This window comes from Pseudoliparis swirei, chromosome 2, assembly GCF_029220125.1.
Source record: "Pseudoliparis swirei isolate HS2019 ecotype Mariana Trench chromosome 2, NWPU_hadal_v1, whole genome shotgun sequence".
Taxonomy (NCBI): domain Eukaryota; kingdom Metazoa; phylum Chordata; class Actinopteri; order Perciformes; family Liparidae; genus Pseudoliparis; species Pseudoliparis swirei.
This window is the reverse complement of record NC_079389.1, coordinates 5,413,676-5,543,137: the sequence shown is the minus strand read 5'-3', so window position 1 is coordinate 5,543,137 and position 129,462 is coordinate 5,413,676. Positions and strand designations below refer to the sequence as shown.

General features: G+C 41.2%; 5 protein-coding genes across 13 annotated transcripts; 4 read left to right on the top strand and 1 right to left on the bottom strand.

The window, feature by feature from the left end:
- Window positions 1-31,736: 31,736 nt before the first annotated feature.
- col8a1a (collagen, type VIII, alpha 1a) lies at window positions 31,737-34,407 on the top strand. The gene is made up of 2 exons (XM_056435472.1): window positions 31,737-32,034; window positions 32,480-34,407. The coding sequence occupies exons 1-2, from the start codon at window positions 31,746-31,748 to the stop codon at window positions 34,405-34,407; spliced, it is 2,217 nt and encodes a 738-aa protein (XP_056291447.1). The 5' UTR covers window positions 31,737-31,745.
- Window positions 34,408-39,593: 5,186 nt separating this feature from the next.
- Window positions 39,594-79,303, top strand: LOC130201793 (polycystic kidney disease protein 1-like 2). The gene is made up of 36 exons (XM_056426913.1): window positions 39,594-39,912; window positions 43,303-43,407; window positions 43,964-44,111; window positions 44,474-44,709; window positions 45,487-45,677; window positions 46,605-46,821; window positions 46,917-46,999; window positions 50,161-50,346; window positions 52,133-52,270; window positions 52,465-52,605; window positions 52,845-52,969; window positions 54,315-54,435; window positions 54,677-54,808; window positions 57,498-57,611; window positions 57,835-57,949; window positions 59,080-59,270; window positions 59,358-59,588; window positions 60,264-60,365; window positions 60,974-61,152; window positions 61,752-61,898; window positions 62,869-63,068; window positions 63,323-63,531; window positions 63,876-64,020; window positions 64,265-64,499; window positions 66,134-66,374; window positions 66,515-66,602; window positions 66,671-66,829; window positions 67,594-67,779; window positions 69,019-69,349; window positions 69,901-70,034; window positions 71,173-71,300; window positions 72,212-72,372; window positions 72,493-72,703; window positions 73,418-73,519; window positions 73,627-73,758; window positions 78,460-79,303. Exons 1-36 carry the CDS (start codon window positions 39,594-39,596, stop codon window positions 78,616-78,618), a joined length of 6,042 nt encoding a protein of 2,013 aa, XP_056282888.1. The 3' UTR covers window positions 78,619-79,303.
- Window positions 79,304-80,344: 1,041 nt separating this feature from the next.
- jagn1a (jagunal homolog 1a) lies at window positions 80,345-82,173 on the top strand. The gene is made up of 3 exons (XM_056422862.1): window positions 80,345-80,459; window positions 81,070-81,174; window positions 81,280-82,173. The coding sequence occupies exons 2-3, from the start codon at window positions 81,083-81,085 to the stop codon at window positions 81,740-81,742; spliced, it is 555 nt and encodes a 184-aa protein (XP_056278837.1). The 5' UTR covers window positions 80,345-80,459; window positions 81,070-81,082; the 3' UTR covers window positions 81,743-82,173.
- Window positions 82,174-82,360: 187 nt separating this feature from the next.
- On the top strand, window positions 82,361-92,465 carry tfg (trafficking from ER to golgi regulator). Of its 3 annotated transcripts, none has more exons than XM_056422844.1 (8): window positions 82,361-82,492; window positions 85,736-85,949; window positions 86,126-86,209; window positions 87,385-87,531; window positions 87,982-88,149; window positions 88,253-88,399; window positions 91,016-91,108; window positions 91,235-92,465. In XM_056422844.1, the coding sequence occupies exons 2-8, from the start codon at window positions 85,766-85,768 to the stop codon at window positions 91,669-91,671; spliced, it is 1,260 nt and encodes a 419-aa protein (XP_056278819.1). In that variant the 5' UTR covers window positions 82,361-82,492; window positions 85,736-85,765; the 3' UTR covers window positions 91,672-92,465. The 3 variants fall into 3 exon arrangements, with proteins under 3 accessions (XP_056278819.1, XP_056278826.1, XP_056278811.1); XM_056422851.1 differs by having other exon boundaries at window positions 82,363-82,492; window positions 88,322-88,399; window positions 91,232-92,465; XM_056422836.1 differs by having other exon boundaries at window positions 82,363-82,492; window positions 91,232-92,465.
- A 291-nt stretch (window positions 92,466-92,756) lies between these two features.
- Window positions 92,757-126,913, bottom strand: LOC130199349 (target of Nesh-SH3). Of its 7 annotated transcripts, none has more exons than XM_056422769.1 (23): window positions 126,449-126,913; window positions 118,709-118,888; window positions 118,538-118,606; window positions 118,287-118,419; window positions 113,650-113,840; window positions 112,931-112,974; window positions 111,846-111,894; window positions 111,224-111,289; window positions 110,949-111,026; window positions 107,302-109,137; window positions 106,755-106,844; window positions 106,171-106,359; window positions 105,410-105,475; window positions 102,109-102,180; window positions 100,814-100,939; window positions 100,541-100,630; window positions 100,226-100,435; window positions 99,352-99,457; window positions 97,675-97,754; window positions 97,540-97,569; window positions 97,302-97,460; window positions 94,311-94,433; window positions 92,757-93,799 (listed from the first exon to the last, which is right to left on the bottom strand). In XM_056422769.1, exons 1-23 carry the CDS (start codon window positions 126,552-126,554, stop codon window positions 93,684-93,686), a joined length of 4,209 nt encoding a protein of 1,402 aa, XP_056278744.1. In that variant the 5' UTR covers window positions 126,555-126,913; the 3' UTR covers window positions 92,757-93,683. The 7 variants fall into 7 exon arrangements, with proteins under 7 accessions (XP_056278744.1, XP_056278753.1, XP_056278771.1 ...); XM_056422778.1 differs by having other exon boundaries at window positions 106,767-106,844; window positions 126,449-126,912; XM_056422796.1 differs by lacking the exon at window positions 126,449-126,913 and adding an exon at window positions 125,619-125,695.
- Window positions 126,914-129,462: the final 2,549 nt, after the last annotated feature.

The following is a 129,462-nucleotide window of genomic DNA, read 5'->3' as shown; positions in this document are numbered from 1 at the left end:
TTTGTATGTGTGTGTGTGTGTATATATATACAGGACTGTCTCAGAAAATTAGAATATTGTGATGAAGTTCTTTATTTTCTGTAATGCAATTAAAAAAACAAAAATGTCATGCATTCTGGATTCATTACAAATCAACTGAAATATTGCAAGCCTTTTATTCTTTTAATATTGCTGATTATGGCTTACAGCTTAAGAAAACTCAAATATCCTATCTCTAAATATTAGAATATCATGAAAAGTAAAAAAGTAGGGTATTAAACAAATCACTTGAATTGTCTAATTAACTCAAACACCTGCAGGTGTTTCCTGAGCCTTGACAAACACTCAGTGATTTGTTATAAATCTTTTAGTATACTTGGTCTGAGGATATTCTAAAATTTAGAGATAGGATATTTGAGTTTTCTTAAGCTGTAAGCCATAATCAGCAATATTAAAAGAATAAAAGGCTTGCAATATTTCAGTTGATTTGTAATGAATCCAGAATGCATGACATTTTTGTGTTTTTAATTGCATTACAGAAAATAAAGAACTTCATCACAATATTCTAATTTTCTGAGACAGTCCTGTATATTTATGTATATATATGTGTTTATATATGTATGTATATATGTGTGTTTATATATGTTTGTATATATATGTGTATATATATACATACATATATAAACACATATATATACATATATAAACACATATATATGCATATATATATATATGTGTTTATATATATATATGTGTGTGTATATATAAATATATACATGTTTATATATGTATTTATATATATGTGTTTATATATGTATGTATATATATATGTGTGTTTATATATGTTTGTATATATATATATATGTGTGTATATATACACATACATATATAAACACATATATTTATTGTTTATTTATTGGATCCCCATTAGCTGACGCCTTAGCGACCGCTAGTCTTCCTGGGGTCCACAGAAAGGACAAAATTCAAGACATACAAAAACATACAAAACATATCGTGAAACCAACAGTTAAAAATAGTACAACAAAGTATATATATATATGTGTTTATATATGTATGTATATATATAGGGATGAATTTTCATCTCTCAATCACACATTACTAACTCTGCTTTCTCCCCGGAGTCCTTTTGACTTCACGTCTCATGGGGTCATCGGACTCTATGAGACGGCATAGATCCTATCTGCTGATGGATCGTCGAGGTCTGGGTCGTGGAATTCCTGCTACCGACTACGCCACTGTCCTGTTGAGACTCCGCCCACTGTTGAGACTCCGCCCACTCCTCCTTTACCTCCATCTGCCTGATGGATCGTGGAGGTCTCCATCGTGGAATATGCCTACTACGAACTATTCATCCACTCTGTCATATTTATTGAATGTATTTTAACTCTAATCTGTCCTTCTGGTCACATGACATCGATTGCACCTGTCCATCCTGGAGAGGGATCCTCCTATGTTGTTCTCCTGAAGGTTTCTTCCCTTTTTTTTCCCCCTGAAGGGTTATTTGGGAGTTTTTCCTGATCCGATGCGAGGTTTTGGGACAGTGATGTCTATGTGTACAGATTGTAAAGCACTCCGAGACAAATTTGTAATTTGTGAAATTGGGCTATACAAATAAACTGAATTGAATTGAATATATATGTGTGTTTATATATGTATGTAAACATATATATGTGTATATATATATACATATATAAACACACATATATATATGTGTGTTTATATATGTATGTATATAATGGGCCTATATTGTAAAGATACATAGTATATTTCATTGTATATTTCATTGTCTTCAGGTCTCATCTTAAGAACAAACGTTCCTTCAAGATTGATTCAATCCCATTTTATCAAGTGTACAATTTAAAATATGAAGTCTTATAAAACAGTACTTTCGTAAATGTGATTGTTGGTTGAATAGCAGTAAAACCAACGTAACCATCGTGTTGTTGCTCTTTTACTGAGACTCATCCAAGGATCCAGTGTGTTCCTGGAACACTGCTGTTTCTGAAAGGTCTGTATGACCTAATACATTTATTATCCCATCCGCCCTTTTATTATTCCATTAATGTGTTGTCCCTCCGCCTCTACCCCCAAATCTACGAATACCAGGATGTTAAAAGTCGACCTGTAGTTGACATAAGTGAGACGTGACAGAAATCCGTCGATTCTGGAGAGCCGAGCAGTCCGTTTATGTGAAGACACTTATTATTGTTCTTCAATAGCCCTTCGCTTGGCAAAGGGCTTGAATGTGATGCAATCAGGCAAGAGTAACCAATAGTAACACGTAGCAACAAACACAGTTTTTAGCCTGTAGCCTGTGACTAATATGTTGGATGATCCAGTGTGTGTGTGTGTGTGTGTGTGTTTCTACATCTCTGTGTGCAGACTGTAGGCAGATGTCCTACGAGGGTGTGAGAAAGTGTTCAGAGAAGCAGCCAAATAGTCCCTCATGCTGAAATCGTCCACTTCTACATTCTCTCCAATACACACCCTGTGCTTGTTTTTTTCGCATTTCTAAAATTTTTATATGACACGTTTGCTCAAGGGCTCAAGGGGAACTCCAATATATTCACAGCGACGGGGGTTTAGCAAACCAGAAGCATTCTTCCAAATTCTCATAAACATCCAATATATATATATATATATATACATACAACATACCATTATTCAATTTTCAATTCAGTTTATTTTGTATAGCCCATTATCACAAATTACAAATTTGCCTCAGAGGGCTTTACAATCTGTACACATATGACATCCCTGACCTTTGACCTTACATCGGATCTGATAAAAACTCCCAAGAAAAAAACCTTTTGAATAAAAGTGAAGAACCCTTCAGGAGAGCAACAGAGGAGGATCCCTCTCCAGGATGGACAGATGAAGAGATGTCATGTGACCAGAAGGAATCATTAGAGTTACAACACATTCAATGAGTATGACAGAGTGTATGAATAGTTGGTAGTCGGCATGGACCACGATCCAGACCTCCGTGATCCATCAGGCAGATGGAGGTAGAGAGGAGGAGTGGGCGGGGCATCAGCAGGGCCATGGCATCAGACCCAGCCAGGTCCAATGGACCCTATGAGATGTGAAGTCACAAAGACTCTGGAGAGGAATCAAAGTTAATAATGTGTGATGGAGAGATGAAAATTCATCCATAAGGAGTGTTTTCAACATCACACTTATTTTCTGTCTAAAGCTTCATTTCCATCCCAATTGGCAGGAATGTGTGAATCAATTTTACATGCAGGCAGAATATTAGACACCCCTCTCCACCACGTACAGGACCTCCATGTTAAAGCATATCATCTGTGTCACTGTCAGGAAACTGAACCTCAAAGACATTATAAAAGAAGACTTAGTGGCACAACAGTTGTATTCAATTGCGCCGAACAAAGAGGCCTGTAGGGTGAGTGAAAACCCCCTTTGTATTTAACTATGATGTCATCGGTTAAAACGGTTTATAAGAAATTCACTGAGGCATATAAGTGCATAAATCATTAAGTGTGTATAGTATTAGTACTATCTGTAATTTAAAATTGTTTCCAAAACTGTACATACGAGCACCTTTCTTGTTCTTGTTCATATTACCACCTTCTGTAAAGTGCATTCTCTTATATTTAGTATTTTTTTCTTTCTTATTATTGTGTTATTTCTAAACTGTTGACTCAGAGAGCCCTGCGCTAGATGTCCATGGGGTCTGGACTGTTGGTCTAGGCACGAATAGCAAATCAAAATTTGAATCTAGATTCTAGATTCTAGAATCTAGATGTAGAATAATCGGGATAGGTGTTGGTCCAAACTGTCGATCGCATTATGGTTATGTTTTCTTAGTTAAGATTGTGTTTAATAACACAGAACTCTTTAAAAAAAAAATCCAACACTTAGATGTTTATAAAAAGTAGTAGCTGTAAGGGTTATTACTCTAATACATTGCAGTAAATAACTGTCATTGCACGCCGTCTATTCAGTACCAGTTATATCCTTTAGCGTCTCTTCATATTGTTCATTTATTCTATTTTAGTTTAGGCCTTTTATGCATCTTCCTTTTGTGTGTGATTTATGGGAAGTAGCTGCTCGAACACTTTCCCTTGTTGTGTGATCTACAGTGGGTACTTCACATACAGTGGGTACGGAAAGTATTCAGACCCCTTTCAAATATGCACTTTGTTTCTTTGCAGCCATTTGCTAAAATCAAAAAAGTTCATTTTATTTCTTGACAGAAACACACATTTTATTTCTTGACAGAAACACACAGAAATGTAGAAATGTTTGCAAATGTATTAAAAAAGAAAAACTGAAATATCACATGGTCATACTGTAAGTATTCAGTTTTTCTTTGTTAATAATGAGAAATAAAATGAACTTTTTTGATTTTATCAAATAGCTGCAGTGAAACAAAGAGTGAATATTTTAAAGGGGTCTGAATACTTTCCGTACCCACTGTATGTGAAGTCGCTCGAACACTTCCCCTTTTTTTTGCTATAATAAAAGTACTCACGTCCTTGTGACGCCCTACCTGGACAGTGCAGGTACTTTTGGTTGTGCCTATTAAATTAAATTAAATTAAATTGTGGATTAACAGATAACTAGATCTGAGGGGTCAAGAGTCTCCCAATACTTCAGTGGTGCTACCTCTTCATCACATTTAACATTGTGGTACAATTTGACAGCACTAAGACATTTCTTTGCTGTGGCGCTTCTCTGAACTGGTTGATTTCATGATAGCATCTACAGAATAATAATAACCGGTTTTCATGATGAAGACAGCTGCTACCGGAAAGCTCTGCACCCTGTGAGCACTAGATTGAGCCCCTCGGTGGTCACACAGTATAATAGCAATGCATCCCTCCCACGTCCAACACACTGCTATGTGGTATTAATAGGAACCAGGTGGTTGAGTTTGAACACGTATTTTCTGTCATTTCCCATGTCGGATGGTTTGATAAAGGCTCGGCGTGACAGTTAGCGAGAGCTTAGTCTTCACACGCCACGGTCGTGTCCGTACCTGCCGATCCAGAAACGGGAAACAATATATGCACAACCAAACGTACCTGCACTGTCAAGGTGGGGCGTCACAAAGCCGGGAGTACTTTAATTATAGCAGATAAAAGGGTAAGTGTTCGAGCAGCGACTTCACATAAATCACACACAAAAGGAAGATGCATAAAAGGCCTAAACTAAAATAGAATAAATGAAAAATATGAAGAGACGATCAAGGCTATAACTGGTACTGAATAGACGGCGTGCAATGACAGTTATTTACTGCAGTACAACAAACACTAGTGCAGTCCAATTGTTCATTTAACATCCTTTAACAACTTCTTGGTGTTAAATTGCACAACTGCAGAGGAGCAAATGATGCACTGAGAGGACTTTGCAAGACGATTGAGGGAATGAACATCACACAGAGCTCTCAAGTGTCACGCATTGAGCGTGAGACTCACGCAAGTCGGTCTTAAGTCACGCACTCCCGCCACACATCGAATTTCTCACGCTGAAAAAAACTCTCGGCTATTTAACGTTTTAATGTGCCGCAGCGCGCAAACATGAGCTGGCCGCGCTGCCCTCACCGTGAAGGAATCAAGCGCTCCCCTGGAGTTCTGCTGTGAGGAGCCACTTATCAGCCAATCCAAAAAAAGAAATGGGCTACACCATAGCCAATCACAAAAAAACCTGTATCTGTTGTATCTGGGTGAGATTTAATCCAGCAACCAATGAAAATAAAGCATCCTGGAATTGCGCGCGACTGACTGATGTTAAAATAAATAGCTCCAACACTGTTCTTGATAAAAACAAATGAAGAAGAGAGGATAGTTTGGGTTCGAAGCAGGAAGTGAGAAAAAAATTATAATTATGTGTTTATGACTGCAGAACTAGTCATTTTTGACAGGATATTTGTTTGTATTAAAATATTTTGGCAGATGTTTTGTTGTTGTTGTTGTCAGGGTATTCTTTCTGAACACACCCACACTTAGCACACGCATATACTAGTTTAATTGTAATCCTTCAAAATGGCAATTTGGCGTGACGGAATTTGCCCATTTGGACTTTTGTGAAATGATCATCGAGTGAAACGAGTACGAGTTGTATTGATACTTTAGGTATTGATCATCTCACCCTCTACTACAATGCCTGTACCTTAAAATATAAGAATGCTCACACTTTTCATTATTTTCCTCCTCTAATGTTTAAACTTCTTTAACCCTTTTGAGGACCGCTCTGTTGCCCTAGATATCTGTTTGTCTTTGATTGTCTCCATGACATTTAATCACAACAGCATTGCTCACTGAGGGGATTAGATAACACTTGAAAACAGGCATTGTATACGATTAGTAGTTGTTGTTGTGTAATTTATTCAGTCAATCATTGCAATACAATACAATATTATTCTGTATAATATACAAAACAGAAAGACTGAAAAGGTATAGGAAGAATAAAAAAATGCTTATATATTCCTATCCTAAATTATTATATTCAAATAAATCAGAAAATTAAAATTAAAAAAATAAAGAAAATTAAAAATGATATATATATATATATATGTTTCAATCACACTTATAACCTTTAAAAAATTGTTTTATAAATAATTATTTTGAAAACCATAAATGAGTTAACCATTCTTATATCCATTTTAACATTGTTTCATAATTGGACTCCTACAATAGAAATACATCTTCTTTTAATCCCTTTTTTAGCCTTTTGTACAGTAAACTTACAAACATCTCTCATTTACACTAACGCATTGAAAACAACCTTTGTCCACAGTCTGCAGTGACTTTGCTTTAGCTCTGTACATCGTCTGCATTATTTTATAATAAACCAAATCATAAAATTTCATAACATGTGAGTCAAATGATGAGATGTGAGAATCAATCACACCTCTATATATATAACTTCCCTCTTTTCTATAGAAATGGACACAAACCAAAGACTCTATGGCACAAGGTTATATAAGATTGAGATAAATGAATGTGATTCCCAGCACATGTTTTAAAGTCTCAGCGTGTAGCTGTTCTTGACCGGTCGGCTCGAGAAGGTCAACAGATGCAGGAGAAACCTGATTGGTATTCCAACACACTCGCTTGTAAAGAGAGGATCGGACTTTAAAGAATTCAGCCGAGGTTGTGACGGTGACCGACAGGGTCAAGAGTTCCCATGGTGACTCTGAGCACCTGACTCTCGCTGGTTTATTCCCAATAATCTCAAGAACAGATAATCTCAACACAGCATTGACAACATCAGGAACTGTGAATACATTGTTTTGAATGTGTTTGCTATGGCAGTTAGTCTAAGTCTTTTTTAAAGATAATGTTTTCTGTTTCTGGGAGTAAAATGTGTGCACTACCTACCATCTCCACCGGGGGTCAGTATAGGGCACATAAGTGCAAATCACACCTCTATAAATCACTGTTTCCTTCTTCCTGTCTTTTGGGGGATTGTAGCTGTTGAAGGTTTATCAGAGAGAATGGATTTTACATGGATGTGCATGTTGTTTATGATTGTGGGGGCAAACAACTAATCACAGTCCCATGTGGGGACTCACCTTCTTTCTGGGGACAAAGTGCATTTTAGGGTGAAGACTTGGTTTAGGGTTATTCTAGGGTTACTATTTATCTTTTTTTTAGATGTACTAAATACATAGGAGCTGAACATGTTACATATAAAACATATGCTACTATATGACATGTACTCATATCAAATGTGGCATTTTGACAGATTTTACGAACAATTTATAAAGTAATTAAAATGTGTTCCAGTGATATGAAAGATGAAACATGTTCAATGCAATCAATCAATCAATCAGTGTGTGTGTGTGTGTGTGTGTGTGTGTGTGACCCCACAAGTTGTGAAGGCTAGAAACGGAGCCCCACAAAGTGACAAAAAAACTAAAACAAGATATTTTGAGGGGGGGGGGGATTTTTATTAATTGAAGTGATATTTATGATATTGATCTTTTTAATATGTTGCCTGATTTTTGTACTTTTTTTTACAGAGGTGTAGAACCACTGGAAAGGGTGGTCCCCACAATTGGGTAGAATAAGTTTGGGCCCCTCAAAGGAGGAAGACGTGTGTGTGGGTGTTTATCTGCAGAACTAAGTTAAAATGTAACGTGTGTGTGTGTGTGTGTGTGTGTGTGTGTGTGTGTGTGTGTGTGTGTGTGTGTGTGTGTGTGTGTGTGTGTGTGTGTGTGTGTCTCAGTCAGTCAGTCATTGACTGAATCAGCAAGTGTTTTCCACCCATGTAACTGTGTTTGTGTGTGTGTGTCTGGGCATATACACAGCAGCCTGTGAGTTATGTGTCATCCTCCATCCGTCATGACAGAAGTCAGGCAGAGCGACAGCCCAGTTTAAGTCTTTAAGGCTCTGTGGTTTAAGGAAACGTTTGTCGAGCTCCCGGTTTGTTCCCTTACACCAGGCCTATTCAACTAGCGGCCCGCGGGCCGGATGCGGCCCGTTTGAGTTTAACTACGGCCCGCAAGACTGCCTGCAAATCAGTATAGCTTGGTAAGAAAAAATAAAACTGACGGACACGCCTCTTTTATACATTGAGACATCTAACCCAGAGCCATTGAGTTTCACTGTTGCCTCAACCAAACCTGTATGGTTACATCTTTATGTTACGCACCCGTGTTGGTTGCCGGTGTTACACCCCTACTGGTTTTCAAACCTACTGGTTTCCCTACGCGTGCGTTGTGTTCTCTTCACATCTGCAGCGGGGCTCTATCTCGCGCACCAGATTCGTCACACATTCACAAACATATTGCTGGAGATCTTCAAGCCTCCGTTCATATCCATGTCGGCGGTTACGATTGTATAAGTGAGCAGCGCATCACAGCCACGGAGGAAGAAATACATTTTCGAAAAAATAAAAATAAAAAGATCGCCCGACCTGGTTTCGATCCCATTCACGCAAAAGGAGTCCGCACTCACAGACATGCAGTCTGTGTGCTGCACCACCAGATATTAATGTCATTCCAAGTAATTTATATATTGATCCATTAAGTCACATTTCTTATGTTTTCATGGGAACAGTTTGGTTTGGGATCTGAAACAACTGGTTGCCTTGAGCGGATATTTACACTTTGAAACATGTTTATAGTGATGCTTGTTCGCAACACTTTTGCCACACAATACCGACGCATTTTCGTGTGTGACTGTTTACCTGTGGAAATATACATTTCTGTTTTTAATTTTGAGCCATTATTTGATCAATATTCTGTGCGGCCCTCACACCCCCCGTGATTTTCTTATTCGGCCCACTTGCTACTGAAGTTGAATAGCCCTGCCATAGAATATGTAATTTAACCAACAGGAGTTTTCTGAGATGGAGTTTTAATGATACTATGTGAACAATATCATTCTGAGCTGCTGTAGTTTGGTGGATGACATCACAAAGGGCACATGTTTCTGTTTCTCTGGCCACTCAGTTTTCAAATTGAGGTTTAGGATTCACAACTCGTGGTTTTCTGGTTTTGAACGTGAGTTTAAAGTTTAAAGCTTTCTGCCATGGTTTCTCATTCTGGTTGGAGGCCCAGAGATGTTCCGGTGGCCGAGGTACTTGAACCTGAGCCCGCCTGACGTCGTTGGCTTTCCGGACACATTCCTCGTCCATGTGTTGTGTATTTTTCTTTTTCATTCTGCACGAACGCCCCATGTAAACCTTTCCGGGCCAAATTCACTCATATTTCAAATGCAATAAATAAAAGAGAAGGGTTTTCATCCCCCTGGCGAGCAGCGCAAAGACATCTTCATTCTTCTTCCTCCCCTTTAAAAAAAAATATACTCTGGTTTTACCTTTTAACCTTCAACCCAGGGAGCTAACGTTAGAAGAAGTTTTGAATATATTTTAATTTCTTAACTCAAATATTACATTAGGGAATCCATATGTTTTTTTTTGTTCTAGTAGCATTTTTTTTTATGGGTGTTTCATCTTCCAAGACAGAGCAAATATACAACGATATCCATAGGTTCAAAGGTCAACTTGTAGGAGGTCCGTCTGTTCACACACACTTGTACTGTATATGGACCATGTTTGCATGTGTGTGTGTGTGGTCTGATGTTTTCATATGCGTTTTACTGAACCTCTGCTACACACCGTTTCCAAAAGCAGAGTTTATTGTAAAGTCGGCCACATAGCAGCACCGAGAATACACAAGTGATTAATAGGGAACGACAAAACATCTGTCAGACTGTTGCTGCTGCTGTCGTACAATCGATCGCATATTTGCAGTATTTATTTTTTTATAACTTACTGTATCTTTTTTTTTTTCCGATGGAAAACGTTGAAATACAAATATTTAAAACCAATTGTTCTTATTTTGGCATTGACGAGAGTTTTCCTGCTTAAAAAACAAAAAAGGGCCTCCCTACACATCCGCAAAACAACAACAACAACATACAGTAAATGCACACATACATGAGAAATGCTTTCTGTTTTGTATTCCGCTTCATTTGTGGACAGATTTTTATTTTATATTTATTTGATCAATTCAGAACAAACTTTCTGTATGAGATTTTAGAGGAGGCAGATCTCGCTCCTTTTCAAGCACATATTCGTATTTGGAGATTCCACTCGAACATATTTAAAGACAATAACAAAAAAGTGAATCGGTCTGGCTAATATCCAGATTTGATCATCCCATTCCATCTTTATTTATTTATTTAACCTTTATTTAACCAGGTGAATCCGATTGAGATTAAAAAAATCTTTTTCGAGGGAGACCTGGACAAGACAGGCAGCAACATAAGAAACACAAAGTTACAACAGACGAGTTGAAAGAAACTAAAAGTTAAGAGACGGTGACATAACCGACTTATATTAAGAAACATTGAAGTTTTTAGGGAACCTGCCTCCATTTCTTTCATTTTATATTTAAAAGCAGTCCAAGGTATCAGTTATTTGAGTTTTACATTATTCTGCAACATATTCCAGGACAAATGCCCCTTTCCCCCCATTTCCTATTTCTTGGTTTCTGGAAATAAATTGTGCCTCTGTGATCCTCTTCTGTGGTGGAGACCCTGACATCATGTGTCAGTAACCTGAGGGAGGAGGGGGGGGATGCAGTGGTTCATCTGTTAGTACTTTCACACGAGGAGTCGGATGGTTTGGTTTCGGTGGGGAGACTTCACTCCAACTGGAGAGAGGAGGCTTACAGTACCCGAGACCCGGAGAGGGCATTGGCATTGGCACGGTTGGGCTTGGTTTGGTTTGATTTGGTTTGGTTTGGCTTGGTTTGATTTGGTTTGTCCAACCCAACCAAGCCAAACCAAACCAAGCCAAACCCAACCAAACCAAACCCAACCAAGCCAAACCAAACTCAAACAAGCCAAACCCAACCAAACCAAGCCAAGCCAAACCCAACCAAAGCAAGCCAAACCCAACCAAACCAAACCCAACCAAGCCTAACCCAACCAAGCCAAACCCAACCAAACCCAACCAAGCCAAACCCAACCAAGCCAAACCCAACCAAAGCAAGCCAAACCCAACCAAAGCAAGCCAAACCAAACCCAACCAAGCCAAACCGTGCCGATGCCAAACGCGCCAAACGCCCTCTCCGGTTCTCGGAGGACATAACAATACTGTTTTACTGTTGTGACATAACCAAATATAGTTTTAAGGTGGAAAATCAACATCAACAAAGTGACCATATATGGTTCCTCGCCTGACAAAGGGTTACAAATAAAATGCAAAACACAACAAATTGGAACAAACAAAAGTCCCCAAAAACGTTTTGGGCAAATACATTACAACGCTGCATTTCTTCCACACTTATTATACACGGCGAGTGATGGATGGAGCAGTGTGCGCAGGGTGGAATAAAGAGGGCGGTGCCCTGCGTGTGCGATGTGTACATCAACTGTTCTCCCCAGGCACACCGGTGCCAACATGTACGCTCATTATACCGATCATTCAAGTGGGCGTCCGGTCACACGGCAGACGTTAAATAGTGCTTTTTGTGTTGCTGTAAAACCATAATTGGGCGGGTGGCGTTTCAAAGCCTGAAATCAAGTTTGTCGGAGTGTAAATTCACTTCTCTGTAGTCAAAAGTAAAAGTATTTTAGTTTTTGAGGACACAAAGTGCTGTGAATTAGACCTTTCATCTCGATTCCACTCATTTGTCATCTTGTTTTCATTTTAAAAAATAGATGTTACGCAGACACACTTAAGTTCTTTGATACATTTATTTATTTTTAAACATAGTATAGTATAGTTCCCTCACAGAGACGATTGTCTTTCCGTTGGCCGGTGAGCTGCTGAAGCCAGACCCATGAACTGCATCCCAGCATGCTCTCTGTTTATCCCGGGTCAACACCGAGTCCTATGAACATTCCACACATACTAACACCTCACTGCAGAATACCCTACCCACAATGCCTTTCACCAAGCACCTGTATTTATGACTCAATACCGTACCCTTTCACCCAGTGGGGAATATGGCTTTCATTATTGGTTAAAGGCCTTTGTTAAAGGGAACGAGGGAGATAATGAGATGATGAGGAGCTGGTATTAAGAACATGTTGCAGACACAGAACCCGGTCGTTATGCTCCGTGCTATGAAGCTTCTTATGCAGCAGACGTCTCGATTGGTGGATTTAAATCTGAAATGAGAAAAAATAGCGATAAATAAAACTGAAAAGCCATATTTCAATTGTGTTGTGCACGTCACAACCTCTCAGAACCTTTTATTGACATTAATGTTTTCACATATAAGGAATGTGTCATGGCGGGCGGTGCAACAATATACAATAACAAAAACAACAATCAACACAGTGAGAGTATAAAAGAATATAAATATAAGATAAAGTGCAAAGACGGACGGGTTTCAGAACTTTAACCAGTTTAAAGTGACACGTGTATTTAAAGTGAAGAGTTATGTGTATTTAAGTGTATTTAAGTGAAGATTTTCCTGTATTTAAGTGTATTTAAGTGAAGAGTTATGTGCATTTAAGTGTATTTAAGTGAAGAATTACCTGTATTTAAGTGAAGAGTTGCGTGTATTTAAGTGTATTTAAGTGAAGAGTTGCATGTATTTAAGTGAAGAGTTGCGTGTATTTAAGTGTATTTAAGTGAAGATGTACCTGTATTTAAGTGTATTTAAGTGAAGAGTTACCTGTATTTAAGTGTATTTAAGTTTTCTGTTATGGCGTAAAGACCACCATCTGTTATATATAATAATATATCGCGTAACAGTTATTAATGGAAATGTACATTTTATCGCATTATTATTGCACTTTTTTCTTCCGTATGTCAAAGGTCAGGCGAAACAGAAAGAAAAGTGTTATTACAAGCAAAACACCAGCAGAGAGACGATAAACCTCAGAGGACGGGAACATCCACACGCTGCAGACGGTCTGTCTGCCTCGGACATGTCTCACACTATATATATATATATAAGTGTTTTCCTTCTTTTTAAAGACAAAACTTCACACAGAGCTGTGTTTCCAAAGAGGCTCCTACATATACAGTGCCAGCGAGGTATTTAATATCATGGATGATAAATTGTTTCTTCAGTGAAACATCAGAGTAAAAAAAAATTATATTGAGACCCCATTGGTCATTGAACAACAGAACGACTGACATTCACATATGTCACTACCCTCTGCATTTACAAAATAATTAAATTCGTTTAAAGTCTTCTGACACACCCACGTGTTATACATCAAACATTCCAGAACAATCTCAGCTCTGTAATAAGGCTCAGTTGTCCTCACGCTCTCTGGTTCTCTGACTGACAGGCTGCTAAATGAGCCTTACCTGTGAGGTGGGAGGTCCTTTGATTTACTGAGTGTTCATTGGTTGTTTTTACGAAACGGATTGACCAATCACGTTGAAGGTTTCGTGTGCTTTCCGCTCCCCGACACGTCGCCCCTCCGTTCCTCTGTATCAGAGGGGGAGACGGGAGGAAGGAGGAGCAGGAGGAAACCCGACTGATTCATCCACGAGTTAAACTGATTTCTACTCCTTATTTTCGCGGAGAAATAATTGTTTTAAAAACGGAAACAGTGTCAAACCGTACTGCCGCGGCCAAATTAATCGCATAGATTAACGCGTTAACGCTGACAGCCCTAATATATATATATATATATATATATATATATATATATATAAATACCCAAATGTCTTGCCGAGGTGTGATGATGGAGTCTGGGAGCTTCTGTACATATGTGTGATTGTCTGGTGTTTTTGGGAGGTGTGACTTTACATTCCCACAAATATTCCCTCCAACAATAAAACCGGTGCACAGGGGTCGACGGCAGCAGAAACTATGCGTCAACATTTTGAGAAATAATTTCTTTTTTTCCCCCTCATAAATATCAATAGAGATGAGAAAGTATCGCATGTTTACGACACAATGGGTCTGACTATGAGATATGTCGAAAACAAATTGTGCCGTGTCATAATTTGTATAGGAACACTTCAGCACTTCAAATAGAGAGATTTGAGGATATATTTAGATTTGATATGCAGATATAATATTAGAAAATCTGGCAACGTCACTGTGCCGTGGGTAGAAGAGAGAGAGAAGAGTCATCTCTCCTCTGGAGCTCCTCCACGCCTCCAGTTCTGTTCTTCACACGGACGTCACATTGGTATCAATCGTTCCATCTCAAATCTTAAGGAGCAAACAGATCCATGTGTTTTCCTCAAATTCGGGACATTTCTATAAAACAGTCCCAACACCTCACAGCCACATTCCTGACGGAGAAACCTGACGTTAGACTCTGGTTGTTTTTGATGTCCTGTTGCATTTTTTTTTTGTATGAGAGAAAAAAACGTTTTGAATTGGGCTCGAACCACCGAGCGACCTCCTCGTACCTTTTGTAAATGGTGTGCCCGTCTCTCTCTCTCTCTTTCTCTCTCTCTCTCGGTGGAGTGATGTCATCGTCGGACAGCCCCGGGTGAGAGACAGGAATGTTACAGCCTGTTGACTGAGGCAAAGGACTGGAGGCCGGGGCACTTTGTGTGTTTTGTTTGTTTTTTTAAACATGTGGAATAAAGAGACTGTGCAAGAGAGACCGTGCACACGTTTGTGTATGCGTACGCCTATGTGCACGTGGGGGGGGGGGGGGGGGTGCGCTCTCTCCTGCAACACTGCTGTGTGAAGACTTGTCTCGGAACGGGGCCAGCTGTGAGCGGGAGGGTGTGCGTGTGTGTGTGTGTGTGTGTGTGTGTGTGTGTGTGTGTCTACCGCCTGTACGTTCACAGCAAACTCCCAGAGAGACATGTACAGTAGGATGAATACGGGACTGTAGCCAAGAGGCTCTGGACAGATCGTCACTAGACTGAGTGGAGATGGTGGTGTTTGGGGGGGTCACGGGGGGTCATGGGGGGGTTGAGGCCTGAACCACGGGAGCCTCCAGTGAGGGATACACGAAAACATCTTATATGTATATGTGTTTTCTGTTGTATTTAATCTAAATGACGGGCGGATGATTATTCTGAGATTAAGTAGATGTGGGATTTTGACCTCATCGGGACCAAAGTGTGCATTTGTTTCAGGGGGTGGAGGTCCGTGAAGGAGGTGTAGGTGCAAGTCTCGGAGACGCTTGTTTTCTTAAAAAACTGAATAACAAACCTTTGGCCTTGTTGGTGGTGAGAGGGACATTTTTGTTGTTGTTGAAGTGACGCAGGGGGAACTCTTAAAAGCCCGTGATTTATTACTAGAGCCGTGGTCGGGGGCAGCGAGAAGCACCCACCCCGAGGGCAGCAGGTGTGGGCTGAAGGCCGCGACAGGACGGTCGTCGTAACCGGCGAGGAAGAGGGCGTAGCTGGCAAAGGATGGAGAATACACGTCAGACTTTTTGTAATGCATATTGTAGATACTTTTCAAGAAATATCCAATTGTAGGAATAAAACGGACATCATTTTGTTCTTAATTGGAGCCTCTAAGTCATCTTGAAAGGTAAAATATGTCCCTACACACTCTGATTATGTCCGGTCACTGTTACGAGAAATGTAGAAAGATTTGTCAAAATATTGAAACCGGTCTTAGGCGTGGTGGACCCCTCCGGGTGGGCTTTGCTGTGCCAGATTAAAAACACTGGTGCTGACTTGATTTGATGATGTAACCTTAAATATGTACTTATGTTAGACTGGTGACTGGTTTTTCTAATTATTTTGAATCTATTTTTTGGTCTGTTTTTTGTTGTTCTTTACCCTTTTATTTCTCCTTTCTTTTGTTTTTTTATCCATAAATTCCTGTCTTGTTAATTTGTAAAATCTAAATAAATATATATATATATATTTTTAAAGAAATGTAGAACATGCAATCTTTGAAATAAAGCAGAATTAAGGCAAATCGTGGCCTTTAATTCGTTTTTATTTGTGGATATTAGGCATATTGATTTCATCATTTTGAGATAATTGAATCGAATAATATTTAATAAATGCAGATATCCGCTCCAGCTCCGCCTCGCGCGTGCAAACCGCCATTAAAGAGTTTATTGAGGCGTCAAAACTCATTTTTGACTCTTTTCTTCTAAACATGAGGTTGACGCCCAATTAAAAAAAGTCACAGAATAACAGTGTCTGTGTTCGGCTTAGCGTGTTAACGCGCCAATGTCATCTGGAGTAAGCAAGAGGAGGAATTTTAAATTAATTCAACAAAAAAAATTCAAAAAGTCGAGCTACTGGTGGCGAAAGCGTGATTTGTGTCACAGATATTTTCTCTCGAAGATGTTGGGAGTTTTTTGGTTTACTGCCCTCCATTGTTCACGTGTGGGGTCAGTGTGACCTTTTTAAGGGTCAGCGGAGGAAGGTCAAGATTCACCGGGGGGCAAAAGTTCAGAATAGTAAAAGTCTTAAAAGAAAGAAGCTGACTGCACACTTGTTGAAAAGCATTGTGGGTACAACCCTGATTTACTTGCTGTCTCCCGGCAGCTGGACGGCCGTGGGTGACATCATGCACGGGTCAATATTTACCAAGTGTGAGATCAGAATCTGGCAAGAGGGACTCAAATAAGTTCTATCATGTTGAGGTAATTATGCCGTTTTTTAAGAAAAGAAAGCGCGTGTTTCATCGCCCAGAAAGGGTCCGGAGTATAAACCGCCTCTCGTGTTGCTGAGAGGTGGTTCAATGGATCGCCACCATTTTTCCGGCATGTCTAAATTCCACGGACGAGGTGACACGGACACTTTTCGGCGGCCGACGTTTGCGCCCCGCAAATTCCAAGATTGCCTCACGGCGAAAGAGAGGGGCCGAGGAATGTCCCCCTAAAAAAAAAAACTCATCTGAATACCTCGTGTGACCAACGTCATAAACCCTCTCAGAGTCCAGAGGAGAAGGTCGAGGACACGGTGTTTGGAGATGGACTCCGGGTTCCTCATGCTCAGAGATGTTATTTTCATGTATGCAGTGAAGAGCGTGCCGTGAATGTCTGCCTGCTTCTCATTTACAATGTTTACATCTTTATACTTCATTTATTCCATCACAAGTAAAGATATGTAGGTCAGTTTACGTTTAACGCTCCCTGTAATACACAAAACATACCGTATGTACAACATCTGTATGTCTTTATACTTGCTGTGTAATCTCAAGCAGTTCATTTATTCCGTTACACGTAAAGATACAGTATGTGTTATGAATGGTAATATAAGGTAAGCAGATACTGGTCTTTTAAAAAATGTTTTTATATTTAATAGTTTATTGACTTTGCTTCAATTTAATTTAATTTAATAATTATATTAATAATAATGCATTTCATTTATACATGGCGGTTTTCAAGGTACTCAAAGACACTTTATATAACTCTTTCTTAGATGGTAAACTTGTTCCGTTTCACCTTGGGTTAAAAAATAAATATAAATGGGTGCAAATACATTTTTAAAAAGCACGCTGGAGTGCATGTAAATAAATAAAAACTTGGTCTTAGTGATACGCTGCCTGTAATATACAAAAAATACAGTATAATGTAAAACATCTGTATACGTAGACATAATAATTAGAGTTGTGCACAATAAATTATGTCACGTAACAGTATGACCTACACGGTCGACAATTTGGTGTTTTCCATGAAAACTCACTTTTATTTATCAAATGAATATAAAATCCTCCTTTCAGAGTCCGAGCGGAGCGATTCACGGCACAGCGGGGGTCTACTTTCTCACGCGGCGGCATACAGCGCAGCAGGTGCAGAGCGGGGGGCCGTGGCGAGGCTTCATTAACGGAACAGGGCAGAGGATTGAAGCACAAGGGCAAACACACACACACACACACACACACACAACTCATTAACCCCCTGGGTATCGTGTACCTTTCACACCACGACTCTAAGTGTGTGTGTGTGCGCCTGTGTGTGTGTGTGTGTGTGTGGTGCATTAATTGCATTTATATGAGTTGTGTGTTTGAGTGGGCGGGATGAGGGGAACAATTTACAAGCTATCAAGAGATGGAAACTTCATTACAGTGTGTGACCTCTGGGCCTCTTACATTAGACACACACACATTATAGCAATAAAGCAGAATATATAGAAGGTTTATTCGCCTTTTTTGTCCCTTTTTGATCTTTTTCCACCCAGGAAATTGCAACTATGAGGAATAATGTTTTAATGCCACATAGAAACAAATTTTTTTCAAAGAGAGCATCATCACATCGTCACAGAAGACCGACCTTCCTCCGGGAGCGGCGAGCTGACTAAGCTGACACTTGGCAGTCGGAGGTGCAACAGGACATCCACCCTTTTACACCCCCGTGCCACTTTGGAACCGCACGCACCCACTATCCCTCTCACACACACACACACACACACACACATAGAGCCACCCTTAACCAGGACACACTGCCGGCCTCTGTTCTGCATCTAAAGCCACGTGAGCAAAGGACCCGGAGTGATTGACGTAGAGGAAATAAAAGAGAAAACACCGAGTCGCGGCCGAGCCGCGGCACACAGGGCCTCGCTGTGCGTGTGCACGTCGGTTAATAGTTGGTGGCCCGACACGTCAGAGTTACTCAGCTGTTGCAGACAGGTGTCGAACCTGCCTTGGAAAGTGTTTGTCGTCACCGACTAACAAAGACCCTCTGAGGAGGAAAAGAAAACCAGAGTATTTTTAGTGCACGCGGCTCAGACTGAGTCCTCATTGGACGGATTTTCACCACGTTTCATGTCTCACTGATGCTGAATCGGCTTTTCCCAGGCGGAGGATGGTCCTCCGAGGACTTCCTCATGAAACAATGCTTTTTCTAGTCACAGCCCAAAGTAACATCACAGGAGTAAATATGCTCAAAAGTAACAGTCTTGAGGCGTCAACGCACTCGAAGGTTTAATGACAGCATTCGGTTTCATGTGTTTATTTAATCTTGAGACGAAGGGATTTATGTCATATAGTGAAGTTGAGTGTTAGAAACTAAAATGTTGAAATATGAACTCAAAGATAACTTTCTGTCATTGCCCCGAAGATAAATACATTTGGTCACGTCTCACCTCTGAATATATATACCTGTGTGTGTGTGTGTGTGTGTGCATATAGTTGTTCCCCAGGTGTGTGATCTTTACCAACCAGCTCCAGCGTCTCTCTCTCTCTCTCTCTCTCTCTCTCTCTCTCTCGCTCTCTCTCCCGCTCTCTCTCCCGCTCCCACCCGAGTGGCTCCACCCTCCAGCAGATATAAGTTGTGTCCTCAAGGTGTGCGTCCCTCTGTGTGGTTGTCTGTCTGCCTGCTGTTCTGCCCATTGGCCTGACTGCATTGATTATTACCCCATAAACGGCCACGCACAAAGGTAAGCACTGTCCTCTATATATATATACATATATATATGATTTATTCATTTGTATGATTATTGGTCTGTTTTTGTGCGTATGTATGATGTTGCTTTATTGCTTTTATTATTCACCGTGTGCTTGTTCCGCTACATTATATGGATCCATTACATCTTCTGATTAGTTCACTTTAAACTTTTCATACAAATTTAAATGCCTGGTGAAACTATTTTATTGGGCGAGTAGTCTCCTCTTTTTCACTCTTAAAATGAGATGATTTCCAACTTATAAGCTTTAAAACAGAAGCTTGAATTGAGAGATAACATGATACATACAATTGATACATTTTCATGTATTTTGTGAATTGAAAGGCCTTTCGCCATGGAGTTATCATCATCATCATCATCATCATTATCATCATCCTCCTCCTCCTCCTCCTCTCCTGAGCTAGAGGGCTGCTTCCCTCACTTTGTTACTTACTTGAAGGCAAACTGTCGCTGTGTTTGCCGGGCGAGCAGCAGCAGTTTGGTGAGAAGAGGCTGCAGAGCAAACACATGGTGGGCTCTGAGCGCCTCCGGCTCTCTGGCCTCTGGTGTTACTCATCGGTTCTATGACTTCAGAAAGTTTATGTTTTCACCTCAGGTCGATATTAGTGTGAGGCTACAGCCCAAGTGTGTTTTTTGTTGTTTTATTGGTATAAAAACATAAATCTTTACTTGTGTTTTCAGGGCCGACTCCGGCCTGTCTCACAAACCAAAGCCTTTTACTGAGACCACAGTTATTTCGCAGCATGACGTTGAATGAAAAGTTGAATATATATATTTATATTTATATATATTTATATATATATATTTGTACTTATATATATATGCTTATGTATATATATTTATATATTAAGATATTTATTTATATACAGTATATATATATATATTTATATACAGTGTATATATATATATATTTATTTACATACATTATATATATATATATATTTATATATATATATATATATATATATATATACAGGACTGTCTCAGAAAATTAGAATATTGTGATGTGATTCTTTTTTTTCTGTAATGCAATCAAAAAAAAAAATGTCATGCATTCTGGATTCATTACAATCAACTGAAATATTGCAAGCCTTTTATTCTTTTAATATTGCTTATGATTTTAACTTAAGAAAACTCAAATATCCTATCTCTAAATATTAGAATATCATGAAAAAGTATACTAGTAGGGTATTAAACAAATCACTTGAATTGTCTAATTAACTCGAAACACCTGCAAGGGTTTCCTGAGCCTTGACAAACACTCAGCTGTTATAAATCTTTTTTTTATTCTGAAATTTTAAAATTTTAATTTTTAGGGATTTTAGTTTTTAAGTAGTATTTTTATAATTGCAATATTAAAAGAATAAAAGGCTTGCAAATAATCATTAATGTTGATTTGTAAGAATGCATGACATTTTTGTTTTTTTAATTGCATTACAGAAAATAAAGAACTTTATCACAATATTCTAATTTTCTGAGACAGTCCTGTATATATATATATATATTGGATCCATTCGGCATTGACTTGTGGAATCAACACAGATCTGCCCTCGGAAAACTACCATCAATTATTTCTTCTCTTCTTTGCTTGCATGACGATTAGATTCGACTCTCTTGTTTAATTGACACTCTGTAGTTTAGTCTTTTACAGTCGTTCAGAAGCCTAAAATAAAGCACACATTATATTGTGGGAAAAGAAAGCTATCGCCCGAGGGTTCACCGTCCCTCGCCTAATGACGGTTATACCTTCACGTGAAGCTTCTCCTTTGTTCTCCCTCCTTTCTCTGCTTGCTGATCTTTGCATTGCGTCATAGTATAAAATCATGTGTGTGTGTGTGTGTGTGTGTGGCTCCTGCGGTGACCTCGGCGTGTGAAAAATGTCCCGTGCACAATAATTAACCTTTTCCAAAAACGCCGTGCGTGCCTCCCGTACACATTGTCCAGCCGACGTCAGGAATGCGCTGGACAAAAGGACCCAATGAAAAGCCAGAATAATGGTTTGGTGAAGGAGAGAGAGGGGGGGGGGGGGGCGAGGTAAACACTTTGCTCATTTAGCTGCACAGCTGTGGCGGCCTGTGTGTGTGGAGTGGCTCGACTCCTCCAGGTTTGTGGACGAGGTTTTGTTTGAACGAGGACGTTTGCAGCGTGACTTGAAGAGGTGTTTGTTTTTACGAGGGCTGCTTCGTGGTGAAAAAAAAAGAAGAAACTGCGTTTAGGTGAGCCCACGTTTCACTGAGAAACTGCATCGTCAGCGCAATCACCAAGATCGAGTGCGAAGGGGTCACCGCCGGCTCGTGTATGAATGTGAAACTGGCAATCGGTGCAGGGAGGGAACGTAGGCGTGGCTTGACTGAGATTTAAGCGCTGGCTTCTGGTCAGAAGGAGGAACTCAAAAAGGCCGACATTAGCTGATTTAATACATTTAGTTTAGGTGCGTCCGTAATTTTTCCTTTCAAATTCCACGAGCGTTCACAAGTTTGGGGTCACCCAGACAGTTTGGTGTTTTCCATGAAAACTTTTATTTAACAAATGAATTGCAAAATGAATATAAAATATAGTCAAGACATCGACAAGGTTAGAAATAATGATTTTTAATTGAAATATTAACTTCAAACTTGTGGCTCAAAGGAAGGCCAGTTTTATAGCTTCTCTCACCAGCAAAACTGTTTTCAGCTGCGCTCACATAAAAAGAGTTTCAAGGGTTTTCTACCCCTCCGTTAGACTTCTAAGGCGATAACACAATGTACCACTAGAACACTGGAGATGGGCCTCTACACACCTCTGTAGAGACTTCATTAACAACCAGAGAATAGTCATTTACCACAGTAACTATGGAGAGAGGGTATTTATGATTAATTTAATGTTAACAGTGCTTTATTTTGAAAACGAAGGACGCAAACTTTTGAACGTAGTGTATAGAAAATATAATAAAGCACAAGCGGAGCAAACACATGTGTGCTCATGTAAACAGTTGAACACCAGATTGTTAAATGATGTCTTCATCACATCTCATCGCCATTAGATCTTTTTTCTGTGGCGTTCTTCTTTCTTTTGGTTTCAAGAGACACTCCTTTGGTTTTGCGGGTCACCGAGTGGCTTCAGGTCACTTGAACCAAAGAAATGGGAGGAAAAAGATAGAAATGAGGCAGAGAGAGAGGTGAAGACGGTGGCGAACAGGCTTCGCTCTGTTCTGCACACAGAGGAAGGAAGGGAGGCGGCGAGGAGAGAGGCGTCAAGGAGGAGAGAGACAAATGCGCCTGGAGACACGAGCAGACGCACAGCGGATATTCACATCGCGGTCTAATGCACGAGAGGAGACATTTTTGAGGAAGAATGTTGCCCCCCCACACACACACACACACACAAACACAACCACCATCACCACCACCACCACCACCGTCCCCCCAGCTGATCTGTCACTGAATGTATGTGTGAGCAAGATAAATCCATCTATTTTCTTGCTCCTGTGTGTGTGTTTTTGGCGGGCTTTAATTGACACACATGGCAATATGGTCGCAGGCTGTTTCCCTATAATATTTAATATTAAATAAAAAAACATCTCCGTCTCCATCATTCCTTAAGTGTAGCTCGGAAATCAGAAGTCGGAGCTGGGAACGTCGTCATGCCCGAGTTGACGCCGTTTCAGTGCGACATGTCGGAAAAACCTCGTGTTTTTTTGGTCGCGCCAGGTTAGCTGTTAGCTTTAGTCTTCGTTAGCATTGCGTTTATTTAAAAGTCTCCACGGTTAGAAGTTGCGAAGTACTGTGTTCACGATTAAACGACACACAAATGAGACAGAAGTGCTGACAACACGATGTCACCGCTGCGTTTTTTCTAAAATACTTTTGAGCTGCATCTCTGGATTTTTAAATCGTGGGTTGGTGGGATTCGTCCAACTTCGGGCTCCTGACCTCTGGTGGCCAGTTCCAGTTGTTACACTTCGGTGATCGGTATCACACGAGGAAGCACAGTGCGTTTGAACTTGTGCTGCTCTTTGGTTTAACTTCGAAAAGTCGGAGGAGCCCCCCCCCCCAGAACCAGTTTGGTATGAATCGGACCCAGCGTGTCGGAGAACTCGCCAAATTATGTGTTTTTCACAAAATAGAAAATGGCCAGAAATCTAAGTAGGCGGAGCTTAAGGGGTCTGAGAGGCTTTTTTGTAGAACAGGTCCAAGTGGGCATGTGTGAAAAATCTCTGGGAGAGAGGCGTCGCCGGTCAAACTTTGAGGGGTGCTAGAGAGCTAATATTTAAAGCCGAATTTCAAAGTGTACGTCATCCTTCAATTTTCACCAAGCCTGACAAGCTTGTCAAATTTGGTGACTTTTCGTCTCAAGGAAGTACCCCCAATATACGGCTAATGTTAAAAACAAATTGGGGGGGGGGGGGGGGGGGGGTTGCACAGCTGCTGCTGTTTTAATGAGATTCTGGAAGTCACAGCTTGTTTAAACTACAGCGGCCGACACCTCCACCGGGGCGAAGGGCCGAGCTCAGTGGTGGGTGACCAGCTACACGCATCGTCGTTGGCAGCAGATGTTGAGCAATCAAGATTTCTGTATATTTGTATTTATTTGTACCCCCCCCCCCCCTCCCTTCCTCGCGACGAAATGTCATCAAGCCTCTCAAACCCCTTAAGCTCCGCCTACTTAGATTCTCGGCCATTTTGAATTTTTGTGAAAAACACATACAGGACTGTCTCAGAAAATTAGAATATTGTGATAAAGTTCTTTATTTTCTGTAATGCAATTTAAAAAACAAAAATGTCATGCATTCTGGATTCATTACAAATCAACTGAAATATTGCAAGCCTTTTATTCTTTTAATATTGCTGATTATGGCTTACAGCTTAAGAAAACTCTAAAATCCTATCTCATAAAATTTTAATAGTTCCTCAGACCAAGTAAAAAAAAAGATTTATAACAGCTGAGTGTTTGTCAAGGCTCAGGAAACCCTTGCAGGTGTTTCGAGTTAATTAGACAATTCAAGTGATTTGTTTAATACCCTACTAGTATACTTTTTCATGATATTCTAATATTTAGAGATAGGATATTTGAGTTTTCTTAAGCTGTAAGCCATAATCAGCAATAAATCAGAATAAAAGGCTTGCAATATTTCAGTTGATTTGTAATGAAACAAGATGCATATTTTTGTTTTTTTAATTGCATTACAGAAAATAAAGAACTTCATCACAATATTCTAATTTTCTGAGACAGTCCTGTAATTGACAAGTTCTCCTGCACGCTGGGTCCGATTCACACCAAACTGGTTCCGTCGATCATGATTGAAGCTATATTTTGCTTTGCTATTTGTTTACATTAGAGACATGAGAATATATACTGTGAAATGGAAATTCTATATCATAGCGTTCATAGACGGAGCCAATGTGCAATATTAGATGGCATTTTTAGTAAATGACTCCCACAGGATAGATAGATAGATACTTTATTAATCCCCAAGGGGAAATTTGTCGTAACAGTAGCAGCACCAATAAACTAAACACAAGAGAATAAAAAATAAATAAAATATAAAATATAAAAAACAGGGATGAAAGATAGAGATGTATACGAGTGAAAGATATAGATGTATACAAGAAGTATACAAAGTAAAATATAAAATAAAATATATATGTATATATACAACATATATGCATACGCAATACAATACTAATGAATGCAGTGTATAATTAAATTAGATATAAAAATATTAAATATAGACAGTGTGCAAAATGCAAAGTGTGTGTATGTGTGTAGTGGGGGGCGGCTTTAGCTCAGTGGGGTAAGAGGGCCGTCCTTCAACCGCAAGGTCGTGGGTTCGATCCCCGCTCTCCCCATTAGCTGCAAGTCGAAGTGTCCTTGAGCAAGGCACTGAACCTCCGGGTGTATCACTGCAGCCCACTGCTCCTTAATAACTAAGGATGGGTTAAATGCAGAGAACTAATTTCCCCTTGGGGATTAATAAAAGTGTATATATATTTATTTTTTTAGTGTAAATGAAAATGAAATGTATGTGTGTATGTGTGAAGTGTAAATAAATGAAATGTGTGAAGTGCAGATCAACATAGTGTAAATATGAAGTTATTATTACAGTTATTGCACTATGATCTGGCAAGAGGTGATCTGTTATAGAGCCTCATAGCCGTCGGCAGGAATGTTCTCCTGTATCTGTCCTCGGAGCGTGAAGAAACGTTTGGAGAAAGTCCTCCTCTGTCCCTGTAGGAGGTGGTGGAGAGGGTGGTCCGGGTTGTCCAATATGGACACAAGTTTGTCACAAGGATGACTCCTGATGACGTAGGGGACTACCCCCACCAGGAAATATCTCAATATTCTCCGGTCGGATTGAGACAAACATACAGACTCCATTTATATGTTGACATCAGGTCACTCGTTTTTTTGGGTCCAAAACTTAGTTTTATGACTAAATATCCATAAAACTACAGACAATCCCATCCGCCTCAGCTGCTCCTTTGTGTTCACTACTAATTGGCTGACACAATTCACAAATATGGTGAACATGGGTATAATGATAACCTGCTGAGCAGCATCTCACGGTGACATTGTCATCGTGCCGAGGGAGGCAGATTGTTTTTTTTACGTTCACAAGTGACTTCATGTCTGCCGTCGGTACGGAGGTCACGAGTGTTTTCTTAAAGTGAACTTGGCACAATGGACTTCTTTACGGTCACTTTGTTCAGACGTGGAAATGTTGCCGCTCAATGTTTCTGCCCCGAGTCTGAAAGCGGCCCGACTGCACGAACACGTCTCTCCACAGGCGACACTCGTGGAGATCAAATGTGTTAAAAAAACGCGCACAAGGTGAAGAAAAGAGGGTGTTTCCATTACACTGTTGTGACAACGTCGTGGTGTTGCTACGCGACACTGAACAGACCCTCGTTGTGCGGTGGTCGCAGGTTTTGTCAGAATATTTCCAACCCTTTAAAACCACCCATGCACGCACACATTCACACATTCACACACACTCACACATTCACACACACTCACACACACTCAGGCGCATACTGACACTGTGCTGAGATGTTCCTAAAAGGCAGTAAAACGGTCCTATTTGTTTTCTTAAACCGTTTTATGTATGTACACTACCGTTCAAAAGTTTGGGGTCATCCAGACAATTTCGTGTCTTCCATGAAAACTCACTTTTATTTATCAAATGAATTGAAAATTGAATAGAAAATATAGTCAAGACATTGACAAGGTTAGAAATAATGATTAATATTTGAAGTATTAATTTTGTTCTTCAAACTTCAAGCTCAAAGGAAGGCCAGTTGTATAGCTTATATCACCAGCATAACTGTTTTCAGCTGTGCTAACATAATTGCACAAGGGTTTTCTAATCAGATATTAGTCTTCTAAGGCGATTAGCAAACACAATGTACCATTAGAACACTGGAGTGATCGTTGATGGAAATGGGCCTCTATACACCTATGGAGATATTTAATTAGAAACCAGACGTTTCCACCTAGAATAGTCATTTACCACATTAACAATGTATAGTGTGGATTTTTGATTAATGTTATCTTTATTGAAAAAACAGTGCTTTTCTTTGAAAAATAAAGACATTTCTAAGTGACCCCAAACTTTTGAACGGTAGTGTATATATATATATATATAAATGGGCATATCATAATATACATGATATATTGCGCTGCTATCCTTGAGACTGTCTTCTCTCAACTTTAAAACAAACAAAAAAAGCATATTTATTTTAACTGTTTGACATTTTCTATAAAGTTTACAATCTCTGTAAATGAGAGAAATCACGATCAACACTCATTTGGTCGTTATATTGAAATGTGTCAAAAGTGCACTTCCTGCTCTCCGTCCTTTTCTGTGCCATCATAATTAGATTAGATTATATATTCCTTTATTAGTCCCGCAGTGGGTAAATGCAGGATCACAGCATTAGAGCATTAATAAAAGATAACAATAAAACACAATAAGAATAATAAATACTAATTATTAATACTAAATATACAGAGGAAACAAGACACATATAATATAATATATTTATGTACAAAGCTTTTTATTTTATTTAGAAAAATGCCACAATGTGTCCGGAATAGCGATAATTTCATATATCCCAAAAATGAACATTTATTTAAAAAAGAGCCACTGTATACATTTTGGTGTCATTAAAATAATATAAATATACATGATATATTGCGCTGCTAGTCCTTACTTTGTCTTCTCTCAACTTATTTTAACTGTTTGACATTTTGTATAAAGTTTACAATCTCTGTAAATGAGAGAAAACATCCCAAAAATGAACATTTATTTAAAAAAGTGACACTGTATACATTTTGGTGTCATTAAAAATCATTCTGCTTTATGTTTGGACACTTTTGCGCCATAAAAACTTCCTTTTTGTGTTAAAGTATAGAATAGCGACTGTTGCCTGGCATACCAATCAATACATGGTGGAAAAGATTATTTGTTAGTGAAAGTGCATCTGAATATTTCTTTGAAGTTATCAGTTTTAAGACCCAGAATCATCCTCAACTACATATGCTTTAAAGGTGCTGCCAAGGTTTTGGATCTCTTAACCCTCCTGTTATGTTGCGGGTCAAATTGACCCGTTTCAAAGTTTGAAAATCTAGGAAAAATATTTGTCAGTATTTTTTCTGTATAAAACTTCTTCTGCTTACCTTATTTAGTGGAATCAACATTTTAAAACGTAAAAAATAAATAAATGTATTTGCAATGAAAAAAAAAAACGTACAAAATGCAAATAAAATTTAGGAGAAAATACATGTTATGGTCGACTAATGCAATTTATATCTAGATATAAAGAACTCTGATCTATGAAGGGGTGAATAACTCAATTCCACCAAAAACTGATTGAATTGTTAGTAATGAAATTGGTGATGAGGTACAAACTATAGTTTGTAGGATTTTTTTGTTTCTGATCGCTTTTGGGTGATTCAACATCAACCGGGTGAAATTGACCCGGGAACACCACGGCTGTAAGAAACGAACATAACAGCAGGGTTAAGGATTCAGGAGACATTCTTACATTTCTCTCTGTTCAGACTTCATAATATATGAATAGTTTCATTATTAGTAGCAACTTGGAAACCTTAAGTTAACAAAAAAAGGTTTATTCTCAAATTGTCATATTTTAGAGATTCATTATTTTCTTATCCATTTTCTTTACTTCCGTGTATTTTATTTAGAGCTCTCTTTTTTCTTTTTTCTTTATTACGATACTGGGAACAGACCGCCGCTTCCAATAAAGCAGGTAAAAATAAACCGGCGGCATTCCTCCGAGCTCTTTGGCATGTTTGGCTTCTTCCGGCCGGGGGAAACTCGGTGGGCTTCTTTCAAAGAACGGCTCTCATGGGGAGAGACGGTGGCATCGCCGTGTCAGAATTAACATTCGACTGGGAAAAGGTCAAAGGGCAGAGAAGATCCAACGAGCCGGCGATGGACTGGACACTAAGGACGGGCTTTAGGATGTGAATTAGAAATAATAATAATTTAGGAGATAAGTGAACCGACACTGGGATGGAAACTGGAAACTGAGACACCTAGAGGAGCTGTGCATGGTGACCTATAGTTCTGCTTCGTTATCGGCCGTTTAAAGCAAAGATCTTTAGGGTTCGATAATGTCTCGTGAAACATAGAAACATAAATATACGTTTTGACCTCCCCCGTATTTTGTTTATATACTTTTTTAATTTTTCGTTTTAGGTCTTGTGCCACCATGGAGGCACCGATTCATGTAACTTAGTTGTGTGTCTGTCTCTTGTTGGACCAGACGTCTGACGGGCACCTGCAGGCGGCTTTAGATATTTCTCATGAATCATCTTGTGTTAGATTTTGATCGTCTCGAGATTTTTGTGTTAAATACCCGACTGAAAGTGTTTGCACTAATGCAGCGACAGATGCTCTGACTCTAAGACCATTTCACGGTTGTAAAAAGTAGAAAATGGGTTCCAATCCTCTTGGTGTGTGTGTGTGTGTGTCGGTGTGTGGCATCAGCATACAGGAAGTGAACATGGACCCAGAGCTGTTGTCCCGACTATGCGATTACTAGCCGACACATCAAATATCTTCTGTTTGATGAGTGCCGCTATGAGTCTGATACCAACACCAACACACTGCGACTCCATTGTAAAGCCGATGGTCATCAGGCGGTCAGAGTATAAAGAGCAATATAAGACACATGGGCCGGGTGGACGGCTCAAACAAATATAGGACTGTCACCTAGGAGACCGCCGTTTGTGTCCATGCAAAACTAAAAAAGTAAACGTTGACGTTTTGTCACAATGGTCTCTTGAGCTGTTAGTCGGTCAGTGACGTGAGTCATTAGTTAGTCAGCCAAGCCCTCTAATCTAAAGCCTGACTCGGTGATTGTATAAATCTAACTTCCTGTGAAGACGGACGTTGACGTTTACTAAAAAAAACGGATGTTTACATTAAAAAAAGTATTAAAAAGGTTAAAAATAAAAAATAAAAACTCTAAAATCCAAACACTGTGACGTAAGTCATTGGTTAGTCAACCAAGCTCTCTAATCCTAAACCTGACTCAGCGATTGTATAAAACTAACTTCCTGTGTTGACGGACGTTGATGTTAACAAAAAAATGGACATTAACTTTTAAAAAAAGATTTAAAAATTTAAAAAAACCACTCATGACTTAAGTCACAGTGTTTGGTTTCTAGTTAGTCAAGTCAACCAAACTCTCTAATCCTAAACCTGACTCAGCGATTGTATAAATGTAACTTCCTGTCAAGACAGACAAAAACAGACTCCCCAACAAAAAAACTCTAAAAAAAGGTGCATGTAACGCGTGGGACCGCAGCCATGTCCCAAACTGCTGCCGGCATGGCGCGTATACTTCCGGAGCGTCTCAGTTTGAGGCGAGGGGCCTGCGATGGAGCGTCGGTATTTGACATGTCGGGAAATGAGAATGTGTCGGTGGAATCTGCCGTTACCAGCAGGAGCGGCGAGGACACCAGAGAGGGAACTAGGAGGTCGCAGAAATACTTCACACACTTGTAAAAAGGAGAACAAAGAAAAGAAGAAGAAAAAACGTTCGTGTCAGGCAACGAATGAATGTTTGAAACTAGTGTTAGATAGATAGATAGATAGATATATACTTTATTAATCCCCAAGGGGAAATTTGTCATTATTATGTCCCCACACATCTTAGACAGTGGTTCATTATGGGACTGATGGGCATCATGTTTTCACATCACGTTTGCAGACATGGAAAGTTCAGGAAAAATGTAATAACAGATTCAATGCGACATTAAATATGGTTCCCTCTAGTGGACAACTATAGTAAATGCAGTGTATCCCCACCTCCTGTATTCTATTGGATTTAAGTAGATGGGGTATTATTTGTTGATTAAAAGCCTAAAATATCTTTAATCTTAAAGGCTTTAGATTTAAACTGTTCAAGACATAGTTATATGAGAATCGTATTCTGAAAGTAGGACTTTGTAGGACTTGGAAATATACAGATAATTCTGCATAGTTCAGTCCAAATATATTAGATTGAAATGGTCATGGCAGACTAATAAATGTTGTTTAGGCATTTAAGACATTGACATTTTTGTTTCACGGAAAATAGTTCAGTAATACTTTCCATTGGGTGATAATATTTATGATGTTATTATAAAATAATAACATACATATCCCTATTGGTAGAGATGGCAACTTTGGCTAAGTGCAAATGGCCCACATTTAACCAGCTTATTTATTCAAAAAATCAAATATTACATAGAGACACCTTCACATGTGCAATTGACTGAAAACAATAACAAGAGCATTGTGTAGTACACATGTATATCCAGCAGAGGGAGACAGAGCGTCACCTGCAGCTGCATTGTGCAAATGAGGTTGTTGATGATGTTGTTATGACCTATATCATGAAATACTAAAGTGCTACCATACCAATGTGTGATCTACTCACTACTGTACAGGATTTTAAAACAGATCCCTCATATCTGGTCCTCTCTACCTTCCATTACAGGCCTTGGCCATGCGTCCCCTTCCTATCCCACTGCTCCTGACACTTTTACAGATTGCAGTACTCACGTATGTGAGTGCTGGGGCGTACTATGGACACAAGCAACACCCTCAGCCATACCAGCCGATGCAGCACCACCAACATATGGGCAAAGAGAACTTTCCCCAACAACAGTACCTTGGCAAGGAGGTTCCCTACATGCAGTACCCCCACTACAGGAAGGAGCTACCCCAGATGCCGATGCACAAGGGCAAAGAAAACCCTCGTAAAGGGGGCGGATATAATGGTGGCCAATACAAAGGTGAGTCATCAACAATCTTCCGTGAACATATACTACCGTTCAAAAGTTTGGGGGCACTGTGTTTGCTCATCGCCTTAGAAGACTAACAGAGGGTTAAAAAACCTTGCAAACCGTCTTTATGTTAGCGCAGCTGAAAACAGTTATAACGCTATAAAACTGGCCTTCCTTTGAGCTTGAAGTTTGAAGAACAACAATTATATTTCTAATGAAAGACATTATTTCCAACCTTGTCAATGTGTTGACTATATTTTCTATTCATTTTGCAATTAATTTGATAAATAAAGTGTGAGTTTTCATGGAAAACACCAAATTGTCTGGGTGACTCCAAACTTTTGACCGGTAGTGTACGATCACATCTTGAACACGTGTCCTCAGACCCAACAAGGACTCAATCATTATTTTCAATGTATTCATATAATCAAAATGCTGTCTGTGTATCTCACAGGTCAGACAATCCCTAGAGGGGCTGAAGGAATGCCCCAAGGAGAGCAAGGCCCAGTTGGACCACCAGGACCAAAGGGACCTGCGGGTCCTCCAGGGAATGGACTGCCTGGACCTGCGGGACAACCTGGATCTCCTGGTCCACCAGGAGTGCCTGGAATGGGAAAACCAGGTTTGCCAGGACTGTCCGGCAAGCCAGGAGGAAATGGTGACGCTGGACCACAAGGAGAAATGGGTCCTAGAGGTGAAGAAGGGCCAGCTGGGCAGCCAGGGCCTCAGGGTCCCCCAGGACCACCTGGGCTGCCAGGAATAGGTAAACCAGGGGTACAGGGATTACCGGGCCAACCAGGTTCCAAAGGAGAGCCAGGTCACAAAGGTCTGCCGGGACTACCGGGATTACCTGGACCCAAAGGTGATAAAGGAATGGGGCTGCCCGGACAACCTGGTCACAAAGGGCTTCCAGGGACCCCAGGACCTGCTGGCCCACGAGGGCTGCCTGGTTTTGGAAAACCTGGCTTGAATGGGGCACCAGGGCCACTAGGACCACCAGGAGGGAAAGGAAATCCTGGAGAGCTAGGACCAGCTGGGCCCCCTGGTGAAGGAGGACAGCCTGGCCCACCAGGCCAACCTGGTCATGGAAAGCCAGGTCAGAATGGCCTGCCAGGCCAGGCAGGCATGCCAGGTGGGAAAGGCCATCCAGGACCACCAGGTTTACCAGGAAAGCCAGGGCTTCCTGGATTTGGTAAACCAGGACTCCCAGGACCAAAGGGTGATAAAGGTATGGGTGGGTCCCCTGGACTTCCTGGGCCAAAAGGAGATAAGGGCCACGGAGGACTGCCTGGCCTGCTTGGACCCCTTGGACCAAATGGCCCACCAGGTCTTCCAGGCCCTACGGGAACCCCAGGAGGTTTAGGTGCACCTGGTCTGAAAGGTGACTGTGGAGAAGGAGGACATAAAGGGCTTAATGGATCTCAGGGTGACCCTGGTACCCCTGGGATACCCGGTAATGATGGTCTGCCTGGAGAGAATGGAGAGCCAGGACAAAGAGGTCCACCAGGACCGAGTGGCGCAAAGGGAGACGGAGGACATAAAGGTCTACCTGGTACCCATGGTACTCCAGGACTTCCCGGGCCAAAAGGACAAGGTGGACTTACTGGTGAGGTTGGTCCTCAAGGTCCCAAAGGAATCCCTGGAATGGATGGCAAAGCTGGATCAAACGGGCCTCCCGGTGTTCATGGGCCTAAAGGAGATAGTGGTCTACTAGGTCAACCAGGCATTCCAGGTGTGGGGAATCCGGGGCTTTCTGGACCCATAGGACCCCAAGGGAAAGAGGGCTCACCAGGAACCCCTGGACAACCAGGTACACCTGGCCTTCCCGGACCTCCTGGCCCACCCGGAGCATCTGGGCTGTATCCCGACATGGCAGGAGTGCTCTCCGAGATGGGCCCAGAACTGGATGGTGTAAAGGCCGGCGGCTACGGTAAGAAGGGCAAGTATGGAGGCAATGAAGCTGAAGTCATGGGTGCCAGTGGATTGGAAATGCCAGCGTTCACAGCGATAGTAACGACTCCCTTCCCACCTGTGGGCACTCCGGTCATCTTTGACAAGCTCTTGTACAATGGTCGCCAGAACTACAACCCCGAGACCGGAGTTTTCACCTGTGACATGCCCGGCATTTATTATTTTGCCTACCACGTTCATTGCAAAGGAGCTAACGTGTGGGTGGCTTTGATGAGGAACAATGAGCCGGTGATGTATACGTACGACGAATACAAAAAGGGATTCCTGGATCAAGCATCAGGGAGTGCAGTACTACCTCTACAAGCTGGGGACACTGTGTATATCCAGCTGCCCTCAGATCAGGCCTCAGGACTTTATGCTGGGCAGTACGTGCACTCCTCCTTCTCTGGGTATTTGTTATATCCGATGTAAAAGCACAAAAGCATATTTTTGTAGAATATAAAAACGCGATCAAGTCAACAAAATATTGATCTCGTGAGAGGTGAGGGGAAAACCAGGAGGTATGCCGGTGTGTATGTACAGCAGCTTTGATACTGTATCGCCTTATCGACGCATGATCGGAGGAGCAAAGTTGTTTTCTAACAGCTTTGCGTATATATATATATATATATATATATATAAAAAGGCATTGAAAGAACACCTCAAAGGTGACGGTTCCTCTGATGTGTTTGCATGCCAGAAAAGCCATAAGAATTACAATTTATACAAACATATAAAGAGAACATGTTCAGTTTACGCCAAAGAGGAAGACACACACTACAATTCTGGTGACACAAAGGCACATTTTGTTCCTGCACTGGCAGCTACCCCATGCAGCAAAGAATGTGAAATACAGTAGATACTCATAAAGGCATATTAATTCTTTTTTACTGTATGTTTTTGCATGCATGCATTTGTATTAATACAGTTTCTGTTCCTTGTTTTGTCGTGGAAAACATGTAAAATGACCTTAAGAATGGCAACGCATTGGAAGCTTTGCATTACAACAATTTGTATACGTAAAGTTATTTTAAAAAATAGCAAAATACAGTGTGAGAGCAACCTAAAGGACCTTTACAAGGCTTTATGTATACACGGGTAACTGTTATTGGTGGTGAACTATTAGTGATGTAAGAGCACTACAAATTTGAGGGTCAGAATTAAATAATAACATGCAAGATATTTTGTTGCTCCCTGACTATTGCTCCCACGGGTGAGATTCAAAGAGTATGAATGTAATATATGAATAATATGCTTTAAAGTTTCCTTGTAGGTCAAACAAACACACCATATTTCCCTGAACTATAACAACTACTTCACACACTACACAAAACAGTCACCAACTAAAGCCTTTAGTATAAGTTAAATACTAAATATCATAAAGCAAAGCCCCTGCCTCTAAACATATGCAGTTATACAGTTTTAACTCCAATATAATACTCAAATTAAACATTGTTTCAGTCAAATAATCTATGAAATGATCCAATGACTCAGCATTTAGCTTCATTCCAAAGCAAAACATTATTGAGGAACAAATTTAAATGAAATGTATTCTTACTTACTCTATTAATCTAAAGTTCAACCGACTATATCCTGTAACTGTCTTGCAGGCTTAATACATGTTTTAGTTGTAATAGCAGTATAATTATTCATTAGAGGGTGTTCTTTGGAAAATAAATTGCTAATTATTCTTTAGTAATTGAAACACCTTTGTGAAGTATTAAATGTTGCTGCAATTATGTAAATAATTAATTATTTCATGTGCTAGTGGCTGATTACCGACATGCAATGACAAGGTCATAAAGCATGACAACCTCTCAAGAAAAATACATTCATATTTTTTCCTTTTTAACTATGGTGCTAATATTGTTGATGTTTCACGTTTATTTTTTATTTTTAATGTTGTTTTTTCTAAATAAAAATTGTTTTAATTCAAAAACATATACTTATATTGTTTACATCTCTATTTCTAAGCTAGTAGAAAGCAAACCAATTTGACTAAAGCTGATATATAGATAAACAGTATATGTATATAAACAGTGTGGTTGAAACCACATTGGGGCTTTAATCATGAATAGAAAACAAATGCTGAAACATATCACAACAGTCCGAGTTGATGGTTTAAGTCGGATTTCTTCCTGTTATTGTGACCTGGTTGGTTGAGGTAGTATTGGTCTGCAGATGAATACCAGGACATTACGGTGCATTCAGGTACAAGATAATGTGACATGTATGACACTAGATGCCAACTTTAAAGCGTAGATTGATTAGTTAGGCCATAGTAAGGACAACATATATACAGATACACCCGTTCTTTTATCGTTGATTCATGAATGTTATAGAAGTCATCCTGATAACCATGTTATCATTCATAAGGTAATAGCTCAGTCTAAATGCATTAAAAGAGGCCATCGTTTTTGCAAATCAAGTTTCAGGACGAGCACTGTAGAGATGCCCTTACTCGAGTCTTCTTTCCAGCTCTCATTTCTCTCTCTCCGCTGCAAAGGTGGATACTATGGAAGCCCATTTCAGTAAGTAAAATAAAAAAATGAGGTGAAAATGTAGCTGTGATAATAAAAATGTTCCTATGTGAAGTCAAAATTAGGAGATAGAAAGAAGAAATTATGAGAGAACCACAACAATTAGACGCAGCTCTTTACTCTGAGTCTATGTGACAGATACATTATATTGTGTGTACATTAAACATGACTATACATCATGTTAGGGGACGCATTCGGGAAACCTGATTATTTGGGGTTCAACCACTGTCCTGTGTTCCCTGTGAAATATGGAAACCTTCAGCTCTATGATGTCGACAGGTAAGCAAAACATACAGGAACCAAGTGGGAGAAGCAAATAACACGCCGAAGATGTACCTTCATTTGTGTACAATTAACCCTTTACAGGGCACTTATATTCCCTTATATATACACATGGCACACAAATATATATATATATATATATACACACATACTTATATACAGGACTGTCTCAGAAAATTAGAATATTGTGATGAAGTTCTTTATTTTCTGTAATGCAATTAAATAAACAAAAATGTCATGCATTCTGGATTCATTACAAATCAACTGAAATATTGCAAGCCTTTTATTCTTTTAATATTGCTGATTATGGCTTACAGCTTAAGAAAACTCAAATATCCTATCTCTAAATATTAGAATATCATGAAAAAGTATACTAGTAGGGTATTAAACAAATCACTTGAATTGTCTAATTAACTCGAAACACCTGCAAGGGTTTCCTGAGCCTTGACAAACACTCAGCTGTTATAAATCTTTTTTTTTACTTGGTCTGAGGAAATATTAAAATTTTATGAGATAGGATTTTAGAGTTTTCTTAAGCTGTAAGCCATAATCAGCAATATTAAAAGAATAAAAGGCTTGCAATATTTCAGTTGATTTGTAATGAATCCAGAATGCATGACATTTTTGTTTTTTTAATTGCATTACAGAAAATAAAGAACTTTATCACAATATTCTAATTTTCTGAGACAGTCCTGTACATACATGCATATATGTAGATATATAAATATATATATATACATATATATACTTATATATATTTATATATACAGACACATACATATACATACATGCATATGTGTATATATATATAAATATATATACATATATATATATACATGTATGTACAGTATATATGTATGTATACAGTATATCCATATACAGGACTGTCTCAGAAAATTAGAATATTGTGATGAAGTTCTTTATTTTCTGTAATGCAATTCAAAAAACAAAAATGTCATGCATTCTGGATTCATTACAAATCAACTGAAATATTGCAAGCCTTTTATTCTGATTTATTGCTGATTATGGTTTACAGCTTAAGAAAACTCAAATATCCTATCTCTAAATATTAGAATATCATGAAAAAGTATACTAGTAGGGTATTAAACAAATCACTTGAATTGTCTAATTAACTCGAAACACCTGCAAGGGTTTCTGAGCCTTGACAAACACTCAGCTGTTATAAATCTTTTTTACTTGGTCTGAGGAAATATTAAAATTTTATGAGATAGGATTTTAGAGTTTTCTTAAGCTGTAAGCCATAATCAGCAATATTAAAAGAATAAAAGGCTTGCAATATTTCAGTTGATTTGTAATGAATCCAGAATGCATGACATTTTTGTTTTTTTAATTGCATTACAGAAAATAAAGAACTTTATCACAATATTCTAATTTTCTGAGACAGTCCTGTATATATATATATATTCACTTATAACTACACACAGCAAATATATATACGTCCATATCTTTATATATATATATATATATATATATACATATAAATATATATATACATGTATGTACAGTATATATATATATATATATTTACATACATACATATCTTAAGGGATCTTACTACTCTTAAAGAAATAGAGAGGTGTCGTGTTAGTGGCTCTTTTGTTAACACATAAATAAAAGTAAACAAACAATATTTTACAGTTAGCTCTGAACTTAACAAGATGAAACATTTAGTTCATTAATAAAGAGAAATTATGCAGTATATCACAATATACTCACTACGTTTTCGCTCAAATGCACATGTGGTGGCTACAGACACCCCCATACAGCACGACATCAGGAAAATAGACATTATTTTACAGGCTATATCTTCTGAACGCAATGGGATATCAACAACATTTTGAAGAATGTTGATGATATTGATTCAATGATCGTCTACAAAAAAGCTGGTAGCAATCAGACCCAGTGTTCAGGAGTTCAAAGATCTAAATAGGTGCATTTTAACCATTCAATTGGCTTCTCATGTGGAGCTCCTTCAGCTGTAGAGGTGTAGAACAAGTCCATCTGACGTAAGAACGGAGGAGCCTGTCTAACATCTGTGGGGCGAAAATAGTTCACCAGTACAGTTCAGTAAGCCTGCCGAATTTGCTGAGCTTTCGAGTATGAGAGAGACTTAAAAAATGCAGCTTGAAGGTGTTGGTGCTCAGGCCCCGAGTAGCCATTCTATTACTGTATATACAGAGGGTACGGAAAGTATTCAGACCCCTTGACAATGTTCACTCTTTGTCGCCTTTGCAGCCATTTGCTAAAATCAAAAAAGTTAATTTTATTTCTCATTAATGTCACTCAGCACCCCATCTTGACATAAAAAATGAAATGCAGAAATTTCAGCAAATTTATTATAAAAGAAAAAATGAAATATCACATGGTCATAAATATTCAGATCCTTTGCTGTGACGCTCATATTTAACTCCCATGCGGTCGATTTCTTCTGATCCTCCTTGAGATACTTTCCGTACCCACTGTATATATAGATATATGTTATTTTGTATTAGTGGTGTGAATTATTGGCTAACCCGATATAACCTCAAGCTCTCGCCATCTGGTCGAAGCTGCCTTCTCGTGTTTCAGCTCTGTGTCATGCATTCATTGTTCTTTGAGAGACGATAGCTGTTCTAGTAAAACAATGGCCCACTGAATTGAGAGAGGCTCATGTTGGACCCATTTAAAAGCATGACGTGACCAGGTGTGTGTGTGTGTGTGTGAGAGCATTAGATGGAAGGGTGAAACTGCAAGAGCACTAAGAAGTTGAAAAAGAGAGAAGTAAAAACCGAGACGATGCGCTGGACGTTTGTCCACCTGCTGATGCTGCCGACACTCGTCTGTCCGTCTTGCGCTGCGGTCGAGGCGAATGTTCCCGCCAGCTGCCCGGAGCACCAGAGGGCCTTCGGCGGCTCCTGCTACGAGTTTGTGGATCTCCGGCATAGTTTCGTCAGTGCACAGGCTCGGTGCGAGCAGCGCGGTGGACACCTGGCGTTCATCCACGATGAAGAAACTCAACATTTCCTTCAGAGACTCTCGGACCCCGAGAAGGATGTGTGGCTCGGACTGGCACCCGACGCCACTCTGAACTTACGACATTATGCAACCCCTGAAGGTAAGAAAACCAAAGTGGAAAAATGTATGCGCTAAATAACATAACTGTACACATCTGCTGTCATGCAGATGTGTACAGGTGTTCATCCACCTGAGATGCATGAGTTTAATTCTGCTTGTAACAAAAAATTATTATGAGATTTTACATTATTTCTGATGGTGATTTAAGGTAAAAGTCTTGGAAATGATGGTTAATTTGGTACAATTGTGTCCAACTTCTCTGATTGGACTGTGATGTTTCATGTTGTTGATTGTGAGTTAACTGTGTGGAATTGTTGTCCTTTTATTTCATTTTTAACAGAAGAGCTGTCCACAATAGTTATTTACTAAGTTATTAATGCCCTAATTGTTTGCACTGAGCTACACAGCTCGATTCTTTAAGTAGTTGAGAAATAAAGATCCCATAATTTTGTGTCTGGTGTCATACCAAATTTCACGGACCTACATATTTAACCCTTGTGTTGCCTTCGGGTCATTTTGACCTGAATCAATATTACACCCTCCCCCCGCCTTTGGGTCATTTTGACCCGATTCAATGTTTCACCCTCCTGTTACCTTTATATTTACTAACATATTTTACCCTTTGGGTTCAATTTGACGCCAGCAATTAAAACCTCCAGAAAATTATTAGAATTAATATTGTTTTCCAAGTTTAAGTGTGAGGCACTTTATGTTTGTTTGTTGACTCCCGAAAGAACACCGACATTAAATATTGAATGGGGTCAAATTAATCCTAAGGCGGGGGGAGGGTGTAATATTGATTCGGGTCAAAATGACCCTAAGGCAACACAAGGGTTAAAAACATATATATATATACAGGACTGTCTCAGAAAATTAGAATATTGTGATAAAGTTCTTTATTTTCTGTAATGCAATTAAAAAATATTAATATTAAAAGAATAAAAGGCTTGCAATATTTGAGTTGATTTGTAATGAATCCAGAATGCATGACATTTTTGTTTTTTTAATTGCATTACAGAAAATAAAGAACTTCATCACAATATTCTAATTTTCTGAGACAGTCCTGTATACATATATATTCATATATATATAAATATATATATATATTAATAGGATATATATAAATAATATATATATATTTAAATATATACAGTATATCTATATAGATATATATACTATATTTGTTTTAATCTATATATCTATACATATATAAAATATATTTAAAAAGATCTATAAATATATATGTTTTAAAAGTATATATATAAATAATATATTTTTAAAATATATACATATATCTATAGATAGATGTAAATATTATATATTTTTTAATCTATATATCTGACCTGCAGAAAAAGCAGTACATTCTATGGAGTAGTGAGAAACATCATTATGACTTCCTGCTCCTTCTACACCCAGCCACTTCAGTTCAAACTGTGCACACACACTCTGTATATGTGTGTGTGTGTTCCATCCTCAGGTGCTCTCTCTTGGCTGGATGGTTCACCTGTCACCTATTCAAACTGGGTGAGCAGCCCGCCGCCCGGAGCAGCTTGCGGACACGCGCTGAGACACTCGGGCTTCCAATGGGAAGCGACAAGAGACTGCCACAAAAAACTGAGCTTCATCTGTCAGTTTGGTACGTACTCTGACTCCTCGCAATGGCAGAAAACACCGCAGCATATACTAAAATAAACTCATGTTGCATTGTTTTGGTGCCTTTCCTAGACTCTGGGAGATCCATTGTGTGTGCGGGGGCAAACCCCTCTGTGCAGTGCAGTTCTGGTCAAGTCGTGATGATAGACGGCGGCTTCTACGGTCGTAAGAACTTTCATTACTGTCGATCCACGCCCCCCCCACCGATAACATCCACGGGACACCAGTGTGGCTGGTTGGATGTTGTAGAACCATTAACAGGTAAGACATGCTCAAATTTAGAATTATTTCCATGTCACGTAGTCATTTTGTTATGACAATAATAACATAATAATAATAAATAAATAATAATAATAACAAGTAATAATAATAATAATAAATAAATAAATTATAATTTATAATAATAATACTAGTAATAAATAATAATAATAATAAATACTAATAACAATAATAATATGTCGAATTCATATTGCGTAAAATATAATAATTATTCTAATAAATAAAAGTTATCCTCCTCTGTTGCTCTCCTGAAGGTTTCTTCCCTTTTTTCCCCGTGAAAGTTTTTTTTTCTATTTTTTGGGAGTTTTTCCTGATCCGATGTGAGGTCAAAGGTCAGGGATGTCGTATGTGTACAGATTGTAAAGCCCTCTGAGGTAAATTAGTAATTTGTGATGTTGGGCTACACAAAATAAACTGAATTGAATTAATTTCGACCCATTAAAGGATTTGATCTACACAATACACCCACTCAGCTTCATAGTAGCTCCTCTCATTTGACATGGTGAGCTCAATAGGAAAACAAATCTGAATAGGAAAACAAACACTCATGCCTCGTGAAAAGGTTCTGCATGGATTAAAACTGTGACGATACTCAACCCATGTTTGAGGGAAGTGATTGCCAGATGTCGTAAAGTACATAAAGACCTTTATTTGCCCATCAGGTCATACGGAAGGGAAAAAAAACCCACACAATGATAACTTAAGAGCCTTATAGATGAATCAATGATATCCATCCAGTCAATATTGACTTGTGCTTTTAACTAATGGCAAAAGCAGACTTCCCATCCATTCATTGTCCAAACGTGGTCATTCTGTTCATGTTCATGGGACACGGAGGCCTTTCCCAGCATGCATCGGGTCAGAGGGAGTGGAGTGTACATGCTGTACAAGTTAGATTTCAAATTTTAATTCACCTAACTACCCTGTACTTGAAGAAGCAGGAACGAAGGCGAAACTTCTGCATTGCACATTCAATTACAGAGGTTACATGTGCAACGTATGTTTTTATGCCAATAGTCAGCAATACTATTCATAAAATAATGTTATAATTTTAATATATGTATACTACTATGTTATTATGTTTTCATTATTTTATAATGACCTCAAACTCTTATTTGTTTATTTGTATTATCCATTCTTTTGTGAGAAAGGAGGTCCTCTTCACGCCAAGTTTCTACAGTCGCCCAGAATGGACAAATCAAAAAGGTCTTTTGCGTTTCTTACGTTACCTGAAGGCCACACGGTTCTCCGACAGGCTTGTAAAAGGGAGCGATTTCAGTCGGATGCAATCTGCAACCTCACCACTAGAGGCCACTACATCCTCCGTACACACTGCTCCGTTAAACACAGGCTGGAGGTGTGATTAGAGTTCCCACTGCGCCTCTGGAACTGATATTGAGTTTTGATCTGGAAGACTTTCAATGATGCCATACTCGTTGCCATGTGTTGCCAATAGTACGCTGATTGCGTTCTCTTATGTTCTCCTTGTGTTCTCCAGCTCACTGCCACGGCCGGCAGGTGTGCCAGGTTGCTGCAGTGGTGGACTCCCTGGTTGAGCCGTGTCCTCAGAGCTACCTGTCTGTGGACCACCACTGCACAGACGGTAGGTCACGGCAAATGTTTTTTATCTTTTAAAAACAGATGCGATTGTTTCCTATTCCACTCGTTATTCACTTGTTTCCAAGTGGACATAAGATGAAACACCATATAACTACGGAGAGAATATTACAATATGTGGCAACCTCTCTAAAAACACATCAAAAGACATCATGGTCTTAAAAGAAAACTTCCCTTTTCAACACATGGTGGTGGAGTTTAATTAAAAGATGAAAAAAGGCCTATTTTGCCTACTTTTGTCAAGCAGTTACCCCAAAATCCAAACTTCAACAAGTCCTTTTTGGGTTGTATTTGTACATCTCCTCTTGAGTCTAAAGTAGTTACAGCAACCAACTAAACTATGACTTAAAGTTTGTGCTCATGCATACAGAAATATGTCAAGGAAATATCTGATGTAATAAATCTGTTTATTTCATAATGTAATATTGTGTGAATCAGAAACGGAGACGGAGAAAAACATCTCGATACTTACATGTTCCCCGATGTGGTCTTGCTGTATTAAATATTACATATTTGTAAAGATGCTCATCATCTCCATCCAGGGCTCACGCTGTCAGTGAGCGCCGTGGCAGCTGTTTTTGACGACGTCACCATCAGCGTGGCGTGGCTCTTACGTGAGACTCAGGGAACGCCCAGCTGCAAGATCAGTACCGGAGACGGACGAGTTGTTTACCTGCGCAGTCCAGAGGGGTGAGTAAATCCTGTGCTTTTATTTTGAAGGATTTAAAAATTAAATGGGTTTATATTATAATATTAGAGGAGTGTTCTCATGTATAATATTTCAACACTCAAATAAACAATAATCAAATGCAAAGGAAGTAGTTTATACGTGTATATGTTTCAGTACTGGCCCTTTAAGAGGCAGCCATGATGCTGATGTGGCCCACGGGGGAAATGAGTTTGACGCCCCTGCTCTATGCTTTAATTTCAGAGTACATTGAGAAATTAAACTGTGTGTACATTTCAATAAAAACTGGAGAAATGGAGGTGTTCTAAAAAGTTTGACCGCTAGTGTACACGTAACCTGTGCTATGGATGCTTTTTCCTCTCAGGTTGGAGAGCAGCGAGGTGCACAGGTATACTCACCCGGGCACATTTGTTGTGGCGGTCGAATGCGGCACCGGCAGCGGCGTTCACGTGGCGGCTCAGAGCACGATCGCCATCCAAGAACCCATCACGGTGTTCGGTGGCGTCCGGTGCTTCGCCGGGGGCCGCCGGTCCTTTCAGGCCAACGGCTGCCAGACCCTCCAGGGAGAGGCGCTTCTCATTGAAATGGCGGTGAAGGCAGGTGGGTGCGTGGCGTCGTTGATCTTGTCCAATCGGAAATCCCTGCATCAAGTTTCTTGAGTTTTTGTTGTTTCGTTTAACTCCCATATCAAAAAATAGATTTTGTTCTGAAGTGTTATTTATCGATCGGAATTGTTTTTTAGTGTGAGTCATCACGTTTTTGATATTTTGGGCCGTAGAGATGTCTGCCTTCTTTCAATGTGGCGGGACCATATATATACTGTATATATATATATATATATATATATATATTTATTTTTGCTTCCCATTATATTGGCAAGAAGAAAGACATCTCTACATGTACATATATATATATATATATATATACAGTATATATATATACACATTACATATATACACATGTGGATATGTGGAGGAACAATAGTGTGTACATATATATATATATATATATTTATAAATAGTATAATTCTCCCACATATACACATATATTCATGTATATATATATATATGTATATGTATATATTTATATATACATTCTAACATATATGTGGAGGAACTATAGTGTGTGTATGTATATATATATATATATATATATATATATATATATATACATACACTATAGTTCCCTCACATATACACATATATTTATGTATATATATAAATCATTATATTGACGAGTAGACAGACATCTCTCCAAAACAACTCACACCAAAACAATCTAGATTAATAAAGTTGAAAGACAGTAAGTATTTTTGATGAAGGGGTGAACTTAACCCTTTCAAAATCGATCCTTTTGTTTTCTCTTTTCTTTCCGAAGGTTCAAACGTGAACTACAGAATCCAGAGGGATGACACGTTGTTGCTGGGTTCCTCCGTATTTAGAGGAAATGTTCCCGAGAACATCTCCGTGACTCCAGAGGCGATGCAGCGGCTCGGGCCCGGCTGCCACCGGCTGACCCTCTACGCATCCAACATGGTCACGGAGCGGGAGGTGTGCACACACCTGCAGGTACATCAACGGCCGCCGAGTGACCGGGTCATTTCATATCAATAAAGGAATAAGCAACATGATGCATCAATCCTTTATGTGTAAGTCCCCATTGTGATAGAGGGGTATGAAGTATGAGAGTTACAGTTGACATGTTGATCATTTGATTACGGAGTTGATATGTCAAGTGAAGGCACTCTGAATTAGAAATGTTCGAAACCTTTAAATATAGCATCACCTAAAAGGGTTAGGGTACATAACTCATAACATAGCTCTCTACTGCTCCTAGTGGTCAAACACAGAAACGGTTCAATATCAGTATTTTTTAATTACCAATAGCCCAATAAGAAAATACCCCAAAAAACGTGAGAGATTGCTATTGTTGATCATATTAATAATAATAATAATAATATTAATACAAATAAAATAAATTAAAATAAATATATAAATAAAATAAATATAAATAAATAATAAAAATACTCATACAAATAAAAATGAATAAAATAGCAGTGATAATAATAATAAGAATACATCTTCTTCATATATGTTGGGTTCTGAGTCTTCATCCTTCACTAATAATAATAATCATAATAATAATAGCAGTGATAATAATAAATATTGATTACTAGTTGACTATTCACCAATAATAGATCTTCTGCATACATGTTGGGTTCTGAGTCTTCATCCTTCACTACACTGCAGTGAAAGATGACAACCCTTCTAAACCAATAAATATAATAAATAATAATAATAATAGCAATGATAATTGTAAATATTGATTACTAGTTGACTATTTACCAATAATAGATCTCCTGCATATATTTTGGGTTGTGAGTCTTCATCCTTCACTACACTGTTGTGAAAGATGGCAACCAATAATAATAATAACTTGCATCAGAAGGGGAAGTTGACGTGTTTCTCCTTGTTCTAATGCTTCATGCACTGCAGGTGTGTGTGTTGGAGAGGGTAGGCGGGCTCCGGGCCTCCGTGTCTCCAGAGGGGGGGGATCATCTCCGCTCTCCGGGTCTGACTGTCGGTGTTTCCCTGGACCGCGGGGCGCCGGTGCTGCTCCTCTTCTCTCTGACCGGAGACAACAGCTCGCACTACGACACCAGAGAAATGAAAACAGGCGAGGGCGTCTTTCATCTTGCGAATCCAATTCAAGGTATGGAAGACGTATTCAAAACACTGAAAAAACACACCATTATTATTATTATTTGATATGAGCTGATTATTATTTTAATATATGCTTCTCTCCAGGACCCGTACGTGTGAAACTCAGAGCGTGGAACGACCTCTCCTCTCTGGAAGTGGAAGTGTTGGCTTTCTGTGGCGAAGATCCGGTAACTAAACTAAATGGCCACGGCTACTTGAAACCGGTGTTACGGTTTAACAAGCGACCGCGTTAACTGCCGACTTTGAACCGAACGCGTCCGTTGTTGTCGTGGTTACAGACAGCCGTTGAAAACAGGAAGAGAACATGTAGCTAGCTCGCCTCGTGCTAGCTACTATATTACTATGTATGGTAGCCTATATATTATTTATGTATATGAGATGGTTTGACACTGTAATACAAAATTAAACCAAGCGGCATTCACGAGGACACCTATACGTGTTCTCGACCCTATTTTACGAACGGCTGTCGTAACTAGGACAACAATGGACGTGTTCGGCTGAGAAGTCACCAGTTGACAAGGTCGCCAGTTGAACCGTAAAACCGGGCGTTCGTTTTCTTCTTTTTAAATTGTTGTCGGAATTGTTGATTATTTTCTTGCAAAGCATTTTTTTTTTTAAATAAATCTTTTTTCTTTTTTTTCAGAGAAAGAAACCCATTAGAGTTGCCAGAAGTATTAAATTTGACATCATTGTAACTCCTTCAAATGTATTATTTAACACAAATGATGTCACCCAGCTATCATTGAAGGATGCGGACAAATTCATAAACGACAACATGATATACCAGTGGTCATGCAGTAAGAATTGTGCTTTTTATACTCTCTCAACACAAATATTAATAATTTAATGTTTTGTAAGTTTCATATTGAAAAATTTTAAGTTTCAAAAGGTAGCTTATGTTGATTGCCTGAGCCGCAGATTAAGCCACAACATTAAATGTACATGAGTTTGTTAAACCCCCTTGTTAGTGTAGCTGCATAAACCTTTTAAAGCTTTTCATTTATGGCAAATATAAAAGCTTTAACAGCCAACCGCTGCAAGTTAAGCACACTTTAGGATGTGAATTGTTGAACAACTTTTTTAACATTGACTCATATGAGAAGAATCTTGTTAAATACATTTTTCTAAATGGGCCTTGATGGCCACAAGCATGATTTGGTGCTAAAATTCATAAATAAATGTCCCCATCCTCACCATATTGATGTAGATTACATGGAAATTAAAAGCTTTGCTCATGCATTTTTAAAATAATTTTTATCGTGGAATACAGACACGTGGTGCATCGTTTAGGTTTTTAAATTGGGTTAAATGAGTGGAACAGAATGATTAATGTCTTTGTATCTGAATACAAGTATAACAGTATAATTCTTTCACACACATAATGATCATAATTAGTCCTGCATTTTTTTATATAAGCATGTCAATTGTCATTGCAGTCGAATAATAACTTTCCTTGTTGATTTACAGCACATCCATGTAAATGCCAAACACAGTTGGAGGGACTGACTTACAACATTTCAGGAGATTGCCTGCCATCTCCATTTTTTTTTGATAGATATCATTTTAAAGTGATAGAACGAAGTAACAATAATGTGAAGAGAACGAAATCCACATGCATCACCCTTACCCCTCAGGAGGAATTGCCAATAAGGTAATGGAAATGTTTCTGCTGTGATCACGAAGACGTATGCTGTTGAAGATTTTCTGACATTGTGACCATACTTTACGATAAACTAATCAGAGTAAGCAGAGAGCTGAAATTGAGTTTAATTAGGTTGTTCTGCATTTTTTGCCGATATATATATTTTTTACCAGACAGCTTTTGTTTTTAGAAGTAAAAAATCGTACCAACTTATCTATGTATTTTTTGTTTCGCAGTCTCATTTGCACTGAAGGCTGTAACCCGTTATGGCAGAACAAGAATGCAAAAATTGAAATGACATGTGTCGGAGTTTGTCCAGAAGTCAAGTGGTACATTGAGGACCCGCGAGATGAGAACAATTGGGAGGTAGGTCTCGTAAATGTTGTGTGAAAAAATCAATGAAAAAGTGAATTTAAATTGCATTTTTATTTATTACAGGCGGAGACAAAAAACTGCTACAAAGATGCGAAGACAAAGCCTCTGATCAAGCGAGCGGATGGCGGGGCTCAAGTCTATGTGGATTTTAACACTCTCATGCAAGACAGGAAAAAAATCACTGTGGTGGCGATCTCTAGTAGGTATTATTATTATTATTATTAGTCTGAAATAATATTAACTCTGTGAATTATCTTGCGTTGGTCTCTGGACCATTTTTGTGTTTCATGCGTTTTCTGATGTGAACCGAGCGATGACGTTTAATTCATGCAATACGATGAATTCCACTGTCAGAGCGACCAGTAATATTTTGATGTATAAAGGATTCAAATGTTGGTTTGAAACATTGACTGTCTAATCAGCTCACCTGTCTTTGCAAGAGAGCACCTGTAGTTCTTGAAAGTATTACACTACACCTTGTCTTTTTTCCTTTAGAATCGGGCAATGTACCTCTTTACAAAAAATACATTATAGATACAACAGAAATTGGAACCACCACTACTCCCGCCACCTCAACATCAACTGCCACTAGTGAAACCACTTTGACCTCCACCTCATCATCAACTGACACTAGTGGCACCACTACTACCTCCACTTCATCAACTGACACTAGTGGCACCACTACTTCATCAACTGACACTAGTGGCACCACTACTACTTCCACCTCATCATCAACTGACACTAGTGGCACTAGTGGTCCCACCTCAACCACTGCTACAACCAGTGATGCATCTCCGTCACCAATCAGCACCAACGCTGACCGCCTTCAGTGTAGCATATCACCGCAGAATGGATCCACCCTTGATCTTTTCACTCTAACGTGCAACAATGAAATCTGCCCTAACTGCCAGTATTGTTTTAAGACCGATAAGGGTAAGTTATCCAGATGATCAAATACATATGTGAGAAGAGAGCAGATGTCGTCATATAATAACTTTCAGAGTGCTTTTCCAGAAAGCTATGTATCTAACTTTTGTTTTCACATTGCCAGGCATCCAGCTGCATTGCGTTCAAAACAATGAAGTGAAGTCTGTCTTCCTTCCTGTTGGAGACAGCAGTTCCAACGACAAACTAATTATCAGAGCAACCGCAACAAGTGACAGTTTCGATGCTAGCGGCACTATAATTGCAACGGTTTGTCAAATATATGATTTTTTTTCAAAAGTGGGCTACTAACAGAACAGGATCCAATGGAAATGCTTGAATTATTCCTTTACGCTGCAGTGAGAAAATGTCTTTTTTTTCCCTCAGGTGAAGGATTTCACTGCAACCTCGACCTCTTCAATTCAGGATGTTCAGGCTTCTGTGGAGAATACCGTGGTTCAGCTAAAGAAGCAAGGTCTTCTGTTAGGAGAAACTGTGGGACCACTCGTCAGTTCTGTGTCCAATAAACTGAATGAGGAATCGGATGAATTGAACAGAGACATGAGGCAAAAGGTACATTAGACCTGTTAAAACGGTGTAAACAGTCTGCAGAGGTTCAACAGAATTATACCCAGAAATGACTTCACGCAGAGTTACTCCGAAAGCCTGCCCTAGTTCTCAGGTTAGATGCAGGGTGACGGGAGAACTCAAATTTAGCTAATCCGGCAGACATTAACAGTCCCGGGATAGCCTACCTCAGGCCGAGCATTCCTCCCATTCTGAACCAGCGCATGTTTGTTGGAATAAATGAAGAACTTTGAACATTTGGGAAGTCAAAATCCGGCGATAACAATCTATTTAATAATAAGAGATCAATGATCTTAAGCATATATTTTCAGGGCTCTCAAGTTTTGAAGACAGGCAAGCGTGACATTTCCATCAGCACCCGATGCTCACCTGTGCGCGCATCGCAGCTGAGCATTGCGCGCGCCGGCATCGAGCCGGCATCGAGCCGGCATCGAGCCGAGAAGAGTTGTTGACGGGGGGGAGTGTGCTAGTGACTATTTTTTTGCTCCGTCCCGATGCGCGCAGACCGGCGTCGGAGCTCTGCAGCGACCGCGATCGACGTATTGAGCACCCCTGCATTCAAGCATTTAAATAGCCAAGAGTTTTTTTCAGCGTGAGAAATACGATGTGTGGCGGGAGTGCGTGAGTTAAGACTGAAATGCGTGAGTCTCACGCTCAATGCGTGAGACTTGAGAGCCCTGTATTTTCTCGGCCAAGGGCGTCTCCTGGTTTCAGTAAACACAGGCTCCTAGCTAGCAGCTAGCAGCTATCAACTAACAGCTACCAGCTAGCAGCTATCAACTAACAGCTACCAGCTAGCAGCTAACAGCTAGCAGCTATCAACTAACAGCTAGTAGGTTCTGTCTCACTAAAACCACGAGAAAGAATGATTCGCCCTGTACAAATGTCTCACTTTGGTTAAATACTCCCTTCTGCTGGACTTAAGGCCAATCCCAGTATCTAGTCTTAGGCAACAAGCAAGTACCTTTCAATGACACAACATGCTATTGCTAACCGCTGTGCGAGGGAAGCTTCTCCAAAAAAAGAACACAAGCTGTTTCTCACTTCTGGTTTTTAAAGTAGCCTACTGTGTATATATATATATATATATATATGACACAATGTAGGCAATGTTTCCATTTCATTCCGCATCCCAACGCGGTGGACCTGTTAGTCGGCTCTGAGTCTACATGAGCGGCTTCCGGCTCAACGATGTGGCTGAAAACCTTTTCATTTAATTTGGATTTCAACTAATGTCATGACTTCACATTATTACCATTATTACAAATATCTTTATTTTCTTTACCGATTCTCTCATTTTAATTACCCTTATTGGTCTCTGAAAATATAGTCAAGATATTAACACGGTGACAAATAATGATTTTCATTTGAAATATACATTTTGTTCTTCAAACTTATAGCTCAAAGGAAGGCCAGTTTTGTAGCTTTTCTCACCAGCATAACTGTTTTCAGCTGTGCTAACGTAATTGCACAATAGTTTTCTAACCCTCCACCAGTCTTTTAAGGCGATGACACAATGTACCATTAGAACACTGGAGATGGGCCTCTATACACCTATGAAGAGATTTCATTAACAACCAGAGAATAGTCATTTACCACATTAACAATGTAAAGAGTGTATTCATGATTAATTTAATGTTATCTTCATTGAAAAAAAACAGTGCTTTTCTTTGAAAGATAAGGACATTTCTAAGTTTTCTTTTTCTTTTTCTAAGTGACCACAACCTTTTGAATGAGAGTGGACATGTTTGGATGTGTTTGTCTGTTGAAGCTTCGGGAGACGCTGCTGGAGATATTGATTGACACAGTAAAAGAAGCTCCGCCCAAAACTCCAGAAGTAGTTCACGTGATAGCCAAAGCTCTTGCTGCTCTCGTCCAGAAGGGCACTGAGCTCAGCACCTCTGCCCAGGTACTGTGCTTTGACCTCCACCCTGAGCAGAAAATAACACTATAGTTCACAGCTTTTAGTTTTTTTTTTTTTAATCACTGTGTATAAAATATATTTTGAGGCAGGATATTAGAGGTGAGGTATCTAATGTTTTACGTCTGGCAAAAAAATCTCAAAGAAATATGTTTGTCCCAATAATTGATTCCTGTGTTCAGGTAGAGGCTTCTCTCCTCTTTGTAAACCTGAGCTCAAATCTGCTCGACATAGACGTGAACAATGACAACGTGAATAAAGTTCACGCTGCAGCCAGCAGCATCGTGGAGGGTGCAAGCAACATCCTGGACTATTCTTCCGACGTAAGTGTTGGGCTACTTCTCCACCCTTGTGGGAAAAAAAGTGAATTGAATAATCTGTAGCCCCTAATGGAACAAACAGACCATATCCCTGTGAAATATGATTGTCTATTACCAACAACTTGGGCTAAAATGTCATCAAATACGAAGAGTTTAGGGACCAGGAGCGTGGCCGGTGATATCCATATATCCATATTGTCTGAATGGCCACATGTCTAAATTAGCATTGTTATCCCTTGCAGAAAAGCATCTCCGATGCCCTTCTCCTGTCTCTGAGCAATACACAGAGTGTACTGTTGGGGTATATAGAAACCAACAAAGCGCCAACCATCATCAAACAAGCTAACGTTTGTGTGCTTGTAAATAGGTAAGTTCTTCTTCAGAGATAGATGTAAAACAATAGTAAAGCATTTGAATACAAAATGTAATTTAATTGATTTCCGGTGGAGAGTTAGATGATTAGATATCCCTTGAATGGCTATGTGGTAAATATAAGACTACAGCCAGCAGCAGGCTATCATTGGTTAGCCTGGATCTCCAGGAAAGGAGCAACATCTGCCTACCAGCACCTTTGAAGCACTAACTCACACTTTATTATTTAGAAATTAGAGCACAGGTGTCAAACACAAGGCCCACTGGCCGGATTCGGCCCGCCACATCAATTTATGTGGCCCCTGACGGCTTGAAAGACACATGATCACCTTTTCTGAAAGAAATTTAAGACAAATATCCCGTGCTTTTATTTTGAAGCTTTCAAATTAAATGGATGTATGTTATAATATGAGAGAAATGTTCTCATGTACAATATCTACACTCAAATAAACAACAATCAAATGCAAAGGGAGTAGTTTATACTTTTTTGTTTCAGTACCGGCCCTTTAAGAGGCAGCCATGATTCTGATGTGGCCCATGGGGAAAATGAGTTTGACACCCCTGAATTAGAGTTTATGTGCAGATATTTTTCGGCCTGAAATCTGTGATGAAAAGTTACATCACCCAGCCAACAATATTCAGGCACACTAAATCCTGTTGGTTTTCCAAAAAGTATTTGAATTAGTAAACTACCTGTTTGCTTTTTTTATGCTAAGCTAAGCTGACCAGTTGTAACCACTGCCTAAATGTATGTGCCTGGGAAATAATAATTAAAAAAATAATTATCGTGTGATTTGAATGTAGTCCACCAGTTGCTTGCTTGCTTTTAATCCCCTAAACAAATGCATTTATTCAAAAAATAGGGTCTGTGTGCGTGTGTGTGCAATTGGATAAGCGGGAGAAACTAATTAAAGTAGACATCCAGCTTTTACCATTATTGTGCTTTGGAATTATACAGTTAATTGTCATTTTAAAAAACTTCTAATATCATACCAGGAAGGAAGTTGTGCATAAGAGAAGTGCAAGATATGAAGCCTCTCTTATACCTCTGGCATAAACATCCACAATTTAAATAATTTGGGTCTGTGATAATAATACAAAAAGTAGATTGATTGAAACCAGGGATACACATTTTGAAAGTAAAAAGCACGACTGACTATAATAACTATCTATCCATCCATCCATTATCAATACCGCTTCATCCTCATTAGGGTCGCGGGGGCGCTGGAGCCGATCCCAGCTGACATAGGGCGAAGGCAGGGGACACCCTGGACAGGCTGCCAATAACTATCTAATTAACCCATATTTGTATATCTTCTGTGTATATCTTCTCCCTGCAGAGTGACACCGGGAAGATTACACACAGAGGCTCTGAATATTCCCAACCGTTCCACCGTCACATTTTCTCTCCCAACACTACTCTCTCGTATATTACCTTCAGACGAACCAGTGGATATACGAGTGAGTGCTGTTGTGTTGATGTGTGTGTATTGTGTGCGTATTTAGGACGTTCAGTGTCTGCACAAAACGATGCAAAAGCTCACTCGCCGTCTTTGTTATGTTAATATATTTTTTTAAATACCTGGTCGATAATGAGAAATTAAAGCTTGTTAGATGAACGTTAGATCTCTTGTTTTTTCTAAATTTTTCAAAGTGTTTGACCTGTTTCTGAGATTTAACCTACTTTTGAATACTTTTACAGATGCTGACTTTAGAAAAAAAAGCATTTTCCTGGCATGAGAGAGGGGACATTAGTGGCAAAATCGGTGCTCTCTCCCTCTCAAGAGAAGATGGCTCCAATATCTCTTTGGAGAACCTGAGCGAGGACATTGAGGTAAATGCAGGTTGCAAGGTCACAAGCAGTGGCGGCTGGTGATTTTTGGGGGGGGGGGGGGAGGCCCAGTTGGGCGACGCGGTTTAAATAGCACTCAACAATGAGAAGAAAAGAGGTTTTGAGTAGAATATTGTAAAAAACAAAGCTTTATTTCAAGAACACAGCGTGCTCAACACGGTCCAATAACAACTATCAACACACTGTCACTTTGGGCATGAGAGGTTCAGAGCAGCTTTAAGAAACATTGGGTTGGGTTTCAGAGGTTTACAGAATAAAAGAGGTTCACCCTCACATGAAAGAGGTTCAGAGCAGAATAGAGTCAGAAAGAGATCACATGTTACATTGGGTGTTTGACAGAGTAGACCCACTACTGTAAAGAAAAGTAGCCTCCTCTCTTTAAAGTGGTCAAACTTCTCCATAACTCTCTGGTTAAAGTCAATCATGTCTGTAACCAGCCTGTTTCATTATTCTGGAGGGAATGTGTCTGTTTTTCAGAACTTCTTTGTTGTGTTTTCGATGCCAGTTCGGTCTCCTTCTGCTGCTCTGCTCTGCAAACAGGGTTAGCTTCATGCTGTTAGCTCGTTAGCTTCATGCTGTTAGCTAGATAACTGTGGCAAGATTCGTGCTTTACACTTGTCTGAAGCTCTTTAGACCCCTCCCCCCGTTGTAGTCCAGAGAGTTTCAGTCCCAGGACTTTGGAACAACAGACAGGGGAAACTAAACAGCATTACTCACTGAGCCTCCAGCTAACAGCTCCGTTAGCAACCTGCTCCCGTAGCTCCGTGGAGCTCTCTGGGCTGAGGGAACGATACCGGTCTCTGATTGGCCGAATTGTCCAGTCACGTGAAATAAGAAACAATGTCATTGGCCAGGGCGCACATTTTTGCGCCCCAAGATTCACGTTTCATCCGCCAATGAGAAGCCGTCCTTGCCGAAACGACCGTGAAATGTTTGCTCGCTGCCGCGCACACATGTTGGGCCAGAGCCCCGAAAATGGGGCGGGGCTTCTCTCCGTGATGATGAGTGGCGATATATTATTTATGTCACATTTAACTTAAGTGGTTGTTGACAGGCTGACGGTCTCCCACACACATTTAGCCCGTCAACACGGTATATTTACTATTTAAAGATCGAGTATGAGAGAAAATCAAAGATAAAATGTTTCTAATGCACTGGTTCATCATCCATATTCAACAATAGTTAGTTCAAACAGTAAGTCCCTTCACTCAACCCTCGCTCATTATACTGGGGTTTTGGATGGTGGCGCGGTGGTGTGTGGTCCACATCTGATAGATCGACACACAACCACAGCGGATGTGTTCAGAAACCCATGTAAACAACGCCGAGCGGCCGCAAACAAATAAAGAAAACAGGCGAAATATGAACGATACAACCATTACCATTAAAAAGCACTATCCCCATTTAGTTAATTGTGACAGCGATATGATTGATTCTGATTGAGTTGATGCGACCGACCGCGGTCCAGATGCACCACCGCCGCGGACTGCAAGTCAAGTGGCGACGTTGCAGCAGGTTTGTGGAAATGTGCCAAATCTGCTTTACACAAAAGCGTGAGCTTGATGCTATATCGCGCATAAGCCAGCGCTGAATGATCCCGCCGATATGTGGGGCCTGCACTGAGGGAGAGTCAAATGTAAGTTTTTGCAGTTGTTTCATGTAGGAGCTAATTGCGATCACTGATTTGGTATATAATTGGAATAAGAATATCTTTTTTTTTTTTTTTTAAAATGGTAAAAACATTCTGGATTCATTTATCAATATTACAAATGCTGCCCTTCTTTTTTATTTGCTGATTATGATTACAGCTTAAGAAAACTCATTTGAGTTTTCGTTATAATCATAAAAAGCAATGAAAATCAGAATAAAAAATATTTTCAGTTTCATTTGAATTGAATCCAGAATGCATGACATTTTTGTTTTTTTAATTGCATTACAGAAAATAAAGAACTTCATCACAATATTCTAATTTTCTGAGACAGTCCTGTATTGTTTTTTGACAGGATATATTATATTTTTTTCTTCATCTCAAAATTTTAAGAGGGGCGGCGCCATAGCGCCCTCTATGGATGCACCGCCACTGGTCACAAGGTGTGTTTATTGACATTGTCCAAAAAAACCATTATTACACAGGGCTGTATTGACATATTTTACATCAGAAAATAAAATTTAAAGCTGTATTATACAGTATAGTGGAGGATGAAAAATGAATTTAGGAATATCACAGCCTGAGGAAAGGAGTTGCGTGGCAACAGGCTCCTCCTCTCAAGGCAATAGACGAACAATGATGTCATAGGTTAAACGACAATACACCTTTCTAAAGTCCTCCCAGAGGATCAGGGTCAGCAGAATCTCAATTCTCACGATGCCATTACGTGAAGCTTTTGACTTCACACTGTCCACTCTGCCCCAAATTCTACAAGAGTTCAGGGCTGAAAGGCCTCTGTCTTCTCTAGCACCACATGGTGGACACACAAAGTGGTAAAACATGTGCAATGAAACATTTCCAGTTCACGCACCCCAAATAAAAATAAAATCTTGTGCACCACGACGTGCAGGAAAGAGCGGAGGTCTGTTCATTGCTATGTGTACCTGGTACCAAGGCAACAATTGTGTACCGGTAGATGTTATTGGAAATATTTTATTTGCATGTTTTCTTCCTGCTCCACAGATTCGCATACCGAGGCCTGATGGAGAGCGGGTGAAAGCCACTTTTTTGGATCTGGGGAACTACAGCACGACAGTCATAAACATTCCTTCAGGCAACAACACGCTGGTGTTAAAGGTCCAGAAAATATATTTGAATTTCCACTTTTCCGAGATGTGTTATGAGCGCTTTAAAATAATACCGTTGGGTCTACTTTGACACTATGAATAGTTTTAGCAATGTGGATTTCTACTTGCAAAACATGAGTGTAAAACCACCCTGATTGCTGAAGCGATGCATTATTCTACTGCCACTAATTATATTTTTTAACATTTTCTATTTTCTGCAACTGTGATTAAAGATGGTGCCTTCGAAAGATCCTTTACCCTTCAAACTGTACCTCGGTCACATGGACTACCCCACTGAAACCAATCATGTTGCAATGACAGAGATGCCTCACCAGGGAGCAACACAAGGTAGTACACGTATTTACCTCCGGAGAGGCAGCTTTAACAATGAAGAGCTGGGCTTTATACAACCAGAGGAATGCCCCCTCAGGAGAGAGAATGCAGCTTTAACTCATGAAGCATAGGCTTCTATACAACCAGAGGAGTCACCCCCTGGTGGTCAGGAGAGAGAATGCAGCTTTAACTCATGAAGCATAGGCTTCTATATAACCAGAGGAGTCACCCCCTGGTGGTCAGGAGAGAGAATGTAGCTTTAACACGTGAAGCATAGGCTTCTAAACAACCAGAGGAGTCGCCCCCTGGTGGTCAGGAGAGAGAATGCAGTTTTAACACGTGAAGCATAGGTCGGCTTCTATACAACCAGAGGAGTCGCCCCCTGGTGGTCAGGAGAGAGAATGCAGCTTTAACTCATGAAGCATAGGCTTTTATACAAACAGAGGAATCACCCCCTGGTGGTCAGGAGAGAGAATGCAGCTTTAACACATGAAGCATAGGCTTCTATACAACCAGAGGAGTCGACCCGTGGTGGTCAGGAGAGAGAATGTAGCTTTACTACGTGAAGCATATGCTTCTAAACAACCAGAGGAGTCGCCCCCTGGTGGTCAGGAGAGAGAATGTAGCTTTACTACGTGAAGCATAGGCTTCTAAACAACCAGAGGAGTCGCCCCCTGGTGGTCAGGAGAGAGAATGTAGCTTTAACACGTGAAGCATAGGCTTTTATACAACCAGAGGAATCGCCCCCTGGTGGTCAGGAGAGAGAATGTAGCTTTAACTCATGAAGCATAGGCTTCTATATAACCAGAGGAGTCACCCCCTGGTGGTCAGGAGAGAGAATGTAGCTTCTATACAACCAGAGGAATCGCCCCCTGGTGTTCAGGAGAGAGAATGCAGCTTTAACACGTGAAGCATAGGCTTCTGAACAACCAGAGGAGTCACCCCCTGGCTGTCAGGAGAGAGAATGCAGCTTTAACACGTGAAGCATAGGCTTCTGAACAACCAGAGGAGTCACCCCCTGGTGGTCAGGAGAGAGAATGCAGCTTTAACACATGAAGCACAGACTTAAAGCTGGTTATATGGTTTTTAACCTAAATGCCCTATTAAAGGTGTTTTTTTTATACATTACTTTTTGACTTCTACAGAGGAGAGATATACTTGGCTACTCAACGCGACGGATTTAAAGGGAAGCAATGGAGTGCACTACCTTGTGGTGAGGCCCATTGTCGGTCCAGGTATAAAATCCATCAATGCCACATTATCAATAACCTCCTTCACTGCTGCATGTAAATTCTGGAATGAATCAGTATTGGAGTGGGAAACTTTTGGATGCAGGGTAAGTACAGTCATTTCATCCGCCTGCCACGTGTAACGTGCTACCCAACCGACGATGACGGTTCTCGTTTGTCTCCACCTGAACCAGATCGGTGTTCAGACCACACCTTTAGTCACCCAGTGTCTCTGCAACCACCTCACCTTCTTCGGGGACTCTTTCTTCGTCACTCCCAACCTCGTCGACGCGTCACGCACCGCTGAGCTGTTTGCGACTTTCGGTGAAAACCCTGTGGTGGTCTGCTTTGTAGGGTCCATCGTTGTGGCCTATCTCTTGGTGGTTGTGTGGGCGCGACGGAAAGACATCCATGACACCGCCAAGGTAATGTGTATGTCTAGCACAGACACTACCATTCAAAAGTAGGGGGTCAAAGAAAAATGTCCTTATTTTTCAAAATAAAGCACTTTTTTCCCAGTGAAGTTAACATTAAATCAATCATAAATACACTCTGTACATAGTTAATGCTCAGGACACTTCGACTGCAACCAATGGGGAGAGCGGGATCCCTGCGGTTGCAGGACGGCCCTCTTACCCCACTGAGCTAAAGCCGCCCCACACGATAGTTAATGTGGTAAATGACTATTCGCTGGCGTTAATGAAGTCTCTACAGAGGTGTCTAGAGGCCCGTCTCCAGTGTTCTAATGGCACATTGTGTTATCGCCTTAGAAGACCAACGGAGGGGTAGAAAACCCTTGAGAACCCTTTTTATGAAAACAGTTATGCTGGTGAGAGAAGCTATAAAACCGGCCTTCCTTTGAGCCACAAGGTTGAAGAACAACATCAATATTTCAATTTAAAATCATTATTTCTAACCTTGTCAATATCTTGACTATATTTTATATTAATTTTGCAATTCATTTGATAAATCCAAAAATTAGTTTACATGGAAAACACAACATTGTCTGTGTGACCCCAAACCTTTGAAGGGTAGTGTAAATAGTTTGACCCCTTAATGTAATCCTATTTAAACAATGTTGTTGGCTGCATGGTCGGCAGGTGAAGGTGACCGTGCTGGACGACAACGACCCGTCAGACGAGTACCGCTACCTGTTGAGTGTCAGCACCGGACATCGGAGAGGAGCCTCCACTTCCTCCCAGGTGGATGTGTTATCAGTTCAAAGCTAACATTGAAACATGTTCAAGGAATACAGAAGTATACCATAGACACAGCTACAGGGAACAATTTATGGTTAAGTGTCTTGCTTAAGGGCAAATCGACTAGGGCGGGGATTGAACCGCCAACCTCCTGATTGAAAGACAGACCTGCTGACCATTGACACAGTCGTCGGTTCTCTCTTATAATCAATCTGAGAAAATATCTTGAATGTCATCAATTCAATTTAATATTTTGAGAACATGTTTTTTGTAACATAGTATGTTGCGTCACTTATTTTCATCATATTACCAACATTTGAATAATTATCTCGTTGGCCTATTGAAGGCAGGATTTCATTTTCACGTGTGTGCACATCAAATAAATGTTTCTGAACTCATTTCGTGCAACTTAATGAAATTATTATGAATTATTTGTCGATTCCACGGATGATTTATTTAAATGCACTTACATGACCGTGTTACAATATCTGTTCAGGCTTCCTGATGTTTCTTAGTTAAAGTGGAGGTCTTGCTAATCGTAACACATTCACAGATGTATGTAAAGTGGTTATGTTTACGTCTTATAATTGTCCAATTTAAACTGTTTTCAGGTGACGATCACTCTGCTGGGTGCAGAGGGAACCAGTGAACCGCATCACCTGGCGGCTCCGAAGAAGTGTTTGTTTGAGAGGGGTGCGGTGGATGTGTTCCTGCTGACGACGCCCTTCTCCCTGGGAGACCTGCAGAGCATCAGACTGTGGCACAACAACTCAGGGAGCCATCCTGCCTGGTAGGCAAAGAATCATCCTCAACATGCATGTAGCTTTTGTCTCATTAGAAGCTATTAAACATAAGCCATGGCATTTCCATGACCTAGAACAGGGGTGTCAAACTCATTTCCCCCGTGGGTCACATCAGCATCATGGCTGCCTCTTAAAGGGCCAGTACTGAAACATAAACGTATAAACTACTCTCTTTGCATTTGATTATTGTTTATTTGAGTGTAGAAATATTGTACATGAGAAAAGTTCTCTCATATTATAACATGCATCTATTTCATTTGAAACCTTCAAAATAAAAGCACAGGATATCTTTCTTTAATTTTTTTAAGAAAAGGTGATCATACAGTGGGTACAGAGTATTCAGCCCCCTTTAACATTTTAACTCTTTGTTTCATTGCAGCCATTTGCTTAAATCAAAAAATGGCATTTTATTTCTCATTAATGTTTACTCAGCACCCCATCTTGACATAAAAAACAGAAATGTAGAAATCTTTGCATATTTCTTAAAAAAGAAAAACTGAAATATCCCAAAGCTCCCTCAGATGTAATTAAAAAGAACAGCTTTTGCATTTTCACTATTTAAATGCATTTTTCTTTTCTTTCTCAGGTTTGTTGGCAACGTCATGGTCCATGATCTACACACAGAGCAGAAATGGCATTTTCTATGCAACTCCTGGCTGGCCATCGACATCGGCGATGGTTCCCTCGATAAGGTCGTTCCTGTTGCCACGGAGACGGACTTGAAGAGGTTCAGGTAAAAAAAGAGGGAGCACGGTTGGACTCACAAGCACACCATTGAAGTCTGAATGTGATACCCAAACAGGGGTGTTCATAATCAGAGAGGAAAATCAAATAAAGTACAGCAATAAATATATTTTCAGGCCGTTCTGAGATTTGTTTCAGTTTAGATTTTTTGGATTAGTGAGTTACTTCTTAGCCACGCCCAATGTGTTTAACCACTTTGGCCAGTTAGCCCGGTCGAACCAAAGATGATCTACACGGGTGTGTTTTTGCATTTGTGTCCAACATAATTCACAACACACTTTTAATAAAACAGACTGTGCAATACAGTGGGCTAACATTACCCAGTATCAATGGATTGACCAATGATTTTAGTATTACTTTTGGGTTATTTAGCCAAACTCAATGCTGGTTATTCCACAATTAGACCATTGATGAATAAATCAACTGTAAATGAGCCATTGAAGTAAAGATGACTTGTTCAAGACACTCACCGAGCTAAGTAGGCCACAGCTCAGTGTGTTCTGTGTTTTATATTTTATATACCGTTGCATAAAGATGAATCGTTCATTTGAATTGAACAACATTGAACTGCTGTGGCAGAGAATTTAAGGACAAAAAATAAATGTAAAAAGAAAGTTGCGATCCTATCCGCTCACTAATTGGTTGCTCGAGGATGTTTGATGTGTTTTAATAACATTTATTTTGACAATCAACACTTGAAATGTTGAAAGCACTTGCAAATGACACGGTAGTACAACATGTAAACGAAATATTGGTGTCTTTTTTCTTAGTTTTTACCTCTTTACTTAAGATTTAATTCAACATCTTCAAATGTTTCACCAACACACTGGTGACGAGGAAGATCATGGGGGTAGATAATGACAAGAATAAATACGAAAGACATTTAAATCATACCCTCTAAAATAAAAAAGGCGATCTGGTTTGAATTGTCTTCACTTCAAAGCCCTTTTGTTCCTCAGTAACTTGTTCTTCATGAAGACCGCAAAGGACTTCAGCGACGGACACCTCTGGTACTCTGTGGTCAATCGCCCCCCGAGCAGCACCTTCACTTGTGTCCAGAGGGTTTCCTGCTGCTTTGCACTGCTGCTCTGCACCATGCTGACCAGCATCATGTTCTACGGCATCCCAACAGACCCCTCGGACCAGACCATGGACCTGGGTACGAGACATTTATATAATGATGACATCTACTGTAAACCCCAAAAACTACTCTGTCCATGTTAACTCATTTGATCTGATGAATTTGCTTGATTAATATTAAGTGATAATACTCATAACATGTTCGAAAATAAATAAATGTTCAATAGAAGCTTTGAGTGTTAAAAGAATCTTATTTTAAGAAAAAATACATATTCGTGAATGGCAAAAAAAGTGTTTTTTAATGTCTCGCTCTTTTTTCTTCTTCTTCTTTAGGTCAATTTGAGTTTACCTGGCAGCAGTTCATGGTCGGAGTTCAGAGTTCCCTCATCATGTTTCCCATAAATATCCTTATCGTTACCATCTTTAGAAACTCGCGTCCTCGAGAGACGTCTTGTTGCAGGCGAAAAGCCAAAAAACAGAATTCTTTCTCACCGACGACCACCACCACGAATGTTAATGTATCTCTAGATACCGTCATTAAGGTAGGGGCTTAATGCTTTTCATGTGGGAAGTAGATATTTAAAGTGCATGACCTGAATATGTAAGCACACAAATTATATATAAATCTTCTATAACACCCCATGTGCATGTTCCAAAAAATTATGGTTACATAAATAATTCAAAATTCTAGTAGATATATATATATAAATATTTATATATATATAAATATATATATATATAAATATTTATATATATATATACACTGTATATACTAGAATTTTGAATTATTTATGTAACCATCACTTTTTGGAACATGTACAAAGTAAATATATATATATATTTTTTTCTTCAGGATGTCACAAGAATTGCCAGTTCTCTGTCAAAGACCATGAAAAGCAACATACCGAGCACAGAGTGTGAGTTTGGGCCTGGACAACAAGTCGATATCAACGCTGTTCTGTCCGCGGTGGAGGACTTCATCAAACTCAATAACAAAACCATTGACGCAGCCCAGCCCAAAACGCCACCAGGTGTGTGTGTGTGTGTGTGTGTGTGTGTGTGTGTGTGTGTGTGTGTGTTTTTGTGTACACCTGCTGTGAATACTGTGGCATTGTATAGAATTCTGTCTTTATTTGGTGCAGTGCAAGAGAAAAATGGAGACGAATTGAAGGGAAATAACAAGTTCCAGAAACATGGTCTATAGGTTTAGAGCTAAACAAGCATTTACTATGTTCACTGTGTGTATATAATGTATAATTGTATGCACATTTTCAGAGGGCAGTCCTGGGTCAACAGTGGAGGCGAATCAAAAGAAGAGCAACAAAAGCCTGTATCTGTACCAGCAGCTGTGCCACGTGGACAAAGAGCTGAGCCAGCTGGGGCCCTCGGGCTTCCCCAGCCCACAGAGCCACAGCCGGGCCCTGCAACAGATCCAGACCATCAAGGGCTGCCTCGAACAACAGCTCTTCAAAGTCGGCTGCGTCAAACCAGATGAACTCACCCAGAACAAGTGCGGAAGACACTAATTTACACACAAAAAACACACCGGTGTATTTCGATTTTCCTTAACCCTCCTGTCGCCTTTGGGTCATTTTGACCCGATTCAATGTTTCACCCTCCTGTTACCTTTATATACAGGACTGTCTCAGAAAATTAGAATATTGTGATGAAGTTCTTTATTTTCTGTAATGCAATTCAAAAAACAAAAATGTCATGCATTCTGGATTCATTACAAATCAACTGAAATATTGCAAGCCTTTTATTCTTTTAATATTGCTGATTATGGCTTACAGCTTAAGAAAACTCAAATATCCTATCTCTAAATATTAGAATATCATGAAAAAGTATACTAGTAGGGTATTAAACAAATCACTTGAATTGTCTAATTAACTCGAAACACCTGCAAGGGTTTCCTGAGCCTTGACAAACACTCAGCTGTTATAAATCTTTTTTTTTACTTGGTCTGAGGAAATATTAAAATTTTATGAGATAGGATTTTAGAGTTTTCTTAAGCTGTAAGCCATAATCAGCAATATTAAAAGAATAAAAGGCTTGCAATATTTCAGTTGATTTGTAATGAATCCAGAATGCATGACATTTTTGTTTTTTAAATTGCATTACAGAAAATAAAGAACTTTATCACAATATTCTAATTTTCTGAGACAGTCCTGTATACTAACATATTTTACCCTTTGGGTTCAATTTGACGCCAGCAATTAAAACCTCCAGAAAATTATTAGAATTAATATTGTTTTCCAAGTTTAAGTGTGAGGCACTTTATGTTTGTTTGTTGACTGCCGAAAGAACACCGACATTAAACATTGAATGGGGTCAAATTAATCCTAAGGCGACACGAGGGTGTAATATTGATTCAGGTCAAATTGACCCTAAGGCAACACAAGGGTTAAGTGAATAATTACTTGCTTTATTTGCGTATTTCAAACGACTGGCAGTCATGTTTTATTGCAAATTTAAAGATTTTGAAAAAATGAGCGTATTGGCTTTCTTGCCGAGAGTTTGATGAGGGGATCGATACCGCTTTAAAGTTTTTCAGGCATTGGTACTGAACCTTATTGGAGCTACTGAACCCCGCCAGCTTCATTAGTGCATTCACCGAACCCTTCGTGATGGAACAAATTTAATATGATTTCTTTATATATATTTTATTGGTGCACAAAATTAACAATGCATCAGTTGCACACAAAATCTCTGTGTGCAAAGAACAGAACAAAACTCTGCAAATCAGTTAACTTTGCCTGGGATCTACTCACACGAAAAAAATCTCAACGCTTTTGGTGTAAAGAAATATTCTGTGTTTCCAAAATTGTCGGCAGGCAATTTTTTGATGGCCGACAAAAACGTTGTAATAGTTTTAATATTCGTTTCATTCTCTCACGTAAAATGTCGTAAAGAAAGCTGAATATCGAGTGAATATGTATTTTTTAATTTTTTATACTTGATATTTTATTTAGGTATTTTTACAGAAATACAACCTTCAAAAGTAAGAATGCATAATAATAATAATAATAATAACCTAAAAATAAAAAATAAATAAAGTAAAAATTAACCATCCATCTGGCCAAAAAGGGCCATAAGAAAACACAAAAATAAAAATGTTAATAATATGTATTCTTTTCATCGCAGGTGGAGCCCTGCCGACAGCATCGATGGGGACGGCGGGCAGAAGAAGAAGGGCTGCTGTCACGGAGGGCTGCCCTGGTGGTTTGTGTTCGTGGGCTGGCTGCTAGTATTCGCCAGCAGCTTCGTATCGGGATATTATACGATGCTTTACGGGCTGAAATTTGGGAAGGATCGCTCCGTGAGCTGGTTGGTGTCCATGATTATCTCCTTTTTCCAGAGTGTCCTCGTCCTGCAGCCATTGAAGGTGAGGAAAAGTTTGCTATCCCGCTTCATAGTAGCTCAGTATTTCAAATGTGTCATTCTTTGTGTTCTAGAAAACTTAATTTCACAATATTAGCATATTTTAAACTAGACAAAACATTCACTGTGATTCTGTTACCACAGATGTTATGTCTCGCACTCTTCTTTGCACTTGTGATAAAGAAAGTCGATGAGGACGATTTCCAAAATATGGAGTTTGAAAGAAATCTAGGTAAAAAGATGAACACTCCCAAAATACACTTTATTGGGCTCACATTTTGATTCGTTCGTTATCAGAAGAGACGAATAACTCTTCACCCACAGGTGACAGTAAGGAGCAACAGACGGTCACACGGGATCACAGCCTCTACGAGCCTCCTCCTGCTGCAGACATCGAGGCGATGAGGAGGAAACAGATCATGCAACAGAAAGCCTTTGCCCTCCTCAAAGAGATATTGAGTAAGTATAAAACAACGTTATATGGCTACAAATCTAAGTATATTAATCATTTATTTTATTAATGCAATGCAAATAATTATATTCCACAGTGAACTATTAATCGTTTAAATCACTTCTTAAAACACATTTTTATAGAACAGCTTTTAAGTGATGTCGTCCTTTAATGCAGGTATTAGGTTCCCCTCATTTAGTTTGATGTTTTTTTATTTAATTATTTTATTTAATTTTATATTTCACTATTGTATTTGTTTTGCCTTGATTCTCAGTAGAGCACTTTGTAAACTTCGTTTATAAAAGTGCTATATAAATAAAGTTGTATTATTATTATTATTATTTAAACTATGCTGTCAGATAAATACACATCATTTAAAATATAGATGAATGAGTTATGATAAAATTAATCATATTCATTGTTATTTTTCAGCCCAGTAGCCAGGAATTTATTTTTATCTTTGAATATTTCTGCAAATTATGTATACGTTGAGCAATTATTTTTAAATTATGAAATGTCACCAAGCATATTCTTCATATCTGGGGGTCAAAAACAAATACTTAACCAACTACAATATATCATCGTATTTATTTCGTATACAACACAAATATTTACTTTCTGTTTATTTGAAGCCGTTATTTCTCCATCTTGAAAAAAAGAAGAAGTTTAAATTGTTCTACCGTATGGCTCCACATGCACTGCTCTGTAGCCGTGATCCTCAATAGTTGTTGCAGCGTCTGCTTTAATGACCTCTAATGTCCTTGTGTTGCAGCCTACATGGGGTTCATGTGGATGCTGCTGCTGGTGGCGTACGGCCAGAGAGATCCCAACGCGTTTTTCCTGAACCGTCACATCCGGGATAGTTTCATTGGCAAGACCTCAACCAGCAAGAGTCTTAAAGAAGTGTTCACCTGGGCCAACACGTCTCTATTAAGTAACCTTTTTGGAGTTTATCAAGGTAAGAATGTCTCCTCCATACCGAGGAGGAGTTGTTTAGATATTAGTAATCACATGGTTGTGTCAGAGCTGCAGAGAAGGGTATGTGGTTTTAGTTTTTCTGAATTATTATATACACAAGCAGTTATTTAACAATGTATAATGCCTCGTGTCAAATCAGCTTTTCTATTTATTTATATTTAAGACCAAGGTTGGCCTGTGCCAAAAGATTGTTGGTGGTAAAGCTGTTTAAAATCACGGTTGATGCATCTCAGTTCTTATTTGATGTATCTTTCTAATAGTAACGGCTTATATTTGCACCCAGACTAACTTAATTCCCATTCAAAAATATCACGACGGTAACTTCCAGTAAGGGTAGAAAGACGAAGAGGGTTTTTTGACAGCGTTATAAAAAAGAATTGTGTTTTGTTATTGTGAACATTACCAGTCTACCTTTAAAAATGCTCTTTTTAGACTTATGAGTAACGTGTTTTTCCTGATTTCGAACACTACGGGTATCCTCAGCTTCGTGGAATCGTCAAGTTTTGCAAATTAGCTCCAGCTAGAAGTCCTGTTGTACATTACATCGACCCTGAATAGGAGAAGTGGTTCAGGATACTGGGTGGAAGAATAGATAAATAATAATAAAACCATGCAGACACTTTCTGGATCAAGACAGATTGTAGCCCCGATTGGTTGACCCCATTCAATTTAGATTCCAACCAAATTTATGCCAGTTCAGTTTAACTTTACTCGAATTGACGAGTCTTATTTTTCCAATTTTTTTCTTTTTACTTATACATTTATTGATAAGAAATAACCAGATTTGAGTTTGGCTCCATCTGATTGGCTACAGAGAGGTCTATGTTGAAAAAAACGCATTTGCGAATCGAGCCACGGCAGGGGAGTCTCAAAAACCCACAAACAAATGCAATGCAATACACAAACAAAAGTGTAGCGATCCACAAACAAATGCAGTGTGATCCACAAACAAACACATCGTAATTTATTCATGTGTGCATCGTAATGTATTTGTGAATCGTTCTGCGTGCATTTGTTAATCTGTGTATTTGCATCTGTGAGTCTCTCTGTGTGCATTTGCAATTATTGAGACTGATCTGACCCCATGGCGACCGGGCTAACTGACCAACGTGAATAAACACATTGGACGCACAGAGGCCGCGCACCTAAAAAGATGACTTTCATCCAGCAATGCGTGAGAAACACACAAACTAAACTAAAATAAAATGTCGCGTTCCAGGATACATCACGGATGGAAACTCCAAGCTCGTGGGCAAAGCTCGTCTTCGTCAACTGAGAGTGCTGAATGACTCGTGTCAGATTGCAACCCCTATGCTCCAGTTTGCACCAGACTGTAACGCTCTATATTCGTGGGAGGTGGAGGACATGGGCTCCTATGAGACTGGCTGGAACCGCTCTGAGAGGAACAATACCTCTCCGAGCACATCCAGCCCGTGGACGTACCAGACACAGTCTCAGCTCAGGGCTTATCCCATCTGGGGCAAAATGGTGCTCTACAGGGGAGGTGGCTACGTAGCGGAGCTCGGCCCGGATCTACAAGATGCCAGAAGGTATGGACATTAGCAATATAGCATTACATTACATTACATTACATGTCATTTAGCAGACGCTTTTATCCAAAGCGACTTACAATAAGTGCATTCAACCTAGAATACAAACTAAGAACAAGAATACAGAAAGTAACATTTCCTCAACATAGTCAAACTACAAAAGTACCATAATAAGAGCTATTTAAGTGCCACTGAAGTGCTAATCTGTGTTTTAATCCAGATATAGTCGGAAAAGATGTGTTTTTAGTTTCCGGCGAAAGCTGTAGAGACTTTCTGCCGTCCTGATGTCAGTGGGGAGCTCGTTCCACCACTGAGGAGCCAGGACAGCAAATGTAGAGTGATAGCATGCAACTTTCCTTTTTTTCATATTGCACTGTGAGTTTAAACTATCCCCACAGGTTAAGAAAGGTAGGTGGCCTATTTATCTATCAATGTATTTCCGTTGAAAAGATAGAGATGTAGAAAGCTGGTGTAAAATACTATTTGAAGACGTGTGCAACACATATGGAGAACAGACTCAGTGCAACTATTCTCCTGTACTTCATCTGCAGCACCCTGGAGTCCCTGTTCAGGAATACCTGGCTGGACGTGTACACAAGGGCGGTCTTTGCCGAGTTCACCGTTTATAATGCTAACGTGAACCTCTTCTGCATCGTCACCCTCTTGCTGGAGACCACGGCTGTAGGTAAGGTCGAGTGCAACATTACACAATCCCGGCTAACGTGGTTGCAGATTCGTCAAAGTCTGACCACAGCGGCGGCGTTTCACCTAGCGGATGCAAGCTAACTGCTAACTGGAGGTCCGTCGGTCTGCTGGAGCCGCCGTCCGCCTTCTTCCCAACAGCGACGTCGCCTTGTGGTGGCGGCTTGGAAGAAACGATAAGCTAGCTTTGTTAGCGCGCTCATTTCAGCAGCTGGCTCTGCAACACGATACATGAAGAACATAAAGTAACATTTCAAGAGCAATCTAGATTGTTTTGGTGTGAGTGGCCTTATAGAATAAAGCCGCGTTCACACCTAACTACTCGCCCATTCGTGAGTTTTCGCTTCCCGTCACTCGCGCGAGGGGCGGGGCTTATCTCCGTAGTTTCACTCCGTGGAAACAGTTATCATTTCCTTCATCCACCGCGGAAGAACTAACGACTAGTTCTGCTTTATTCTTGTTGAGGACGTCCCACAAACGTCAGAACATCTTATGCCCTCGTGTTTGGATTCATAACATTAACATCATATATATATATATATATACATAATGTCACCCGTAGGCTCACACAGTTCGGTGACTTTCACCGATTTCGTCTGAGTGACAGCAGCAGCCAGTTAGATTCACCAACGGCGGAGCGTCTCAACGCTGATTGGCTTTCGCGACTTGCCGTCGGGCGAATTTTTCGACAGTTAAAAAAATTCAATTTCAGGCGAAAGAGGCGAATATACGTCACGTGCAATTCATGTCAAACGCCGCCCGGTGAAAATTTTGCGTCGATGGATCTGTACGTTGACTTTGCTTATGGGATCTACTCGCGCGAAAAATTCGCAACGCTTTTTGTTGTGAACGCACCTTTAGACTCAAGGGCGCTTGGCGTGTGGCGCTCAAAGCAGCGAAATAACATATATTTAAGTTTCTTTTCGAGAAATCATGACTCCACAGACCTTGTTGAGAGCAGCTTCCTGTTCGCTCGTGAAACTGTCATACCAATCTGTTGGATTTTGTTGCTTCTTTAACTGTAATTTCCCGCCCTAAACATTGGTGCACAGTGCTCTAGGTCAATGAGATCATGATGGTCTGGATGTGTTCGACCAAAACTGTTCCCGTTGATTTCACAGGAGCTTTTCAGTTCCACAGCGAGCTGCGGAGCGTTCGTCTTTACCAATCCACCGGTGGGCTCTACATCTTCGTTATGGCAGCTGAGATCACATACCTGCTTTTCATCCTCTATTACATGTTCCTGCAGGTACGCACTAACATAACTATTACAACAGATGCAGACATGGCTCATTAGTCTGTTTACTTGGTTTGGAGATGTTGTTAGAAATCTATTAATTCATTTTACAAGATTTCTTTTTTTTTTTAACATAATTGAGGGATATGTTCTACTTTTCCACTTATTTCATGGCAATTTGGGTTTATATTCATGGTCATTGTTTACCATTAACTGATTTATGAGACAAAGTCACATTGTGTGTCCTTCCTTGCGGCCCCTGTAGACTGTTTTGTGATACAGGGATTCGTGGTTATTTAAATATTATTATTATCTTTATTTAAAAGGGACCATGTACACTTTACCAGATTGTAGCTAGCTAATCAATTATTGTTTAAATATTTTATTACAAACAGTTTGTTGTCATATTACTGGCATCAACCAATCACGTTGTGCGGAACAGACATTCAAAATGTACGTGGCATCTCACACCTTTGAAGTTCACCTGGAAGTTCGGATATGCTTATTAAATATAAAAAGTGTCTCGATGACATAACACAAATCAAAAATAAATTTAGGTTAAATAAATATGAACTATGAAAGAGACCGGTAAAGGTCAAACATCTCCATCCAGCCTCTTCACGAGAATGTGAATACTTATGACCATGTGATATTTGAGTTTTTCTTTTTTCATAAATTTGCACAAATTTCTACATGTCTGTTTTTTTCTGTCAAGATGGGGTGCTGAGTGACATTAATGAGAAATAAAAGGAACTTTTCTGATTTTAGCAAATGGCTGCAATAGAACAAAGAGTGAACATTTGAAAGGGGTCTGAATACTTTCCGTACCCACTGTATATATGTAGATTGCTTGTACTTTTTGTTCTTATATAATTTATGGAACAAAACCCATGACAGCCCTCTCTCTTCTCTTTGGCCGGCAGGGCAAATTAATGCGTCGGCAGCGCTGGGCTTACTTCAGGGGCAAGTGGAACCTCCTTCAGCTGACCATCATCATACTGAGCTGGAGTGCCGTGGGGGTCTTCATCAAGAGGACCCTGCTCGGGAACCGCGATATGACCTACTACCAGAACCACAAGGACCAGTGAGCGATACACTGTGCTGAACCTGAGCTTTGAGCCTGCAGGCCTTCACAAGTGTAGAAGATGTGCAGGTGGGCTTCACGTTGTGGTTTTTGCTCCAATCCTTCCTGTTGTGTGCGTAGATTTGCCAGTTTTTACGAGACGGCCATAGCGGACTCGGTGCTCCAGTATCTGATCGCCTTCTTGGTCCTGCTGGCCACCTTCCAAATGTGGCACCTGCTCAGACTGAACCCCAAGATGAACGTGATCACCGCCGCACTGCAGCGGGCCTGGAACGACATAGCCTCTTTTCTTGTGGTCATTGTGATCATGTTGGTGGCGTATTCCGTTGCGGTGAGTGTCTTGCCCCTTTTCCAAGACCTTTCCCCTTTACAAAAACCTTTAAAATGTTTATATATATTAATATAAACATAAAACATATTTTGGGGATTTTTATATATATATATGTATTATATATATTTATATATATTTATTTTATATATATATTTATTTTATATATATATATATATATACATTAAATATTTTGGGGATTTTCCTTCTCAAAAGATTTGAAATTATATTCTATTTTAAAGTGATCTTGTATCTTGCGAGATAAATAAATATATATATATATATATATAAAAATCAAAAAAATATGTTTTATGTATACAGTATATTTAAATATATAATTAAAATCAGTTTTGGCGATTTTTTTTCTAATTTTTTTTGTTATATTGAATTTAAAGTGGTCTTGTATCTCGCGAGATACATCGCTCAAATAAGTTTAACCTTTCCCCTGCTAGAGGGTATACAGGGATTCAGATATTTAAAATGTGTGTGTGTGTGTATTGAAGTTATTGTGCGGCGGTGGTGGTGGGACTTAGGGAGGATTACTTTAATACATCCACACATTTTAATCTTCTAATTTAGAGTATATATTCTCAATAGTTAAAATGACAATTGATGATTCTCAGTCCATTATCTCCAAAAAATTATCTTTTTTTAAAATTACTGACAAAACATATTTGCGCGGTCGCTCCGTGGACATAACTGTCGATCTCTCTCTAGTCCAACGTGATCTATGGCTGGAAGATCTCCTCCTACAGAACTTTGATTGATGCTCTCCTCACCGTCATCAGTATGCAGATAGGCATGTTCAACTATGCGGAGGTAAGTGAGCTCCTCCCCCGCTCAGAGATGTGCGAATCAGGATCTCCATGTGCGTGAAGAAGGATGGTTCCTCTTCGGCTCAAACTTGATATCTCGATGTCTCACAGGTCTTGGACGACACCCCCGTGCTCGGCGGGTTGCTGTTCGGTTCCTGCGTCGTGTTGATGACGTACGTGGTGCTCAATCTGCTCCTCTCGGTGATCCTGGTGGCGTTCCACGAGGAGCAAATACATCACAAGGTAACGCTCATCACGAGCCATTTTGAGCAACTGATCCAGGTTTTTAGACCAAATTGAATGTCTAATTAAAAAGAAATGTGATGCAGTATATTCAAGATTCAAGATTTCAAGATTCAAGATGTTTTATTTGTCACATACACACACAGGGTGTGCAGTGAAATGAAAGTGGCAATGCTCAGCAGGAATGTGCACACACTATTTACAATAAAAACAACACAATATTTACAGTAAGTGTGTGTGTGTGTGTGTGTGTGTGTGTGAAGAGGGGCAGTTGTGTGGGTCTATGTGGGGGTCCTGGTGAGGTCGGAGTTCACAGTCCTGATGGCCTGAGGAAAGAAACTCCGTCTCAGTCTCTCTGTTCTTGCAGCGTGACTACGGAGGCGCCTGCCTGACCGCAGCAGCTGAAACAGTCTGTTGTTGGGGTGGTGAGGATCCTTCATGATCCTGCCGGCTCTGGTTCTGCACCTCCTGGTGTACAAGTCCTGCAGGGTGGGACTACTCTCTGCAGAGCCTCCCTGTCCTGAGCGGAGCAGTTGCCAAACCAGGCTGTGATGCTTCCTGTCAGGACGCTCTCTAGATAGATAGATAGATAGATAGATAGATATATTTATTTGTCGTTTGCCAGAGTACAGGTACAAAAGCATCGAAATTACAAGAAAGGGTGGATGAAAGATTACAGCATAACATGAGGGAAGAGAAAACACCAACCCCGACTATGCCCCGAGAGGGTACAGTGTGGGAGCAGGAAAACACCTTAGCACATAAGCACATACATTTTAGACATGACTTGCAACGAGTAGGAAGGGGAGGGAGGTAATCCAACAACTGGGTGATCTAAGCCCATCCATTGGGGCAGAAGGTAACCAGCACCGACAAGCAGCCAGCGGTCCGCGCCAACATAGCAGCGCCAGCCACAGCCCCGTCCGGTCCCACTGGGGTAAAAGATGGGGGAGGGGTAGTGAATGCAATCAGTATTATTGAAAGTTCGTGTGCGTGTTCTGGTATGTCGTCCTCCCCAGGCCACAACAGACAGAGTTCTCAGTCCGCAAGATGGTCGTTGCCATGGAGATAGCCTTGAAAGGTCCTGAGAAAACAACCACAGGTGTCTGTGGATAGGGGAAGGAATGAGAGAGGTTCTCACTTCAGCGATCTTCAGGGAGTTGTTGTTCCTGAACGGCCTTGGCCAAGGCACCGTTCTGGTTGAGGGCCGAAAGCAGATAAGATTGGGATTGTTTGGTCTGCCAGCAGCTACATCCAATTTGCGCACCTGCTATTCCACCACTTTCCTCCCATTTTTCAAATCGATCCAATTTCGTCGGGCAGCCTTAGGGGCTTTTAACGGCTGTCACCGTTTCCTTAATTTTCCGATAAACCAGGGCAACGCCAAATCCAAACAGCAGATATCCTGTAATCATAGTCCGAATAGGTAGATGTCATCTACGTCCTCCACGGAAAGGCTGCTAGGCACACGACACGTCCATCGTGTAACCAGCTGCAACGTCCCGGCAGGACGGGCAGGTTCCCCAACCCAAGCTTCGCGAGAAGACGGTGTCAATTGCGTTGAGAGACCAGTTGATCAGATGATCAGTTGATCGGTCCATGGTTTTTAGTTCGAAGAGCGATGAGGAGAGAGTCTCTCAAGTATAAAACAAGACAAGACATGACGAGAGAAGCCAAGCAGGGAAGGGAAGGTCATGGGGAGGAGAGGGAGAGAAAATGCGACCGCCTCCGAAGAGAGCCAAAGACAGCTCCAGAGTAGAAGGACTGAAGGATCCTCTGGGAAACTTTAAATTTCCTCAGCTGCCTGAGGTGGTAGAGGCGCTGCCTTGCCTTTCTCACCAGAGTGTCTGTGTTCGTTGACCATGTCAGATCCTCGGTGATGTGGACTCCCAGGTATTTATACCCGCTCACCCTCTCCACAGTAGTCCCGTTAATCCCCAGTGGTGAGTACGTCCTCTGTTGTTGTACCCTCCTAAAGTCCACAATCAGCTCCTTAGTTTTGGTGACATTCATGATGAGGCTGTTGTCCTGGCACCAGAGTGACAGATCAGCAACTTCCTCCAGGTAGGCCTTCGGAGATCAGGCCCACCACCACTGTGTCATCCGCAAACTTGATGATGGTGTTGAGCTGAACCTGGCCACACAGTCATGTGTGTACAGGGTACAGTAGGGGCTGAGGACGCAACCCTGGGGATCCTGTGTTCAGGGTGAGGTGACCACCTGTGGCCTGGCGGTCAGGAAGTCCAGGATCCAAGCACACAGGGGTGTTCAGTCCCAGCTCAATCAGCTTGCCGCCAGTCTGGAGGGACTATGGTGTTGAAAGCTGAACTATAATCAATGAACAGCAGTCTCACATAGCCCCTCTGGCTGTCCAGATGAGAGAGTGTGGTGTGCAGTACCTGGGAGACAGCATCATCCGTGGATCTGTTTGGGCGATAAGCAAACTGCAGCGGGTCCATGGAGGAAGGGAGGAAGGCGCAGATGTAGTCCTTTATCAGCCTCGCATTTCATGACCACCGAGGTGAGGGCCACTCGGTAGTCATTCATACATGCAGGAGAAGCATTCTTGGGCACAGGGACAATATTGGATCTCTTGAAGCAGGCGGGACCACGGACTCAGCCAGGAGAGGTTGAATATTGTGGTGAACACTGGAGCTAGCTGGTTAGCACAGGTCTTCAGTACTCGCCCAGATATGCCATCTGGACCTGCAGCTTTCCTGGTGTTCACCCTCAACAGAGCCCTCCTCACACTGTGCTCGGTCACAGAGAGTGTGTGTTCATCCCCAGCGGTAGAACTCACCGCTACGCTAACGGTGTTGTTTGTTGTTGCTAGCCTCAAACCGCATAAAATGAGTTCAGGTCGTCCGCTAGGGATGCGCGGCACTCACCATTGCGCGGGTCTGCTCTGGTAGTCTGTGATAGTCCGTAGTCCCTGCCATAGGCGCCTGGTGTCGCGCTGCTCCATCTGTGTTTCCACTCTGTCTCGGCTTCCTTCACCGCCTCCTCAGTCCATAGACCGCTGCCTTGTACTCGCCCATGTTGCCGGATACAAGACCGGAGTTATAGGCAGCAGTACGGGCGTCACAGCTTCACGGATGGATCTATCAACCCACGGCTTTTGGTTAGGAAAGACCCTAACTTTACCGTGGGGACGATGGTGTCCAGCGTTGCTATGAGGCTCATTGCTACTTCGCTGACGTCCACTGGAACTGGATTGGATCATGTCCCAGTCGACGACACGCAGAGCATCCTGTAGCTCAGCCTCTGATTGGTCAGACCACCGCTTTCATGCTCGTCACTACCGCTTCATCTTTGCCGGTATTCGGAAGCAGAAAATGGCGGCATGGTCTGATTTGCCGAACGGAGGAGAGAGACAGCCTTGTAGCCTCTCTTGAATGGCGATAGCAGTGGTCCAACGTTCTTTCCTCTGGTAGCACCGTAATGTGCTGGTGAAAGTTCGGCATGACTTTTTAGGTTTGCCCTATTAAAGTCCCCAGCCACCACCACAGCCAGATGCCGACATAACACATCATGTAGGTCCGTGTCCGCTTGTGGTGGAATGTAGACGGCTGTGGTGATGACCGAGCTGAACTCCCGGGAAGGTAGAATGGACGGCATGAGATCGTCAGATGTTCCAGGTTGCGCAGCAGGAGTCTTAATGTTCTTGGGGTCGCACCACTTGTTGTTAGTCATGAAGCAAACCCTCCACCCTTAGATTTACCAGACTCTTCCGTTCTGTCTGCACGGAAAACAGAGAAGGACTCGGTTGGGCATATGACTCGATCCGCACCAGCGGGTCAGCCATGTTCAGACAAAAGATGTTACAGTCCTCATGTCAATCTGATCCTGCCTGCCTAACATCATCCATCTTATTTTCCAGAGACTGGACGTTAGCAAGAAGGATGCTGGGCAGAGGTGGACGGTGGGCTTGAACTCTCAGTCTGTTCCTCGATGTTTTCGCCCTCTCGTAGTAGCGGCTCCACTGTTGTTGTTGTGGTTCGCCAGACGATCTCGGCCGGCCACGCTGGATCGATGGAAAAAGTGGACAAAAACCCTTGTTTTGCGCAAAAGTTTATGTCCAAAAGTTTATGTCCAAAAAGTTTATGTCCAAAAGTTTAATCTTTTAAGCACTAAGCTTTTTGTAGGCCTCTGCTCCGAAAATGGCAAACCCAAACTAAAAAGGCTGTATCACTGCAACCAAGAGGCTTTTAAAAAACTTTTTTACCTTTTAAAAACTTACTGGGTAAGAGTAAATGAAGATGGCACACAGAAAAAAATATGAAAATGTCAGGTCTGAATTGAAAAAAAGCACTTCCAGGATGATTATATGTTTGAGGCAGTTGAAAGGTTTAAAACTCTCACAAATCATATTAAAATATGTTAACATTCTTCCTGCAAAGTTTGACTTGGAAAAAAGTGAAGCAGAACAAAGTTAGAGAGGTTTTAGTAAAAGAATTTAGGCGAGGTCTCCAAAGCCATTTTGTCAAATTTAGATTTGAATTTTCTCATGTAACAAACCATATATTTTCACTCCTATGTCACTCATGATGTTCAATATATCCAAATACAGCATTTTACAATTTTTGAACAAAAACAAAAAAAAGAATTACTGTACAATATTTCGGGTAATACGACCAAGCCTTTTCCACGAATATGATAACTGTGATGGTAATTGTGTCATCCCTCCTCTCTCTCACGCAGCCCTCAGATGAAGAGGAGATCGTTGACCTGTTGCTGGAGAATATCTGCAGTCTTTTTGGGATCAGATATAAAGGCACAAAAGACGCCCGGGGGCCGGAAGTGAACGAGGAGGCGGGCGCCACCCCGACTAGAAGCAGCAATACGCCTAACAATGCCTAGATGATGGGGAAAAGTCATCTGAAAACTCAGTAAACTCAGAGGAACATTGCATTATTTAGGGTATACATGTTCACATTTCTTGTTGTTTATTATTCTTTGCTACTGACTAAAATATGTAATAAAATAAAAGGAAATGTACTGATGTCTGTAATGGCCTGTTACAAAAGCTCGACTGAGTCCAGAAACCTGAAATTAAGTTTGAGGACCACGTTTCAATAGTTTATTATAGCATTTGCAAATGTGCTCAGATTATACAGTGTGCCTTGCCAAATTTCTGGGTTTCTTTTTGTAAAAAGAAAAGAATATCAGAAATCAGTGTCATTGTAATCCACTTATATTTAGCCAGTAGTTAATATATAACATAATATGTTGAACGAATAAAGCAGGCTTTGTCTATACAGTTTGGGCTCATTGCGTTTACACAAACAAGGTTAAAGGACAACTTATTAAAATCACATTTACTACACCAGACCCTTGCCCAAGAACATTATGCAAATTATATAAGATTATAATGAAACGTATAAAAGCAAATAGATAAATAAAACAAAATACAGTACAAAAAAAAAAAAAAAGGAATCTGGTTTAGTCCACCAGGGGGAGCCCTCTCTTTCATATCAGCGTCTCATGGAAGCAGCGACAGCATTTAACCCTTTCTAGACTGGGTGGACATCGGAGCCCTGAGATCTTTGAGTCTGGGGGATCACAGTAATCACACATTAATCTGTATTACACACATTATATATATATATAATGTGTATCTATACATGTATGTATGCATACATGTAGAGATATATCTGTATATATATATATATATATATACACAGAGACATATATACATCCATGTATACATACATGGATGTATATGTATACATAATAACATACATGTATGTATGCATGTATATGTATGTGCCCAGTGTATATATAAGTGAATATAAGTGCCCTGTAAAGGGTTACTTGTACACAAATGAAGGTACATCTTTGGCGTGTTATTTGCTTCTCCCACTTGGTTCCTGTATGTTTTGCTTACCTGTCGACATCATAGAGCTGAAGGTTTCCATATTTCACAGGGAACACAGGACAGTGGTTGAACCCCAAATAATCAGGTTTCCCGAATGCGTCCCCTAACATGATGTATAGTCATGTTTAATGTACTCACAATATAATGTATCTGTCATCGAGGGTAACTCTAAAGCGCTGCGTCTGGATGTTGTGGTTCTCTCATAATTCCATCTTTCTATCTCCTGATTTTGACTTAACATAGGAACATTTTTATTATCACAGCTACATTTGCATCTAATTTTTTTCTTTTACTTACTGAAATGGGCTTCCATAGTATCCACCTTTGCAGCGGAGAGACAGAAAAGAGAGCTGGAAAGAAGACTCGAGTAAGGGCATCTCTACAGTGCTCGTCCTGAAACTTGATTTGCAAAAACGATGGCCTCTTTTAATGCATTTAGACTGAGCTATTACCTTATGAATGATAACATGGTTATCAGCATGACTGCTAACATTCATGAATCAACGATAAAAGAACGGGTGTATCTGAACAGTCCCCTCCTCCCTCCTGCCTCCTTCCTCCTTCCTCCTTGATGTTGAAGAAGACAGAAGTCGAGCGCAGCTACAATGCATGTATTAAATTCAACCTGAATGTGCGTCACGGTTCCAAGCTGCCTGCTTGTGGTGTGGAAAGATGCTGATGCTGCGGTGGGAGGTCTTTCACTTGGGGAGTGGAAAGGCTACGCGCATGCGCAGACCAGTTTTGACACATCTGTCACATCTTTTGTTGTAAACTACACAATCTAAACAACGAGCACGGCCAAATATCACGGAAATACGACGCGGTGAGTTGTGTCAGCTGTATACGCTGTGCACGGTGTCGCATTTGTTGTAATAACTAATAACAACACGGCGGCTGCGGCAACGTGCACTCCGTAACTATGTATGTTTAGATTTAGCTAAACGCTAAGCTAACTAGCGGCTAACGTGCTAGCCTACTCGCGGATCGCGAGCTAATCTGCGTTAAACGGCTCCTTTTAAATTGAAATAGTCGGTGGCACTTCTTCATAAGGGAATTACACAACGACGCGACTTGCTGATTTCACGTTATTATTTACTTTCATTCCTCTCTCCCTCTGGCGGTGTATTGTTGTGTTGTTTGTTATACACCTGTTTAATGGGACCAGCGATTCTTATATACTGTAGTATGGCATGTCTCGAGGCTCTTTGATTAATCAAAAGAAAAATTAATCAAAAGAAAAATATCCTTGTTTCTTCTGCGTCTCATGTGATAATCAAATAAACATATTTGACTCCTGCTAAATAAGGCGTCACCTTGGGGTATATGACATTATTATTTTTTCGACCAAATCATTAATTAATGATGATGATAGGTAGTTGTAGTCCTTGTCATGTTGGTGCTTTTAAAATATGTTTTCTTTTTTGCACAAGTAGCTTTCCCCTCACCATGACATCACGCGTTGGTCCCAGAGCTGCTGGTATCAATGGAAGTGAATACAAACCAAGAGAGAGGGTGATCGCCCCACAATACCAAATGTGGCAAGTAGCTTTTATATTTTCATGAAGTTGGTTAATAAATATGTATATTATCTCTGAAAAGCAATGATCTTTAACCCAGCGTGTTTATTTGTATCTGTTTTATAGTGCTGCCCTGAAGTCAGAGGTGCGTAAGTTAAACCTGGTCCACCTTCTCCTCTGGCTGCTGGTTGCAGCACAGGTGTGTGTCAGCCACTTCGACCTGGTGTCACATGATACGGTGTCCATGCCGTACCAGTGGGAGTACCCCTACCTGCTCAGCCTCCTCCCTCTGCTCTGCAGCAGCCTGTCACTGCCAAATAACAACATCAGTTATATGGTGTTATCCATGATCAGCGCTGGGCTGTTCTCTATAGCACCTCTCATTTATGGTGGAATGGAGATGTTTCCTGTGGCGACGCAGCTCTACCGCCACGGAAAGGCCTACCGCTTTATTTTTGGCTTCTCTGCAGTGACTGTCATGTACCTCATCATGGTGGTCGCTGTTCAAGTGCATGGCTGGCAGTTATACTACATGAAAAAACTGTTAGACTCATGGTTTGACACCACTCAGGAGAAGAAGAAGAAATAATAGAGTGAAGAAGGCAAACTGGGCAAAACTGTGTTTTTATGTTCATGTATTTATAAGATCTGCATCTTATTTATTCAGTCACTTTTCTGATGTAACATACGTTGGGCACCAGTGTTTTCTGACCCAGATGTACAATAGCGTGAGATGTACAATGTATGAAGAAAAAAAAAATGATTTTCTGTCATTATTTATTTAAAGCGGATGATAAGGGTTGAGCACACACATCCGGAGTGGAATTAAAGCAACATCCATGCATGAACACATTTCAATCTTCTTGTTTCTTCTTCAACAGTCTAGACTGCATATTTTCTACCAACAGAGAACTACGTAATTTATAACAAATACTGTCTCCGTAATATAAGTCTACCTCTCACATAAATGTTTGTATCAGAATGCATGTAAGCCATTAAAAAGAAAAGTGATAAAAAATAGCTGCCTGTATTACTGTTGTGTTTTCAGGCATCAAGAAAGCCAGCCCGTGACTCGTGTGTACGTGAATAAAATATGCATTGTAAGCAAATAAAATGCTTGAATATATATTATATATCTTCACAATCAAGGAGCGAGTCAAGTCACTTTGTGCCAGATGGTGTGCGCATGCGCACAACGAATGCCACGTACCGGTCGAGGTTGACAGTGAGGACACTTCCTGATGCTGGCAGCCGGGTCGAGCTAGGCCAGCTAACGTATCTGATTTTCACGGTTTGGGGAAACCTGTGAAATACAGCGTGGTCAAGTCGTCTGATTCAGGTCAAATGCTTTATTGTTTGTCGGGGTCCGGGTATAAAACAATCGAGGTTGAACTACACAACCCTTAATAGTGCTGTTTTACTAGCTAGCAAGCTACGTGGTTAGCTTGTTAGCTGCGCAGCTAGCTGAAGCTACGCGAGCTCACCCCAAACAGGTGTCGAGGAAGTTGCACACAAAAAACACGTCGGACACCAATGTCTTCCTACTTTAAGGAAGATGGGAAATGATTACACACCGGTGTTGAAAGAAGGCTGTTTTTTTACCTCGCGTCCGCTCTGAGAAGTTACGTTAGCGTTGAAAGACAGGAAACCGATTAGGCTCACAAGTGAAATTAAGGCAAGCTACTATTATTCAAATACACGGAACTATACAATGCGTATATGTATTATTGCTTATAACTGTGTATGCATAATGTAAAAGTGTCACTATTGGCAATAACGAAACGGCCTAGCTGCCGTTAGCAGTTAGCAGGTAGCTAGCTTGTGGGCTCCTGACAGATGACTCTGCGAATGAGTGTTTTTTTAAAGCAGCGTTATCGAGACTACGATGACATCTTTACGTTTAATTCGGATGCACTAACTAGATATGTCACCGACTGCCTCTATGTCGGTAATCCCCCCGAGGAGTCAGTTTGTTGTTATCCCCGTTTTATCTTAGCAACTTGTAAGCTCACTGTGCTAAACGTTAGCTACCACACAATCCCTAGCATCCAGCCAATTACTCATCTGGCTCGGACAGTCAAAGCGTTTCTGGAATTAGATCCTCAATTGTTTTGCTGTCCAGCCTCGGAACCTCATGAGGAAACGTCATAGTTAATCCAGCTGCTGACTGCTCGCGACCAGTGGAGACGTAACTGTGTCCTGAACCCCTCGAGGCTCACTTGGAAGAATGCATGGAAGTTACAAAAAGCAGATCTGAGACTACATAGAGTTTTACTTGTCTTGCATAATATTTCGTCACATAACATATATTTTTTTAATCTGAAAATCCGCTGGTTATCTTATCACCTGGCTGCTTATTAGTCATGGTATTAGTCATGGCATTAGTCAATTAGTCATGGCATTAGTCATGGTATTAGTCATGGCATTAGTCATGGCATTAGTCATGGTATTAGTCATGGTATTAGTCATGGCATTAGTCATGGCATTAGTCATGGTATTAGTCATGGCATTAGTCATGGCATTAGTCATGGTCATGGTATTAGTCATGGCATTAGTCATGGCATTAGTCATGGCATTAGTCATGGCATTAGTCATGGCATTAGTCATGGTATTAGTCATGGCATTAGTCATGGCATTAGTCATGGCATTAGTCATGGTATTAGTCATGGCATTAGTCGCGGCATTAGTCATGGCATTAGTCATGGCATTAGTCATGGCATTAGTCATGGTATTAGTCATGGCATTAGTCATGGCATTAGTCATGGCATTAGTCATGGTATTAGTCATGGTATTAGTCATGGCATTAGTCATGGCATTAGTCATGGCATTAGTCATGGTATTAGTCATGGCATTAGTCATTAGTCATGGCATTAGTCATGGCATTAGTCATGGCATTAGTCATGGCATTAGTCATGGCATTAGTCATGGCATTAGTCATGGCATTAGTCATGGCATTAGTCATGGCATTAGTCATGGTATTAGTCATGGCATTAGTCATGGTATTAGTCATGGCATTAGTCATGGCATTAGTCATGGCATTAGTCATGGCATTAGTCATGGTATTAGTCATGGCATTAGTCATGGCATTAGTCATGGCATTAGTCATGGTATTAGTCATGGCATTAGTCATGGCATTAGTCATGGCATTAGTCATGGTATTAGTCATGGCATTAGTCATGGTATTAGTCATGGCATTAGTCATGGTATTAGTCATGGCATTAGTCATGGTATTACTTGTGATATTACTTATAGTATTAGTCATGGTATTACTTGTAGTATTACTTATAGTATTAGTCATGGTATTACTTGTAGTATTACTTATAGTATTAGTCATGGTATTACTTGGAGTATTACTTATAGTATTAGTCATGGTATTACTTGTGGTATTACTTGTAGTATTACTTGTGGTATTACTTATGGTGTTTTTGTAGTTTGGCTTCCTTGTAGAAATGTTACTTTCTTGATTCTTGTTGTTCTGAGTTTGTTCTCGTGGTTAAATTCACTTATAGTGAGTCACTTTGGATAAAACCGTCTGCTATATGACATGTGATGTAACATCAGCAAGATTTGAAGGAGACTATTAATAACTAGGGCTGTGAAACGATTACAATTTGTAATCAGGTTAATCACAGGTTTCTGTGGATTAATCACATAATAGGGCCCTCAAGACAGGCAAGAGCTCCGAGAAGAGTTATTGACGGGGGGGGGGGGGGTGCAGGTGACTTTTTTCCGTCCCGATGTGCGCGCACACGCCGGCATCCGAGCTCTGCAGCGCGCGAGACGGAGATCGGAGTCGTGTTAACACGACACTAGAGACAGAATGACATGCTGCTGGAGAGACGACCAACAACAGACGGATTGGAAGCTCATTCTGCGCATGCGTTAAATGCGTTAAAAAACAACAACTAGTTAATCCTGTAATTTAATTAACTGAGTTAACGCGTTATTTTTCACAGCACTATTAATAACACGTAAAAAAAAAGAGTAATAGAGAGAAGCTCTCTCCCTTAACTGTCTTTAAAGTAGGATATACGGCTCGGTTACAAGAGGAGCTGCTTATTTGAACATAATTATATTGTCCAACCCCATTTGACATAATAAATAATGACTTAACACCGGCGACTTCCCCAGACCTGTTCACCGACTTCCACAGGCAGTCTGTCATCGAAGGATTTACTTTGACGACGATGATGAATATGTATTTTGAGACTATTTTATTTATTACCTGAGGTCATTTGTGTTTCCCGAAGATGGATGTGCATATAATTAAGTAGATAATTGAGATCTGTCAATTCTGGTTATTTTCACCACCATCTTGCAGTCTTAGTGGGGCGGCATCATGTCGGGTCTCCAGCAGTCGTGTCAGTAAAACCAGTTGGCCTGATGCTCTTGTTGCCTGAAGTTATATGTGACCTACTTTACAATTTTATGAATGTAAGGGCAAATGTTGTTCAATTCAGCTGTTGAGAAAGTGTCATACTCACATAGACTATTTTTTTTAAGCATTGAGAAAGAGAGATAGAAAGCTAAAACAACAGACGGGGTTGTTTTTGAAAACGTCCTTTCCTCTGACGCTATTCAGCGGTGGGAGCAGAAGAGGTCAGGCAGCACCATGAACGGCCAGCTGGACCTGAGCGGGAAGCTGATCATCAAAGCCCAGCTGGGCGACGACATCAGACGCATCCCGATCCACAACGAAGACATCACTTACGACGAGCTCGTGCTGATGATGCAGCGTGTCTTCAGGGGGAAGCTGCAGAGTAACGACGAGGTGACCATCAAATACAAGGACGAAGGTGAGTCGGGAGATGGGCCCTTTTGGACTAGTACGATACTGATATACTAATTACTTTACAGATCACTTAACCATGTACGTCCAATGTTTTCTTTTGGTATTCTCACATATTTTGTGTGGTAGAGGTCATTTATTTGACACTTAATCGTCTGGTCTCTCTTTCACCTTTTTTTCTAGATGATGACCTCATTACCATCTTCGACAGCTCTGACCTCTCCTATGCCATCCAGTGCAGTAGAATACTCAAACTGACTTTGTTTGGTAAGCCATCAAATGCATTTCTGTTACCCATTCATAGACGTACACAGCCAACGCTCGAATGCTTCTGAAACAATATCGATGTCTTAAATCATGTGATGGCATCATCATGGTGATCCGTCAACCAAGATGTTTCACATCAGCAGTTACAGCAACCAGCCACTGGTGGGCAGTCCAGTTTAAGTTTTGCAAAACAAAGCTGGGCTCTACTTAGTCTGCAAGAAAGTTGTCCACACTGCCTGCTGACTAATTTGGGGTGGAAATTCCAAAGCATTTCCAAAGCGTTTCCAAACGCTGGTTCAGCAAACAAAGTGACAGTCAGGAGATTAATGTATTTACAAAAACCCTCTTCTCGTTCTACTGGTTCCTAATCTTAATCTTGAAAGTGTACCAGCCGAGCTGAATCTACAGTCGTTGCCTGTTAATAACATGTATACATATAACATGTGCTTTATGTGTATTCTGTCTGTTTGACGACTAAACCGTTATCGGAGATGAATGTTCTCCAGACGTGACAAGTTAATGGAGCGACCCAGCTGACATTGAATTGTCCTGGCAGGCCATTTCTCCAATACACTGTGTATTTGTTAATATTCATGAATTACTCTATTTCTTGTGATTGTTATTCATTTAAAGGCATGATTATGTCCCAGTGTTTGGCAGTCGGATAGTCTAAATGTTCCTCCCTGCCCCGAAATAAAGTTGCGAGACACCGTAACCAGTTTTGGAATATAGGCGTAAATAGAAGTCAAACTTTTAATCTTCAGGAATCTCTATGAAAAAAAAACGTCAAACTAGAGCACGCCACAGATGTGCATTGTATTAATCTTATATACGTTTTAAATGTCTCGGAGCTAGAAATACACTCGCTGTACTTGACGTTTCTTGATGTGCTCTGCTCCTCGTCCTCCTTCTTTTCTTACTTCATCCCAATCAAATCAGAGTCTTGGCTCGCCTTGTGTGTCATGACCTCACGTGGGACTGAGATTCTCTGACATGTGTCGAGATTCGAATGAAGCCCGAGTACCTGGACTCTTTAGCCGACCGGGTATCCGCACAGTACCCGAGCATCTCCGTTTGATGCATATTGACAGGAGAGAAATCTGGTGCCCCAAACAAATAAAAAAATGGTTTCCTTTGCTCACTCGTTTCCTCGTCCCTCTCTCGTCTCTCTGCAGTGAATGGTCAGCCGCGACCTCTGGAGTCCAGTCAGGTGAAGTACCTGCGCAGGGAGCTCATTGAGCTCAGGAATAAAGTCAACAACCTCCTGGATAGCTTGGAGCCCCCCACGGAGCCTGGTCTGGCTGCTACAGCACCGGACAGTGGTAAACACACACACACACACACACACACACTCACACGATACACACACGGACAGGAGCAGTCGGGCAGAGCTGTTGCGCATCCGCAGTATTTGTTAATTGTTTATAATCAAAGGATGGGAATGAATATCCCTAAATGCTGCTTTTTTAAAATCAGGTTTATTATTCAGGTTGATTTTAACTGTTAATTAAAAATGATAATTACATTGTTATTGCACCGTGCTGAGACGAACGGGTGGATTTTCAATGCTTGTATAATTAATGTCTTTCATGAGATTGTAGCAGTGTTTATTTTTAATACAATTAAAACCCACTCAGACCTCTTGTGGTACTTTTTATGTGTTATGGAGTAATAACAAACAACTAGTGCAACCTGTTGCATTCTGCCCACATGTTGTCTCATTGCCTCATGTTGTCCCCGCTGGTCCTTCAACATGTCTGTGTTGTCTCTAGACTCCGTGGACGGACGTGAAGGCAGAGTGGTGCTGGCGGACCACACGCTGAAACAGGCCCCTCCGGTCAGCGCGGCCAGCATGTCGGCTTTCGACCCGTTAAAAAACCAGGACGAGGTCAGCAAGAACGTCATCTCCGCGTTCGGCCTGAGCGAGGACCAGGCCTCAGGTATTTCACACGCATTGTTTAAAACCCAGAGCAATAGGGGTTTGTGTGCTTTCAGCCTAGAGCTGTCGTGTTAAGAGTTCCCTCCGCTGTGCCGTCTGAGTAGCTCCTCCAGCGGTTGCACTAGAGGAGCGCTCGGGAACCCCTGACAGCATTGCCTCCTCCTCGTCTGCAGCCCCTCAGCCAGTGGTGCCCCCCCAAACACAGGCTCCCTATGCTGGAGTGCAGCAGGGACCCCCAGCTGCCATGGATGGTGAGACACACACACACACGCGCACATTAAAAACCCAACAACACATGTTGTGCTGTGAGCTCGTTCACGTATGACTGGTCAGTGACATGCTGTACATGCACTTCAAAACTGCGACTGATAAGATATCCAAAGAATGTGTGCTGTCAGTGTAGAGCTGCTGTGTAATTTCATGCCTGGCTAGTAATGAGGGAAGGTCCGGCCTATCGTGTCGTTCAGCACATTTTTAATGTGGAGCGTTTTGTTTTCAGCTTTTCGGGTTTGGCCTCGCTGGATGAGGAGACCTCTGGAGGAAAAGGGTTTGAGAGCTGTACCGTGTTCTCCGAGCGGTCACACTGGTCCCTCCTGACCACAGACGGTTTCAGATTGATTTGTCTCTTTAACAATATGCTCCCCACATTCTCACCGGACACTTTCCCCCTGGTTTCTGATCCAAATCGATCCACCGCGGGAAGTTTATTTGGCTGCTGCTGTGGCGTTCTGAGCAGGTGAGCCGGGGGAGCCCTTTGGGCTGGAAATGGGGTTTCCCCTTCAAAACACTTCTCCAATGGAATTTCCACTTGCTGGCTTTATGAGTGTTTTTAAGCAGCTTCTAGGACAACATGTATACAAAATATATATGCCAACTATTACACCAGCCCTAGAGGCTACTGCTGAGCAAATGTTTGAGAGGAGGCGGGCTCAAGCTTTTTTGGATCTGGGTCGAAGCCCGACGTGGTGACACACTGTTGGTCCGCTCACTACAGAGTCCCTTCGTCGTCTCTTATCTTACTTCCAAGGCCGGTTGTACAAAAGTCATTTAACTAGAGCCGCCCCAGCCTCGGCTCCCTCCCATTACTCCCGTCTCTTTGCCTTAAGGCTGTAATGCGTGAGGTTAGATGGCAACTGAGCACGTGTGGCCTTTTTTAAAAGATTGGCTTTAAGCTCACGTTCAATGCAACGTTATATAAACGCTGCTAACAAGCCCCGTAAGCACATGGCAACGAGTTCTACCCGTCTGGCAGATGCCAAAAGACCCTCGAGAGAGGGAGAGGGAGAGGGAGATGGAGATGGAGATGGAGAGGGAGAGAGAATGTGGCAATAGCTTGCACATCTGCACGGGGCTCTTTATCAGATGGGCCGATTGGTGTGAAATGTTTATTTAAAAATAGGCTTGTTCTCGTGAGGCATGCGTGGAGGTCAGCAGGACGACAGCCAAGTGCTTATTGGTTCCAAGGGACAGGATTCTGGTTCTGCTGAAGCGCTGCGGCTGCCTCTGCAGTGAGTTCCCCGTCGTGATGGATCACACGTCGAAGAGCCGATTTAACACACATGCCTTCTCCAATAATAACGTTGGTGTTCCTGTTGTTGGGGCTGTGAGGGAGACAACAGATGGACGCCACCTGAGTCCAGATGGATGCAAAGGCAGGCGTCTTGTTTTCTGACTGCTGGGTTCATCGAGCCTGCAAAGTAAATGTCCTCGAGGACCAGAAATGTTTTTGTCCTACTTTGAATATTTCAGAGCGTTGTTTCTGAGGTGCGTCGTCTCCTAGGTCGTCTGCTTTCAGCGTCGCTTTGTTTGGACTCTAAATAATTGTGAAAGCATTCGCGTCGGCCCCCCCCAAAGAGATGAAAGTCCTAAGAAGTCTCGCGTGAAGGCGTCCTCGGCGCTGTCGAGGTCCCGGGGGCCGTGCCCGCGTGCAGCGTGGCCTGCCGTAGCCAAAGGGAGCAGCCCAAGTCTCCTCATGGCCGTTTCCTCGATCTGCCATCTGAACAGGAAGTTGTCAAACGGCCGTCCCAAAGCTCTCATTCTGCTCTGAGGAGCGAGCGAGGAGGGACCTCTGAGGATGGGTGTCGGGTTTTTTAATTTAAGTTTCACCTGAAACGTTGAGCCGAGAACACCACCCACGACTCGATGCATAAAGGTAATGTTCCACAGAGAAACCCTCTCCACGCCGACAGATGATCACGGTGTCTTTATTGCTGAAGTCGTAGTTTCACACCATTAAATCAACCGGAAACATTATGCGATCATTTTAATCAATATTCTAAGTGGATTTGTAACAATGATCTTGATTTAAAACATCACGCGTTCAGATTGTTTAAGTCATCAAGGAGACTCCTTTGTTTGATTTGCTGATGTACATAGTTTAAATGTATCCAGTGAAGATATACAGACATGGGTCCTATGCAGGGTTCAAGAGCAGGAATCCTCTGTTATCATTGTTCCTCCATGTTCCCGAGGTCGGGGTCAACCCGGAAAAATGTAAGTGGAATTTAGTGTTCGCGACCAGAAGCAGCTGTTGAAGCCGGCCGGCGTCCCATCAGCTGTGATCGGCGGTCGCCCGCGAACAGAAACCGACGTCGCTGCACGCGCCGCCGCCGAGGAAAACGCCGTCTCATTTCTCTTGAAACCCATTTCCCCGTTTCTTCTCTCCTCGAGGGACTCGGACCCGAGCGAGGGAAACGGGGATGCAATCAAGAGACTTGGGATGCACCCGTAGTGACGGAAAGTCACTGAACATGGCTGTGTCTGTGAATGTGTATTCACTCGCATCAGATACCAGTGGTTGTGTAGATGTCCTGAATGACTCATACTGGTGTTGGATGGCCTGATCATGCTTGTCCCTCTCTCTTCAGGCCAGGGGTATCAGCAGTACCAGGCTCCAGGGGGATACCCGCCTCAGCAGCCAGGCGCCCCGCCTCAGCAGCAGTACGGTCTGCAGTACTCTGGTAAGAGGAGACGTGCTCAGGGTTGTGAGAGAAAGGAAGAAAGGTGGCGGCTGTGTTGGGGCGTCCCTCTCCTCTCCAGGATGAATTAAAGACGCTCCGTTCCTTCCTTCCTCCCTCTCCCAGCAGGATACAGCACTCAGCCTGGAGCCGCCCAGCCGGGCCCGCCACAGCCACAGCAGTTCCAGACCTACGCTCCTCCCTCCTCCCAGGCTCCGGCCTCCGTTGCAGCTGCGGCTCCGGCTGCGGCTGCGGCTCCGGCTCCGGCTCCGGGCTTCCAGGGCGGCCAGCAGCAGCAGCCCCAGCAGCCGCATCCAACTCAGGGAGCCCAGCAGTATCCGCCAGGCGCCTTCCCTCCCCAAAACTATACCTCTCAGGCCTCCCAGCCTGCCAACTACAGCCTCCCCCCCAGCTCCCAGCCCGGCGCCGGATACCAGTCCCGCCCGGGCTACACCCCGCCGCCGGGCAACACTGTCACCCCTCCGCCGGGCGCCGCCAACCCGTACGCCCGCAACCGACCCCCTTACGGCCAGGGCTACGCTCAGCCCGGCCCCGGGTACCGGTAAAAGAGGATAGCGGATGTTACTGATCCACCCCCCTCCCCCACCCACCCACCCTAACCCCTCCCCTATGTGTGTCTCCAACGGTTTTGCGTGGGTGCAGGAGACATGGTTCACGGCTCTGCATTCCCACACTGCCCCGGAAGAATATCAAGTCCAAATATGAAGCGACCCCCCCCCCCCCTCCCAGTCTGATGGTGAGTGTTTGTATGCTGCCTCTCCAGCACCACCACCATGAGGCTCTGGTGTATGCGCCCCCCCCCCCCCCTCCCCACCACTACTGTCCGCTCTTCCCTCTCGTGTCCGTCACAATGTTCTCCGTCTGTGCGCACACGCCTCGGACACCAAAAATGGGCTGTCGCACAAACCGTTTGTCGTCGTCGTCATGGTAACGCTTCACAAGCGACAGATCGGCGTGCGCACGCGTGACGACGACGACCGCCGTCAACAAGACACTATCTAAATGAAAACTCGCCCCCTTCCGTTGTTGTTTTGTTGTTTTCTTGATTTGATCAATTCCACCACCATGTCGGTATTAATGACGTGTCAATGAAACTGCCCCATGTTGGGAGAACTGGTTTAAGTGATGGCTTCTGGGAGGCGTCGGCCCCACGGTGTCATGAAGAAGGCTTCTTTTGGTTTCGCTCGTCGTCTCATCTCCAGTAAAGCTCGCTGTTCCTCTTTAACCCATCACTGGTTTTTACTAATAAATCAAATTACACCCTCGAGTGAGATTAGTTGTTCATGTATGAACTGTAACTTTTTTTTTTCTTCTCGAACCTAATAAATGATTGATACCCGGTTGAAGTCCTTTTTTATTTTTAATATTGAGGAGACGCTCTCTCACGACTCGGTTTCTGAATCCTGGCTTCTTTTTCTGATCTGGAAAACTTACGCTGCTATTCCTATTTAGTTTTCCAGCCTGTGGAATATATAACTTTTTGTTGAAGTCCTCATGTTAAGCTAAGTTAGCGGGTACCTTCAGAGCCTCTGGAAATACTCCCATCCATCTCTCAGAGCGAGAGAGAGAGATACTTTGAGCTTTCCCAAAATGTCTACATTTAATACAGATGGAAATGAATATCAGTAAATACAAAAACAAGATTTATTGCTGGAAACACGGAGCATCGAAAAAAAACAACTGCAGTCGTGACCGATGTGGAAAAACCTGAACATTTCTCTCAGATGATTGAATTTATGTACACTTTAGTAAATTGAACACAAACATAAACATAGTCATTTCTTACAGTGCGTCTTTCCCACATTGACGCTATACTTTTTTTGGTTGTATTTTAAATTTCTTGGCTGCACGAGCATAAAAAATGCTAATCTTTCCAAAAAAAGACGTCCATTGACTTTTTTTTTTTTTTTTTACAATAAATCAACAATTTGGCAAATCTGTTTTTTTCTCATACCTGAAATATATCAAACTATATGATCCCTGGTATACATAATGCATTCACACCATATACATATATGAACAAAGGTATAATACTCTGCAAACTGCAACTGCTAATAATCCCTTAGGGCCAGCAGAAGGTCAATTATGCATGTCTGTACTTTTGGCACCTTTCTGAATACACATGACAAAATGTGTGTATGCAGGTATCGGGAACTTTACTTTCTTCATCTCAAAAAGCTTCCGGGCACACACAATATTCAATAACGATCCCCTTTGATAAATAATATACAAGTTATTACACTTTGGGAGCCAGCTTCCCAACATTTTCTCTGGAATTACTGTATATTCAACATTGCGGTTCACTCAGACTCCTGCATTCCTTTGGTTGAACGCACTTCTGATAAATAGAGGAATAAGACTAACGTTACAAATGCACTCCATAGAGTTGTTTTTCATGACACGATAGTCCTGTACAGGTTCGTACCTGGGCGAGAAGGCCGAGTTCAAACCTAATCTACGGTGTCCATGATAACTAGAAAGAAAGGCCCCCACCTCCCTCCATCTTCTTCCTCCCCGACCAACAAAGTCCTCCTTCCTGGACACCCCCGTTGGGGTCTTACCACTTTCCAGGTATGGGTGTGCCACACTCGTACCAGCCCACGTACGTGACATGTGAGTTCCCTCCGATCTCTCCGAAGTGGACGGGTTCTTGTCTCAACGCCCTGTAAAATCCTGGTGCATTACAAAGAAAAAACAGTATAAGAGTCTACATCACAGGTGTCACACACAAGGCTCGCCACATCATTGTATGTGGCTTGAAAGACACGTGATCCCCTTTTCTTCAAGTAATTGGAGAAAAATATCATGCGCTTTTATTTTGAAGGTTAAAAATTAAATGGATTTATGTTGTAATATTAAAGAAATGTTCTGCGCTTTTATTTTGGAGGTTTAAAATTAATATTAGAGAAATGTTCTTATGTGCAATATTTGTACACTCAAATAAACAATAATCAAACGCAAAGAGAGTTACTTAACATTATGTCAGGGAGTGGTTTATACATGGTTTCAGGTACACCGGCCCTTTAAGAGGCAGCTGTGATGCTGATGTGGCCCACGGTGAACATGAGTTTCACACCCCTGGTCTACATGATTAAAGACTTGATTTCTTTATGGTTAATAAACAATATATATATATATATATATATATATATATATATATATATATATATATATATATATATACCTGGCCTGCTTGGCAGCTGCTCCGCAGACATCTGGGAGCCGGTCCGTCCGTCCAGGAAGGAGTCCACGAACTGGCAGTGGTCCTCCCCATGGCCCGACTGATCCCCGATGTTGTAGAACCTCCCTGTGGAGAGGAAGAAGGAAGTCGATTCATGGCTGTAGATAAAAATCCAGTCACAGTAAAGTATGCCATGAAAAATGGCATTACAAATATAGTGTAGTTTGAGATAAAAAAAAAGTCAAGAAATGGCATAGTATACAGTATATATTATGTCATTAAAACACCTCGTTGAAAATACCATCGTTTGTTATTTCATAAAACATCATAAAATGTCAATGGTATACTACCTCATAATGCCATGAGTAAAGCATGACATGACACATTTTAGTAGAGAATGCCATAAAATGCCATAAAAAGTAATAGTATAGTATGTCATAAAAAATGTAAAGAAATTGCATTGCATATATATTATGTCATTAAAAAGATCTTATTAAAAATACCATAGTTTGTTATATCATAAAACATTTTAGTAGAGAATGCCATAAAAAGTCATCGTATTGTATGTTATAATTTATTTTAAAGAAATGGCATAGTATATATATATATATATTAGTGCTGTGAAAAATAACGCGTTAACTCAGTTAATTCAATTACAGGTTTAACTAGTTTTTTTTTTAACGCATTTAACGCATGCGCAGAATGAGCTTCCAATCCGTCTGTTGTTGGTCGTCGGGACGGAAAAAAAGTCACTTGCAAAATGAGCTTCCAATACACCACTTCAATCTGAACTCTGTCCGCTCTCATGCAGACGGTCTGTTCATCGGTAATGATCCTTCCGCAGGTTCACCTACGGAAACCTTGTTACGACTTCTACTTCCTGTAGATCAGGGTCTCAACACGTCGATCGCGACCTGCCAGTCGATCGCGGCGTAGTGTCGGTAGATCGCATGACATTAAAGAGATTGGCCCGCCCCTGACATGTTCTCTATAGCACGTCTTTGTTCTTTTATTAAACTAAACGTCTGTTGTTGATCGTATCTCCACAGCAGCATGTCATTTCTGTCTCTTCGCGTTGCGTTAACACTTATCGATCTCCGTCTCGCGCGCCACAGAGCTCCGTGCGCGCGCATCGGGACCGAGCAAAAAAAGTCACTTGTCAATCTGTCCACCTTTAGATTGTATCATGGTGGAGTTAATGGTTGACAAACAAGAGAAAAATGTTCTGTTTAACCCTCCTGTTACTTTTACATTTACTAACGTATTTTACCCTCGGGGTCAATTTGACCCCAGCAATTAAAACCTCCAGAAAATTATTAGAATTAATATTGCTTCCCAAGTTTAAGTGTGAGGTACTTTATGTTTGTTTGTTGACTACCTAAATAGCCCTTTGAATAAATAAAAAAGTTGATATTTCTTATATGTTTGACACAGTGAAAAACAGCCTGGGGTCAAATTGACCCCAAAGAACACCGACATTAAACATTGAATGGGGTCAAATTGACCCGAAAGGTAACAGGAGGGTTAAACATTCTGTTTAGGATGAAGATGTATTAATGTTCCATATGGAAGAAAACTGCTAAATAACTGCTGAGTTGCAGCACCATTGTATAGAAGAATGTATAAATGTATATATCCGTCTTTTGTCATAAATCTCTATGTTCTCACAAAATATACCGAGAATATCGGTAATATGTGATTAATCATGATTAATCCACAAACACCTGTGATTAATCTGATTAAAAATTGTAATCGTTTCACAGCCCTAATATATATACAAAGTGTTTTTATGGCATAATATATATATATATATATTATGTCATAAAAAAACTTTATTAAAAATACCATAGTTTGTTATATCATAAAACATGCCATACATCATAAAATGTCAATAGTGTACTATCTCATAACAATGCCATGAGTAAAGCATGGCATGACATTCTTGTAGAGAAAGCCGTAAAATGTCATAAAAAGTCATAATTTAGTATGTCATTTAAAAAATCTCACTAAAAATACCATAGTTTATATATCATAAAACATCATAACATTTTAATAGTGTACCATCTCATAACAATGCCATGAGTATAGCATGACATGACACATTTTAGTCGAGAATGCCATAAAAAGCCATAGTATAGTATGTCTTAAAAAATGTAAAGAAAAGGCATAATATATATATTATGTCATAAAGAAATCTCATTAAAAATAGCATAGTTTATATTTCATAAAACATCATACAATTTCAATAGTGTACTATCTCATAACAATGCCATGAGAATAGCATTTTAGTAGAAAATGCCATAAAATGCCAAAAAATGTCATAGTAATATGTTATACATTTCTGCAGAAAATGCATAGTATATATATTATTTCATTAAAAAAATCTCACTAAAAATCCCATAGTTTATATTTCATAAAACATCATAAAATGTATTTCGTAAAAAAATGAATAATAATACATGATGCCATAGAATATTCCGTCATAACAAAATGTCATATCTGATGAAAAATGGCGTATCTCATAATCATAAAAATGTCCTAAAAAATGCTTTGTATAATATACCATGAAATACATGTTTATAAAAATTTCATCGTATAGAATGTCATAAAATATGTTATTTAAAAGGAGTATTTAATAATAAATAATAAATAAAAAATAAATAATAATAAATAAAGAAAATAATAATTAATAAATAAATAAAAAATGTCGATATATATTATGTATATTATCATGTTAAAGAAATCATGTTAAAGAAATGCCGAAATAAATGCCATAGTATGGCATCTGAATAAGATGTCATCCCATAAAAATGTCATTAAAAACATAAAAAATAGAATAGCAGATCATCAAAAAGAATTATAAAACATGTCGTAGTTTATTATGCAAATTTAAAACATCCTTCAAATGGTCCAATGGGTCATGTAAAACCATGTTATAGTATATTATGGCGTAAATAATGGTGCTAAAAAGGGAATAGTAGAGTGTGTGGTTACCGTTGAGGGAGTCGCTCAGGTAGATCTTGTATCTCAGGGAGTTGCACAGCTGGATTCCCACGAACTTCCGGTACCAGGTCCGCTTCACGTACTGCTTCCCGTTGCATTCAGAGAAGTCGTCGGATTTGAACGGGAACTGGGTCCAGATGGCGGTTTTGCCTGTGAGGAAAGCCGTTATGTAATCTGAGTTTGAACCGGAGTACGTCGTCGAAGGCTTTGATGCTGCCGGGCGGCTCACCTGTCACGTGTTCGCTCACTCGGGGGTCGGCTACGAACATCGGGAACAAAGTGGCAGTTTGAATAACATCGTTAAAAATGTCCTGAATAAATAAATGAATATCTTGAATGTGATTGTATGGTTTGTGGAACTTGCCCGATTCTGTGCTGAAGGACACGGCGTCGGTGGAGGGCCCGAATCCCAGCTCGTTCCTGGGGGTCACGGTGAATTCATAACTGGAATAAAAGAGAAAGATCCATTAACAAAAGGCAGAAAACAGACTGAGAGGAGATTTTATTCCAGATTCATCCCAAAGCTCCAGAGGAGGAATTATGTGTTCATTCCTTCGTCAGCTAAGAATGGGTCTCACACACACACACACACACGGACGGACGGACACACACACACACACACACACACGGACGGACACACACACACACGGATGGAGGGACACACACAAACACAGACGGACGGACACACACGGACGGACGGACACACACACACACGGAGGGACACACACACACACACAAACACAGATGGACGGACGGACACACACACACGGACGGACACACACACACGGAGGGACGGACACACACACACACACGGAGGAACACACACACACACAAACACAGATGGACGGACGGACACACACACACACACGGACGGACACACACACACACACGGACAGACACACACACACGGACGGAGGGACACACACACACACAAACACAGACGGACGGACGGACACACACACACACATGGACACACACACGGAGGGACACACACAAACACAGACGGACGGACGGACACACACACACACAGTCATACACACAGTCTCACACACACACACACACAGTCTCACACACATACATATACACACACACACACACACACAAACACACACAGACACACACCGAGACACACACAGACACCCCCCCCCCACACACACACACAGTCGCACACTCACACACACACACATACAGACACTCTCACACACACACACAGACACTCACACACAGTCACACACACACAACCACGGACACACACACATGGACACACACAGACACACACTCTCACACACACACACTCACACACTCACACACACGCACACACACACAGCTGATGGTTATTCCATGTGCTGTGTTCAGATGGTGATAGTTTGGCCCGGTTCTGAGCCCCGGAGGGTTCTGGTGAGTTTTGAGACTCCAGATGCTCCAAATGAAAACTCCCTGACCCACAGACGGCTCCGAGCGCTCGGTCGCTTTCTATTAGAAACTAAACACTTTTAAAAGAAGACAACACATCTCACTTGCACATTTACGTAAAAGTCGACGTGCACATGAAGAGCCTCTCTGTGCTCAACATGAAGCTCCGTGACGTCATCAGCAGGCAGTCCGTGGACTTTACTCATAAACTAACACAAATAATGTGTCAAATCAAACCATGTATTCTTGAGCTCACGATGAAATGCATTTATTTCCTCATAAATAATCTTGCGAAGCCGATTATTCTTTAAAAATGTGAATAATTTCTATGTTTTAAATCCATGTTTAGCAGAAGAATGCTTCGCTGTGTGTGTCGGTGTCTTTCTTGACGTGTCATGTCCATGCTGACCGCGGGTATAATATGACACTATTGGCAGCAATATGTATGCATTGAATAAAAAATAACACAGAACCCTCTGAAACCAGCAGTAAAGAAAAACAAACATGGCGGAACCTCGAAGTGGACCACCTTACGGTCACTTCAACGCTAATGATTCCCAAATGACACCTCATCAGAGTCCAGGAAAGACATGTTCGACATGCCCGTGATGACGTGTGGACCACACACCTGCTCTCGGGCTTGAGGTTCTCCACGGCCGTGTGAGTCTGGTTGGTGGTCAGTACCGACACCTCCTCTCCGTTGGGTCCTTTGGTGGTGGACACCACTTCATACTCTGACCACAGGAACACAGATTATACTCTCATCAGCTTGTTACCGGGTGAATCTGACAGTTCTGAAGACACGCAATTAGTTTATTATTAAGTGTGGCTTTTAAGAAAATACAACTTCTTGTGAATGGCAGCGCGACGGAGGGGAGTTGTTACGCAAAACAAAACTTTTTTCGGCAAATATAACAGGGTTCAAACCAGGGGAGACATTTACATATGTATTTAGGTGGCAGTTGTTTCCCCCAATGACTGAAATCCAGGGGCATTTAAAAAAAATTAGGGGCACTTTTTGAAACTTGTGAAACAACATTTAACCTTTGTTCAAAAATAATAAAATAATAAATATAATTATTTAGGTAATAATAAGACTAGTTGGCAGTAGTACGTGTTTAACACAAAACATAAATCAGACAATCATATTCAATTGTATTCTTATTTCTTTGTGGTTATTTATTGTTATTACATTTTTTATACAATTATTCACAATTATAACTTATTTCTTTGTTTTTTTTTATAATTCAAAATAATATTTCTTGATTTTTGTGTGTGCATACCTACAGGCAATACATATAAGACACACACAACAAAGAACACAAATAAAACTCTATTAAATTATCAAGATTATGGAGGCATTTTCTGCCCCTCACCTCGTACTATCAGGGGCAACATTATATTTCTTAGGGGCAGATTTGCCCTTTGCCCTCTTGTGTTGCCGACGCTTGTTGGAACCCTTTCTGTGTATCCCTGTGCGCATCTCCTCGTGTTCTCAGTACCTCTGGTTTCGTTGTCCGACTTCTGCCAGTCCAGAATGACGAAAGACGGGCATCCCTCCACGGTGACCACGGTGAGGTTGGAGGGAGGGTTGCGTGGCGGAGCCGTCACGTTCTGATCGCCCGCCTCCTCGTCGGGGAAGTAACTGAGGGAGGAGGTGATGGAGCACGGCTCGTCTGGCTTCTTATCCGTCTTGTATATCACGTGGGGAGCTGCAGACGGGTAGGAATACAATGAAATAAAACAGACACTCTTAATTTATGATGCTTTTTGACAGCTGATGATTTTCAAAATGTCGGCCAGGATGTCGTCTTTACCAACGAAGCGCTTCTTGCCCATGATGTCGACGTCTGAGGTGGGCAAGGGTCTGAATATGGAGGAGTTTTCATTGATGTCAAAAGGGCTGGCTGACGGGAAAGCAGGAGAGAGGAGGTTTGGGGTTACACACCTGCAAGCTGCATCGCCAACATCTCTTGATTTACATCGCACAAATATATCGACTAAAAGTCAGAAAGCTTTCTCCATCATGGAGGTATACTCAATTCAACATGTGTCACATGGGGTTGCTCTCGTGGTCGTGTTGCTCGTACTGTTTACTGCCGGGGCCGAGGTGGTCGTGTGCTGCGGTCTGCGCTCTTGCTTGGGCTTGACTGTAACCAGAGGGAATGTCTTCAAGATGGACTCCTTGTCCCCCTTTTTCAGGTCCATGGGTTTGTCTGAGGACAGAGTAGGAGGAGGAGGAGGAGGAGGAGAAGAGATCAGTTCTGGCCATCCTCAGTGAGCAATTCAGTGGCGTTTTCCTGGCTGCTCGAAAGATCAGAGATTGCTTGTTGAGTCACATCTCTTGTGCTCTTTTAAAAGGGGAGAAAGGTCACCCAGAATATGTCTGCTGGGACTCCGGGTGCCCAGATGCTCACAATCATGAACACACACTGAGCTGTTGAGCTGCGTTCAGATGAATGCTGTTTTGATGATTAATAAACACACTAACGCTCTAAATCCTTTTCATTGCAAACTGATTCAGGGTTTTTATTTTGTGTTTCAAACGATGGCCGAAGAGTTAATAAGCCCGAGTGGTTCTCAAACCAAGAGCACACGTGGCCAATAAAGCTGATTCGGAAGGGCGTAGAGGCATTGCAGCCTAAATGGGATTCACGTGGGATTAATAAACAAACAAAAGTGCTTTCCGACTCGTATAAAGATGTAGTAAAAAACTACAAAACACGGACACATTCAACATGGGCAGTTTTTTAGAAATGGAAATAAAGTGCGCTCCTTGAGCAATAAGTGGCCAAACAAGGCAAGAAAATGCCCCCTAGAACGGTATATATTGTTTAATCGATGCAAAGAAATAGTGTAAAAACTTCTTCTTTTTTCGTAAAGAGCTATTTATTGGCTGGGTACGCTGACTTCCTGGAGTCTCCACTTTCGTTACCTTTGGACAGAACCGAGCGAGCCGCTTCCTCTAGGTGCTAAATTTAGTGAAGCCTATCTGGCCGTGACATGGTGTCGCTCTCAGAAGGAAATCTAAATAACATTTTTTCTCAAGGTGTTGAATTATTATTCCTATAACTAAAAACTTTTTGCTGGTTTAACTCCAACGTGGTAGATGGTTAAGGGAAGCGTTCAGTATTCCTGCATCGAAAGGAGGGGACGAAGGAACAGTTTGAGAACCTCTGGCTAAAGAAGTAGCTTAAGGCAAGCATGTGTATAACTAGAAAGAGCATTAGGGGGGGACATAGAGAGAGCATGGGGGTGGGGGTGAGACATAGAGAGAGCATGGGGGTGGTGGAGTCCTTCCTTCCCTCCTAATTACAGTATCCAGGACACGGTGCAGCAGTGGTCAGTGGTCAGTGGTCAGTGCAGCCATCCCTGGTGCACTCACCATGGTCACTGGGCTTCCCCACGAGGTTGGGTCTCTTGTGGGCAGGAATAGGGGGACGCAGGACTGCCGGGACTTGTGGGAAAAAACAAGAGTCCATTTCAGATTAAGAATCACATTGATACAGAACAGGTGGTCGGAACTGAAGAAGAGATACAAGAAAAGAAAACACTGGAAACAAGTGTTATTGGTTAATTTGCAATAATGATGAAAGCACGTGAAGTTTACAGGCTACAAGAAACAATCAAGCACATTCAAGACGAGGGGATTGCATGTGGAGTCGTGAAAAGTCACTTTGTGAAGCGCTGCCACAGAGCAGAGCCACGGCTCTTTGACTAATGAAAACCATGTCAGTGTTGGGAAACCTTGCAACTATGAACCCATGCTTTAACCACTCACCACAAATCCCCACAAGAATGGCTTTTAAAGTCCTGACTGAATCCAATAACTAGAAAGTGAGATTGCAGATCCAACCATTTGTGTATGATTATGCCTTATAAATAATGTTGGATCTGATGCTGTTTGACCACCGTGGAGAAAACAATCCAATAAAGCCAAGCTCTCAGATGGAGACTAGCAGGTCAGTTAAACTGAGCTCTACACTGTATTATTGAGAAAGTGTGTAACGTTGTTAAACAAGCCTAGCGTCCTGAATATGTTTGTGATATCTTAGGGTGCTATCCAAGGAGGTTAGGGTTTGAAAGCACCCTCAGCGGTGGTGGTTAAACTCGCTTTTTTTACCAGTTGGGATTCATTTCCACTCCCTTCACCATTTCTCTCGTCCTTATCTGAGAGATTCTTTCATGACAACCCTGTCAAGAAGAATCTGTAATTGTCCAATTTCTTGAGGCCAAACATTTGTCTTGGATTTGTTTCCTCCCACGCAGCTGACCTAAATCAGCATGAATCAGTGATCTCTGTCATCCACTCCCAAGAGAAAAGGAGTTGAGGCTATCAAGACAAAACTCAAACAACATCTGCCAGCGAGTCTCACGGATAAGTTCTGAGAATACAGTCAAGGTGGGCCTCTTGGTACCACGTGGTGTAACTGACAGAAAACGACAAACATGTGCTCCTAAGGAAAGACGCACACGACGGTGATGAAGTCATGTAAATGCCAGTGTCGAGGTAGACGGGGGTTACGCGTAGTGAAGGACGGCCGGTTCAGAAGAGCAAAGTCATGTTTAATTGGACAGGAAATGAGCACATGATGTATAATGTGAAGAGACGTGTGTGCATGGGTACCCCAGCTGTTACATCACAGGTTTGATTGACAGTTTTGACTGTAAAAAGAGTTTGTCAGGAGTAGTTGAACTAACGTACATTTTTAAATGAGTCTCAATCAGATTTCTGCTTTCGTGAAGTCAATGTACTTTTGTATTTTATACATTTCTTTGTCTATTTTTTTTACATTTTCATAAGAAGGTTCAGATTTCAGCCTATAATTTCTTTCAGACAACTTAAAATTGTAATGTGGGGGAAAGGTCTTTTTATTGGATTGAACTAACTCAAGTTTCACACTACGGTTCCTACAAAAATAATTACCTTTCCAGAAACTGTATTATTGGGTTGTAAAGGAGCAGTATTTTACTTTCGGATCAAGCAAATAATTGAGTTGGAAAAACTGGAAACTTAGAAGTTAAGTTCCCATCATTTTACCATTGATTTGAAAATAAAATCTTATTTTAACATACATCCAACTAAAAGTAATTGTTTTAATCCAACTTGTTTACTTAATTTGAGAAAGCTTAATTAATTTGTGTGTTACCAATTGAAGTAATTCAATTAAGTTCGTCCAAGTGTTTTCTTTTTACAGTGCACCTTTTCAGGCAGGCCTATGCCTAACTTGTTCCCCCTCTTTGTTGCTCTGCTGCAGACTGTTCTGCTTTTTTAATTGTGTCCATCCTTGAACTGTTTTTAATGTGATGTACGGCGACCTTGAGTGCCTTGAAAGGCGCCTTATAAAATAAATGTATTATTATTATTATTATTAATGTCAAATATAGTGAAAAATGCACCAAGAAGTTAAATTGCAATTTGGCACCTTACATGGTCGTCTGCCATCGGTGTATGAATGAAGACATAGATAGGTGAGATACAGCGGGTGTGTGTGTGTTTGGTTTGCTGTCGCACAATAAACCTCTCAAACAGCAGACCGGGTCTCTACCCTTCCGAAGGCCTCAGATTCAGGTCTGTGATGTAAAACAGCAGCGGTGGTGCAAGCGCTGGCTTCTGTCAAATAACTTCATCTTTAGGGCGAGAATGTGAAAATAGATGCAATCAAAACACAGAGACTAACATTCAGTCCTAGAAATATATTCCCACTGTAATGCATACCTGTGTCTCACACCACTGGGATTTGTTGCTTTTGCAGCGCATACTAAGATTTCATTGATGGGATTTATGGATGGACACCTGCAGTCCACCAGAAGCAGATTTTTGAAACAATTTCAAGTTGAAATGCCAATGTAAAACTGAGCTCAATAAAACTGTCAAGGATATGCTCTAATTCACGGCAAAAGCAAACTCTGCACCACCTAATGTATACAGTGCAAAGTTGCAGAGTGCTGTGTAGTATGACAAGTCATAATGATACTATTTTGAGTAGATTACAACTTTTCTTTAGAAAGGTAGAAACAGTAATAAGGAGCATTGTGCTTGGATGTGTGTGCAGGTTGCCAGGCAGATACACATAGTTTCTGTAGAGTTGCTTCCAGAGAGCCATGTGACTCCTTGAAGACCTCTGAAACTGTCAGTTTCCAGAAATAACACACACCAGCTGTGACATTGGACTGAAGCGCAACCTCTCTTCACAACTCCGAACAAGGAGTGAGTGTCATACATGTGGCCCCGGACTTGGTTTACATTACTTCAGATTGATTCAATAATTCTAATGAACTGAGCCTTGCCTGGCCGAATGGAAAGAATGTGATAAACTCCCCCAAAAAAAGGACAAATCACATTCACCTTTCACAAGAAGCAGGCCGAAGCTATTAAAAAAATAATTCAAACTAGTTCCTGATTACAGGTCCATATGTGCAATAAACTAAACAATATGGAGAGGACATGTATCGGCTAAAATTAGAACAATGGGTTCAGTCTCAGTCGAGTATACGCTATTGGCACAATTGCAGAACACAGATCATGACCAGCCACAACGTGTCACACTGACAGACAAGTTGACAATCACAAAGCACGATAAGGTCAAAAGCACAGATCAGTGGGACTGTGAGGAGGTATAACTGTGTATCGCAGGTAGGGGAATGAGCAACGCTGAAAGGTAGTTATCTTGGTTTGTCTTTACCCGGTTTCCCTCTCGACCACATCCCAGGTTTAGGTAGAGCGTTCCCCTTATGATGTGCCCCGTCGGCTGTTGGAGGGAGAAAAAGGTCCATTAGAAATGTATTTGTGTGTCACTGTGACAAACAAATACCAAATGAGAAGAACGTCAGACAGGATGGATGCTTTTTTTCTCTTTCTTCTTACCATCCTTTTTCTTACTCACTCAAAAAACAGTTCGAGACTTGTTTACGTCTTCAACTTGGTTTTACAGATGTTCTGGATATTCAAATTGGATCGCCATGAATGCGAAAGCTGTAATTCGGTCCTTTGAGAGTTCACGTGCGGTTGTGTGTAGGTAGAGATACGGTGACAGAAAGAAAAGAGAGACTATGGTAGCTGTACTGTCTGGCATGGGTAGTGTAACATGTGATGTGTTCTGGCTCGTGCTGTGGCCAGACGTTCCACCCGGCCAGCATACGGGACCGTAAATTATAGAAACGATCTTGACCCGAGAGATGTCCCTGCTGCTTGTGGTAAAACGGTGAAATACTCACGAGCAACATATGGCAGAGCGTGGAGAGAAGAGGTAAAGAAGATCGAGCGGGAGATGGACAAAGGTACACACATCCAAATGGCTATTGTGTGCATTCAAACACAGATCATATGCCAAATCAAGAGCCAGTAGTTTTGTTTGCCTCTTTTTGCAGATGAGAGCCTCGGAGAGGGTAACCGGAGGTAGCTATTTGGGATAAAACAATAAAAGGAAGATAAGTGCTCCATTACCCTCAGGTGTGCTGGATCTGTGAGAGGATGTGAATGTCTTGGATGGAGGAAATGGTCTGCCACTATTACGAGGGGAAGGAGGAGGAACCCGGGTGCGGGACTGCGTGGAGTTTCGTCCCGCTAGAAGTACTGATGAGCTAACGGGAGAACGAGGAACTTCAGCAACGGATTTCCTGATGACCCCAGTACCTAGATGAGCAGAAAGGTAATTTTGGGGGGTTAGAGATGATCCACTTCTGACAGCGTGAGCGCTTTACCTAGATGGAATAAATGATAGAGCACATCGAGGAAAACAAGGTAGAACAGTGGACAATGACTGGAATGACAGAGAGGCATACATGAGCTTGAGAGATGAGCTCGTTGTGGGTTTGAATGGGCCAGGCGTGAGGTGAGTGTGCTCAGCTGAAAATAGAGGTAAACATGGAGGCAGGGGCAATGATGGGGTGGAGTGGGTTGTGTATGGTGGTAGGATGGAGATGGAGATGGGGAAGCAGTGACATCATCCAATGGTTTGAAGTACAACTGAAAAGCACTGGGTTCCATGTGACTTGATGAAAGCAGAGATGGTTACGGGACAAACTTGCCATTGTGTTTACCCTTATTGTAACTACCAGCCTTCTTTGTAGCCAGGGCGGGTCTTGGCAGAGGTTTGCCCTCTCTTGGTGAACTAGGAGCTGCATGAAAGAAAACTCACTATTTATCTAACATAACAGAAATGTATTCTTTACTTTTAAAGGGGGCATAATAGAGATGATGGAACACCAGGTTATTGTATTTAAATAAAAGCAGCTGTTGTCATCATGATATCTACGAAGAGTAAACGCTTTCATGTCGTCAGACAACTCTCAACTTTAGACTAGAGGAACCAATTAGATCTTACGTCTATGGACTTTAACTGTGTCTTACCAATTAAGAACATTGTACCACTGTTTGCAGTTTATAAAAACAAAATCTACCTCAAAGATACATTTTAGCAACTAAAATCAAGATAACATATCTGGTTTTGACCACTTCTCCTCAACAAATAAACAACAGAAATTCAAATCCATATGCCCCTTTTAAAATAAAATTTAGATACACTCTTAATACTTCATTGTGTGGATTGCTGATTGCAAAAAGAAGGGTTTTTACCCGGAGAAACTGCCTGCCTTGGGGTGACCTTGGTGGGATCAGAGTCGGTCCTGGACTGAGATTGAAGCCCAGGTTGAGGTTGTGGCCTGGGTAGAGGTTCAAGTGGGGATTGAGTCTGGGCATTTGGTGAAGGTTGTGGTTGGGGAATGGGTTGATTATGAGATACAGGTTGAGCCTTTTTCTTTGTTGGAGGTTGTGTTTTGGGCCGCGGCTTAATCTTTGGGTTGGGTTTTTGTTGGTCCTTTTTTGGGGGCTTTTCAAGAGGCTTTGGCTGCTTTTTTGGTCGAAGCTTTGTTTTGAACTTAAGTTGGCTCTTTGATTGAGAATGAGTTTTAGCCTTGGGTTTGCTCTTTTGTTGAGGCTTTTTTTTGTGCTTGGGTTGAGAAAGACTGTTCTTTGGTTTAGCTGCTGGTTTGTCCTTAGACTGCTGCTTGGAGGTTAGTTGAGGCTCTAGGTTGGTTTTTAATGGAAGTTGTGGCTTGGTCTTTTGTTGCGTTTGTGGCTGAGGTGTAGTTCTAAATTGTGGTTGAGTTAGGGGCTGGATTTTTATCTTTGGTAGTTCTTGTTTGGTCTTAGTTATGTGAAGAAGGGTTGGTTGATGTATTTGTGGATGTTCCAGAGGTGTCGGCTGGGTTGTGGTTTGAGGCTGTGATTGGGAATGTGTCTTTGGCCGAGATTGAGATTGAGGTTGGGTCTGGAGTATGGGCTGAGATGTTGGTTGGAATTGTGGTTGGGTCTGGGGTATGGGCTTTGACGTGGGTTGAGGCTTTGATTGCAGTTGGATCTGGGGTATGGGCTGGTATGTTGGGTGAGGTTTTGTTTGAGATTGGGTCTGGAGTATGGGCTGAGATGTTGCTTGGTGTTGACTGTGGAGTATGGTCTGGGATGTTGCTTGGGGTTGTGGATGGGTTTGGGTTAGAGGCTTTGATGTGTGTTGGGGTTGCAGTTGGGTCTGGAGTATGGTTTGGGATGTGGCTTGTGGTTGGGTCTGGGGTATGGGCTGGTATGCTGGGTGAGGTTTTGGTTGGGATTGATTCTGGAGTATGGTCTGATATGTTGCTTTGGGTTGTGGTTGGGGTATGGGCTTTGATGTGGGTTTGGGTTGTGGTTGAGTCTGGAGTATGGTCTTGGGTGTTGCTTGCGGTTGGGTCTGGGGTATGGGCTGGTATGTTGGGTGAGCTTTTGGTTGGGGTTGAGTCTGGAGTATGGTATGGGATGTTGCTTGGGGTTGTGGATTGGTTTGGGTCTGGGGTATGGGCTGGTATGTTGGGTGAGGTTTCGGTTGGGGTTGAGTCTGGAGTATGGTCTGATATGTTGCTTTGGGTTGTGGTTGGGTTTGGGGTATGGGCTTTGATGTGGGTTTGGGTAGTGGTTGAGTCTGGAGTATGGTCTTGGATGTTGCTTGCGGTTGGGTCTGGGGTATGGGCTGGTATGTTGGGTGAGCTTTTGGTTGGGGTTGAGTCTGGAGTATGGTCTGGGATGTTGCTTGCGGTTGCGGTTGAGTCTGGGGTATGGCCTGGTATGTTGGGTGAGCTTTTGGTTGGGGTTGAGTCTGGGGTATGGTCTGGGATGTTGCTTGGGATTGTGGATGGGTTTGAGGTATGGGCTTTGATGTAAGTTGAGGTAGTGGTTGGGTCCGATGGAGAGGTGTAGGTTTAGGTTTTGGTTGAGGCTTTTGTTGTGGTTGACGAAGATGCCCTCCATGTTCCTTTACATTTTTCTGAGTAACTGGCACAGACGTAATGGTGGCTGTTATGTGTAGTGGAAGATGGGACTTGGAAGCTAACGTGACCTCCATGAAAGGAGGCATCACAGATGTGGAGAGGTCTCCTCCTCCTGGGTTGTATAAGAGAGAAGATATAGCAATGAAGCTACCATACCGTATTTGAACATATACATTTTAAACATAATATTCTTGAGGAAAGGTTATTTTACTGAGTGCCAACAGCTACTGGCCTGAGAGATCACAGAGCTAAAGCAAATGTTACATGATCTAGCAAATGTCTACCGAGATCATGTCTGATATGAGTGGATCCAATTTAAAAGGCAGACAGGCCATATGGAGGTATTTGAAATGTAACAACCATGTTACTACGAACAGACCAAGCTACCAGGGCTAGGAAGCCTATGAGTGACGGCCATCCAAATCCATTGGCTGTGCCTCCAAGAGCCTCTGACAGATGAGGGTTTAATAATTGCTGACTGGTTGCTTGCTGTCGGATTTTGATGGGAAGTTAGAAAATAGAGAGAGAGAGAGACATAGAGAGAGAGAGAGAGAGAGAGAGAGAGAAACCAATAGATAACATGACATGTGCAACCTTTAGTTCCTAATCTCAACTGGGTGGCCATTAAATGTTTAAAATAATTCTGTTTTTGGGTGTTGTAGGTTAATTCAGTGGAATAAGACAACCAACCAAACACAGGTAACATTGGCCTCATTTCTTTTTATTTGAATTTGCTCCTGTATATAAAAAATAAATGGAAAATATGTCTGTGTCTCAACAGGGACTAGATCTTCCAAATCAGAAGATGAATAACTGACGGGTTGATTGAGGGATAATGAGGGCTACAGATTATTATCTAGATTTGGAATTGAACAAGTCTAACTAGTTGTGTGATGCCTCCAGGATGGATGTTGGATGGATCAAAGCCCAAAATTGTAACATAGCATTTTTATGACAAACCTTGAAGAACAATTTAGTCAGAATAAGGTTACCTGCAAATATAAGATAACGGCTAGAGAAAGAAATACGGAAGGACAGGGTAACACAAGAGAAGTAGATGATGAAAACTAGACTCGGGACCCTGCTGGAGAGAGAGAGGAATGTCTGGTGCATGCAGTCATGCAGACTTGACATCCCCTGAGCTGCATTTAAAGCGAAAGCCTCAAGTTTGTAATCAGCAAAAATGGTGATGAGTAATCAAACTGTTACTACTGTCCAACATTAGCATGTATAGTATTATGAACTGATGCACGGTTGCGTAGGTAAATATGGATTTACGAATGCCAAAGAAGAGAAATGACTGATTTTAAATAAATTTGACTGAGCGCCACCAACACCAAGTCGCCAGACTGAAAATACATTTCATAAATAAGGTTTCACGCAATAAACGCACGGCTGCCCAAATTTCTGCTTTCTTATATTCGTTATCTTACAACGTAACGTTCAGGAGCGGTCACTCTGTTACTCGCTTGACACGTCGCTCGTACTTCGTCACTTTAACAAATGCAAAAACTCCAACATTCTATAGGTCCATTGTTTAAAGTAATGTAAATACAATTCCTGGCGAATGGGTTGGCGCCCTACAGGGTTCTTAGATCAAGTTTGGTCATTTATATATATATAGCAAATCAATGTTACTTTAAAAACAACTTTCCATTCCCAACAGAATCCAAGAAATCTTTAAGAGTTTCTGCAAGCTTTTGTTGCTTTGCTTAGACATCATGCAGCCAAGGCCGAGGCCGTTGGTTTCCACAGGGAGGATATAGCCGCTGTCCTCAATCAGAGCATGCTATTCTTAATCATGCATATAATTACAAAGCATTGACAGCCTCTCCAATTACAGTCTGCCAAGTCTATGACTGCACACAGCCTGAATGAGAGCCACAAAGCTTTTTTCAAAGTGAACTACAGTTAACTGTTTACCGATTGGCTGTTTGATGGCCACAGGCAGTGTGGGTCCAGGGGTCGACAGAGATTCCTGTGTAGTGGTTGTGGTGGGAGCTGAGAAATATAGTGTACGTTAGTAGACCTGGGAGAAAAAAAGTGAATCATGTATGTCCTGCAGAATGTAGAAACAAAACAAAAAACCTTGTCTAAGTGCAGGATAGTGAGGAAGAAGACAGGTAGAAAGGTCAGACACAAGGTCAAGAGTGTTTTTCTGACCTCTGAACTCAGCTTTAAGTCAGAAAAGTAATTACCAAGAGTTGTCTTTGGGGCTATTTTCCGCGAAATAGGTAGCCTGCCCTGGGTCCTGTTATGGAGAACTGACATGGGAGAAAATATTTAGGACAAGGTGTCACACATAAGATGTCCGCATAATCCTGGAAAAAAAAGAGTTGCGTAAAGGGTCAGTTGATGATGATCGCAAACAAATCTTATTTCAAATTACACACAATACTGTGGGTTATTGTTAAATACACTATATTTATTTGAGGAGGCTGAAGAAAGCAATTTTTTTACATAATTTGTGGTCAACTGTGTTATATTTATTGGTCTTGTTTTGTTTTTTGTGATAAACCCATCACCACGGAAACACCGTTGGTGTGGCGTTTGCGACAAACCGGCAAGATGAAAATTGTGAATTGTAAAAAAAGAAGTTAATATAGTGAGTTCCTGTCTGAAGGAAACGATGAATCAAAGGTTCTCGTTAAAATTCTTCCAGTGCTGAGTCTTAAAGCAGAGGTGTCACCGAGAATGACTTATAATAAATATTTCTGAGCGGGCAATAAATCTAAGTTTTTTATAAACATTCTGCTGCTGTAAAAAAAAAAAACAGGTTCAGCGGGTCTGACCAGAAGCGGCGAGTCTCGATTGGCTTACCGTGGCGTGGAGAAAACGGGAAGGATTGTTGAATCGGCGTTAAAGGTTTCTGAAGGGGCGAAAGACAGAAAGACTCGGGTTAGAATCGGTCGTCCGTCTCTGTGACGAAGTGTTGGCCTTTACCTCGATTCCTGTGTTTCAATGAGTCTTCGTGTTCAAATGAGTAAAGTCTCGACTTGTTATTTCTAGTTTCCCTCTGGCAGGGCGAGTGTCGTCGCTGATTCTCAACAGCTGCGATGCACCGGGAGCATTGGCACATCAGCCCTCCTCGGTCAGTGCCACCTTTCTCATCTCAACTCATTCCCACATTTGTTTCATTCCTCTTCTATATCTCGTCTTCTTGTCTCCTTTTTTTCGTTTTTATTTCTCTCCAGAAGTTTTGCTAGTTACAGACGGCTCCTCTTGGCGTGGCCGGACTTGGCTGCACTGGTGCTGTTTCCATTCAATAGTTGGATGGAAAACCGATGAGGCAAACGACCCTGAGAATAGTATAAAAGCTCGCAGAAGTGCACAACATGGACTCTGAAGCAGATTTCCAGTTCCAGATGAACCGCCCTGTTCCCAACTATATTCATTTTGAGGAGCGTGGGTATACCTGGGAAGTCTTATTAGCTTATTCTCACACTAATTTCACTTAACATGTGTATACAATACAACTCTGATGTAATACCATCTACAACTGGGGTGTCAAACTCATTTCCCCCGTGGGCCACATCTGCTTCATGGCTGCCTCTTAAAGGGCCAGTACTGAAACATAAACGTATCATTTACTCCCTTTGCATTTGATTATTGTTTATTTGAGTGGAGAAATATTGTACATGAGAACATTTCTCTCATATTATAACATACATCCATTTAATTTGAAACCTTCAAAATAAAAGCACAGGATAGTTTTCTTGAATTTCTTTAAGAAAAGGTGATCGCATGTCTTTCAAGCCGTCACGGGCCACATACATTGATGTGGTGGGCTGAATTCGGACCACGGGCCTTGTGTTTGACACCTGTGATCGACAACATACAGCTTCATATGAGTTATAAGGCGTTGGCTAAACTTAGAAAAGGAATTGATTATGTCCGATACATACCACAGGGTGAACCGGAGGCTTAAAGATTTTCCTGACGGTCTTCTCTAGAAATATGACACAAGATAACAATCAGTAAAGACCCAACTAAAAGGAAATAAAGAAACTAAACTAAACCACATTCCACAACAAAATACTTAGCTCAGGATGCATTTTCATCTCAGTGGAGTTTCGATTCAGACTGGTTAGCATCACCTGTTGCTAAATTAGCACACAGGCTGTTACCTAAATGAGTGATCGCACAGATTTATACAGGAAAATAATAACCATGCAGAAGCTTTTAGAAAGTCAAACTAGAAGGATTAGAAATAAATGAAGCAACGTGTCTCAGGAGTTAAAGTTTTCCACAGAGAACCAGATCTTTGTGATTGGACTGATCATTTTTCATTTTAAATAAGACTTAAATAAGATTACTTTGTCCCACAGTAATTATCAATCTTTCATTCAGCTGGTATGATGATTAAATACCAAATAAAAAAAACCTCCATGACTATTTAAAAACTGTGAAAATATCCCCACTTGTTTCGAAGGCCAGGTCTTAAGTATACTTTCTTATGCGCAGCTACCTATTTACACATAAATGTCATCGTGACATGACTAACGCTGCATGGATTTTTGTTGATTCACGTTCAAAGATACATGCTTGTTGTCTATTTGCCACACAGCTGCGGTCCTGTGGGAGTGAGAGGGCCGATATCCTGTCCAGCTGACATCAAACATACCCTCTATGCCCCCTGAGCTGATGTTGTGAATGACCGGCTTGCTCCACACCCCCGTGCCGTCCTTAGAGTTGGGCTGAACACCGAACTCGTAGACCGCGTTGGGCCTCAGGTTGTCGATGACCGTATCGCTCGTTGGGCAGGTTTGGTAGTTCCACTTCCTGCTCCTCTCGCGGTAACGCACCGTGTAGTGTCTGAGCCGAACGGGAACACAAAGATACATCAGTAAATCATGTATTCCAAGAAACTTAAGACAGTTCAACAATATACATACAATTGTAACATAATATAATACAATCCCTTGTATAATATTTGGAGATGTATGAGGGGGGTGGGGGTGGGCGTCGCCAACAATGGGAGGAGGGTAAATTAATGTTTGTGTGTGTGTGTGTATGTATTTGGATATGCAGGTATGTGCATATATACAGTATGTCATTATGTGTGCAGGTTTTTGCAAGTCTACCCATATTTATATGCACTATATATTCTTTATTTTCTTTTTTCTTTATTAATTAATTAATTAACTAATGTTTTTCTTTCTTTCTTTCTTTCTTTATATATTTCTTTCTTTATTTCTTTATTAATGTTTTTTGTTTGAGTACTTTTGTATTCGTAGAATGTGTACATCTTTTCCTTTGCATGTGCATATCTCGAAAACCATCACACACAAAAAAGAAACTTAAGACATTCGGAGGAAATTATATCTAGATGGACAACTGTCACAGCCGAACTGTCACAAGTGCATTAAGATACCATGAAATCGAATTGTCTTGTTAGGTATTCCAACAATGCTGCTAATGGTCTAATAACTGCATGGATTTGATCTTAGTTTAGGACATTTAATAGTTTAACGCTGCACATCGCTGCATGAACAGCACAGTCAGGACTCAATGCTTTGATTCTGTGTCCGAACATTGCTGCACACTTCTATCCTTTTATTCAAAAGACACATAAGAATCTAATATTAGACACGAAACCAAGAAGAGATTTCATCCAAAAAGATGAGTAGGGTGGACTCTTAACCCTCCTGTTACCTTAGGGTCAATTTGACCCCATTCAATGTTTAATGTCGGTGTTCTTTGGGGTCAATTTGACCCCAGGCTGTTTTTCAATGTGTCAAACATATAAGAAATATCAACTTTTTTATATATTTAAAGGGATATTTAGGTAGTCAACAAACAAACATAAAGTACCTCACACTTAAACTTGGAAAACAATATTAATTCTAATAATTTTCTGGAGGTTTTAATTGCTGGGGTCAAACTGACCCCAAGGGTAAAATATGTCAGTAAATATAAAGGTAACAGGAGGGTTAAACATTGAATGGGTCAAATTGACCCTAAGGTAACAGGAGGGTTAAACACTCATCTCGGATCAAATTACCTGAGAGATTTTAAGGAATAAGTCACCGTTTGTGCAGTTTTACCAGCGTCTCTGCATGGATGTGTGTGTGTGTGTGTGTGTGTGTGTGGTAAGAGGAAAGTGAAGTATCTTTTTCTATGACATGTACAGGCTGAAAACTGAATCTCCGTTGCATTAGCGTGACTCTCTTGTCAGTGCACCTGTAGACCTGTAGCATGGGCCTCTCTGTCTTTGCTCTGTTGCAGACGAGGTGTTCAGTTCATCCTCAACAACGGGGAACGGAGCATTCGGATCGCTAAAAAGCATTTTAAAATGACAAAGTAAAGTTCATTGTTGCCAGGTCCCATTGGGCTATTTTTCAATTGTAGCCACAGGTTGCATTATCTTCCCATTGATCTATGTTATGTGTACCCAAATCCTACCAAACTGATGCCAGATCAGCATGCACACACATGCATCGCGTCATACGCCCACTTACACATACATAGTTGAAATAACTGTTGAGGGAAAACCTATTTTACTGCTGGTAAACTAAATATTTACAGTGTTACACTGTACACATTACAATGCAGCAATGCTGTTGGACTGGACCAATGCTACAGCAACATCAGGAATGCCTTCTCAGCTGAACCAAAACCCCATTTTGGAAAGTCTGACCACATGGCAATCCGGCTCAAACCAGTCTACAACAAAAGGCTCAAGACAAAGCCAGTACTCGTCAGAACCTTTAACACTTGGACTGATGGGGCACAGGCTAGCCTTCAGGACTGCTTTGAGGCCACAGACTGGAGCACCTTCAAAGTGGCCACCAACGACATCCACGAATACACAGAGACTGTGAGTGACTACATCAGCTGGTGTACGTCCCTATGTGCACCTCCCAGGACTGTGATGTTCCCCAACCAAAACCCTGGTTTAATGGAGACATAAAAATAACATCAGGAAGAGACGGACGCCTTCAAGTCAGGAGACCAAGAGGAGTATATGAGAGAGCTGCAGAAGTCCATCAAAGCAGCAAAGAGGGCTTACTCCCAAAAACTTGAAGGCTACTATCTCAACCACAACACGCGCAGGATGTGGCAGGGGATCCAGTCTGTCACTAACTACAAGAAAACCACAACAACCACAGACCCCCGTGATCCCACCCTTCCAGACAGCCTCAACTACTTTTATGCCAGGTTCGACAGGCTGAATACGGACACACCCTCAAAAGCCCCTGTGACCCCATGGACTTTGCCTTACAGGTGCCTCACACACACGTCGTGAAGGCCCTGAAGTGTGTAAACCTCTACAAGGCTGTGGGACCTGATGGAGTTCCCCCCAAAGTCCTAAAGGTCTGTGGGGAACAACTAACCGGAGTGTATGCTGACATCTTTAACCTGTCACTATCTCAGGCTGTAGTTCCCCGTATCTTTAAATCCTCCATCATCATACCAGTCCCCAAAACCAGACACACCCACCTTAAATGACTTCAGGCCAGTGGCACTCACACCAGTCGCCATGAAGTGCCTAGAAAAACTGGTCCTCGCCCACATCAACCACACGGTCCCGGACAATGTCGACCCCCTCCAGTTTGCATACCGCCCCAACCGATCAGTGGATGACACGGTAGCAATAGCTCTACACCACACTCTGCAACACCTGGAAAGCCGCAGAACGTATGCCAGAATGCTTTTCCTGGACTATAGTTCTGCCTTTAATACCATCCGCCGGAAAACTAATCAAGAAGCTGACAGACCTCGGCGTCCCAACTCCAACCTGCAACTGGATTCTGGACTTTCTGACAGAAAGACCCCAGGTGGTGAAAATGGGAGGACGGGTGTCCACCGAGCTCACAGTCAGCACAGGATCCCCACAGGGCTGCTGCCTGAGTCCCAAACTATTCACCCTGTACACCCATGACTGCACCTCCACAGGACAACACCATCCTCATCAAATACGCCGATGACACCACCGTCCTGGGGCTCATCAAGGGGAGCGGGGATGAGTCGGACTACAGGACCCTGGTGAACAACATCCTGGTCTATGGAGAGGAGAACGACCTCATCCTCAACACAAACAAGACCAAGGAAATAATACTGGACTTCAGGAAGAACCCTGCCCCTCTACAGCCTCTCATCATCAAAGGGACTGAGGTGGAGAGGGCTGACGGGTACAGATTCCTGGGAATGCAGGTGACATCTGACCTGAGCTGGACTCTTCACACCACAGCCACGGTGAAAAGGGCCCAGAAAAGGCTTTATTTCATCAGGATGCTCAGGAAAGCTGGTCTGAATTACTGTTTATACCACAGTGTTTTTACCTTAAACCTTAAACCTCTAAAACATGTGTGAATGGTTTGAGTTCTGGTGTTGGGCTGGTTTTGATTAACCATTGGGGTGGTTTTGCTCCACAGACCTGGCAACCCTGGAACCAATTATAATCGTCTAACTCTGTTTTGTGAAGGCAATTAAGGTACTTAAAAAACCATCAGCGCCCAGATTCAAGCGAAAATAACTGCATCCAAATTACTCCTACTCCTCCTCTTAACTTAACAAACATAACATACATATTTTTACACTTCCTGAGGATATCATAATCCGATGTCATCCGATGCGTGTTGCAAATAAATATGTTTAGAAATCATAGAGAACGTATTTCGTACTCTCTAATTTGACTGTGAACCCCCATGTGTTCTTGAGTATTGAAGCGATACTGTGTAAGACGTCTGTGCACATGGAGACAGTGCAAACAGGAACTTCCAATAGCTCATCCTGCATTCTTTTAGTGGAGGCCAATCTTCCAAAATGCAAACAAATACAGGGACTCCAGTTGTACCTCACAGCTGGCTAGCTATTTAAATCCATGGAAGCGTTTGAGCCCCTCGACTTTGGAACGACCTACCGGAGGGCATAAAGCTCGCAGAATCAGTAACTTCGTTTAAATTACTTCTGAAAACCCATTTTTATAGAACAGCTTCGTCCTTTTAATGAAGTTCTTTGGTTCCCATGAATTATTTTATTTTGTATGTTTTATCATTTATTTTTAATTTGTCTTTATTTTTTGTTTTAATTTGTATTCATTCATTATTATTATTATTTTATATTTGCATTTTACTATTCTATTTGTTTTGCCTTGATATTCTGTAGAGCACTTCGTAAATTTTGTTTTTAAGGGTGCTATATAAATAAAGTTATTATTATTATTATTATTATTATACTTCCAGTGCATTGGGGGGGGGGGGGTGACGGACTTGAAAACGAAGTCCTTTGAAATCGTGCGGGAGTGTGTACGCTCACCCATCCTCCAGACAGTCATTCATGACGTTGCCTTCGTAGGGGGTCTTCAGCAGGGTCCCCCAGGACAGCAGCACCGAGGTGGGCGTGACGGACCCAATGACCAGGTGAAGCGGCTTCTTCAGTTGCACTTTACCTGAGAACAAATGCACATTTCACTTGAACCTCCGTGTCCAACCCATCGCGATTGACTTTCACCAATGTCTCCTTGACTCCTTGACTCTAGAACTCTAGAACTCTTGCGGTACCGTTACCTCTGCAATGCTTCTTCACCTCGTTGGACGGGATGGGTTGGACGGCGATGAGGTACTTGGGCTCGGCATCTAAACACAGAAGATACCTCGAGGTTATCCTCTAAAGCTCTCTCTGTGAATTTAAAAAGGTCAACTGTTCCTAATCTCAAGGTGGAAGCGGACATCTCTTACCGAACTCCGTCTCGTACAGCTGTCCGTTCTCGGGCAGCTGGATGAACTGTTTGGAGAACATGCTGCTGCCGTAGCCCAGGATGTAACCCTCGAGCTTGGTGTCGGCGTCGGGATGCAAAAACTTCATCACGATGGTGTCTCCCGTGGCGTTGATGCGGACCTTCATGCTCTGACGTCTCACTGCGGAGGCGGGGGAGGAAGAATTTAGATTTTTGAGAAATTCATTTTCGGACACAGGAAAGTGCAAGAAGGCCCTAAATGTGTTAACGTATTTAAAAGATAAAACCCACAAGCGATCCATCATTATAGAGTGAGGGTGAATTCTTACAGACAAAACCAGGGATTCAAAACACATATAAGAAAGTATGTATGTGTTTCCGAACTTATAAAGAAGACGGAAATACTGCAACAAAATCTTTTCTTTATCTTCTTCCCATTCCGGCCCTTTTTGTGAAAGAAGAATGAAAAGCTTGGAGGAAGACAAGTGCAACACTTCTGTTCTCCATCACCTCACACTTCCACTCAAGGAGTTGTGACGAGGTGTAAGTTTTACTGGAAGGAAATAGCGTTGATTTTATGAAGTGAGCACAAAAATAGAAGTGCCGAGAAAGAAAGAGTTTTTTTTTATGTGTGTTTTATAACCGGATAAGAACATTACTTTTATAGAGAGTACACACACGTTTAAGGATCTGCCACATGAAAGCATCACATTGAAGCTTTGTATATGGGGTGTTCCAGATATATGTCTTCACTGAAATACAGTTATTGTTATTAAGAATCAAAATCTGCGAACAAACGTTATTAAAACTTGAGGTCAACTTGAGCTTGTGTGATAAGAAAGAGGTATGATGCAAGGCTTTTCTGAGGAAGTTCTTCATGTCTCAAGAAATATTGAGTTTGTTTGCATCTTCTTACCAATCAGGTTATGCCGTAGCTTATATATGATCTTTATTACTCTGAAAACTTGAAATGTGTGTGAAGCAAGTCTCGGTACAGTGAGGCATATATATATATATACATATATGTATATATGTATATATATATATGTATAACTATATGTATATATATATATTTTTTTTAAATATATATATATTTATATATACATATTTAAACAATATATATATATATATTATTTAACAATATATATATGTATAAATATATATGTATGTATGTATATATATATATATATATATATATGTATATAAAGAAAGAGAAGTGTTAAAAAGCACAACTATTGAACTGACAAGCAGCTATAGTACAAAGAATGGCTGCATTTACTTATATTTCTATTGGCTCTGCTATATCAAGAACCAGGTATGCAAGCAATTAGCCGGTTTCTAACAGGCAGGCTAATCATCATCAGATAACTCGAATGAGTACAGCTGGGCAGGACGTTTGACTTATGACTGACAGTTGGCCAACGCTCGTGTAAAAACAATAAATAACCAGACCAGTGCATGTCTCGGAGGATAAATGGTGAGCCGTGAATTAAGCCTGTTTTTATGACCTTGTGGTTCTGTTTTTTTAATCATATTCAGTGTATTAATTCAATGAGTTAAAGACCTTCTCAAATCAATATAGAATTAAGAGCATATTCATGAATTAAATGTTATTTCCACACTCTGTTTCTTTCATTTTTAAAACAGTGGAAACCATAAATGAGTCTGTGGAGACCTAAACCTACCATAGTCTACAACTATGGACTTTCTGTCTGGATTATGGCTTGTAATATACTCTCCAGAGCAAGTCCTTGGCTCATATTTCTGCGTTAAATGAAATAGTGGAACTTTGCATGAGGAATACTGCCAGCAGCCGCCAGATGCCAAAACAGACACAGACAGTGAAAAGAGGGGGGGGGGGGGCCTGAATTTGAAAAATACCCTTGTGCTTTTCCAGCTATGTGCTTGCTATCAAAACTGCATTTGTTGTGATTCTTCCATCAATATTTCCAATAAAACATGAGGGAGATTGGCTCTGAGGGAACGGAGGGGCTCAGAGAAACATTAGGAAACTTCTGGCAGTGTGTATTCTACTCTCCAGTACAAGCAAACACTGGCTCGGTCCCACAACAATCCGTCCAGAGCCCGGGCCATTTGGCCCACACACCGCTTAGGCACTGTTAAGACTAATCAGTATTTCCAGAGTTAAGTGAATAAAGCTTTAGGAATGAATCCAAGCACATTCCTGTTAATCAATCAACTGCAGCACAAAGGAAAACGATTGACGTTTAGCAAGCCAGAAGAAAATTTGCCAAACCACAAGGTCATGCCGTGTGTTTAGTGTGGATGAATAATGAAGAATGAGGAAAATTATGCTTGACTACCAGCATCTCTGTTGGTCACTCTGACACTGACAAACACATGACATTATTAAAGATTTACAACCTTGTCAAAAGACACGTAACTAAAGTATAATGGAATCCATAATCGGACCCTGAATAATAAAGGTCTCAACAGACCTACCAGGCAGAAACCTCTCCTTTTATAAATGGATGTTGGAATGACCACAAAACGAGGAAAAATTACTAGAAAGCAACCATAAAAACACATAAAATTACCAAAAAGAGAAGCTACTTGCTGAAAGAGACTAAAAAAGACTAAAGAGACGCATAAGGACTATAAAGAGACAAAAAAAGACTAAAGAGACGAAAAAAGACTCTGAAGAGATGCAAAAAGACTATGAAGAGATGCAAAAAGACTAAAGAGAAGGAAAAGAACTATAAAGAGATGCAAAAAGACTATGAAGAGATGCAAAAAGACTAAAGAGAAGGAAAAGAACTATAAAGAGACACAAAAAGACTATGAAGAGACGCAAGAAGACTATAAAGAGATGCAAAAAGACTATAAGGAGATGCAAAAAGACTAAAGAGACACAAAAAGACTATGAAGAGACACAACAAGACTAAAGAGAAGGAAAAGAACTATAAAGAGACGCAAAAAGACTATGAAGAGACACAAGAAGACTATAAAGAGACGCAAAAAGACTATATCGAGACGCAAAAATACTATAAGGAGATGCAAAAAGACTAAAGAGATACAAAAAGACTCTAAAAATACACAAAAAGACTATGAAGAGACACAATAAGACAATGAAGAGACACAAAAAAACTATGAAGATATACAAAAAGACTATAAAAATATGCAAAAAGTCTATAGATTGATGCAAAAAGACTATAAAGAGACGCAAAAAGACTATAAAGAATAACACAGATAAGCAGATCGACCACTAAGAAATGCTAATGACCCATTGTCTCATTATTGTTCGTGTTAATAACCAATATAACAAAGTTAAGTTAAAGTTTAAAAAGTTTAGAGCAAAGAACTGTGTCATGATATCGCCAACAATACATTGTTTTGATAAATACATCTTCTCATCTGTACATCGTGGAGAAATGGTGACAAATTCTGGAGAGACAGCTTCACAAATGTTGTTCCCACTCAGATTACTTGCACAGCCTACGAGATAATATACTAGGAATCTAATAGTGAAGACTATCCCCTTCAATTAAAACAGAACATAAGCAGTCAGCCCCACTCATCGACAGATTACTGTACCAAATTCATCAAAAATCAGAATCAGCCAATAAACAACACCACATTGTTCAATGAACATCTCACCATGATTATTAGTATTCATCCTGGTTTTGGACCAATTGCAAGAGGATGTAATCCTGCTGGCCTGAAAAGCAGAAACACCCTTAAACTGGAAACTTAATCTTGGCTTTGCAGCTATCAGTGATGGATGACCCATCCAGGAAAGGGAGTAGGTTAATGGGGTTGTCAACAAGCTTACTTTAAACTGATGTGGAACAGGTTATTTTAACGCGTGTTTGTCAAATAAGGATTACAATTTACATACTAAGTGTGCAAATATGTTTTGGCATCAACACATCATTATTTTCTGTCTGACATGAATACCCTTCGATCGAGACTTTTCCACTCACGTTGATGTGTGAACTATAATGAACTATAAATATATTAAGCCTCAAAAAGAGAGAAGAAAAAACCTCTTGGAACAAGACTACAAGGCTTGTTTTGTTTTCAATAATGCGCAATGGAAAATAAGTTTTCCGCCCTTTGAAAAGAATGTGGTGGTATTGGTGGAAGGAGGTGACATAATAATGAAGTCATGTCAGTTTTGTCCTGAGCATCTGAACATCACAGACTGCATACACCCCTGAGCAGTGGCGGACAAATGCGGTCTGAGAGGCCGGCGAAAAAAAGATTAAAAAAGGCAATGAGGTCGGGGAACCGGCACACAGAATAACTTCTAGCATGTAGGGAAGCCCAAGAGGGTACTTTATCACATTTACCCTACTGGAAGGGCACCCTAGAGGGCACTCCATCACATTTACCCTACTGGAAGGGCACCCTAGAGGGCATTTCATCACATTTACCCCACTGGAAGGGCACCCTAGAGGGCACTTCATCACATTCACCCTACTGGAAGGGCACCCTAGAGGGCACTTCATCACATTCACCCTACTGGAAGGGCACCCTAGAGGGCACTTTATCACATTCACCCTACTGGAAGGACACCCTAGAGGGCACTTTATCACATTTACCCTACTGGAAGGGCACCCTAGAGGGCACTTTATCACATTCACCCTACTGGAAGGGCACCCTAGAGGGCACTTCATCACATTCACCCTACTGGAAGGGCACCCTAGAGGGCACTTTATCACATTCACCCTACTGGAAGGACACCCTAGAGGGCATCCATCACATTTACCCCACTGGAAGGGCACCCTAGAGGGCACTTTATCACATTCACCCTACTGGAAGGGCACCCTAGAAGGCACTTCATCACATTCACCCTCCTGGAAGGGCACCCTAGAGGGCACTTCATCACATTCACCCTACTGGAAGGGCACCCTAGAGGGCACTTCATCACATTCACCCTACTGGAAGGGCACCCTAGAGAGCACTTCATCACATTCACCCTACTGGAAGGGCACCCAAGAGGGCACTTCATCACATTCACCCTACTGGAAGGGCACCCGAGAGGGCACTTCATCACATTCACCCTACTGGAAGGGCACCCAAGAGGGCACTTCATCAAATTCACCCTACTGGAAGGGCACCCGAGAGGGCACTTCATCACATTCACCCTACTGGAAGGGCACCCAAGAGGGCACTTCATCACATTCACCCTACTGGAAGGGCACCCGAGAGGGCACTTCATCACATTTACCCTACTGGAAGGGCACCCAAGAGGGCACTTCATCACATTCACTCAACTGGAAGGGCACCCGGGAAGGCACTTAATCCCATTTACCCCACTGGAAGGGCACCCTAGAAGGCACTTAATCCCATTTACCCCACTGGAAGGGCACCCTAGAAGGCACTTTATCACATTTACCCCACTGGAAGGGCACTCCATGGTGTATCTTCTATGGAAGCATCCAAGAGGGCACTTTTCCTGAGGTTTGTTCAAACACGGAGGCCCCAAGGGAAGCATCACCCCCCCCCCTCTCTCTCATCTGCCACCACTGCTCCTAACCTGGTATGCCCTATTAGTATTAGTGCAATATATTGGTCTACAGCCCCTTGCATCACGTCTGTGGAATCGGTTAAACGGACTGAGTGATTTTACGCAGCTCTGGCTCCCGATGTTTCAGCTTCTCAGGTCTTGGAAGAGGAGTGGTAGAAGAGGGGAGTAAGCTTCCTGCCCCGTAGGGACACTAGTTTTTATAGCCCCTTGGTATAAAAAAAGTCACCTTTATTTAAAGCAATGAAGTGTGAAAATATGTCTGAGCCCAGTTCCAAACAAAACACAGAGGGTTTGAAATCACAAAGCTGGCCTTGGGATCAGACGTTGACATCCCCCCCCCCACCACCACCACCATGCTGGTCCCTCCATTCTCACACTAATATATTCCCCCTGTCAAATTTAACGTAGGAACAGCTGTTTTCCCCTCCCCTGTGGAGCCGCTCCATCCCATCCCTCTCCTCCTTCATTTAATCTTTGCACAAAATATCTACGCGTCAGCAATTCAACAAGCTTTCACTCAGCCTGATCCTTACCGACTTCCTGAAGTGCTTTGACTTCATCTGTCTCGTCCACTAATCTCCTCTTCCTCCTTTCACATTTCCCATGTATTAACCTGCACATGAAATGTGGCCATGTTTTGTCTGGCTCAGCAGATGTTTTCCAGGCCATATATTGTCCTAAAAGTAGTGTAATGCTAGCTCATGTCTTTACAAGAGAGCATCTGCACATGTAAATGAGAATTAGAAGCCAGATTATGTAACAGTGTGTAGGCCTGTCAACTCTTAGTGTGCATTCATTCGGCTATATAAAGCAAACAAAACTCATTGGATCACATGTTTTACTCTAAAACTAGGGGCCTTGATCCACTGTTGTTTAACTCCCAAAGCAATGACACACAGTTTCCTTTCATGTGGCTCCAGGAGCTGCTCACTGAGAGTGGTCTGCAGGCCATGTTCAGCCAGCAGGGCTTACCTCTTCATATCAACTCCACTTGGATCACCTCGGATCACCTTCACTGCCATCGAAAGCCTTCAAATGGGCCCCCGAGTTTAACCAAGCATAGAGTCAGAGATGGCGTGTGTGTGCAAGTGTGTGTGTGCGGTGGGATAATGGGAATACTAATTGTAAGTCTTATGTTGGGGAAGAAACCACTGCTTATACAAGCTCCGGGGCCTCCGGGATTATCTTTAAAGTATTGATTAAAAACCTGTAAATGGTGATTTGGTTTTAATATTTCTTCCATCATGCAAAGACACTGTGTAATCTCCATGTTGTTATTAGTAGCCCAAAAAAATCAGTGTTGAGTCATAAATAATCTCTGCAGGTGGTTTAAGAAGAAACATGCATTAATAAGAAAAATACAAGTTAAAATATTTGAACCAATAAGGTCATAAATGAAAATAATTACCCAACTTACAAACTCATCATCGTCATCTGCTGAGGGGGAACAGTTCCAGGAAAGTCATCTACAAGTCTAACCTCTGACCCGCAACCTGGAAACACCATCGTTAAAACCTGTGAGCAGGGACCGATGTGTTTCTACGTCGGCTCGCCTCCTCTTCAGGGAAATATGAAGAAACCAGCAGGATCGTAAAAACTGTTATTTCTAATTGACGGTCCAAACCCACTTATTTAATTGGGGTGGGGCTTCGAAACAATAACTTAAATAACTAAACAATACAATTAGGATCTAGTGTTTGATCAAATAATTAAAATGCATATGGTACGATGCTCTTTGAACAAAACCTACAATCTAAAATAATATAAATAACTGAAATGCTCTTCCTCCTCTCTATTTAAAGCCAAATGGGGAAATGATAATCATATGTTAAGCAGATATTAACATAAAGGATGATAAAACCTGTTGCCGTTACTGCATATTCTTGTTCTCCTGTTTTTGGGGGTTTCTGCACATCAGAAGTTTCCAACTTTCTTCATGATGTTTTAAACAATAAGCGTATAGCCATCACTGAAAAGACTTTGTAGTAACTGGTTGTCTTCAATATCCTTGAAAACACAAATCCATCACACTAAATATGACATTCTGTCTCTCCTAGCGTCTCTCCAGGGGTATCCCAACATGCATTTGGCAGAAGGCAGAAAGAGACCATGGAAAAGCCATTGAGGCATCACATGGAGGGACAATCACACACCGACGTTCACCGTGCAGGACGAGAACAGCCACCAAATGCCTCGCTGCACATGCATTCCCCTTATGTCTCCAGGTGTGACGTCAGTAGCACCTACCTCTGCTCCTGCGGGGGGTCGAAGGGCCAGAGACTATCCCTGTGACGAAGACCACGAGGAGAAGGACCAGCAAGCCGTGGGACTGTTGCTGCATCCCCATCATCATCTTCTTCTTCTCCGAGACTCAAGCTGCCCTTGATCTGAGTGAGCCCAGTTCAGAGTGAAACAAGAAGAAGAAGAAAAGAAAAAAAGATGCCGTCACTTCGCCGAGTGGATGAATCTTCGCCAACAGGTTGAGATTAGACGTGGAGAAGGAGTCAGGCTGGGTGTCACTGGAGTGGCCGGACTACTTCTCTGGAGCTGGCGGCTCTCAGGACTAGTGCAGCTCACCGGACTGGACTCCAGGCTGCTCATGCACCATCTATACGTCTACAATGGAGGGAGGGAAGAGACCGAGCTGGACACACCCACTCCCATTACCCCCTCTCACACTCTTTTTCTCTGGAAAAGGAGCGAAAGTTTTCTCCGAGCTTCCCGCCTCCCTCCCCAGACGTTTTTTCCCCTTCTTCTTCTTCCTCTTCTCCCTCTGCTGAGTGCAGTGTGTGTGTGTGTGTGTGTGTGCCCAGCAATCCTACTTTCCATCTGCAGAAGCCCTTTGACACGATTAATTCTTCTCTTTCTCCCTCTCTCTCTGTCTCTTTTTTCTCCAGCATGTCGAGCAACTGATTCCTGCAGGACGGACACACCTCTTAATAGATGTTGTCCATGCAGAGAAGACGTCAATGACAATAGAAGGTAATGCATTGCAGGGAACAATTCATGTTGAGTTCTAAAAGTGAGGAAATGAAGTCTGATCCAAGTTTTGATTCAATATGTACACACACACACACACAAGCTCTGGGATACTCCAGAAGAAGTAATGGAGCCTGGAATAGTACATGTTAAAGTGTGTATAAAGGGTTTTATCATGTCTTAACCATGTCCTCACTTAAATGTAGTCTTGTACCTCTTTTTCTGTCTCCCCAAACAGACGCATATCTTTCATTTCACAGCCCCCCCACACCCCCACCCCCCCCAGCCAAATCTCAACTTAAACCTAAAACGATAATAATAATAACGCTAACATGCTGTACACTGTTGAGGTTGGGAGGGCCGACGTTTAGGTTCCCAGAAAAAGAGGCAAGTCCCCACAGCACGCTTCCATATTTGGGTCCCCACTTATATATAAAAACAAACACACTTTTCGGTCGGGAGAATCCAGAGAGCGATACGTACAAGTGTATGGCCGCCATATTATTCCACGGAAACAATGAAGCTCGTTATCATGTCTATGGATATGTTCTCTGCCTCTATATATATATATTTAAAAAGTATCAACATGCACACAGCAGAATAACAATATCATTTACAACCGTGCGTCGCACATTTGAACATGGCTCTCTTGTGCGTCACAAACACATGGTGACAGTGTGTGTGCGTGTGTGTGTGTGTGTGTGTGTGTGTATGTGCGTGTGTAGTTTCCTACAGAGCCTTTTTTATCCCCGATGAGCCAAAACTCTCAGCCAGAACTGGGCCTCAAGGACGTGGAGTGTGTTCGTTTGCACGTGTGCTTGCACGTGCATGTGTGCGTGCGTGTGTGTGTGTGTGTGTGTGTGTTTGTGTGTGTGTTTGTGTGTGTGTGAATACTTTGACCAACCAATGCAGCTGATTGCATCCCACATGTCTCCACACGAGACAGGAAATGATGCTATGGGCCAGAGGTGCGGAAGTCCCTGAACAGAGTGTTGCAGTGGAATATCCCCACCCCCCACCACCATCACACATGATAACAAAAGAAAGCATTTAAAAAAGTTACGATGAAGAGGGGAAACACGGCAGATAAATACCGCCACATTAACGAGCCTCTGTTGTTGTTGTTGTTTGTTTTTCATCATCCAACGTTTGCTTCTTCGTTTTTTTTCTTCCCTGTAGTGTAAAAAGTAAAGCGCATTCGCGTATGAACTTCATTTAGTTGAGTATTTTCCATTTTATGCAACTTTTCTACTGCACTAAATTCCAGAGGGAAATATTCCACTTTTTTAGGTTTGTGACCGCTCCAGATGTTTCCACCAAAGAGAGATTCCCCCTCTGAATTTCTCAGATGGTTTCATTTATGTAACTGTTTGATTTCCAAAGTGGAAAAATTATCCAATTTTTTTTTTAAATGGGGCAACAAGACAGAAAATCTGAAATCCTGATTTTTGTGGCAGAACTTGTGTTTTCTCTACATTCCCCTCCCATTAATCATGTCATGACCCCTCATATTTATGTTGTGACCCCTTTGAAGGACCTGACCCCTACATTAGCAACCACACAACTAAACTATTAAACAATGTAAAGTAGCTTAAAGTCGCTCTTTACCTCCATCAGCTACAACAATAACACGCTGCTTGCTTATGACTCCATGCACCAGTATCAACAATGTAATCACGTAGTCCTACATCACTCACACGGGTCATTATTCTAGAATAAGTACTTTCACTTTTGATACTTCCTTCACTTTGATTTGAGTTTCACTTCATTAAAGGGGCTGAATACTTCTTCTTCCACTAGTTTTAAAGATAAGAAGTTGTATTGCTCCGGTTGTCTTAACTGTTTTTAATGTGTTGTATGGCGACCTTGAGTGCCTTGAAAGGCGCCTTATAATATTATTATTAAAGATTGAGATGAATGGGCAGTAAACGGCAAAATCAATGCACCACTGATATTATTACTCATATTAAATTGAAAAGACGCTATAATCACATACAAAATACTACAAATGGTTGTTTAATAATCCATCAGATGTATGAGTGTCTCATTAGTCCTGACTTTACTTTTTTATTCATGTGGTACGGCTGCCAGACCTTTTTGATGAGATATCCGACTCTTCCTGGAGGCATTCAGGGTCCTTATTTGAGGTCCTATACAATCTTTTACCACAAAGGAATACACGAGTGGTTGACCTCCACGCCAAAAAAAACTTTTATTAAGCGATGAATTAAATGTCTTTCCCTCCCCTCGTTAACAATGGACACAATAACAGGAACCCCCCC

What these genes read in the sequence shown, in the direction of transcription:
- tfg (XM_056422836.1), top strand. Translation starts at nt 85,766, where the DNA reads ATGAACGGCCAGCTGGACCTGAGCGGGAAGCTGATCATCAAAGCCCAG. An exon ending in GAGCGAGGACCAGGCCTCAG is followed by an intron (nt 88,150 to 88,252) that starts GTATTTCACACG and finishes CCGTCTGAGTAG; the next exon opens with CTCCTCCAGCGGTTGCACTA. An exon ending in GTACGGTCTGCAGTACTCTG is followed by an intron (nt 91,109 to 91,231) that starts GTAAGAGGAGAC and finishes TCCCTCTCCCAG; the next exon opens with CAGGATACAGCACTCAGCCT.
- LOC130199349 (XM_056422769.1), bottom strand. Translation starts at nt 126,554, where the DNA reads ATGATGATGGGGATGCAGCAACAGTCCCACGGCTTGCTGGTCCTTCTC. An exon ending in GACCCCCCGCAGGAGCAGAG is followed by an intron (nt 118,889 to 126,448) that starts GTAGGTGCTACT and finishes CCGCCTCCGCAG; the next exon opens with TGAGACGTCAGAGCATGAAG. An exon ending in GGGGAAGCCCAGTGACCATG is followed by an intron (nt 100,940 to 102,108) that starts GTGAGTGCACCA and finishes CTCTGTCCTCAG; the next exon opens with ACAAACCCATGGACCTGAAA.
- jagn1a (XM_056422862.1), top strand. Translation starts at nt 81,083, where the DNA reads ATGACATCACGCGTTGGTCCCAGAGCTGCTGGTATCAATGGAAGTGAA. An exon ending in GCCCCACAATACCAAATGTG is followed by an intron (nt 81,175 to 81,279) that starts GCAAGTAGCTTT and finishes TCTGTTTTATAG; the next exon opens with TGCTGCCCTGAAGTCAGAGG.
- col8a1a (XM_056435472.1), top strand. Translation starts at nt 31,746, where the DNA reads ATGCGTCCCCTTCCTATCCCACTGCTCCTGACACTTTTACAGATTGCA. An exon ending in TAATGGTGGCCAATACAAAG is followed by an intron (nt 32,035 to 32,479) that starts GTGAGTCATCAA and finishes TGTATCTCACAG; the next exon opens with GTCAGACAATCCCTAGAGGG.
- LOC130201793 (XM_056426913.1), top strand. Translation starts at nt 39,594, where the DNA reads ATGCGCTGGACGTTTGTCCACCTGCTGATGCTGCCGACACTCGTCTGT. An exon ending in TGAAATGGCGGTGAAGGCAG is followed by an intron (nt 44,710 to 45,486) that starts GTGGGTGCGTGG and finishes TTCTTTCCGAAG; the next exon opens with GTTCAAACGTGAACTACAGA. An exon ending in TCCTGGACTATTCTTCCGAC is followed by an intron (nt 52,606 to 52,844) that starts GTAAGTGTTGGG and finishes TATCCCTTGCAG; the next exon opens with AAAAGCATCTCCGATGCCCT.